Here is a 144179-nt window from a genome sequence, read left to right on the forward strand (position 1 = left end):
CTGGTGCGGGATGCGTAAACGGCCCACCTCCGTACTTGATTTTCGGCCCGGATTTCAGTGGCGCGAAAGCTGCCAGGGGGCCCTGAGGGGGTGCGGGCCCTGGCCCACTCACACCCCCTGCTCCCCTGGTAGTTCCGCCACTGGTTGTTCCATTGGTATAATATTAACCTTTGTTGTAACTTTACTCAATAGAAATGGATGAAAAGGGGAAATGAAGAACTCTTGCGTGTGCCTAAGATTCAGCACCCTCCCTGTTTCTCTCTTTCTCTTGCTAATTTACATGAAGACAAAGGTGAGAACAAAAACACTTTCATCTTTGCAGAAGTAATAGAATTAAAATCAGTGTGTCTACAGACTAAATGGGAAGAAACGTCTGTCTCCCTCTTGTGGTCACATTTAGCGTCACAGCCTATATTTTTGGGAAGTCAGAGAGTTGGCCGAAAACCTTTCTGAACTTGCCGTCAAGAGCCCTCTAGTGGCCCAGAGGAGGAGCGCAGCAAGGGAACATTGTCCTTAAACAACCTGGAAAAGTTGTGTGCAATTGCAGACAGATGGAAACAAAAAAGTATAATGCAACCTTTTCTGTTATTGTGTTGCTACGTTCCCTCTGTGCTCTGGCCACTCGCTACTGAACTGCATTGACGCCAGTCTTTACATAGTGACAGCTTTGTATTTTTCTCTCTCTTTTATACAGGACATTACTATGAATTTCCTGGCCTTTCCCCTTAGACTCACAGTGCCTCTCATTGTCTGTCGAATATGTTGATGTTATGTAGCAAATTCTATGAAACAGCTTTGAACCCTGATCAGACAGTACAGCTCAGTTCGATGTTTTGCCATGTTTCATATTTAGCCAAGTAATTAAAAAAAAGGCTTGATAATCTTATTTATGTATTCATTGGTCATATTCCTTGCTGGTTTGTCAGCGCAGGGTTCGATTTGTTGAAGGGTTCTTATTTATTACTCCTCTGCAACAGGAGTCATTTGAGATTACTTTCCTTCGCTTCCCACCTACAGTTATTTTACAGAGCGATAGAAGTCTGAACAGCTTGTTAGTTATGCTAGGCAGGCTATAGGCCAAAGGGAGATCTATTGAAAGCAATAAACACAGGACTGAATGGGTGGGTGTTTGTTTATCCAACAGTTATAAGATCTTGATGGCAGCTGAAGCCTGGTTTGTTTGTAGCGTGGGGATAAAACCTAAGGCAGAAGGGATCATACTGCCCATAGGGTTATACTGCAAGCTGCTGTCTTGCTATAAGGGCAGGGGAATTTTATATATATATCTTATTTCATATTTATGTGTACAGCAATGTCAGGCAGTTCCTGCTCAAGTCAATAGTAGGTGACAGGGGCATCTTCATCCCCAGCTGTAATATACTGTGTATGCCATGAGCTAGAGTCCTGCGCGGAACCAATTTGTTAAACCCGACCCGCGACCCCCATACTTACCTGCTACCCGATGCGCAAGTACCTTATCCACAATCCGCGGCCTGCTGACCATCAAGAAACAAAATAAATATAAGAACACACAGGGAGGACAAGTCAGACAATAAATATACACAGTACACAGAGCTCATATAAAGACACTGTCATATGTTAAAGGGGTATGTGGTCAACTGGGGATGATTATTATTATTATTATTAACATGTATTATTAGAGCACCAACATATTGCGCACGCTGTAAAATAAATGTGCTTATGCAAAGAAATTACATGAATTACGTACATAGAAGAGTTGCATACATAACGACCAGTACAGTACAAACAGTGAGGAAAGCCCTGTGCAAAAGAGCTTACAATCTAAAAGGGGAAGGGAATGAGATTGTAACAGCTTTGAGGCTTTAGAGCAGCCAGTCTGAAATAGTTCTACTTTATGTAGGGCACAGTCAGGGGCCCCTCTACCACTCATCACTTGCTGATAGAAAACTGATAGAAAACTGAGGGTCGAGCTTCTGAGCTCTACCTCCTGCCACTTATATAAGTGTCAGGAGAGGAGACTAATGGTTACTGCCCGGTGTCGTTCTCTAGATTCACATACATTTTTGACTCTGGAACACTTTGCACAGAGTGGCATCTGCTGAGAGTCTTACATATAAATCCATCTGGAAGCAAATCTTTAAATAAAAAGACTAAAAAATGCACTTACATATTATGTGCAACAACCTCTGGAAGCAAACACACAGTTCTGGTCCTCTAGCCCACCTACCTAGAATATAAACTGGGGCCAAACACCAAAATACAGTTGTTTTACCTGTCTTCGTTTTATATAGCTATTGGTCCTTGTATAACTTTTTTATGTATTTTCAGTACAGTATGAGCATTTAACTTATTGTGCCCAGAACATTCCTTCTCTGTATATTTGTATTTATACATATGGGAAGGAGGTGCCATATTGTTTCCCTTAGACAGTACAGTATGAGGGTATAGCTTATTGTGTGCCCAGAACATTCCTTCTCTGTATATTTGTATTTATACATATGGGAAGGAGGTGCCATATTGTTTCCCTTAGACAGTACAGTATGAGGGTATAGCTTATTGTGTGCCCAGAACATTCCTTCTCTGTATATTTGTATTTATACATATGGGAAGGAGGTGCCATATTGTTTCCCTTAGACAGTACAGTATGAGGGTATAGCTTATTGTGTGCCCAGAACATTCCTTCTCTGTATATTTGTATTTATACATATGGGAAGGAGGTGCCATATTGTTTCCCTTAGACAGTATAGTACGATGGTATACTTTTTAAAGGTACATTTACCCTTTAATGGTAGTGATATTCTCTCCTTGAATGTTTCATGACTATGGCAGGGACGGAGTTAAGGGCAGTTGCTAAGGCAATCAGGGAAATCTTCGGCAGGTCTCTGAGCATTTGGAGTCCTTTGGCACTCGGACGCAGTTATTGTCTGAGCTTGGCAGTGGTGAGGGATGCAGCTGCAGGAAGCGACTGTGGTTCCGGTGGGCTGTTCCAGAAAGCTGTCATCATCAGAAGCTTAAGAAGTAACATCAGTTGACCTCAGCACAGTGAGATATCATGCAAAGCAGCAGCCAAGCCCCCCAAAAATGATTTAACTAAACGTCTGGCACAGAACCACAGTCACCTTCTGGGACGCACCTGGGCTGCTTGCGGACGCATTTATACCAATATATATATATATATGGCTGGAAAGTACAGTACCTAGGGAGCGGCAGCTCTGTTTCACACTGCCATTGTCATAAAAAATATTATTTTAAACGACTGGGGGTATATCTGTGCCTAAATATTATACAGTTACATTATGTGCATATATGATATGGGGGTTACACTGTGACAGTGGTTGGAGGAAAGATGGGGGTATATCTGTGCCTATATATTATACAGTTACATTATGTGCATATATGATATGGGGGTTACACTGTGACAGTGGTTGGAGGAAAGATGGGGGTATATCTGTGCCTATATATTATACAGTTACATTATGTGCATATATGATATGGGGGTTACACTGTGACAGTGGTTGGGGAAAGATGGGGGTATATCTGTGCCTATATATTATACAGTTACATTATGTGCATATATGATATGGGGGTTACACTGTGACAGTGGTTGGAGGAAAGATGGGGGTATATCTGTGCCTATATATTATACAGTTACATTATGTGCATATATGATATGGGGGTTACACTGTGACAGTGGTTGGGGAAAGATGGGGGTATATCTGTGCCTATATATTATACAGTTACATTATGTGCATATATGGTATGGGGGTTACACTGTGACAGTGGTTGGAGGAAAGATGGGGGTATATCTGTGCCTATATATTATACAGTTACATTATGTGCATATGTGAATGGTTAGTTTGCCCTGCAGACTGATTAGCAGTTACAGCAGAGATCTGTAACCCCTACATTGATAGAGAGGCCAGGAATGAGTCTCTATGACAACGAAAATGTTCCTCCTTTTTTGGCAGGCTGGCAGAGTAATTACAGATCTCACACAACCTGCACAGTCATTCCCGGGTGCAGCTAAATTATTCAGCAAGACCTTGCAGTACCAGTCAAACTTTTCGCCTTTTCCCAGAGGTTGATTGTATCAAACACAGAATAAAATAGAATGAGCCCCCCTCCCCTCGCTGGCAGTTTGACTTTTTATTCCGTTGTTACACATATATATATATATATATATATATATATATATATATATATATATCACACATGCTCAAACTAAAGAGAAAATGTGGATTAACCAGGTCCCTACAACTCTCCCCTAGATTTACTGACTCATTTCAGGTCCCTACAACTCTCCCATCCCCCTTCAGGACCCCCTTTAGCCGTGCCCATCCTGCGAATCGGAAGAGAACTGGCATCAGAGACGGAGGTAAGCGTCAGTGCAGAGAGAAGGTCAGGGAGTTGGGCGCAAAAGAGCCGGGGCCCCCAGAGTTTTTCCCGGTGTCCCGCCGGCCCAGTCCGACCCTGTGTTTATGTAAAGGTGACTTGTCGCTCTCACAAGGAACTTGGCTTCCCCTGTGTTTTGCAGCACTGCCAATAATGAGGTGTGGGGGAAAAACACATTATGCAAAAAATATTATTTTCTTCTTTTTATCATCATTCGGGTTGACTTGCCCTTTAATCCCTAATGGCATATCCCAGCCTTACCCATGAAATGTTTACATTTAGTAAGAAACGCATGAGATCGAGGGAGAACCTGACACCTAAATTACCTGCACAGCGGCTCCTTTGACCTGCCGAGCCCTAAATAGATGTGTTTTGTCTGCGATGCCATTCCAGCGTGTCACGTGTTAAACGCTTGTCACTTCTGCGTGGAGAGCAAATTGCTGCTTTGCAGACGAAGAAGGAGAAGTGAAATGAGGTGTGGGAAGGTTGGTTTGCTAAATGCTTGTGCAAAAAAAAGGGACAATGAGTATTAATATCTCAGTTCTGTACCCTTCAAAAATATTACGAGATTATGGGGTCTTGTATGTACAGTAAGGAAAACTATACCCCTCAAACAATGTAGGTCTCTATAAAAAGATATTGCATAAAACAGCCCATATGGTAAACCCTGCTTCATGTAAATAAACCATTTTCATATTAATATTCTTTTTTAGTAGGAAACGACCATTTTGAAAAATAAGGGCCGCCTCCTGGGATCGTATGATTCACGGTGCACACAAACGTACCAAACAAACTATGCTTGTTAGGTCACATGAGCCAATTAACAGACAGAGTTCTGTCTTTTGCTTCAACACTTCTTCCTGTTACAGTAAGAGCTGCAGGATGTCTGGTCAGGTGATGTATGAGGCAGCACACAGACCATCACAAATGATCCTTTAATATGCCACTTAATTTGATGTAAGTTATCTGTTGCTCAAGTATTCATTTTGGGGGTATCGTTTTCCTTTCAAATGTGACCCTTAAGCTTCTGTTGGGCTATAACTTCCAGCTCCCTTTGCCCATTCATTGGTACTGCGAATTGTAGTTGAGCAACAACTGAAGAATTGAAGGTTGAGCCACAAAAATATACTGTAGAATGTTACTTTTGCCATCTTGTCCAACTGTTGTTATTATGCCCTACTGTCTACATCTTGCTCTACTTTCTTGTCTACTGTCTCCACCTTACCCTGCTGTCATCATTTTGTCCCGTTTTCTCCATATTTGTCTTACCGTCTTCAACATTTACTACTGTAAACATCTTGCTCTGCTGTTTTCATCTTGGCCTACTGTTGCTCTCGTCCTACTGTCTCTACCTTATCCTACTGTCTCCATTTTTGTCTACTGTCTTCATCTTGCCCTGCGGTTGCTCTCTTGATCTTCTGCCTCCATCTTTGTCTACTGTCTTCATCTTGCCCTATAGTTGCTCTCTTGATCTTCTGCCTCCATCTTTGTCTACTGTCTTCTCCCTGCCCTACAGATACTCTCTTGATCTTCTGCCTCCATCTTTGTCTACTGTCTTCATCTTGCCCTACAGTTGCTCTCTTGCTCTTCTGCCTCCATCTTTGTCTACTGTCTTCTTCTTGATCTACTGTTGGTATATTTTTGTACTGTACCCACCTTGTCCTTCTGTCTCCATCTTGACCTTCCATCTCTGTATTCTTTTACTGGTTCCATCATGTCCTATTGTCCCACGGTATTCATTTTGTCAGGTGTATTGGAGGCACCATGAATGGTTTCACCTGCTGTGACTTTAGCCAAAGACAGTTAGGGGATTATTATTTTTTACTAAAGTACAAATTTTCTGGTCAGAGTTTTTTTTGTGGAAAAAAAGATTTATTATATGGAAAAAATATTCCATGTAGAAGTCATTGGCAGATGTCCCTTTTACAATTGGAAGTTATAATGATCACAGCTGGGAGTCAGACAATAATCCGAATAATTTGTGGTATTTCAGACGATAATCCGAAAAAAAAAATCAGTTTTCAGGCATCAAATACGGAAAAATGGTACCTTTAAATTTAATCTATTTTATCGAATCTTTTCCCACATTTCTTATTATTTTTTTCTTGTTAATTTATTGATAAATAAGGTAAAACTGTAGATGAGAGTTTGGCCAAAGTTGTTTTAATAAAATAATGAGAAAAATTTGGATTTAATTTGGATTTGTTCATTTGTCTATCATCTGTCTACAAATATCATTTGTAATTTTTTCAGCTATGTAACACACATGTATAAAAACACATAAAATGGTCTTTTGAATTTGAATAAACATAGGGCCAGATTTAAATTTGATGTGGGAAGCTTATCACTAAATTAAATTCAACACTTTCCCATAGGCAATTCAATGATAAAAAACTTATCTCATGGTCCATGGGAAAAACTCTTACTGAATTAGGAGAATAGTTGTTTCTCCTCAAATGAATCTCGCCCATGCGTTTATAAACCATAAAGCAACAGTCTCTCACTGATTTGAATCTGTGGCATAGGGAGTTAATTAAATGGGAAAAAAACAATTTTAGGTTAAATTTCCCTATCCAGCCATTGATTAAAGATTTATTTCACAGAAAAAGGCCTTTTCACTTTTCTAATATTTAGGGGCAGATTTATCAAGGGTCGAATTTCGAAGTTAAAAATACTTCGAAATTCGACCATCGAATTAAAATACTTTGAATTCGAATTTGGCTATTCTGCGGTCAATGTAAAATCGAACGATCGAACGATTAAATCCTTCGAATCGAACGTTTTTATCGTACAATCGAACGATTTTTACTTCGACTTCAAAAACTTAGAAAAATGCTGTAGAAGGTCCCCGTAGGCTAACATAGCACTTCGGTAGGTTTAATTCGGCAAAGTATTGAAGTCAAAGTTTTTTTAAAGAGACAGTACATCGATTATCGAATGGTCGAATATTCAAACTATTTTTTACTTCGAATCAAATTCGAAATCATAGTATCCTATTCGATGGTCGAAGTATCCGAAAATTACTTTGAATTTCACATTTTTTTATTTCGAAAATTCCCTCGAATTCACTTCGACCCTTGATAAATCTGCCCCTGACAAATTTAAATCAATTTGGTTTGAAAAAAAAATTCACAGGCTTTTGGATGGAAATTTGGATAAACTTTCTTCTCCATTCACCATGTCACCAAACAGTCTAATTCATTGTTCTGAAAAGTAATCCAAAAAAAACAAAAAAAAGACACTGGAAATATTCTGAGGTTGAAATAACTTGTTTTATTGTGATCTCTGCAATCTGACCACAGTTTCATAGAGAAAAATTAAAACAAAAAAACATAAAATGAACAGTGAACCCAACAAGAATCTGTGCTTATGACTGTAAAGTCAAATATAACAGTTCCGTGTCTTTAGCGCCAACAACTAAAATTTCGAAGCCACTGAGCGGTATCATTTATTGAACCCTTTAGATGACAGTGAGAAAGAGAGAGAATACATTATATAACACAACGGACCTCCCTTGGACCCGAAAGCAGTACAGGTATGGGATCCGTTATCCGGAAACCAGTTATCCAGAAAGTTCCGAATTACGGAAAGGCCATCTCCCATAGACTCCATTATAATAAAATAATCCAAGATTTTAAAAATGATTTCCTTTTACTCTGTAGTAAGAAAACAGTAGCTTGTACTTGATCCCATCTAAGACATAATTAATCCTTATTGGAAATAAAACCAGCCTATTGGGTTTATTTAATGTTTACATGATTTAGTCTTAAGGTATGAAGATCCAAATTACGGAAAGACCCGTTATCCGGAAAGCCCCAGATCCCGATGATTCCGGATAATAGGTCCAAACCCTGTACAAGGCAGTATCCCCAATACTTCTTAAATCATTGCAGTTATTCAGTGGAATGCTTTTATCATTTTTTTGAATGAAAAGCTGCAATATCTCTCTGGATATAAATAGAAGTAAAAGAAAAAAGAAACTTTTTAGCATGCAGTATGCTAATTAGGCAATTAGGGGCAGGGTTCAAATTTTTTTTTTTACATTTTCAGAAATATTTAAATTATTCTTGCCTTAATATTAAAATGAACACCAACTTTCATTTATGCAATGTAATACGGCAGCCAGGCACACATGGGGATAACTAACTTTTTGGGGCATGGTTATAAAATAATTTATGGAAAAAAACTTGTAAAAAGTGGTGTTCAATAAAGGATGTAATTATAAAGCTCATTTTTTGTGTAATTGCTATGCATTGCAACCACAGAAATCTTCCATAACTGCATCCTATTTTATAGAATCCTTACTCATTTGGGAAAAAATGAAGCGGCAAAAAAGTTATGCCATAAAATCGGTTTAAATTCCATATATAAGTATTGCAGCTTTTTTTTTCTAAAGTATAAACCATTAATACATGGTAAACAAAATTGCCATCCAAGTAGCATGTGCATACACAATAGAACGCATAAAAACGTCTTGAGAAAAATTCTAAGTACTGCATTGAATGTGCTGTAAATATTTGATATAAGTCAACTGAAACAGAATGTGATTTAAAGGGCATGTAAAGGCAAAAAAATAAAATCCCATTTTTACTTTCTTTAATGAAAAAGAAACCTATCTCCAATATACTTTTATTAAAAAATGTGTACCGTTTTTATAAGAAACCTGACTGTATGCCGTGAAATTCTCCCTTCATTTACTGCTGTGGATAGGAATTGTCAGATGGTCCCTAACTGCTCTGCAGGGAAACAATCATACTTATGAACAGCAGGGGGAGCCCCACCTTACTTCCCAGCCATGCGGAACTCAGGCAGCTTTGTTTATGACGATCCCTAAGCAGCGCAGACCACACTGAGAATGTGCACAGTCTTAGTCTTGCAAAGATGTTTAACAAAGTTACAAGATGGTGACCCCCTGTGGCCAACTTTGAAAGCATAAATTATTTGTTTGATTAGGCTTGTGGTGCAGTAAGTTCATGTTTATGTTTAGTATACAAAATACAGCATTTCTAGCCTAATTCTATTTTAGACTTTATATGCCCTTTAAGATCTCTATAGTACATACTTCATACCGATATATATATATATTCCACGGAAGTTTCTGGAAAGAAAGAGAAGAAACCTTTGAAGAGCTAAACTTTTACAGCAATAGTTGAAGCAGAGGTTGCTTTGGAAAAAGCATACAGAAATATTCAGAATAATTGCCCATTATTATACAGTTTGACCTGGGGAACATGTTCTAGTGTCCTTAAGAATGTGCAGAAACCATTAAGAATCTCCAACACAGACCGTTCCTTTAATTGCACATTTTAAATATCGTTTTATCCAAAGTCTAGTGCAATTTTAAATTTTTTCGCAATTTTTAAAAAAATCAAAAGTCAAAATCAAAAGTTTTTGTTTGTTTTCTTTTTTAAAAGGTACGTCCATTGAAGGTTTTGGAGGCAAAAGAAAGTAAGGAAAATTAATATTTACTCCCCCAATGATCCGCTAGGGAAAGGAATATGGTCTTTACCAATGCTAAAGTGGAATTCCATTAGAAAAAAAGGCATTTCATTCTTTTGGAACAATTTCTTGTGCATCAATCAACATTTTAATGACTTATAGAGGTACTCCAAGTCATGGCCATGTGCGGGAGACTAAAATAAGAGAAAAGGTTAATCTTTCCAAGGGATTAATCCCAAAATCAATTTACAGATCTGACAATTTCAGAAAAGTGTCTTGGAGGCAGATTTATCAAAATTTAAATTTTCAATTTGAATAAACTCTAAAATCTGAAAAGAAAAAGTGCTCCTATGTATGAAACAACTCAAAATGCAAAAAACCCAATTGCTTAGAAACATGAATTCAATGAAATCACACTTTAACTATCATTTTTAGGGGCAGATTTATCAAGGGTCGAAGTGAATTCGAGGGAATTTTCGAAGTAAAAAAAAAGTAATTTTTTGGATACTACGACTTCGATTCAAAGTAAAATCTCTTTAAAAAAAACTTTGACTTCAATACTTCGCCAAATTAAACCTGCCAAAGTGCTATGTTAGCCTATGGAGACTTTCTAGAGCAGTTTTCTGCTCTTCAGTTTTTTGAAGTCGAAGAAAAATCGTTGATCGATGGATGGAAATCCTTCAATTCAAAGGATTTCATCGTTCGATCGAACAATTTTTCTTCGACCGCAAAACGGTCAAATTCGGTGAAAAAAACTTCGACTTCAATATTCAAAGTCGAAGTAAAGCCATTCGATGGTCGAATGTCGAAGTATTTACTTCGAAATTCGACCCTTGATAAATCTGCCCCTTAATGTCTGCCAAATTTTGAATTATTCTCAAAACCCCAAGTTGAAAAATAGCTTACATTACTTTCTATATGAACTCACCAGCTTTTAGATGAAGATTCTTATAAAAATGTTTGCGCTTTACGTACTCAAATCTCAATTCTCGATTTTTGCTGAAGTCTTGAATTTGAATGCTGATTAAATCTTGAAGAACTCGAAGTATTTTAATTCGATGGTCGAATTTCGAAGTATTTTACACTTCGAAATTCGACCCTTGATAAATCTGCCCCTAAGTCTACTAGAAAATCATGTAAACATTAAATAAACCCAATAGGCTGGTTTTGCCTCCAATAAGGATTAATTATATTTTAGTTGGGATCACTTATTATTACAGAGAAAAAGGAAATCATTTTTAAACATTTGGATAAAATGGAGTCTATGGGAGATGACCTTGCCGTTATCCGGATAACGGATCCCCTACCTGTATTGACAGTTAGCTTGAATATTGAAGATACGCCTCCCGCTGACTTATATAAAAGCTTGCCTTTTTTTCCATTGAAAATATCTTGAAATATTGTAATAAATCTGCCCCTGTGACTTCACATTTACAATTATGACCAGCTTTTATAGGAATAGTACCCAAAACCCATGCTTCTCCTACATAAATCGTATTTTGTATCGTATTAAAAAAAATGCAAGGGTCCAGCAGTTTTAGTTTCCGACAGCAGCCAATGAGATGCTTAAGATGTGACCATTAGTGATGGGCGAAATTTATCCGCAGGAGAATAAATTCGCTGGCGTCCGTTATTTTGGATGCCGGTGCATTTTCCCCGTTGAATGTGTACCGGCGTCCAAAAAAACGAACGCTGGCGTCGTTTTGCAAATTTTCCGTTTCGCGTGAAATGGCCCATCTTTTTAGTGACCATAAAATCCAATAAAATAAAAAGTGCAATGATCCTGATAAATAACACAGTTTACAGTTCGTTCGTTTTTGGCTCTCCGTTTTGGAATCTAAGTCGGTTTCTAGGGTCAATAACGATATCAACCAGGATGCGGTTATAATGAGAAACTGAGAGGAAAAGATATGAGCAGACAATACTGTGTGTGTGTATATATATATATATATATATATATATATATATATATATATATATATATATATATATATATAAAACATTAACGCCAATAATCAAAGCTCACAATACAGCGCTACATCACTGACCCCGATATTCATTGAACTTTGCAGCGAGGTAGAACAGAGAGAATAGATTATATGCAAAGTCGTTTTAAAGGGGAACTTGTTCGTGGCCCTAAAGGAAAGCTAATTCGGAGTAGAGCCGCACATTTATTTTTAGAGCATGCTCGGAAAGCATCAAGACTCATTTTTTTGGGGGGGGGGGGATTATGAGTTTTTGGCTCAAATAAATAAATTTTATATTAAAATCGCACCACTGGGGGTCATCTGCAAAAAATCCCCCCTTTACTAGCCGACAGGTGCAAACAGCCCAATGCTTTGAGAAAGAAGCACCAATCACAGTGAGGCACAGTGATACAAGTGAGGAGGATTGGATGCATTTAAGAACCACAAGAGCTTGTATGTACAGTATTTATATAGGTATATTGCTTGGCAAACACAGGCATCATGGGAGGTGGCAAGCACAACTGCTCTTAGTAGTGGCCAAGCTCTGAGAAACAATAGCCTCTTCCCACTGGTCCACTTTACTTACAATCCAACTGGTATTAAACTACAAATCCCAGCATCCGATAAACAATATCAGCATATCAGTCGTCACCACCACTGACACCACCACAACACCTTTCCAGGAAGGAGATCCACTTAAGGACTACAATATGGTTCCTAGTGAATATACAGTATCTGCTGCTTGATGGGCCCCACAAATTACGGTATGCAACCTTATGTACGTTAGGGCCAAACTACAGGTTACAGATAAAATCTGACACACAAAATCGAATTAAATAATCCCATGTAGTTCAGCCCTTACTAGTGATGAGCGAATTTATTTGCCGGCCATGGATTTGTGGCGAAATTCAAAATTTTCCCATGTGAAAATTTTTTTCATGAAACTGGTGAAAATTCTTTGACTTTAATGCATTTGGAGAAAAAAGTCACCATAAGAAAAAACTTGGACGGCACTCAGAGCACTTTGTTTTCCGAAGTTGTCTGAAGTTTCCTCATGACGCAACTTCGGAAAACAATTTACATTCTAGCCAGCGGGAGGCAGTTCAGGGAGATTAGTCGCCCCGAAGAAGAGGAGATTTGTCGCCGGATGACTAATCTTCCCGAATCTGAGTGTGTGCCCTGACCCTAATGCATTTGAAGAAAAAAGTCACCATAAGAAAAAACGCCCTTGACTTTACTGCTTTCGGACAAAAAAAGTCGCCATAAGAAAAATATGCCCATTGACTTTACTGTATAAGGACAAAAAAAGTCGCCATAAGAAAAATACCCATTGACTTTTATGCATTTGGCGTGAGAAAAATTGTTGTGCGTAAAAATGCCTTTTGACTTCAATGCAGTTCGCAAACTTTGGCTGTTTTGTGAATTATTTTGCAAATTTTTCCACGAAACGAAATGTGACAGATTCGCTCATCACTAGCCCTTACCTCCTATTTGTCTATCAGGATACTCCATCTGTATTTCCCCCACAAATGTATTGAGACCAATGTCACCCACCTAAAGTCATTGTCTCTGTGCCCAAGTGCAACACAAGCTTTGTCTCCTTATCCCAACACTACAGGCGATTGATAAGGCACTCAACTGACAAAACACAAATGAAATTGCCCTCCACACAAGTCAAACAGCTGGGAATGGCTCAGGCTACAAGACAAGAACTCCAGTGGGTACGGGCAGAAAGTGTTGCCATATCATCCTGCACATAGGATTAGAATGTCACTGAAGAAGGAAACCAAATGAGTTGAGTTTAATTAGCAAGGTTACAGAGAAACAGGACAAAGTCTTCCCAACTCAGGTATCTTAAATGAATCAGTTAATAGTGCTGCTCCAGCAGAATTCTGCACTGAAATCCATTTCTCAAAAGAGCAAACAGATTTTTTTATATTCAATTTTGAAATCTGACATGGGGCTAGACATTTTGTCAATTTCCCAGCTGCCCCAAGTCATGTGACTTGTGCTCTGATAAACTTCAATCACTCTTTACTGCTGTACTGCAAGTTGGAGTGATATCACCCCCTCCCTTTCCCCCCAGCAGCCAAACAAAAGAACAATGGGAAGGTAACCAGATAGCAGCTCCCTAACACAAGATAACAGCTGCCTGGTAGATCTAAGAACAACACTCAATAGTAAAAACCCATGTCCCACTGAGACACATTCAGTTACATTGAGAAGGAAAAACAGCAGCCTGCCAGAAAGCATTTCTCTCCTAAAGTGCAGGCACAAGTCACATGACCAGGGGCAGCTGGGAAATTGACAATATGTCTAGCCTCATGTCAGATTTCAAAATTGAATATAAAAAAATCTGTTTGCTCTTTTGAGAAATGGATTTCAGTGCAGAATTCTGCTGGAGTAGCACTATTAACTGATGTGTTTTGAAAAAAACATGTTTTCCGATGACAGGATCCCTTTAACCAATCAGCAGTTAGCATTTATTGGTCTAATGCTCTTAGACTAATGAAAGCCAATAAGTGATTGGTTAACACAGGTTACGGTAAAATGTAGAAGGGTATCCATGCTGATTTGAAGCCTGGAACATGTAGTTAGTGGGTATCATCCCTTCTCTGATTGTCTGCACTAATCCTGCCACTGAACGCCAAAAAAAATAAATTGTAAAACAGGGCACCAAAATGTCAGCAGTATTTCCCCAACCCCTGGAAAGCTCTCCTGCATGTGCCATTTTCCTATCATTCTTGCCTGACAATGCACTTACGGGTAATTCAATATTACACAACGGCTCCCTATTACATATAAGATAGGGCAGGGTATCAAACCAGGCCACTAAGCGGTAATTGCCGTGCTAAATATAAAGTGCGGTGATTTGGTTCTAATCATTGGTGCTGGCACAACGGGAGACACTTTTTACATTATGCCAGTTTCAATACTTGTGGATTAGACTGATCAATATAACAGTCGTTTGTGCCTTAGTAAGGACTTTACCACCAATATTTTATCTCCATCATACTTCGAGGTAGCCGGATCAATATTTCAACTGCAACAATCTCATCCTTTCGCTCCAGAGACTTAAAGTGCAATAAGTGGAAACCATGAAAACTTTTTGGATGGGGGATAAAGGAGCCCAATTCAAAATAAATAAGTCTCTTCTGCTTCTTAGGGCAGAGACAGGCGAGAAGATTCAGAGAGATTTAGTCGCCCGGAGACAAATAGCCTCTTCTTCGGGCGACTAATCTCCCCGAACTGCCTCCCTGCCAGCAAGAATTTAAATTGCCGGCGGGAAGGCACTAGGAGCGCTTCGTTTTTTTGCCTCACGAGGAAACTTCGGGCGACTTCGGAAAACGAATCGCTCCGAGTGCAGAGACAGATGAGAAGATTCAGGGAGATTTAGTCACCCAGCGACAAATTGCCTCTTCTTCGTGCGACTGCCTCCCCGCTGACAAATAAGGCGGTTGGATGACACTCGGCTCGATTAGTTTTTTTTGCCTCATGTGGAAACTTCGGGCGACTTCAGAAAATGAAGCGCTCCGAGTGCCGTCCCGCCGCCGATTTAGATTCTAGCCGGCGGGAGGCAGTTCACGGAGATCAGTCGCCTAAAGACGAGGCAATTTGTTGCCGGGCGATTAATCTCCCGAATCTTCTCGTCTGTCTCTGCCCTTAAGTTAGTAGAAGCTGCCTTAGAGATCAGCCATAACATCATCATAAGGCCAATGACATCATAACCATAAAATAAGATTTTTAGAAAAAAAGTAATGGCTGTGGGATACCGACATTTTCTAATCCTTCTAATTTCCTCTCTAATTTTTCTTCAAACCTGCACAGTCTGCAGTAGATAAGTGAATGGGCAAAAATCTACTTATAAGGGTTGCAAGAATAATAGCGATATGGGATCTTCGATCCAAAATTCTTGGGACTTGAAAGGTTTCCAAATGAAGGGTCTTAGAATTTCAAACCACGTGGCTTGAGGCTACTAAGCAAATATTTAAACCCAAAATAAAAATCCATTACAATTATTCCAAAAATATCTAAAATCAATCCAAAAAAAAAGTAGGAATTGTTTGTTGAAATACAACTCTGTAGTTAAGGGCTCTCTCAATAATGGATTTCCGGATGGTAGATCCCGTACCTGTAATATTATAAAGGAATACCTGTCTCATGAAGCCGTTAAAGGCTGAAAGAGTCATTTTTAAAAATATACGGAAAGAAAATAAAACAAAAAGAAACAAACAATATGAAATAAGTCTTTTGAAAAATGAAATTTATTTAACCATTTTTTTTTATTTATGAATATTTGCCAAACACTTATTTTTTTCCTGGTCTAGGAGGGAATGTACTGAATGACAACTGATGAACAGTGAGAACGGAGTCAGAAAAGAATAACGTTGGATCCTAAGGCGCCTTGAATTTTTTAATTTGATTGATGCAATTTTATTTTAAGAAGTTTAAACCACCTGTTTTATTTTTTTTTGGTGGAGGGGACAGAGCACACTGAAATATGTTGAAGATCATATTTTTGAAAACTGAATGAGCAGAACCCATGGGCCTGAAAAGATTCCCTCACAATTACCATAATGCCCATAGTGATGGGCGAATAAATTTGCCAGGCACGAATTTGGGGTGAATTTCCGCGTTTCGGGTCAAAAATTTTGGACGCGCATCAACATTATTCGGACGCCCGTTGACTTTATCGTCAGAATTGACGCTGGCGTCAAATTTTTTTTTGTGAATTTCACAGGACAAATTTACCAATCACTACCCACTACTCATCTCTACAGGGATTGCATTTGTGGGGTCGTGATGGGACACAGAAATATACTTTCCAGGGGAGCCCACTGATCCCCGATGGTAAACCGCAAGGGCCGCCAAGATTAAGGTTAAAAATATAATAATATTTAATGTAGATTCATTTAAAAAGGAACAATATCTCCATTGGCCCTACACGTTTCATGCCTCCCAGGGATTAACAAAATCCCACAGAATGCATTAAGAGGGGTATCAGGCTTTACCGAAAAATTCCACAAGGGCCGCCAAGATTAAAGTTAAAAATATAATAATATTTAATGTAGATTCATTAAAAAAGGAACAATATCTCCATTGGCCCTACACGTTTCATGCCTCCCAGGGATTAACAAAATCCCACAGAATGCATTAAGAGGGGTATCAGGCTTTACCGAAAAATTCCACAAGGGCCGCCAAGATTAAAGTTAAAAATATAATAATATTTAATGTAGATTCATTAAAAAAGGAACAATATCTCCATTGGCCCTACACGTTTCATGCCTCCCAGGGATTAACAAAATCCCACAGAATGCATTAAGAGGGGTATCAGGCTTTACCGAAAAATTCCACAAGGGCCGCCAAGATTAAAGTTAAAAATATAATAATATTTAATGTAGATTCATTAAAAAAGGAACAATATCTCCATTGGCCCTACACGTTTCATGCCTCCCAGGGATTAACAAAATCCCACAGAATGCATTAAGAGGGGTATCAGGCTTTCCTGAAAAATTCCACAAGGGCCGCCAAGAATAAAGTTAAAAATATAATAATATTTAATGTAGATTCATTAAAAAAGGAACAATATCTCCATTGGCCCTACACGTTTCATGCCTCCCACATCTTAACAAAATCCCACAAAATGCATTAAGAAGGGTATCGGGCTCTCCGAAAAATTCCACAAGGGCCGCCAAGATTAAAGTTAAAAATATTATAATATTTAATGTCGATTCATTAAAAAAAGGAACAATATCTCCATTGGCCCTACGCGTTTGGTGCCTCCCAGGGATTAAGTGCCTTGGTGGTGGCACATATTGTTCCTTTTTTAATGAATCTAGAATAAATATTATTATATTTTTAACTTTAATCTTGGCGGCCCTTGTGAAATTTTTCGGAGAGCCCGATACCGCTCTTTATGCTTTTTGTGGGATTTTGTTAATCCCTGGAGGCACGAAACGCATAGGGCGAATGGAGATATTGTTCCTTTTTTAATGAATCTACAATAAATATTATTATATTTTTAACTTTAATCTTGGCGGCCCTTGTGGAATTTTTCCCGATACCCCTCTTTATGCTTTTTGTGGGATTTTGTTAATCCCTGGAGGCACGAAACGTGTAGGGCCAGTGGAGATATTGTTCTTTTTTAATGAATCTACAATAAATATTATATTTTTAATTGTGGAATTTTTCGGAGTGCCTGATACCCCTCTTTCTGTATGCTGCCGCTAGTTCCATTACAATGAAGCCGTTGTGATTTCATATCTATATCTTCATTTAAACATGCAAAGAGTATTCATGAGTGTGGAATGCCGTGGGACCCACTCCAAGCCCTTACACAGTCACAGCTGAAGCCTTCTACAGTTTCAATTCTTTCAACGAAATAAATACATGGAAATGCGTTTCAGAACAATACCAAGACGCATTTCCCCCCCCGGTAACAAAGTAAATTCATTAACAACGGCGCTGCCAATGGATCCTGTTTTTTCTTTTTGATACAATAAGGATTGTTGTTTTTTTTTTTAAAAAAAAATGTTTCTACATTTTAAGTGTGGTAGACTTTTTTTTTTTTTTGCTAACACAAGCACTGGTATATTCATATCAAAAAATAGTGCAAAATTCTTTTCAACATTTATATAAATAACTCTTTCCTCCTGCTTTTTTTTTTTTTTTTTTTTTTACATAACGTACAACACACTTTCCGAATTGGCACTCAAACAAAACAAAAATTCTCTTTTCGCTTTTCAGAAAAGCAAAAGAAAAAAAACATAGCGAGAGGCCTCTTGTATTACAAAATACACTTCCTACCACGCATACGCTTCTTGTATTTCATATATATTTATATATAGATTTCTATATTGCAGATATTTAACAAACAGTTTTGTGCAAATGTTTTTTTTTTTTTTTTTCCTTAACATTTCATGGGATATTAAGAAAAAAATAACGATATGTAAATAGAGAAGGTGTCGGGTAAAGCATTCATACACAGCTTAACTTGGAAACATAGAAAAAAAAACCATTTATAATAATAATAATATAAAAGCAACTGGGTAGGATTCGATTTCACGATGCAGCGGGACGAAATAAAAAATTAATTAAAACTTAAAAAAAAAAAAAATTCCAAGCTGTTCCTCCTTGTGCATTCAAAACCAGACATAACATGTAAATATTTATACAGGAAGAAGTGGAAAAGGAAGGAAGTTGCTTTTTTTAATTTTTTTTTTTTAAATTAAACTCCTTCCTTAAAGATTTTCATCTTCTAGTTTTAATGGTCCGGCCCCGTCCGTCGTAGAGAAAGGCAATCAGCTTCTCTGACGTTGAAGGATTCTCCGACAACAGGACGGACCGGTTAGAAGTGCAGAGTGTTAATTGTCTTTTTGAAATTTCTTTTGTTCGTCCTTTTTTTTTTTTACATTTTTTTATTCTAAAACGGTTGCCCTTTTTGCTTGTCTTTATCTTTGCTCCTTGTAATTGTGCTGTCAAGGCCATGATTCTGAGGTTGAAGTCTGTTGCTTTCCAATATGGATGGCGTGGCGAGGTTCGGCTGCTGGCAATGGTAAAACGAAGATCTGGAATAGTGACCTATGACTTCGTTATAGGTTGGAGGGGGTCCTTCCATTCTCCCGTTGCTGCTGTAGGAGGTGGCACTGACACCAGAGTTGCTGCTTGGAGGGCAGGGCCCCCCATACACCGAGCTGTCTATTAAGTCACTATCAAAAATGGTTCTGTTTGGCGGAGCCCGAACAGATTCTCGGTTAAGTTCCATCTGTTGTTCAGGGTCCCGGAGTTGCAGGGTACAAGGTCCTTGGTAGGGTGGTGGCTCCTCACCATCTGATAAGGAGATAGTGGGTGGAAGGTCAATCTCATTCTGGACGTAGGGGTACGTAGGCTGGAATCGATTGAAACGATCTCTCTGCAGGAAAGATGGAACGCTGAACCTGTCCGCTGGCCGAGGGGTATAAATGTGCTGCTGGAACCAGAACAAAAAAGTACAATGTATTTAGACCCCGATGAACATGCCCAACACAGCCAAGCCAACATGTTTTCCAAGATGGCAATTATTATAGTCCCATAATTTTCCCTTATTTCACCCGAAACCCTACTGTCACCCTTACCCTTTTAATATTTGCAAATATAAATATTATAGGGATGCACTGAATCCAGGATTCGGCCTTTTTCAGCAGGATTCGGTCGAATCCTTGTGCATAGCTGAACCGAATTTGCATATGTAAATTAGGTGCGGCAAGGGAAATCATGTGACTTTTTGTCACAAAACATTTTTCCCCACCTTTTCCTTTCCCGCCCCTAATTTGCATATGCAAATTAGAATTAGGGTTTGGTATGCGGCTGAATCTTTCACAAAGGATTCGACCAAATCCCAAAAAGTGGATTCGGTGCATCCCTAAAATATTATAACATGACTTGATACTGATATTACTGTTGCGGGGTTTTAGCTTAGAATCGTTGCTTGCAGATTTTATCTTTCCCATCATTTCCCTTTAGTTCTAGCCAATAAATTGCTTTTGAGCGAAGTCTAATCTGTGGGTTATGTCACAGAAGGATATATAGTAAGAAGCCAGACGCCGGACGCTGACAGACAATAGAAATGATATTTACGCATAACTTATAAAGCCAGTGAGAATGAGGAATGGAAGGATATTGGGAAGTTGCTGAGAATTACTGTTTGGGTGGTGTTTCCCTTTAATTCTGTGCCTGAGTTGATGAATGCATTTCCTCTTACCTCTATGATTCCGTTTCCTGACACTGTGCTTTCTGACGGCCAAAGATTTCCTTCCTGGGTAAGAAAATAAAGACGTGTTAGATATAATGTATTTTACTACGAGCGACAGCTGCCAAACGGCTTCCTTTGCCAAAGCAAAATGAAACTTCCGCCAGGGACTGCAGCCAGTATCCACATCCCCGGCACAATACCATGAAGTTGATATTACATGGGTAGAGAAAAGATGCTCCTTCAAAGCTGCACTGCACTTAAGGGAGTCAATATGGCCGCTCCCATTTGGGTACTGGAATGTGTAAAATGTTTCATTAACCCACATCTTTTGATACTGCAACATTAAAGGGGGACTCCACAAAAACATAACTTTTTGAAAAGTAAACACAGTTTCAAGCAACTTTGCATTATACATCAATTAAAAAAATATGCAGAGCTTTCATGATTTTTAATGGTTTGGAACAGTTCCCTAAGCCTAGCCCCCTGCTCTCCTGCTGATCTCTCTGACTACTTTGCTGAGCTGACTGACTACTGTTACATCTGCCCTCAGCCTGCATCCTCCAAACCCCACAATTCCCTGCACACGTGATCTCAATAAGGAAAGGAACATCACAGTGCAATGCATTGTGGGTTATGTAGTTAATTTTTCACCTGCTAAAGCACTGGGAGTGGGTCGCCTACTCGTTTTAAATTTTTGCATTTAGTTGATACAATTGTTATCTTTGTCCCTGCTGAGCAAAGTCCCTGAGTTCCTTTCAGGACAGAGACACACGGTCAGATTCGGGGGGATTAGTCGCCTGGCGATGTTTTTGTGGAGTTCCCCTTTAGAGGCAGCTGTTAGAATCGATCGAGAATAGTTGCTAATATTCCACTGATACGGCTGAGAAATGTCAATTAACCAATTGTATCAACTAAGGGGCACATTTACTATTGGTCGAATATCGAGGGTTAATTAACCCTCGATATTCGACAATCGAAGTTAAATCCTTCGACTTCGAATATCGAAGGATTTACCGTTATTCGATCGATCGAAGGAATAATCGTTCGATTGAACTATTCAAAGGATTTTTAATCCATCGATTAAATGATTTTTCTTCGATCAAAAAAACCTAGGAAAGCCTATGGGGACTTCCCATAGGCTAACATGGCACCTCGGTAGGTTTTAGGTGGCGAAGTAGGGGGTCGAAGAGACAGTACTTCGACTATATCGAATGGTCGAATAGTTTGAATCGTTCGATTCGAACTTGTAGTCGAAGGTCGAAGTAGCCAATTCGATGGTCGAAGTAGCCAAAAATTCGAAATTCGAAGTTTTTTTTATTCTTATCCTTCACTCGAACTTAGTAAATGTGCCCCTAAATGTAGCAAATTGTAACAGTTCCCTATGCTCCTGGATCACTGAGCTGCCAGACTGAAACCCCAGAGACCCGAACATAAAACTTTAATTTTGGGACAAGCAACTAGAAAAAGTCTTTGTTTATGGCGAAACAATCTAAAAACAACTCAAAACAACTCAACTGAAAAAACTGAACTGAAAAAAGTGTTTGGATGGTGAACAATCATACATGCAGGTTTTCTCTTTGCTTTGAAACAGCAGTTCCTGTTTATGTTCTCTGTTCTGACTCTTGAAACAATGTAGCAGAAGCCAATTGATTAACCAGCCCCAGAGGAAAATAACTTCTGATTGTTTCAAGAGAAAGAAGGAATAAACAAATACTGCTTTCAACAGCAGAAATATTTACACCTAACTTTAAAAACATTGAAATTGGTTACTATATGTATATTGGGAAGTTGTTTAGAATCATTTTTTTTTCTTTAGGAGTTCCCCTTAAATAGTGTACAGTGTGTAACCTTACCGAGGAAAGGTTCTCCTCTCGCCGCCTCCCCTGGCTGTGCCGGTGGATGAAGGATCGAGCCGAGAGCTTGTAGTGGTTTAGGAGACAAGTGATAACCACGACCATCACCATCATCACCACCACGATAATGATTATCTGGACGAACTCCAACTCCGCTGTGGAGAGAACACAGAGACAATGCCCCGAATTAGAGACAGAACCTCTATCCAATAGCACGAAAGCTCCTAACAATTACAGTAATGATATCCAAAACTCTTGATTAAACTAGGCACTGAGAATGATGAAAATCAAGCTTATGGCAGCACACACCATACAAATATACAGAGAAGACATGTTCTGGGCACACAATAAACTATACCCTCATACTGTACTGTCTAAGGGAAACAATATGGCACCTCCTTCCCATATGTATAAATACAAATATACAGAGAAGGAATGTTCTGGGCACACAATAAGCTCATACCCTCATACTGTACTGTCTAAGGGAAACAATATGGCACCTCCTTCCCATATATATAAATACAAATATACAGAGAAGGAATGTTCTGGGCACACAATAAGCTATACCCTCATACTGTACTGTCTAAGGGAAACAATATGGCACCTCCTTCCCATTTGTATAAATACAGAGAAGGAATGTTCTGGGCACACAATAAGCTATACCCTCATACTGTACTGTCTAAAGGAAACAATATGGCACCTCCTTCCCATATGTATAAATACAAATATACAGAGAAGGAATGTTCTGGGCACACAATAAGCTACACCCTCATTCTGTACTGTCTAAGGGAAACAATATGGCACCTCCTTCCCATATGTATAAATACAAATATACAGAGAAGGAATGTTCTGGGCACACAATAAGCTATACCCTCATACTGTACTGTCTAAGGGAAACAATATGGCACCTCCTTCCCATATGTATAAATACAAATATACAGAGAAGGAATGCTCTGGGCACACAATAAGCTATACCCTTATACTGTACTGTATAAGGGAAACAATATGGCACCTCCTTCCCATATGTATAAATACAAATATACAGCAAAGGAATGTTCTGGGCACACAATAAGCTATACCCTCATACTGTACTGTCTAAAGGAAACAATATGGCACCTCCTTCCCATATGTATAAATAGAAATATACAGAGAAGGAATGTTCTGGGCATACAATAAGCTATACCCTCATACTGTACTGTCTAAGGGAAACAATATGGCACCTCCTTCCCATATGTATAAATACAAATATACAGAAAAGGAATGTTCTGGGCACACAATAAATGATACCCTCCTACTGTACCGCCTAGTGCGATGGAGCATATAATTCCTTTAATGAGGAAGCCAGTGATATTATGAACTAACGGATACTTCTAAGCATTATAGGTACAACCTGTTTCATGAAACAATACGAAGTTTCTTTGGCGCATTTACGAGGAGCCGGTGGTATTCATGGGGCGCTACATCTTCATCCTGGCATTGTGCGCTACTTATAGAGGAACATATTTTGTTTTGTCCATAAAATTCCGCCTTTGTCGACAGAGAATCCTAAGCCGTGAGGTCATTTCATGCAACGTGTAGACGCAAGGCCAAAGATATTTGCCCCATTTATATGTTAATAACGACATCCCCTGATAATATCAGTATCTAGAATAGGAGGGTTAACCCCCAGGGACCCAACACCCCTTCTTCACGCCTCTGCCCTTGTCACAGACCAGGCTGCGGCTGCAGTGTGACCGATTCTAATTTCTGATGAACAGACGCCTCTGTTTGGCGGCGGTGCTGTGTCGAGAAGCCAGGCCGTCCAGAAAGGGACACGCTAAAATGAGAAAACACTGCCTCATTTAAATGCTCCCTCGCTGGAATTCAAGGCCTTTTATTTGGATGTTTGATGCTTGACCGGTTCAGATTGACCTTTTAAACTGTTAATTCTGCCTCCCCAAATTGCGGAGCTTGGTATACAGTGGGCAAAAAAACACTGGCAGCCAAAGGGTGAAGGCTTATTTGCCCTTGAGATAACCTCAGCATGTAAAAAGAGAGGCCGCTTTAGGCTAATGTCAGTACTGGTTAAATCTCAAATTGCCCGAAAACTTCACCAAACTCTGGAAATTTGTAGTTGAGGCTGAAAATAAAGAGTCACATCCATGTATCAAACCGCTGGCCCATACTCATCTTCCAAATGTACCCTGACCACTGACAATAAAAAAAAGTGTAAAAAATTAGCGAAACAGCGATTTTAATGCCCATCACTACCCCTAACCTGTGCTGCCCCCCTTAACTGCAGTTCCCAGCATCCTCCATGGAGCCATTTATGATGGAAGGCACTAAATTGTGATCCCTGACTTAGAGGGTGGTATGAGCAAATACTAAACAACACTAAACCCTAAAAGTTAATATGGCTAAAAATGCCATCATTTATTTATAGTGAACTTATTGCACGAGGCTAAAGTTTCAGCTTGTCAATAGCAGCAATGATCCAGGACTTCAAACTTGTCACAGGGGGTCACCATCTTGGAAAGTGTCTGTGACACTCACATGCTCAGTGGGCTCTGATTGGCTGTTGAGAAGCTAAGTTTAGGGCTCGTCACTAATTATCCAGCAGAAAATGAGCTTCCCCTGTAATATAAGCTGATGCTACAGGTTTGCTGATTATTGAATTCTGATGCGAATTGCACTGGTTTCTGTGCTGCCATGTAGTAATTATGTGTATTAATTACTAATCAGCCTTATATTGTGACATTTCTATTCTATGTGTACTGTATATTGTGAGTGGGTCCCTAAGCTCAGTAAGTGACAGCAGCACAGAGCATGAAAAGAAGATGGGGAGCTACTGGGGCATCTTTGGAGACACAGATCTTTACTGCTAAAGGGCTGTGGTTGTCTTGGGCTGGTACAATGTACAACATTTCTAGCCTACTTCTAGCTAGGCTTTAGTTCTCCTTTAAGTGAAAAAGTATTGTTTAAATTCCCATAAATATCAATTGTACAGGGGCACACTTCATTCTAAACAAAAGATTATTTCCCATTATATTCGTATTAGTCGTTTCTGGAGATGCAATACTTTGCCATACTAAAATAAAATATAATCCAGGCCATTTGGGGTCACTGTTCTAAGAGAAAATATCTAAGGTTTGAATTGATGACATATTATCTCACTGGGCTGCGTAATCTGGCATCCAAGTTCCGGCTACTTTACACCTGCCGGTACAACAGAGATCCAAAGACTGAAAATGACTAGTTGCCTGACCCAAGCCCCTTCATCTCCAAGCTTTTGCCTGTCCCCCTCCAAGGGAGGCAAGGTCTCTCTAGACAAATGGCTCTGAGAAGCTTCCCCCGCAGACATGATAAAGTAATCTTCATCATTAGTGCCAGCCTGATGCCCATCTAATCAGCACAATCAGTTATCCTGGCACCTCAGAAATAAAATGAATATATACAGACTGTGTTAGTTTTAACCTACATGTGCAGGCCCCTTGCTTAGATGACAGACAGGCATTGAGGTGCCACTTAGACAGTCGCTACCACTATCCTATATAACCGAGTGTTATTGCTTGCGTCCGGTTGGTCACCAATCCAATGCAAATGCCTGAAACATTGTAATTGTGTTAGTTGCGGCTGTCGATGTGAGGATCAAGACTCATTGACATTCAGCTCACTCCCTTCTCTACACTGACTTTCACATACAGTCATTCTGTTTATCAGGCTTTAAGATTTTGGCACCCCTGGATCTCATTTCATCACTGCTTTCTACAGCCGGTGGGTACAAGCTTTATCTTAGACCCTGCGGTACCCGTCTGAGGAAGGAATTCTGTGGCTGAATGCACAAATCAATCACAGAGTTTATTGGGGAATGTAGTTCAACAACAGCTTGGGGGGGTTGGACTGTTCTTTAAAAGTTCTTAATTCAGTTTGATTAATAAAACAGAAATGTTTATAACTATTCATACAAAAAATGCTATACAACAGCTTCTGCAGTGAGGAAGTTACATTTAGGTAATTTTAGCCCCCTAGTCATCAGCTTGTGTGAACTACAACTCCCAGAGTTCTCTGTTAATCCACGGGGAGCTACCTTTTCAACTAGAGGTGAAGTTCAGTCATGCTCTGATGCAGGCAGGTTTGTAGGGGCTGCAAAGGAGGAGGCTTCCCATTGGGGCCAACAGGTGTAGGTTGGAAGAGTGGGGGATACTTGGCACAGTAACAGCAGAGAAATATGGAGACAGAAGGACAAGGTGGAGACTGTAGGACAAGATGGAAACAGCAGACCCAGATGGAGACAGTAGGGCAAGATGGAGACAGTAGGCCCACATTAAGACTATATGGCAAGATGGAGACAGTAGGATGGAGACTGTAGGACAAGATGGACACAACAGGCCCAGATGGTGAAAGTAGGGCGACATGGAGACAGTAGGACAAGATGGAGACAGCAGGCCCAGATGGAGACAGCAGGCCCAGGTAGAGACATTAGGGCAAGATGGAAACATTAGGGAAAGATGGAGACTGTAGAGCAAGATGGAGACTGTAGAGCAAAATGGAGACTGTAGGACAAGATGGAGACAGTAGGCCCAGATGGAGACAGTAGGGCAAGATGGAGACAGCAGGCCAAGATGGAGACAGTAGGCCAAGATGGAGACAACAGGACCTCCAAATGGTCACTACCCACCAACATCTGAAAGCTGACAGACGTTACTTTTCAACAACACTAGCTGAAGCTTCATATGATTAAAATAGTATTGCTAGATGTACAACGTGTATGACGCTGACTTCAAATATTTCTGTGGAGCCATGAAGAATACCTCTAGATGTCTGATGAGCTATGAAAGAGACTCATTTGAATTGTGTCTAGGAGTAAAGGGGTGATATGGCAATTCTAATCTCTTAGTCCGGTTGGTGAAAGTACCACTTCTTATTGTCTGGTGAAGGGTGCTGGGAAATGTAGTTCTGTAGCTCCCAGCTGCTTGTAGCACCAAGAATGCTCTGCCATCTGTTTTGGACTCAAAGCAACTGTTCCCTAGAGCCAGCTGACCTATGTCACCCCCATAAAGTCCGTCCAGGGCGTTGCACATTGGCAGGTGTATTTATATCAGCCGTCAGCCCAAGTGTTAGTGTGACGATATCGCCCAAGCACGGGCAAGTCCCAGTCACTCCCAGGCAAAAGAGAGAGATAGCGTTTATTTGCATAAAGTCTAGACCAGCCAAACAGCTGCTGCTTGCACAATAAATAGCAGCTCCCTGAGATAAAGCAACAGCAGCACCTGTATGAGCTGGGCACCAGGTGAGAGGCACCCAGGCAAACTGTGCCACCAGAGAAAGGGTTAATGTTAACTGCTTAGCCTTAACCCTATCGGGGCTGATGTGTGTGCCACAGGATTAATAAAATCATCATAGCATGCAATGGTAGCATCAAAATATGGTTGTCCACCCTGGTGCTGACCACCTAGCAAAGGCCGGGACAATTCAAAAATGTTTCCTTGTCTAAGTCAAAAAAGAATTCTCATAGTTTTTCATGAAAGTGTGGCCACTGGGTGTCACTGTATCATTGGAGTCTATTGGTTACGCTCTTTTGTACCTCCCCTTGAGGAACAGTGTGGCAGCCACTCCTTTTATAAAACAAATATATATGCTTAAATTATATATAATTGATATAATTATCTCTCCGCCGAATCCTTCTGCCTAGCCGAACCGAATCCTTTTTGTGGGTTTCCAGATAACGGATCCCATACTGGTGTGAATATTATATTTATATATATATATATATATATATATATATATATATATATATATATATATATATATATATATATATATATATATTTACTGACTCAAGGGACCGTCTAGACATAGTGTGGAATGCTGGATTTAGAGCCAGTAGGTGAGACCCATTGGGGAATTATGCACTTTGCTGTTGCAGCCAATATACAGGTGAATGAGATCCCAGTTCAGCTCAGCTTTCGGAACCCTATTCACCTGCCCATCCAGGGCCCTTTCTGCTCACTCACCACTTACAGGATTGTTATCACTCTGCACTCATCTACTTAAATGAGAACAATGGCCCATATTAAATCTAGTGCAGGAGAAAGAGAGGAATTTGCTTTGGACAAAAATACACTATTTTATGGTCTGTTCACACGGGCAGATTCGGGGAGATTAGTCGTCCGGGCACAAATCTCCTCTTCTTTGCGGCAACTAATCTCTCGGAACTGCCTCCCGCAGGCTAAAATGAAAATCGAATGGAGGCAGGCACTCGGAGTGCTTCGTTTTCCAAAGTCGCCCGTATTTGCCTCACGAGGAAACTTCAGACGACTTCGGAAAAAGCAGCGCTCCGAGTGCCTGCCTCCAGGCAGTTTTCATTTTAGCCGGCAGCAAGGCAGGGGAGGCAGTTCAGGGAGATTAGTCGCCCCGAAGAAGAGGAGATTTGTCGCCGGGCCACTGATCTCCCCCAATCTGTCTGTGTGCCCTGACCCTTAGTCTATGTCCATGCTCATTTCCTAATGGGTTGAGTAGGAACAGTCTTCTGTTGTTTCTAATGCATCTCACAGGAACTGCTGTTATAATGTTAATTCAGGTATGGGACCTGTTATTCAGAATGCTCGGGACCTGGGGTTTTCCGGATAATGGATCTTTCCATAATTTGGGTCTTCGTACCTTAAGTCTACTAGAAAATCATGTAAACATTAAATAAACCCAATAGGCTGGTTTTGCTTCCAATAAGGATTAATTACATCTTAGTTTGGATCAAGTACAAGGTACTGTTTTATTATTAAACGTTTAGGACCTGTTATCCAGAATGCTTGGGACCTGGGGTTTTCCGGATAACAGATCTTTACGTAACTTGGATCTTCATACCTTAAGTCTACTATAAAATCATGTAAACGTTAAATAAACCCAATAGGCTGGTTTTGCTTCCAATAAGGATTAATTATATCTCAGTTGGGATCAAGTACAAGCGACTGTTTTATTATTACAGAGAAAAAGGAAATCATTTTTAAAGAGTTGGATTATTTGATTACAATGGAGCCTATAGGCTTTCTGTAATTCGGAGCTTTCTGGATAATGGGTTTCCAGATAATGGATTCCATACCCATATTGTCATCTTTATAATGTTCATAAAAGTAAAAAAAAGTGTTCACACATATACAACTATAGGGAATAATCTTAAATTGAAAAAAAAAAGCTGCCGTATTCTCTGCATGTACAGTAGCTGTACGGGAAGCAAAGGGTTAAAAGTGGCATGGGAAGCGAATGGTTAAATGTGGCTGAACCAGATGCCTTTGTGTCTGGTATGAAACATAAGCAGCCAACATGGGACTGAAGATCCGCCAGGAAGAAACACGAGAATATTGACATTAACACAGACATAATGATGGGTTCTGGACAACCTTCTTCATGCCCAGCCAAATGGGACACGGGTTTAAAGAAGAACGAAACTCTCCCTGGTACAGTTTGTTAATAAGGATCCCTGGCCAGAATGGCCTGTACCAATACCATCTAAACGGGTGTTCCTGCCAACACTTTTTTCAGTTCAGTTGGTTTCAGGTAGTTCACCAGAAATAAAGACCATTTTCCAATTACTTTGAATTTTCTACGTGTGACCATTTCCCTGATATTAAAGTGTAAATCGGAATTTTCAACTTTCTCAGGCAGCTCTTGGAAGGGGGTCGCCAACTATCGAAACTGTTCGAAATGTATACATTTAGAGGGACATTTATCAAAGGTTCAATTTCGAATTCATGCGAGTTTTTAAAAAGTCCCATAAATTCGAAATTCGACCGATCAACATCCCATTTTTTAAACTCAGATGAGTGGAATCGCCCCGAAAACTCAAATCGAAATCGAATCAAGTTCGGTTTGAATTTTAAAAACTTGATTTGAGGTTTTTCTCTGAAAAAAACTCGATTGTCAAGATGGCTGCAAACAACTCAAAATTGATTCCTGGACGTCTTCTATTGACTGAAACAGCAATTCGGCAGGTTTTAGGTGGCGAACAGTACTGTATTTACGTGATGCGCGTTACTTCCGCCAACCAGCCTGGCCTCATACCCCTCACCCCCCCCCAGCTCTTTCACCGGATTTCCTATGGAATTTAAAAAATAAATTGATAGGCACCCGAGGGCTGCCCCCCAAAACCTGCTGCTGTAGGAACAGGCCCTTGGGTGCCTTAATATAAATACGCCCTGGTGGCGAATAGTCGAATTCGAGTTCTTAAAGGGCCAAAAATCGAATTTGAATTTTTTTAAAAAAAGAAAATCGAATCAACTTTGAAAAACTCCCTAGTCGAATTTGACCGTTTTGACCATAAAAAAAAACCTCGAAAATTCGAATTCGAATTTTCGATTAGACCCTTGATAAATCTGTCTTTCATTAAAGGCAGCTGTAAGAATTGTTACAACAATAGTTACTTATATTCCAGAGAAGATCCTGAGAAATGTATCAACTAAATGCTGCAAAATTGGAGACAGGAACATTAAACTTTAGGGGGCAGATTTATTACGGGTCAAAGTAAATTCGAGGGAATTTTTTTTTTGGATACTTCGACCATCGAATAGGATACTACGACTTCGAATTCGATTCAAAGTAAAATAATTCGAATATTCGACCATACGATAATCAAAGTGCTGTCTCTTTAAAAAAAACTTGGACTTCAATAAAAGTTTTTTGAAGTCGAAGTAAAATCGTACGATCGTACGATAAAATCGTTCCATTCGAAGGATTTAATCGTTTGTCAAACGATTTTACTTCGACCGCAGAATACCCAAATTAGATGAAAAAAGATCGAATTCGATGAATTTAAATTCGATGGTCAAATTTTGAAGTATTTCTGCCCCTAAATTTAAGATTTTGGAAAAATGGTAAAAAAAAACAACTTAACTGTTTTTGGAAGGTGAATCTGGAAGTGTAACATATTTTACTCGTAAAAACAATCGTTAAAATTCTCATTGCAATAACCATAACCATAAGATCCCCTTGTTCAGTTCCTGGCATGGTCTGCAAACATGTCTGAGCTAATACTTTGTGGCCATGTTGGGTTCTATCTATCAGACAGTCTGTATTTGGGGTTCCAGATGAAATGCAAATAAATTCATGCATTCTCTCTAATGTATGCAGCAATCTGGGCACGACAAACAGACCCTCTGTGTGATGTGCTAACCAACCCTATGGGGGAAATTTACTAAAGGGCGAAGTGGCTAACGCTGGCGAAAATTCGCCAATGTGACGTCATTTCACTGGCGTAATTTTGCCAAGGAGATAAGACTATGGCCCAACTGCGCACTCTAACGCCAGACGAATTTTCGCTCTGGCGAAAGAGCGTTACTACGCAAATTCACTACGTTTTTGATTTTACTGACCGTTACCTCTATCGCCAGACTTGCCTTCGCCACCTAAGACCAGGCGAAGTGCAATAGAGTAGATAGGAGCTCCTCAAAAAAAAGGTTGAACATTTTTCTAAGTCCCAAAAAACGCTGGCGTCTTTTCCTTTTAACAGGGTGATAGGCTGAAAAAGATGGAAAAAATTTCCCCCCTACATTTGATAACATATGGCACCTAAACTAAACTGTGGGCACATATGTAGGGCAATATAACACCTCTATATAATTTTATTAAGGTTTCCCTGGCTTGTGTAGTGTAATGTATTTGCTGCAACATATACGGCCATTGTACTTTAACTGCACGCCGTATGCAAATTAGCCAACGCTAGCGTAACTTCGAACTGCTGAGCGTATTTTTGCTAGCGCAAGTTCGCCAGCGTTCCTTACCCTGTGCGCAACTTCGGATCTTCGTGAATTAGTGTTGTCCAGGTCGAATTTACACCTGGTGAAGCGTGAAGCCAGCTCTGGCAAATTTTCGCCGGTTACTGAATTTGTCCCTATGGCTAAGGTCTAAGTTTTATTAGCCTTTACTCGTTTAATTAGCGGTTAACTTGGCCTTAGCAGCAAGTGGTGTATACAAAGTAAAATCAACTCCTTATCCTCCCTGACCTGCAAATAGAGAATTCTGCCTCTCACATTACTGTATATAGTCTCTTTGCTCTTTCCCCTGACAGGGAAACCTTCCATTCAGAAAGTTTAATTTTTTTACCCTCTGATATATTTTTAGGCAAACCCTTTGGAAAAAGCCCACATTTGGGAAAAATATGATTTCTAGTTAGTGAGAGAAACAACATTGAAGCAAACGGCTTAGTTGCTGCCAAGGAACATTCTGCAAAGCATGTTGTCAAACAAATAGCCGAGGCTCAAGCTTAGCCTGGACCAATTATTAGTAGCCCAGTTACAAAGCTAAACCATAAGTAGCCACAGACTAAATATTAAGGTACTGCTGGAACATGTTACATAATTCAGCTAATAATTAATTAATAATGCATCTATAACTAGTCCAGACCCAAAGTCTGGCAATTAATTGTTCAGGCACAAAGACCAGACTACTAGGAGTTTCGGTAGAAAATTCATTTATTAGCAGCCAAAAAATCTCAGCCATCACTTGTATAGACCTAAAGCCCAACAACTTGAAGACTAAGGTCAAAGCTGAGTTATGTTTAGTCACAACATGAGAACATTCCAAGAACTAGACCCGAATCCCCATATGAAACAAACGGCATACAAACATTTTAAATACAATCATTATCCCTTATTACTATAGGGCCACCCTATTCTGAAGAACTTTACAGATATTATAAATCATTCAGCCCCAGCGAGGCTTACAATCTAATGTTCAAATCCTATTCACAACCGCTATGGTCAGTTTTATCAGGGGCGACGTCTTCCCCGTTTCACACGAGAAGGTTCCATAACTTAAGAGGAATTCCCAACCATTGCTTGTAACCTTTGTTTATAGGGGCCTCGGCATCCTTGCCCATAAACCTGCAGATGATGCACATCTGTCCCTCTCTGACCTGCTCCCCATGTTGCACATAAAACAATAAAAGGACCAATTATTGGTTCTCCTCAGAAAAAGACAAAATTTACAGCTTTGGACAATGACTACTGCAGAAGGGCAGGTTCTCCTACCCGGAGCCCTCAGTCTAAGGCCAAACGTGTAACTTACATTGTCCTACTCGCCCTACCCCAACCCCACTGCCCTATGATGTGGTTTATAGAAAAGATTTTTAGAGCTCCCTTTATTTCAATACATGATGGTACCACCTACCCATATGTATAAATACAATATACAGAGAATGAATGTTCTGGGCACACAATAAGCTATACCCTCATACTGTACTGTCTAAAGGAAACAATATGGCACCTCCTTCCCATATGTATAAATACAAATATACAGAGAAGGAATGTTCTGGGCACACAATAAACTATACCCTCATACTGTACTGTCTAAGGGAAACAATATGACACCTCCTTCCCATATGTATAAATAAAATATACAGAGAAGGAATGTTCTGGGCACACAATAAGCTATACCCTCATACTGTATTGTCTAAGGGAAACAATATGGCACCTCCTTCCCATATGTATAAATACAAATATACAGAGAAGGAATGTTCTGGGTACACAATAAGCTATACCCTCAGACTGTACTGTCTAAGGGAAACAATATGGCACCTGCTACCCATATGTATACATAGAAATATATACCCTTGTACTGTACTAATGGGTTATAAATTAGATTTATTCAAAGTCGACTCCAATAACTGTTTTGCAGATCCAAGACACAGGGGCATGGTAACCTTGTTGTTTACCATTTACAAATGCCACTACCTGCAATAAAAACAACAAACTATAAAAATCAAAGAGACTCTCATGTCTAAACCCACCCCCCCCCAACCCCCTCCTCCTACCCCCAGACAAATTCAGAAATAAAAGACAGACTCTCATAAAATTACATGTCCATTAACCAAGGAACAAATGAGAGCAGCAATTAATTCAGGGAAATCTCTGCTAAATGTAAGTATAGACATTAACCCAACTGAATCACCCAGTCATTTGCTCTTATTAAAAGTAATTCAACCAGCTACATTACACTGTTCCGACATTTCACCCTTTCCATTTTAACGTTTGCGTCACTCTTTCCCCCCCCCCCGAAATATAGGAGTACATAGACACACATGTGTTCTTGGAGACACGGGGGGAAACCGGAAAAAATTGATACTTTGAACCTTTATCATTTTTATTACATATGTATGGGACCTGTTATTCAGAATGCTCTGGACATGGGGTTTTCTGGATAATGGATCTTTCTGTAATTTGGACCTTCATGCCTTAAAGTGGACCTGTCACCCAGACATAAAAATCTCTATAATAAAAGTCCTTTTCAAATTAAACATGAAATCCAAATTAGTTTTTTTATTAAAGCATTCATAGCTGTTGTAAACTCATTTAAATTCTCAGCTGTCAATCAAATATTGCCTGCCCCTCCTCTATGCCTTAGGCATAGGGGCGGGGCAGGCAATTACTTTCACTTTCCATTCAGCACTTCATAGATGTCACTGCTCTGCAATCATTCCTGATCATTCTTTACCATTTAATTGTGTAACTTGTGCATGGGGATGGACATCAGGTCCCCCATTCTGGTGCAAAAACAAGATTTTGAGATGATGCAAGGCTTGTCTTAATAACAGTGTCCAAAAAAATGGCTCCTGCCTAGTTGCTATAATTATGAGTTCCCAGACGGAAGGAGACAATATTCAAATAATTTATATAGTGTAATTAAAGTTTATTTTGCTTGACAAACGTGATAAAATAGGATGTGTTATATTTTTTTTCGGGTGACAGGTCCTCTTTAAGTCTACTAGAAAATCAGGTAAACATTAATTAAATGAAAAGAGAAGAAAAAGAAATGACCCTTTGTATTGCACCTTCCCATCCATACGTTGTGAACAAACAAATGAAGTGTTGATTAAAACTTAACTTTTAATATAACCATTAAAATAAGTCTAGAAAGCAACATTAAAATGTTGGTTAGGCAGGAGGCTGATTGACTAATAAGCCAGGGGTAGGTGGGATGAGGTCACCTGAGAGTGACTGTTGGTTGGAGCGAAACACACAGTTCTTGCGATTATTAACGATTAATGTTATAAAGAAAATATCAATTCCCACATGCCACCCCTTCTCCCACCTTCGGATTCCTCCCTTCAGGTCTACAGTCACCCCGCAGGGTGATTGATATGTCGAGGCCTAAGTACAGCCTTAGTGGCAAGTGAATATGAATTGTAATTAGCACGTTCGTTCGCCCCACGGATCTCCGATAGCCAACCCCTTCACCCTGAAGAAACGCGCGTCAGGCGCAATTTTAGTTTCTGGCTAGGCAGGCGCCGGATAGGGACTGCTATCACAGCCTGGGAATAACGGATTGGGAGGGTAATTCTTGAGGGTGAAGGGGTTGGCTATCGGAGATCCGTGGGGCGAACGAACGTGCTAATTACAATTCATATTCACTTGCCACTAAGGCTGTACTTAGGCCTCGACATATCAATCACCCTGCGGGGTGACTGTAGACCTGAAGGGAGGAATCCGAAGGTGGGAGAAGGGGTGGCATGTGGGAATTGATATTTTCTTTATAACATTAATCGTTAATAATCGCAAGAACTGTGTGTTTCGCTCCAACCAACAGTCACTCTCAGGTGACCTCATCCCACCTACCCCTGGCTTATTAGTCAATCAGCCTCCTGCCTAACCAACATTTTAATGTTGCTTTCTAGACTTATTTTAATGGTTATATTAAAAGTTAAGTTTTAATCAACACTTCATTTGTTTGTTCACAACGTATGGATGGGAAGGTGCAATACAAAGGGTCATTTCTTTTTCTTCTCTTTTCATTACTAACTAATATCTGACCTTGCACACCATCTTTCATTTTGGATGATTGGTGCTCCCCAACTCCACACCTATTACAAACATTAATTAGACCCAATAGGCTGGTTTTGCTTCCAATAAGGATTAATTATATCTTAGCTGGTATCAAGTACAAGCTACTGTTTTATTATTACAGAGAAAAAGGAAATAATTTTTATAAATTTGGATTATTTGGATAAAATGGAGTCTATTGGAGCTGGCCTTTCCGTAATTCTGAGCTGTCTGGATAATGGATTTCTGGATAATGGATCCGATACCTATATATATATATATTTATTATACCAATTTAGACATATAGCACTAAGAAACCCTGTATATCCAGAGGGCATGACAGTTGCGTTACCACTAAAACACATCTGTGATCTGTCTAGACATAGACAAAAACAAAGAGACAATAGGTTGGTATGTGATATCCATTGTCTCTCACAACTGTCCCCCTGATAGAAAACCATTAGAGACATTGTACAGAGGCAGCAAAACTGTTTATTAACAAACAACATTATCAAATACCTATTTTTTTTTTTTCGTCTTCCCCTCCCCATAGGTTTATTCATGCCGAATATCTCATCTATCCCTCTGCCCAAATATTCTGGCTGCATGGTGTCTAGACACAAGTTAACAAAGGGCATTGGAGGCAGTGCGAAAAGCGGAGCGCAGTTACGGCAGTCATTTAAGGATGCGGCTAAAGTCTGTTCTCCCCGGAACACTTTGTCAGATGAAGTTAAAATGAAGATGATTAGCTATCACTTTGCCTTGTGTTGGAAGAAAGAAAGAAAGAAAGAAAGAAAGAAAGAAAGAAAGAAAGAAAGAAAGAAAGAAAGAAAGAAAGAAAGAAAGAAAGAAAGAAAGAAAGAAAGAAAGAAAGAAAGAAAGAAAGAAAGAAAGAAAGAAAGAAAGAAAGAAAGAAAGAAAAAGAATAAAGATTTATCTTGTTTTGTTTTTCCAGGGGTACTGGAATATGTCAATGTTATATAATCACTAAGGGATAGAGCAGCAAACATAAGATTTCCATGAAGTGGATTCCAAAGATACTAACCCTCATATCATATATGCACATAATGTAACTGTGTAATATATAGGCACAGATATACCCCCATCTTTCCTCCAACCACTGTCACAGTGTAACCCCCATATCATATATGCAGAATAATGTAACTATATAATATATAGGCACAGATATACCCCATCTTTCCCCCAACCACTTGTCACAGTGTAACCCCATATCATATATGCACATAATGTAACTATATAATATATAGGCACAGATATACCCCCATCTTTCCCCCTAACACTGTCAGCCAGTGTAACCCCCATATCATATATGCAGCATAATGTAACTGTATAAATATAGGCACAGATATACCCCCATCTTTTCCCCCAACCACTGTCACAGTGTAACCCCCATATCATATATGCACATAATGTAACTGTATAATATATAGGCACGATATACCCCATCTTTCCTCCAACCACTGTCACAGTGTATACCCCCATATCATATATGCACATAATGTAACTGTATAATATATAGGCAACAGATATTACCCCCATCTTTCCCCCAACCACTGTCAACAGTGTAACCCCCATAGATCAATATGCACATAATGTAACTGTATAATATATAGGCACAGATATACCCCCATTCTTTCCTCCAACCACATGTCACAGTGTAACCCCATATCAATATATGCACATAATGGTAACTGTATTAACTATCATTATGGCAAAGATATACCCCACATCTTTCCTCCAACCACTGTCACAGTGTAACCCCCATATCATATATGCACATAATGTAACTGTATAATATATAGGCACAGATATACCCCCATCTTTCCTCCAACCACTGTCACAGTGTAACCCCCATATCATATATGCACATAATGTAACTGTATAATATATAGGCACAGATATACCCCCATCTTTCCTCCAACCACTGTCACAGTGTAACCCCCATATCATATATGCACATAATATAACTGTATAATATATAGGCACAGATATATATATAAGCCTCACAATTCAGGTGCAAATGACTAGACAAATGAGACAATGGCTATTAATCATTATCAAGCAGCATGACAAGTTATGTGTTAGTTGTCTTGTGACTGTCTGGGGCCGGGCCAGGCAACGTGAGGATTCCATGACATCACTATTATGTGCGGCGTCTGGTCACAAACAGACTAATCGGGGACAAACTTTCTCCTTTGTATCCGACGCGGCCCTTGCGTTTGTTTACATTTCGTACACTGTCATTACAAGCCCAGAGAGAGGGAAAGTCTCTGAGTTAACTGGCCGGCAGTAACCTGAACCCGTTCAGGAAGTTATTACCTAAAATACTTCACATACTTTATACTCCAGACGCCTTCTACGTTTAAAAAAAAAAAAAGGCTGCCTCTTTGTTTCTCTCCATGTGAAAATCACTAAAACGACAAACTGGATCTCCAGATATTTCTGGACATAAGAAGAACTTTGGTGATACAGCTTGTGTCCCATTGGTCGTCTTCGGAAAGCTTTTTTCTTGCATGTCTTATTTCCAGTCCAGCTTTTCACTATAGGCATCATCTCTCCCTATTATTCCTGCTATCCCACAGTCACACTCCCTTCCCAGAGACTATTATTCCACTGTTACTATAGACACCATCTCTCCCTACTATACCTGCTATCCCACAGTCACACTCCCTTCCCAGAGACTATTATCCACTGTTACTATAGGCACCATCTCTCCCTACTATACCTGCTATCCCACAGTCACACTCACTTCCCAGAGACTATTATCCACTGTTACTATAGTCACATCTCTCCCTACTATACCTGCTATCCCACAGTCACACTCCCTTCCCAGAGACTATTATCCCACTTTTACTATAGGCACCATCTCTCCCTACTATACCTGCTATCCCACAGTCACACTCCCTTCCCAGAGACTATTATCCCACTGTTACTATAGACAACATCTCTCCCTACTATACCTGCTATCCCACAGTCACACTCCCTTCCCAGAGACTATTATCCCACTGTTACTATAGGCACCATCTCTCCCTACTATACCTGCTATCCCACAGTCACACTCCCTTCCCAGAGACTATTATCCACTGTTACTATAGGCACCATCTCTCCCTACTATACCTGCTATCCCACAGTCACACTCCCTTCCCAGAGACTATTATCCACTGTTACTATAGGCACCATCTCTCCCTACTATACCTGCTATTCCACAGCCCCAGCCCCATCCCAGAGACTATTATCCTACTGTTACTATAGGCCCCATCTCTCCCTACTATACCAACTATCCCACAGCCACACTCCCTTCCCAGAAACTATGGGGTAAATTTATCAAAGAGTGAAGTTCCGCCACTAGAGTGAAATTCCGCAGCTCTCAATTCATTTCTATGTGATTTTGAAAGGAGTATTTATCAATGGGTGAAAGTGAAAGTTCACCCTTTGATAAATATGCCTATAAAAATCCCATAGAAATGAATGGAGAGTGGCTGAATTCACTCTAGTGGCGGAACTTCACTATTAACGTCACTCTTTGTTAAATATACCCCTATATGGTTACAGAACCCCTCAGTGACTTCTAATACCCTTAAAATTTACAGTAGGGGGAACATTATCCCCTGTGTATTAATACATATTTTAATGCCTGTGGTCTGAGGAAGCAGAAGGTAGAATTAAACTGGAATAATCCCCACCCTCAGCACCATGGCAGAGTGATAGCAGCAGGTTGGTGGTTGGCAGAATAGATCGGAGAAGACCTAGTGCTGCAGTGTGTGTGAATAGCAGCAGAAATGATGGATGCAGGACGGGGAGAAGAGACCGGTGAGTAATACACAGATATTTTTCATACCCTCTACTTTTGTACAGATGAACATGGGGAGGAATGTATTAAATATCGCTGCTGTGCGGCACGCAAAAATTATATGGGGAACAAAGCAAAAGAAGGAAAAAGGTGTTTACTGTTATTTGAAATCCATTAGTGAAAGCGGTTGCCCTAGGTGATCACCACTTTCAGTCAGCTGGATTTTGATGACGCAGTGATTTGTCATTGAAAGGGTTAATTGGGCCAGAAAATTGGGCTCATTTATATACAGTGGGCAAATTTGCACCTAGGCAGTAACTTTTAGTATGATGTAGGGAGTGATATTCTGAGACAATTTGCAACTGGTTTTCAGTTTTTATTATTTGTTGTTTTTGAGTTATTTAGATTTTTATTCTGCAGCTCTCCACTCTCTGCAGTTTCAGCAATCTGGTTGCTAGGGTCCAAATTACGCTAGTAACCGCACGCATGGATATATATATATATGAAAGACTGGACTATGAATAGGAGAGGCCTGAATAGAAAGATGAGTAATAAAAAGTAGCAATAACAATAGATTTATAGCCTTACAGAGCATTTGTTTTTTTTAGATTGGGTCGGTGACCCCCATTTGAAAGCTGGAAAAAGAAGGCAATTCAAAAATTATAAAAAAAAATAAAAATGAAGACCAGTTGAAAAGTTGCTTAGAATTAGCCATTCTATAACAAACTCAACTTTAACTTAACAATAAGCAAACCCCTTAAAGGCAGAGACACACATGGAGATTCGGAGAGATTAGTCGCCCGGCGACAAATCGCCTCTTCTTTTATATTTTAATAGGGGGCACATTATTCTCTATATAAATGTGTAAGTACTGCACAGAGTACTCTGAGAATCACTCGTACAATACGGCATGATTTTTATGATCATATAAAGACGCAAGACTGCAGGCTGAGTTATACAGGAAACTCCGAGTATCACTCATGTATTATAAGGGATAATGTACCTCCTACTGTAAATGATAAGGATATTAGAAGTCACTGAGGGGTTGTTCTGTGACCATATAAAGGCACAAGGCTGCAGGCTGAGTTATACAGGGAACTCTGAGTATCACTCATGTATTATAAGGGATAATGTACCTCCTACTGTAAATGATAAGAATTTTAGAAGTCACTGAGGGGTTGTTCTGTGACCATATAAAGGCACAAGGCTGCAGGCTGAGTTATACAGGGAACTCTGAGTATCAATCATGTATTATAAGGGATAATGTACCCCCTACTGTAAATGATAAGGATATTAGAAGTCACTGAGAGGTTCTGTGACCATATAAAGGCACAAGGCTGCAGGCTGAGTTATACAGGGAACTCTGAGTATCACTCATGCATTATAAGGGATAATGTACCCCCTACTGTAAATGATAAGGATATTAGAAGTCACTGAGGGGTTTTGTGACCATATAAAGGCACAAGGCTGCAGGCTGAGTTATACAGGGAACTCTGAGTATCAATCATGTATTATATGGGATAATGTACCCCCTACTGTAAATGATAAGGATATTAGAAGTCACTGGGGGTTCTGTGACCATATAAAGACACAAAAAGGCTGCAGGCTGAGTTATACAGGGAACTCTGAGTATCACTCATGTATTATAAGGGATAATGTACCCCCTACTGTAAATGATAAGGATATTACAGGTCACCAAGGAGTTCCATGAGCTTTGGCCAAGAGCGATAAGGCTTCTAATATTATATATATATATATATATATATATATATATCAAAAAAAAAAACTTCCGCACACATAGGTCTTGATAAGTGAAAAAAAGCTTGTAGATTTATTTCAACGTTTTGGCTTACAAATTCAAGCCGTCATCATTCATACAAATATGAATTTTTGTTCCACCACCTAGGCATCACCATGGCTATCTGAGTGCACCTATCTAGTTTTATATATATATATATATATATATATATATATGCAAGCTGAGGGAGGAATGCTGTAAGACAGCAGAGTGCAGCAGATGTTGAACCTTTTCATGCGACAGTGGAAACTTTACGCTTTATTCTCATGTTAAAACAATATTTATTTTAGAAATGGGGTTTGCAGCAACACCGTTCCGCAGCAACAAACATCCTGAGTCTGCACAGGGTCAGCAGCAAAACAAACATACTCAGTGCTTACTTATCCCATTTTAGTCCAGGAGTAAACAGTAAGGCACCGTTAGTTTTCTCTTCTGTTTTATAGGAGATTCAGCTTTTCAATGATATTTATATACTCAGGGTACTCGGGTAATTTGTACCCTAGCAACCCGATGGCTGAAATTGCAAACTGGAGAGCTGCTGAATAAAAAGCTAAATAACTCAAAAACCGCAAATAATAAAAAATTAAAGCCGACTGCAAATGGTCTCAGAATATCCCTCTCTACATCATACTAAAAGTTATCTCAAATGTGAACAACCCCTTTAACCGAAAATGTAAAGCCTCTTCTACCTATCAGTTATTCTGTTATCCATTTGGTTGTTAGGGGAAGTGGAACCCTAATTTGCAAAAACAAAGGGATAAAGAGAACCACACGCTGTGTGTGTAGTTAAAAATATTTTTACTTCCTTATTTGTGCGTAACGAAAAGTCATGTGATTTCAAGGATTTGGGTCAGCCAAGCAGTTGGATTCAGCTGAATCAGATTCCGGCTGAAAAAGGCAGAATCCTGGCCGAATCTCAAACTGAATCCTGGGTTAAATTAAGTTAAACCCAATTGTCTCAGAATACCCATCTCTACATCATACTAAGGGGCAGATTTATGAAGGGTTGAATTTCGAAGTAATGGGAGTTTTTTCGAACTCCCATAACTTTGAAATTTGAATAAAAAAAGACCAATTGAAATTTATCAAAAAATCGAAGGTTTTTTTTTGGCTGAATAGGACCGTTTTCGAACAAATAGGTCAGTTTTCGATCGAATTTGAATTCTACGAAACAAAGTTACAAACTTCGAATTTTAAAAGTCCACCAATTGACTTCTAGGAGGTCCCCCATACACTAAAATAGAAATTCGGCAGGTTTTAGATGGCGAATGGTCGAAGTCGAATTTTTAAAAAGATACATTTCTTTATTCAAATGTTCAAATTTTTTTCAAATTCAAATCGAATTTGGACTATTCCCTAGTTGAAGTACGCAAAAATTAGCTCCAAATTCGATTTTTTTTTTTAATTTGAATTTTGACTTCCACCTTTGATAAATCTGCCCCCTAAAAGTTCTCTCAAAGGTGAACAACTACTTTAATGGAAGGTAAATAATTCAATAAATACAGACCGATCTTCGCCTTTAGGGCAGAGACACGCACTGCTATATCGGGAGATTAGTCAACCAGCAAAAAAAAAAAATCACTTCTTCTTCGGGCGACTAATCTCCTCGAACTTCCTTTCCGCCGACTAGAATGTAAATCGCTGGCAGGATGGCACTCGGAACACTTTGTATCCCGACGTCTCACAAGGAAACTTCTGAAAGCCGAATCGATCCGAGTGTCGCCCCACCGGCGATTTACATTCTAGTCGGCGGGAAGGCAGTTCGGGGAGATTAGTCACCCAAAGAAGAAGCGATTTGTTGCTGGGCGACTAATCTCCGAAAAATAGCAGTGTGTCTCTGCCCTTAAAGCAGGGGTGTCCAACCTTTTGGCTTCCCTGGTCCACACTGGAAGAAGACAAATTTTCTGGGGCCACACTCGAAATACACACAAAACACTAACTATTGATTTATTTTATTGTAAAAGTAAAAGAAAAGAGGGTATCCTAAACCTAGTGAGATTTTTGACATTGTGTTTGAGAAACTAATGTATCAATATCTGGTCCAATGGAAGTAGTTGCAATTCTCAGTGAATTTTTAAGGTGCTCATCAGATCATTTTTGTTCTAATTTTACTCTTAGGGGCAGCTTTATCAAGGGTCGAATTTCGAAGTAGTGGGAGTTATTTTGAACTCCCACAACTTCGAAATTCGAATGAAAAAAAGACCAGTTGAAATGGATTTAAAAAAAATCGAAGTTTTAAACTTCGGTCGAATAGGCTGTATACGAATCGTTTGAATCAAAGTTTTATCGCATTCGCATTCGACCGAATTTGAATCTAAGTATTTGCCCCAAAAAACGTCTATTTTTTTTTTCAAGTCCACCAAATGACTCCAAATAGGTTCTAGGAAGCCCCCCCATAGGCTAAAACAGCAATTGGGCAGGTTTAAGATGGCGAATAGGCGAAAGTTTTAATTTGATCAATTTCGATATTCGAGTAGTCAAATTTTTTTTCAAATTCGAATAGAATTTTGGCCTATTCGATGGTCGAAGTACACAAAAATAGCTCTAAATTTTAATTTTTTTACTGCGAATTTTCGCTTCGACCCTTGATAAATCTGCCCCTTAAGGTCTTTATCCTTGAAACAAGTTGCTAACAAATGTAGGCGCTGCATATATCCCTAGCATAGCGGGCGATGCAGCTGAAGAATGCTTACCTGCCTTTGTAAGTAACCGAACTAGTGCGGGTCAGGGTTTTCCCGACCCTAATCAGCCCTGCTCCAGCCCGCGCCCGAGTTTCCTGGGGTCCTTTTAGAGGCCCGCCCCGCCGATGACGTCACAATGACATCACAAAAGGGGCGGGACAAGCAGACACGAGACTATAAAACCAGAACCCGGAAGCCGGCATTTGAAGGTGTAGTGTGAGGTCGACCCGAACCCGCCCGACCCACGGGTATCGGGTCGGCCCGCACATCACTAAACCGAACGCTCACTTGTTAACTGCTTTTCCTGCTCTAGGAGGCCACACACCGCACACCCCATGTAAAATTTGAACCACACATGCACACAATTAGCGACCACGTACATACGATCTCTATGCGTGATATTGCAACATGGCCGCATGTGGCCCTCGGGGGACGGGTTGGACACCCCTGCCTTAAAGTATCTCCATGATACCGACGTAAATGTAAAGAAAAGAAACTCTGAGTTTAGAGAATCTCCAAGATTTTAGTGACGCAGACTTTATAAGAAAGAACGTTAGATTCTGATAAGTCCTTCAACAAAAGGCGATTGTAACTTGTTCCTCCACATTACTCGGCATCAAGGTGTCGCCGAGGTCTTTTGCAGCCAAAAAAATGACTGATGCCATCTTGCACTACGCTCGCCACTTTGGGGGGCCCGGGAGACAACGCAAACTTTAAGGGCCCTGGAAAAAAAGGATCTATGACACCTTGGAACTTATTATGGACATTTTATATACAGTGCTATACATTTACTGTGTAAAATAAATACAGTACAAGGCTCCCTCCTGCTCCCTTCTTGTCCTTCTGCTTCTCCCACCAGCAGTTCTCACTCAGCGATTCTGTCTGGTACTGACTGTGCCGAGGTGTTTTTTTTTTTTTTTTTTAGAGAAAGACAAGTTGTCCCTAAACCCAAAAAGATGAGACTTGCTTCAGTTCTGTTGTTTACACTGGAGTGATCTTGTTCTTTTTTACTCTGCTGGGAGTACGTTTGGAAACCCACTGGGCCAAAACACCATTTAATTGCTCTGTAGATGCACATTAGCAACCACAAAGGATGCCAGCAGTTGAAAGGCAAATACATTCAGCAGAGGACCCCAGAAGCAGAATGGTTAATACCCAACACAGTGTATAAGGGCCCAGCACCAGAAGGGTTAATACAAGGAGGAAACTACTGCAATAATAACATTCTTGGCAAAAACTCATCTTTCCCCGAGGAGACAGGGAAGTGGACTGAGACTGCACGGTGGGGGCCGCAGGGCCGAGGTGAGCCGAGAATTACAGATTTTTGGCTAGTTACCCGGCTATAATTTGGGATTCTGAAGAGATGATGCACAAAACAGATGACTGAGTGTGATTCATGGAAAAATCGTCATGTATTTACAGAGCTGCGCAAGATATAAACCTGCGAGGCCTAGAAATGGAAAAGGGGAGATTTAGGATGCTGGGACATCTTGGATTTAGCTCACAGTGAGGGATTTCAACTCATTACTTGCCAGCTAGCTAGTCTGAAATAAGAGGACATATATAACGTATTGTGTGCCCAGGACATTCCTTGTCTGTATATTTTTATTTATACATATGGGAAGGAGGTGCCATATTGTTTCCCTTAGACAGTACAGTATGAGGGTATAGCTTATTGTGTGCCCAGAACATTCCTTCTCTGTATATTTGTATTTATACATATGGGAGGAAGGTGCCATATTGTTTCCCTGAGACAGTACAGTATGAGGGTATAGCTTATTGTGTGCCCAGAACATTCCTTCTCTGTATATTTGTATTTATATATATGGGAAGGAGGTGCCATATTGTTTCCATTAGACAGTACAGTATGAGGGTATAGCTTATTGTGTGCCCAGAACATTCCTTCTCTGTATATTTGTATTTATACATATGGGAAGGAGGTGCCATATTGTTTCCATTAGACAGTACAGTATGAGGGTATAGCTTATTGTGTGCCCAGAACATTCCTTCTCTGTATATTTGTATTTATACATATGGGAAGGAGGTGCCATATTGTTTCCCTTAGACAGTACAGTATGAGGGTATAGCTTTTTGTGTGCCCAGAATATTCCTTCTCTGTATATTTGTATTTATACATATGGGAAGGAGGTGCCATATTGTTTCCCTTAGACAGTACAGTATGAGAGTATAGCTTATTGTGTGCCCAGAACATTCCTTCTCTGTATATTTGTATTTATACATATGGGAAGGAGATGCCATATTGTTTCCCTTAGACAGTATGAGGGTATAGCTTATTGTGTGCCCAGAACATTCCTTCTCTGTATATTTGTATTTATACATATGGGAAGGAGGTGCCATATTGTTTCCCTTAGACAGTATGAGGGTATAGCTTATTGTGTGCCCAGAACATTCCTTCTCTGTATATTTGTATTTATACATATGGGAAGGAGGTGCCATATTGTTTCCCTTAGACAGTACAGTATGAGGGTAAACTTGAATGCACAGGACTCCTTTTCTCAGTAAGTATTGATACATAAGGGACTGGTACAGACTGCTGGGTGCAGTTGGATACCATAGAAGTCAGATGCTTTCAAACAAAAAATATCTCTTTGTAGAAGTTCTTTTTATTTCCCCTTTTTGATCTCCATTTTGATCTCTTCTCAGATCCCTGAGCTCCGGCATCAGCACCACGCTGTTCTTCAATATAGTGATCCTGAAAGATCCCCCCTCACCACCACCACATTTTAGTATTAATGAACACAAAAAGAAAAAAAAATCAAAGATGGCTCTGTAAGAGGGAAGGCTGGATGGCTGCCATATTGATTTCTCAAAAAAAAAAAAGAAGACCAAAACCACAACAAGCGTTAAGCATTGGGAAAGTGGGGATTAGTCAGCACTAAAAATAAAGTAGATTGAATCAAAGCTGAAATGTGGTTTTCCAGTCCAAACATTGCCCAGGTTAAAGGGGAAATATGCCTACTTTGATTCATATATGTACTGGGTTATGTACTTTTTATTCTGTTTTGGAATTAAAGATCCATAGTCACCAGTGAAACAGTGCCCCCTAATGGAAACAATATGGCACCTCCTTCCCATATGTCTAAATACAAATATACAGAGAAGTAATGTTCTGGGCACACAATAAGCTATACCCTCATACTGTACTGTCTAAGGGAAACAATATGGCACCTCCTTCCCATATGTATAAATACAAATATACAGAGAAGGAATGTTCTGGGCACACAATAAGCTATACCCTCATACTGTACTGTCTAAGGGACACAATATGGTAACTCCATCCCATATGTATAAATACAAATATACAGAGAAGGAATGTTCTGGGCACACAATAAGCTATACCCTCATACTGTACTGTCTAAGGGACACAATATGGCAACTCCATCCCATATGTATAAATACAAATATACAGAGAAGGAATGTTCTGGGCACACAATGGGCTATATTCTCATACTGTATTGTCTTAGAATAAGAACAATATGGCAGCTCCCTCCCATATATATGAAAACATATAAAAAAGAATCCCTATTTATAAGGGTATTTTCAGCTGCAGTTTTCAGCATCTTGTGATCACGCTGCTATATAATGTTTTCCTCTTTTGTCCCACCTTAGTACACATGTCCCTATGTGCTGCAGAGACAAGTACACACTGCAGGAAGCCGCTCCAGCCCATATTTGGAGACAGGCAGCACAATGACTGTAGGAATATGCAGGTATAATTTAGAGAGTTATAATGATGTTGCTCACACAGGGAAAGGCTGCAAAGGAAAAGTTAGGGTAGAAATATAAGGATCTTCAAGTCTGGGGAATGAGGGGGGGGGGGTCCTGTTCTTCGTTACAACGGACACATCTAATTCCTGCCCCCAAAAATAGACCCGAGGGGCGGTGCCCTGACCCTGCCTGTGAATATGAATCACATTTGGCTCCCATCACTGCACTGGGATCACAGACACCAATAAATGAATCACGTTTTCCGCACGCAGAAACCTTTGGGCCCTTAAAGGCACCGATTACAGAGCGCGGGGCATGTTTCTACAGAGTCATGGAAAGTTGGTTCATCAGGGAAGGAGAGGCAGCTTCTCTGTACTACAGTAATGGGCTGTGTGTGTAAAGCAGAGCATACCTCCCAACATTTTGGAAGTAAAAAGAGGGACAAAAAAAATGTTTCCGCATGTAGCGCAGAAATTTTGTGACACACCCCTTTCTGTGGCCACACCCCCTAATTACCATGTTTGTTTTACAAAATTTGGCAGGTTTTGAAAGTTTGAAAATATTTCTCCTTATCTAAACTGTGTTTTTGTGTCTCAAAATTGTTACAAAGTATCTCATTTGCACCTGTTACCTGCTCTGGGCTCTCTGCTAAAAGCCAAGTGAGAAACTTTGTTTCTTTTTCTGGCTGTTCAGTGCAGAGAAAAGAGGGACTTTCCAGTACAATTGAGGGACTGCGGGTTGAGCTGTCAAAAGAGGGACTGTGCCTCCGAAAAAGGGACAGTTGGGAGGTATGCAGAGGGGTGCACAGTCCATGCAAAAACTCAGTTGTTGCATTTCTAAAAAGATCAAGAAATATAAAAAATACAAGTGGCCGCCTGCGCAGATCTTTATGCAGAGGATCCACCGATTATTCAGCTTATTATTGTCTGTATCATAATAAAACTTAATTTAAAGGTGTGGTTCACCTGTTCAACTTTTCCTTTTTGTCTTCAATATTTATTTTTTATAGTTAATTAATTTTTTGCCTTCTTCGCCTGACTCTTTCCAGTTTACAAAAAGGGGGTCACTGACTCCGTCTAAAAACAAAAATGCTCTGTAAAGCTACCAATTTATTGTTATTGCTACTTTTTATTACTCATCTTTCTGTTCCGACCCTCCCCTATTAATATTCCATATTCTCATTCACATCAGTGCATGGTTGCTAGGGTAAATTGGACCCTAGCAACCAGATTGCAGACACTGCAAACTGGAGAGCTGCTGAATAAAAAGCTAAATAACTCAAAAAAACACAAATCATAATAAATGAAAACCAATTACAAATTGTCTAAGAATATCACTCCATCTACTAAAAGTTAACTCAAAGGTGAACTACCCCTTTAAAGCTTGTCATCCAAGAAACTATTTCTCTTCAAATCTGAAGGGCTAGTTCACCTTAAAAATAACCTTCGCACAATCCCGTGATATTTTGACAACAATTTGCACTTAGTCTTTATTTTTTTGTGGTTTTTGTTCAGCATTGGTAATTTCAGCAGTTCTGTGGATGCTAGGGTTCAGTTATTTCTAGCAACCATGCAGTGGTTTGAATAAGAGACTTAAGAGCAGAGGCACATGCTACTATTTCGGGGGATTCGTCTCCCAGCGACAAATCACTTCTTCTTCGGGCGACTAATCTCCCCAAACTGCCTTCCCGCCGACTACAGTGTAAATTGCCGGCAGGATGGCACTCGGAATGCTACGTTTTCCGAAGTCGTCCAAAGTTGCCCCACGAGGAAACCTTGGGCAACTTCGGAAAAAGAAGCATTCCGAGTGCCATCCCTCTTGCAATTTAGATTCTAGCCGGTGGGAAGGCAGTTCGGGGAGATTAATCGCCCGAAGAAGAAGCGGTTTGTCATTGGGCGACTAATCTCCCCCAGTAGCTTTGTGTGCCCCTGCCCCATGCGATTCGGGGAGATTTAGGCACCTGACTAATTGCCTCTTCTTTGGGGCAACTAATCTCCCCTTCTTTGGGGTGACTAATCCCCCTGAACGGCTTCCCCGTCTTCCGTTGCTATAATGACAAAATTGCCTGCGGCATAGCACACGCGGCACTTTGTTTTCCGAAGTGATCTGAAGTTGCCTCACGAGGAAACTTCGGGCGGCTTTGGAATACGAATCGCCGCATGTGCCATGCCGCAGGCGATTTTTCATAATAGCCATCGGAAGCCGTTCGGGGAGATTAGTCGCCCCAAAGAAGAGGCGATTAGTCGCCAAGCAACTAAATCTCCCCAAATCGCCAGGTGTGCCCTTACCCTAAAGATGACTAGGGCCTGAATAAAAAGATAAGAAAAGAAAAGTAACAATAACAATATAACTGTAACCTGACATAGCAACAGATTTTTGGCTGCCTGGAGTTTGTGACCCCTATTTCATACCTGGAAAGAGGCAGATGACAAAGGCAAATAATTCAGACACAATAACAATGAAAACCAATTGCAAAGCTGCTAAGAACAGGCCATTGTATAACATGCTGAAAGTTATCTTAAAGTTGAACAGCCCCTCCATACAGAACCACAAAAATCTCCCCCACATATACGAGGAAAAATAACGGCAAAAGGGTTCACAGGCAAAAAAGAAAAAAAAACAATCAAGACCGCGGCGGGACTTGTGGGCAGGAATTCCCAGACCAGGAAGCTGGGAACGTCGGTTATTTGAGGAAATGAGGTTTATTTACATAGCAGCAATGTTCCAGAAGGCTAATTAATGGGGAAGGGATGGAAAATTCCTCTGGAAAAAAAAATGCAGGCTGTAAATTTTGTTTTATCTGTTTCTTATTTGCCATGATTAGTTCAGCTGTGCTGGCCTCAGACCAGAGTGATGGGAGTGATGACGGGAGGGAGCACCCATGTCATTGGGGGGGGGGTATATAGTATGTGTTTAATAGCAGCATAGGAGATGCAAAGCACAAACAGACCCTGGACAGAACTGCTTTATGAATGAGGGATGCCAACATATGCCCCTTAGTTATCCTGCACTTTTGTTTTGGGGATATAGGAAATGTCCCCTATAGCTTCATATTCCACCTGATTTCTGGTTGTCGGGGTCCATGATCCAAGCACTCGGTTTATGATATATACTGCCAGTTTCCAATAAACTCAATGGCATAGGGCACTTAAACCAGCTGACTGATTTAGGTGGGGGTCAGCACTAGGACTACTATGTTTTCCATGTAACCCTCCATACCAGTGAACCCCAACCAGCAGCTCGCGAGCAACACGTTTCTCACCAACCCTTTTGGGTGTTGCTCCCAGTGGCCTCAAAGCAGGTGCTTATTTTTGAATTCCTGGCTTGGAGGCAACTTTTGGTTTCATAAAAACCATGTTTACTGCCATACAGAACCTCCTATAGGCTGCCAGTCCATAGAGGAGCCTTCAAATACCAAATGAAAGCCCTTAGTTGGCAACTCCAAGGACATTTGTGTTTCTCCCCAATTCATTTTAACAGGCTCCACTTTTAATGAGGCTCACGGTAAAAAGAAAGTATACGGAGCCCTGTTCCATAACACAACTATATATGGTACTTAGGCTTCTTTTTTTAAAACACTACTAGTGATGGGCGAATTTCTCCTGTTTCCCCGAAAAATTCGCAAATTTCCTGCACGAAACGGCAAATAATTAGCAAAACACAAATTTTGACGCCGGTGTCAATGGCCATCCAAATAGTGTTGACGCGCAACGGTTTTGATGCAAGCGACTATTCAAATTTTTTTGACGCAGACGAATTTGAGATGAAACGCAGAAATTCTAATTGGCGCCTACCGATTTTATTCACCCATCACTGAACACTACCACTGCTGAGGAATGTCTTAGGCCTAAATGCTGGCAATTATATGGTGAAAATTGCCCAGATACATGAATAGGATTAAATGCAGGAAAAAAGACCCACTGATTATGCCATCTGCTTTAAATCTCATTGCTAATTACAAACTCGAATATCCCTAATAAGCAAATTGTTCCCTGGCACTGCCAGCGTCGTCCAACAAAGATATAAGTGGAAAGTAAAAACATGTTCCACAGGAAACCTGGTTTTATTTACGTGGGTTCATTGGAGGGAGTTCTCGTGATTTCCATCAGCCTAAAAACTCTGTATAATGTAGGTAAAGGACCTGTTGTGGGATCAGGGATTTTAGGGATATTGGGGTCTGTAATTTGGAGCACTGTGCCTTAAGGCCACTAGAAATAATATTAGGATAAACTTACAATTTACAGTCTTATATAGCTTTTGAATTATTTTTGTTTTGTTCAGCAGATCTCCAGCAGCTTCCAGGTTGCTGGGATTCAATTTGCCCTAGCAACTAGGCAGTGGTATGAATGAGAGACTGGAATATGAATAGGAGAGGGTCTGAATGGAGAATTAAGGAATAAAAAGTAACAATAACAATAATATTACAGCCTTACAGCACAATCGTTTTTGGGCTTTCAGTGCCTAAGGAAGGCAAATAATTAAAAAAACTATAAATAGACCAATTGCAAAGTTGCCAAGAATAGGAAATTCTATAACTTACTTAACTTAAAAGTTGATGTACTTCTTTTAAAAGGACCCCCATTAATTCTGGGAATATGCTTTGGGACCCAAGCATTGGTTTAGAATCAGATACAACAACAACAACTTCATGGGAATCATGAAGGAATTTTTGGGTCCCGACCCATAGGATAAAAATTCCTGTTTCATTCGGAAAGCTGAGTTAGAAAAGCAAGGAAACACCCACTGTCACCTAAATACTTTGGATTTGGGGGCTATGCTTTGACAAAGGGGTGAAATGGAGTTGATGTCACCCAGTTAGAATCTTAATTCAAAGAAAAGAAAAATGAAAATTCCGCAGCAGGAAACAATGGGCTCTTTCCATTTGAAACCCTCCCTCTTTAATGAAGTATTTATCTACTATCAATGACTGTGCGGCCGGGATAGGGGGGGGGGGGGAGTCTCTTTTCATTTCCAACAAGAAAAAGGGAAACTGGAAGTTCTTGGAATTTAATAGACATTGGGCAAATGCCTCAAAGTCAAGCGAATATCTGGGAGATGATACAAAAGACCACAAAAATTGAATTTGTCAGTTCATGAATAGGCGAAGGAATGATCAAGTCAGACTCGTGGGGGCGGCTAATTGTTCACCGCACACTGGCAGGATTCCAAAGGGGGCATCCAAGATCTTCTATAGAATGTCAATAGTCGGAATGCGGCCAAGGGCAGTGTGGGGGTCCAGATTCCTATGCGTATTTTGCAAGCTTGGCACGCTAAGACTGTGCAGGATAGATAATGACGCCCATATTCCAGAATTCAAGAAAAACGTAAAAGGTATAAAATGTGGATGCCCGACGCAGACAACGGGAGTTACAACACTCGCTGGTATGTGCAGTCAGTCCGAGTGTGGTTATAACTCCATAAACACTCCTTCTGTTTACTACTCCGGGCAGATTCCAGGGAACAAACGATGGTGGAACCTTTCATTTACAAGCAATAACATTGCACAATTTATGTTTAACAGAAAAATGCTGCCAGTGCCAGAAACATCTTCGAATTGTTAAAAAGTCTGTCTGCTAAAAAAGACTTTGACATTTCGGGCACATTTAGGATGAACCACCTGGACTACTGTACAAAAAAACAATAGGCACAGATTTCTCTGGAGTAACGTATATCCATTCATACAGAAGTGATCAGAAAAAAGGAGTAAATATCGATATTGAGAAGACCCGCGGACCGTCCCGCAAACCCACAGAACCGCCGACTCGAGTCTATACCTGCGTCTAGAATCTCAGCCATAAAGCAGGGCAGGACTGCTGCTTACAATGGGGATCAGATAGGATCTGTGCAGCCACTGGGACAGAGTTCTCTGTTATACAGATAGCTAGAATCTCTGCCATAAAGCAGGACAGGACTGCTGCTTACGATGGGGATCAGACATGATCTGTGCAGCCACTGGGACAGAATGTTCTGTTATACAGATAGCTAGAATCTCAGCCATAAAGCAGGGAAGGACTGCTGCTTACAATGGGGTTCAGATAGGATCTGTGCAGCCACTGGGACAGAATACTTTATTATACAGATAGCTAGAATCTCAGCCATAAAGCAGGGCAGGACTGCTGCTTACAATGGGGATCAGATAGGATCTGTGCAGCCACTGTTACAGAATACTTTGTTATACAGATAGCTAGAATCTCAGCCATAAAGCAGGACAGGACTGCTGCTTACAATGGGGATCAGATAGGATCTGTGCAGCCACTGGGACAGAATGTTCTGTTATACAGATAGCTAGAATCTCAGCCATAAAGCAGGGAAGGACTGCTGCTTACAATGGGGTTCAGATAGGATCTGTGCAGCCACTGGGACAGAATACTTTGTTATACAGATAGCTAGAATCTCAGCCATAAAGCAGGGCAGGACTGCTGCTTACAATGGGGATCAGATAGGATCTGTGCAGCCACTGTTACAGAATACTTTGTTATACAGATAGCTAGAATCTCAGCCATAAAGCAGGACAGGACTGCTGCTTACAATGGGGATCAGATAGGATCTGTGCAGCCACTGGGACAGAATTTTCTGTTATACAGATAGCTAGAATCTCAGCCATAAAGCAGGGACGGACTGCTGCTTACAATGGGGATCAGATAGGATCTGTGCAGCCACTGTTACAGAATACTTTGTTATACAGATAGCTAGAATCTCAGCCATAAAGCAGGGCAGGACTGCTGCTTACAATGGGGATCAGATAGGATCTGTGCAGCCACTGGGACAGAATGTTCTGTTATACAGATAGCTAGAATCTCAGCCATAAAGCAGGGAAGGACTGCTGCTTACAATGGGGATCAGATAGGATCTGTGCAGCCACTGTTACAGAATACTTTGTTATACAGATAGCTAGAATCTCAGCCATAAAGCAGGACAGGACTGCTGCTTACAATGGGGATCAGATAGGATCTGTGCAGCCACTGGGACAGAATGTTCTGTTATACAGATAGCTAGAATCTCAGCCATAAAGCAGGGAAGGACTGCTGCTTACAATGGGGTTCAGATAGGATCTGTGCAGCCACTGGGACAGAATGCTCTGCTATAAAAATAGCAAGAATCTCAGCCATAAAGCAGGGTATGACTTTTGCTTTGCAAGACTATATTTTTTTTCAAAAAGCAATCATTTCAGAAGGAACTCTAATTTACTGAACATTACACACATTTTGTTCCAGGCAAAAATAAGACTTTCTATAATGACTGGGTGGTGGTGCAGTTTCAGACATTTATGAAAACCATATATTTTCATTGCGACTAAAAGCCGCTTACAAGTTGCAGTCATGAAAGTGACGCACAGGCATCATATGTCTCCCAAATGTGATTGACATTTTCAGAACGTCCTGAGCTTCCTCTGCTTCTTGTTTAAAATTCCTAAAGTAGACACAACACTAAATATTGGATTTGGGAGGCGGCCAGGGATCAAAAAGAGTCTGAAGTTTAAGGGCAGGCCGGGCAGGACACGCTCATCCATTAAACTGATAAGAGACATGTCCATGTGTTGTGTGTCCCTCCTCTTTTTTTATGAGTGTCTTAAAGGGATACTGTCATGGGAAAAAAAATTTTTTTCAAAATGAATCAGTTAATAGTGCTGCTCCAGCAGAATTCTGCACTGAAATCCATTTCTCAAAAGAGCAAACAGATTTTTTTATATTCAATTTTTAAATCTGACACGGGGCTAGACATTTTGTCAATTTCCCAGCTGCCCCATGTCATGTGACTTGTGCCTGCACTTCAGGAGAGTAATGCTTTTTGGCAGGCTGCTGTTTCTCCTTCTCAATGTAACTGAAGGAGTCTCAGTGGGACATGGGTTTTTACGATTGAGTGTTGTTCTTAGATCTACCAGGCAGCTGTTATCTTGTGTTAGGGAGCTGTTATCTGGTTACCTTCCCATTGTTCTTTTGTTTGGCTGCTGGGGGGAAAAGGGAGGGGGTGATAATCACTCCAACTTGCAGTACAGCAGTAAAGAGTGATTGAAGTTTATCAGAGCACAAGTCACATGACATGGGGCAGCTGGGAAATTGACAAAATGTCTAGCCCCATGTCAGATTTCAAAATTGAATATAAAAAAATCTGTTTGCTCTTTTGAGAAATGGATTTCAGTGCAGAATTCTGCTGGAGCAGCACTATTAACTGATTCATTTTGAAAAAAATTTTTTTTCCCATGACAGTATCCCTTTAAAGACACTTGACAGCCTGTCCCGTTGCTCTTAAGGAAAACCTCCTGATCTGTGACCTTTATACCTCCCGGACAAGCCAAAAAAATCCTTCCCAGGAACACCAACTCCCTGCTGATGAAAAGGGGGCCGGGAGAGGTCAACAGCTGGAATGGTCGGAGGAGTTTTTACAAGCCCAATGAGCCTCCATAAAGACCAGATGCTGCCCACACTATATAAGCTGTGCTAAGTTCGCTTGCAAATATATATAAAAAAAATGCATTAATATGGCAAAACCCTTTTTCTACTTAAAAGTAAACTTATCAAAGGTCAGAACTACCGGCAAAATGACTTTTCTAGATTGGGTTATGCCCAAAAACATTAAAAATTCACATAGGTTAAAAAGAAAAAATTAATTTTCTGCCAAGAAAATATTTTTGACAAATCTTCCATCGAATCTTGCCGGAAATTCTGCATTGGTTTTCGGCTTGTTGACATAATAATTTGCCCACTAGAGAAGTAGTCAGAAGTCACATGATTTAAATGCCTCGTATTTGGTTTGGCCGGGCATGGACAACTTATTCTTCATACACTTGAAGAGCGTTTGGCAAACTTCTACAAATATACCAGAATTTTAACTGAATTTCAGAAATTGTAATTGAATTTAATGCTTTCAAAGAGAGAAGGACTTAATTGCTGGAAGATGGTGCTGGATTCCTATTGTAAGGCTGTAAAACACAGCAGAATGTGACGCAGAGAGAATGTAAAGGCCATTGCTGGGTCCCACATAAACCTCAGTCTTTTATTTGATGTCAGGGAAAAGCAGAATAGAAAGCCATTGAAGAAAAAAATGAAAAAAGATATAAAAATGAAGACCAACTGCAATTTGTCTTAAATAACACCATCAAAGCCAAATGTAGATTCTAAAAAAATGTACTTCTAACTTCCCCTTTATTTTTTTTTAACATAACAATAAAATGTATTTAGCATGAATGTCCTTTAAGAGAATTGCTCCTTTTACCATTTCAATACAGATCTTTGGCTTATTCTCTGCCTGAGTGTCTTCCCCTGGGACACAAGGCCACACTTGCTTTCTCTTCCAGGGTCAAGGCAAGTTTGCGGAGACCCTGAAAAGGGGGCAGAGACAGAGGATCCATCCAGGCAGCCTGACACAGAGGAACAGGGAGCAGAAGAGGCTTTGTTTGACCACTGTGAATGATTAGTTATTTAAAGGACTGAGCTTGCCCCTGACTTTCATGGCTGACCGCACTCACCGCTTTCAGTTCAAGTAAGAGCTGTCTTTAGGGGATCTGAATAGGGGCAACTGCCCAGAGGCATGAACAGAGTGGGGCCTCACAAAACAGCAGCTGAGCAAGAAAGAACGGGGAGATAGTTAGCATAGTACAACAAGGGCAAAATGGAGAAAACAGAGAATGAAGTCAGCAAGAACTAGGGATGCACCGAATCCCCGAATGCTTGGTGAAAGATTCGGCCGAATACTGAACCGAATCCAAATCTGAATATGCAAATTAGGGTCTAGAAAGGAAATTAGGGTCTGGAAAGGAAAAAGTGAAAGAAATTCTTCCGAAATCTGAATCTTGCTGAAAAAGGCCGAATCCTAGCAGAACCCCCCATCCTGGATTCGGTGCATCCCTAACAAGAACGCATGAGAGCAACAGTAGGACAAGGTGGAGTAAGTAGGGCAAGATGGTGAAAGTAGGGCAAGATGGTAACAGTAGGGCAAAGATGGCAAGAGTAGGGCAAGACAGCAAAAGTAGGAGAAGATGGAGACAGTAGGGTAAAGATGGTAAGAGTAGGGCAAGACGGCAAAAGTAGGACAAGATGGAGACAGTAGGGTAAAGATGGTAAGAGTAGGGCAAGACGGCAAAAGTATGACAAGATGGAGACAGTAGGGCAAGATGGTATTAGTAGGGCAAGATGGTAAGAGTAGGGCAAGATGGCAAAAGTAGGAGAAGATGGAGACAGTAGGGCAAAGATGGTAAGAGTAGGGCAAGACGGCAAAAGTAGGACAAGATGGAGACAGTAGGGCAAGATGGTAAGAGTAGGGCAAGATGGTAAGAGTAGAGCAAATATGGTAAGAGTAGGGCAAGACAGCAAAAGTAGGAGAAGAAGGAGACAGTAGGGCAAGATGGTAAGAGTAGGGCAAGATGGTAAATGTAGGGCAAAGATTTTAAGAGTAGGGCAAGAAGGCAAAAGTAGGACAATATGAACACTGAGACTGCGATGGAGTCAGTAACAAGTTCTATGAGTGCAGCCCTTCACATGTTACTATACTCATCTCCAGCTAATAGTGGCAGGAATATGGTACATGGCAGCACTGTTTTACCTGGAGAAAGACAAGAGGTCCTCTGCATCCACCCATGTTAATCAATATACTAAGGACATTAAGACATTTTGTGCATTTAAGCTTTGTTTTATCTACCCAAATGACAAATTCTGCATGTTATTTCATTGACCAATAAGATAAAAACACTCGAAACGTGTCGCACATGTATCACAGTACTCTGCGTAGTATTCAGCGCGTTTATATATCAAGGAATACCCCTGGTGCCTCCTGTGTAAGGATTTCCCATCCTCTGCGAAAGCAGCGGTTAAATCAGTTCGACTCAGAGCAAGTAATCAATAGGAAGAGCCATACAGATTATATCCTCCAAGAACAAGTCAGCGAGGAAGGGCTGTCCCGATGGCGAAGGCATTAATACTAGTGGCTATATTTATACTATGTGGGAAGGAAAGGGAGATCCCAAATCAATACAATTAGCTGAGCCATGATATACATCTCAGCAGCACTATCAGTCTGGCCCAGTCAAGAGCTACAATATCCAGCATCCTAGGACTTTCAGGTTTGTGGGACCAATGCAAAAGGGGCCATGAATGATCCAACCTGCAGCCCTCCAGCCATTAATAACCAATTGTCCTCTGCCAGGACTGGGGTACTCACTACTCCTTGTGCCCCACCACTGACAGCTGTGCCTGTCACATATATAGAACATATCCTTCAAACCAATGTTGGTATTTATGCACCTATTTAGTGTTCAAAACACTAGCCCCCATCCCCCGGGTTAAAATTAGACCAAGCCAACAGAGACGCAGAAATTGTAGCTTCTATGGGCCATTGGGATTTAAATAACCAAGACTTGCCAGAACTCGCACTATGGAAGAAGGCACATCATCTCTCCAAATTGCATCTGCTTTTAGGGCACGTTTCACAGAAGGGAAAAAAGGGACTGGGTCAACTGCTTATATATATCTATAATACACAAAAGCCATGAATATCCTGTAAATTATATCCTTATAAACGGTGACTAGTGATGTCATCAGTTATAAACGGTGAGTAGTGATGTCATTTCTGTCAAATCCTCATATGAGGATATTAGAAGTTACCTCGGAGTTCCATGACCTGTATAAAAACACTCGGCCTTCGGCCTTGTGTTTTTATATGGTCATGAAACCCCTCGGTAACTTATAATATCCTTATATTTTACAAGAGGGGGTACTTTATTCACTATATATTACAGAAATATATATATATATATATATATATATATATATATATAATACTGTATATACAGGTGGGTTACGGGTGCTGCCTGTGATACACCGTCACCATTGATATCTGATGCACCAGACTGCAAAGATCCATGGTGTTTCATTCCAAAATTAGGTATTGAGTTACCTCGCAGAGACCTCTGCCGTCTGGAAGCTCCTTCACAGTCTCACCTTGTACAATTGAGGCGCCGGCTCTCAGTACAGATCAGCGTGGAAATACAGTACATTCCTATTCCAACTGCCAGGAACAAACAGACAAAACTGGCACTTGGAAGGTCACATAAGGCTTAAAGGAAACTTAGTGTATTCGGCACAGATTGCTGAAGCAGAACAAGAATTTGACATGAACATCTGGTCTCTGGGGGGTGCTGTTTCATGCCAGCCTAAGAATGGAATACCACTTTTAACTCTCTGGTGCAATGTTGCACTCTTGTACTAGGACTGGATCCACCAAGAGCACCGTTCTGCAAGTCGCACCCAGTCTGCACTGTTACACCCACCTTTATTCTCTAATAACATTGTTCTTTGAACTTAAACTTCGTGTGTTGACAGTTGGGTTTTGAACTGCAATATGCCTGGCTCCTGGGCACATCTCCTTGTCCTCCGCCCTTTCTGCAGGTGCCATTTAGCTTTTTTTTCTCCTTGTCTGCCAACTACCTATTACCTTCTATTGTATCCTGGCATTAAAAGGTCTGCCTGTTTTAAATACAATATTCCAGATCACTGCAAACCAGGAATCTCTGTTATTTGCTACAACATTCAGTGAATTCCTGGCTTCTTGGTGATGTCTGCTGAAAATTTAAAATATAAGCCCGCTCTACATAAATTCTATGTATGGATACATCTGACTGCAAAAAGCCCTAAAGGCAATGTGTGTTAAAAATCGCTGTAATGCTTTGTTACCTGGCCATGTGAAAATAGTCCAAATTCATGGACTGTCAGAGCAAAGCCCTTTGGCTATAGTATACTAAAGGTGGCCATACACGGACCGATTACAGCTGCCGAGGAGGGCCCCATACATGGGCCAATAAACTGCCGAGTCGGCATCTTATTGGCCCATGTATGGGGCCCTCCGACAGGCTTCCCCGATCGATATCTGGCCGAAAGTCGGATCGCGGCCGCATCTGTTCGTTGATGCGTCCCGCGATCCGACCGCCTGTTACCCATCGTTATCCTATCGGATCAGCCCGATATTGCCCACCTCAAGGTGGGCATATTGGGGAGAGATTCATTCGTATGGCGAAAATCGTCAAACGAGCGGATCTCTTCGTGTATGGCCACCTTAAGGCAATAGGACACCAGGAGCAACTTCCTGTTCTGTCTGCCCCAGTTTAAAGACTGATGCTCGGTCTCATGGAGAACACCCTCTCTGCTGTACTCTTCTACCCTGTCTTCAGAGCAGGAAGAAAGGGAAATCAATTCTGCTTAAGGTATTAAACTAATCCCCAATGGTACCGCTCACTGATTCTATCAGACAATCTTCATATTTCAGACATCTGGGCACTATACAGTCATGTAAACATGGGAATAAGATAGGTGCCACTGGGAAAGAATGCTCTGTTATACAGATAGTTAGAATCTCAGCCATAAAGCAGGACAGGACTGCTGCTTACAATGGGGATCAGATAGGATCTGTGCAGCCACTGGGACAGAATGTTCTGTTATACAGATAGCTAGAATCTCTGCCATAAAGCAGGACAGGACTGCTGCTTACAATGGGGATCAGATAGGATCTGTGCAGCCACTGGGACAGAATTCTCTGTTATACAGATAGCTAGAATCTCTGCCATAAAGCAGGACAGGACTGCTGCTTACAATGGGGATCAGATAGGATCTGTGCAGCCACTGGGACAGAATGCTCGGTTATACAGATAGCTAGAATCTCAGCCATAAAGCAGGACAGGACTGCTGTTTACAATGGGTACTCAGGTTTACTAAACATCCAAGATTGTTTGCAGGCGCAAGAACACAATCTTCATTTTTCTGATGACCACGTCCCTTGATCTTTGCTCATTGCTGCAGTACAGATTTAAATCAATGACAAGTGCACAGGGTTTGATGTTTATATAATAAATAGGATGCACAGGTGTATCTTTTCAACTGGCTGAATATGTGATCCATTATACAAAATGCATAAAGCCGCACAGGACTTAGCCTGACATGCACTGCTTATCCCCCCCGGAGGACCTTTCAAGACCAGACTCTGCTTTTTATATCAGGCAAAAGAAACTACAGCATATATTTCTAGCCTTTTAGGTGCCAACACACCTTAAATACAGAGGATTAACCCTGGCATTTCCAGCACCCACAGATTTTGCTGAACTAAAACTCTCAACAGTGCAAGAGTGTCCCTGACTTGGGCACAAAAAACAGACAATGTTCATTTATATTTGTCCTAATGCCCAGACCTTGATCAAGTTTATAAATAGTGGGTGCTGGGTCCCACAAGTATTGCAACTTTAAACACTGGACGTTCACATGGTGGTTGTTTGCTCCTACCAATAAATGAACTTCCCATTCTGGGTGGCAGATCTCTCCATTATGGGAAGTTTAAATACTTCTCGACATACAGTAGACAGGAAGCTATTATTTCACCTGGATAATAGAGGAGTCATACTTTTTTTTTTCTTTTAAATAGAGGAATTCTATGACGGAGGCACCTTTCCTTTGAAGTGGGTGAAACCAGTTAAGAATTCCCCTCTCCATTCAGTTTTATACAATACAGGGTGTACAGCCTCCTGGGCGCAACTTCAACAACAGCAGCAACAACAAAAAAAAAAAAAAGTGGTGTTAAGCAAATTCCAGTCCGTCCATTAAAATAAAGCTGCGCACACAATAGGGGTAGGTGAGTCGCCTGTACTCAGCACTGACTTTGTGTCCTTGATCTGGAGGGAGAAACAGGACAGGCGGAAAATTTGAAATGATAGGAGGGAACTGATGAAGGCGATTAGTGGGAATAAATGGCAACAACGACTATCAATAGGTGGTTCCAGCCCGGAATCATTTAATTGATCCGCAAAAGAAACAACGTTAGAACGGAACAGAGTCTGTCCTGTTTGTCTAAAATTAATATTCTGTCCTACAGACTTTAATCCCAGCCTATCCAAGAAATGGAAGGAGCATATCCAGTTAGGATTTGACCCCCCTCGTCTCCATCTGATCATCAGACCTGGACGAAGTGTGATATTAACCGTTACAGTCTGGGAGATTCATCCTTCGGTCACCGGCTGAGAGACACACAAATGGGCTCCTTCTGAGCAGGGGGATAACAATACAACATACAACAATATATTTGCACTTTATAAACTTGAACTTGATTTCGCTACCTACTAATCCTCGGCAGACGGACAATAGCACTCTTTGTTAACGGTTTCCCACTGGAAAGAGCCGCGCACTTTAATCAGAAGGTAAAACCCAATGGGATCATTACATTCAATTAATAACGACGGAGCATCTAAAGAGGACAATTCGGTTCTATCCAGATTTATCTGTTTATTCCTCACTCCAGTTATTATGTTTGTTGTGTTTTGTACTTATTTCAATGCAAACAATTACGGGCTCCGTGTATCAATTATAAAACGCAGACAAACACATTATTCTCTCAGCACAAGCTCATTTGTGGGGGCTCTGAACTGAGCGCTCATTACAGACAAGCGTGGTGCCCTGACTCGGCCGATGTTAAGTGTCTGGAAATGAAATGACAAAACACCCCTCATTAAGATGCAAGCGTCCCTAATTGCGTTGTCTTTGATGTTCAGGCTGGGGATTAAAAGAGACAAAATATGGTTTGAACGTGTTTCATTTGCCTGCCCTGTGTTTGTTTGGTTTTTTTTGCCCTTTAAAAGGACTTTTTTTTTTTTTAAAGGTGTATTTTCAATAAAAGATGTCAGTTGTTAAAATGAAACTGCAAAGGGGTAAATGAGCGTAGAGGAACAAAAAAAGATTAAAATGACAAGAGTGTTACTAAAAAGATAACCCTGACAACTGAATATACTTTTATACAGCTCCTATTAAGTGTCTTTATAGTACTGACTATTAAAAAAAAAAAGGAGGGGGACAGGGAATGATTCACTGTAGCGCTGACGGGGATGTAATTTAAAAGCAGACACCCCATCCAAGCACATAACTGTCTGGACACCTTTAAGTCACTCCGCCTACAGTCTCCGAAATATTTGCTGCAGTCGTTGTCATGCACTTGAGTGCAGTAACATTAAATCCTGACGGGATCCAAAGGGGAGGGCAGCGTCTTGCGCTTATAATTAAAATTATACACAAGCAAAAAATAAATAAATTAAATAAAGCACTTCTGGGGGCTCCCAACTTTATACAATAGGGGATCCGGGGGGCTTGTCCTGTGGTTTTGGAGCCCCTGGAATGGTTAATATTTCTACACTGTTTCCCAAGTGCATCTTTCCTCTGCAAGCTTTTAATCATGAAAGAAATCTTTATGCAAGTGACCCTGTAATCTGCACAAATGCACCACTCGCTTACTAAAGTTGGGGTTAAGAACTGACACTTGGAAGTTCGATCCCTAAAACATCGAAAACTCTCTCCAAATCCAGATTAGCCTTAAAGCCTTTTGATTGAGGTTTTTCAGGAGAGAAAGGGTTAACTAAAACCGACTTGGCTGTGCACCCTGCTCCTGTATACTCTTCACACGTTAAATCCGCATCATGTGTGGCTAATTAGCAATTCATTTAAATGCATGCTGCAGACTGCAGTGGTTTCTGCGCAGCCCTACAGTACACTCATTAACTAATAATCTACTTTTAAGGGAGTGTGGATTGGCAACAATATATATATAATATATATATATATATATATATATATATATATATATATATATATATATATATATATATATATACTGTATAGGAGAAAACTGCCAGTTTAAATGGCAGTTTTAATAACATTGTAAGCTCTTCGGGGGCGAACCTGATACAGAAGAGTTGAAGAACCGCCATTAAATTAATATTATAACTGTCTGGTATTATTGCTTGACATTGAAATGAATAAAGATGAACCAATTCAAGTGAAATCGCCTGTTGGACGTGCGCTGTCTGAGCGCGTAAATTGTAAATCATCTATATAACTGGCCCCTATGTCCCTCTTTAATTCAAGCCTCGAGACATTAGGAACATCACTTAATCGATCTCTCTAGATGTCTGGATACAATCAGTACCCCCAGCAGTTTCACTGCAACAGACCTGATATACCCCGATAATATAAACGAACAGTTGGCTGGTAACTTTGTAACAATTGATAAAATCCTAAGCGCAAAAGATAAGACATTCCCCTGTGAAAAACTTTAAGGGGTGACAGTGTTGTCGACACTAGGCACCGGCATGTAGAGGGTTAAGCCAAAATTTGAGAGGGCAGAAATAAAAAAAAAAAAAAAGGAAATCTCGGTTTCTGGATGCAGAGAGTGGGAAGGGGGAGATGGATGAGAGCGAGAGACAGAGTGAGACAAAAACAGATATAGATATACACAGCCCTACTCACTTCCTATAGGAAAAGTCTGCTGAAAGTTTTGTCTGCGTGTCCCCTCCAAACCCAACTTTCCCTATATAATTGCTACTTACAGATCTCCATAGTCTGGAACAGAGACCTCTTGCAGTTACATGTGCAGGACACATTGGAATGGATGGATTCGCTGGTGCTGTTCAGACCCATCAAGTTATGCATTGAAGTAATGGCAAGTCTCTTCCAGAAAGTGCCTCACACTGTCACACAGGGTCCTCCTGCTGCTGCTGCATGGGGAGAGGGCACAGACATGGCAGGAGGACGGCTGGAGGGAGTCAGGGAGTGTCTTGCTAGGCTGGGAGAGCAGTTGCTTTTTTCCAAGGCAGGGACGCTGGTCTCTCTGGTTTGAAAGGAGTTAAAGTGAGTTTGGCGCAGGCTGGGGGCTACAGAGCAGTCAGTTTGTTACAAACTGTGGTAAGAGCTGAAACCCCCAAGTTGGGGTTGAAGAGACGTCACTTTACCTGGAAAGGAAGAGATGCAGTCGCTTAATATCAGGCAGAGACAGCGACTGAGTGCCAGGCTGGGGGAGTAGAAGAGCAGTCTCTTAGCGCCAGGCTGGGGCAGTAGAAGAGCAGTCTCTCAGTGCCAGGCTGGGGCAGTAGAAGAGCAGTCTCTTAGTGCCAGGCTGGGGCAGTAGAAGAGCAGGATCTGAGTGCCAGGCTGGGGCAGTAGAAGAGCAGTCTCTTAGTGCCAGGCTGGGGCAATAGAAGAGCAGTCTCTTAGTGCCAGGCTGGGGCAGTAGAAGAGCAGTCTCTTAGTGCCAGGCTGGGGCAATAGAAGAGCAGTCTCTTAGTGCCAGGCTGGGGCAGTAGAAGAGCAGGATCTGAGTGCCAGGCTGGGGAAGTAGATGAGCAGTCTCTCAGTGCCAGGCTGGGCAGTAGAAGAGCAGGGTCTGAGTGCCAGGCTGAAGCAGGAGAGGAGGAGTCTCTTAGTGCCAGGCAGGGGCAGTAGGAAGTGTCAGGCTGGGGCAGTAGGAAGTGTCAGGCTGGGGTAGAAGAGGAGCAGTCAGTGCCTGTTTGGAGCAGTCTCTGAGTGCCAGGCTGGGGCAGCAGTAGAGTAGTTTCTAAGTGCCAAGCAGAGTCAGGAGAGAAGCAGTGCCAGTCTAAGAGTGGATGAGTCCCGAGCAGGACAGGAGCGGTCACTTTGTCTCACTGTCTCGCTTCCTTCCAAGGAGCTGCGCTCTCTCTCTCCCCCAACCCCAGGCAGCCAGACGGGTCGTGACGTCAGCGCCAGACTGGGACTGCCCTTCATACAGCACGTCTGGGCGGGGCCGGGAGCTCGATGAGGGACAGGGGAGCGGGCCAGTGACAGGAGAAGGGAGTCAGAACAGGCACCGCCCCCTGCTGTTAAAGGAGCAGGCTGCTTGCTGGACTGACCGACAGGGGGAGATGGGAATGACAGTTATAAACTGGAGAGACAGGATGGACAGATAATAACGCTGGTCTGTTTAAAAAGTTCCACTATCTGCCTGTCAGTCACCCTGAACTATATAATCCCCCCCCACACACTTGGTAATGGTCTTCTCCAGTACTGCTGCCCAAACTAATATTATTATTATTATTTGACCCCTCAGCCTCAGAATTAAGCACATCAGTAGTGTTACCCATCCTAGTATTACCCTTGGGGGGTTAACCCTTTCTGAGCATTAACCCTGTCAGTACTGCCCCCCTCAGTATTGTAATGGCAATATGACTGTGAGACAGATGAGGCTAGTGATATAGACAAGTAGATTGATGACAGACAGGTAGATAGTAACTGAAGGACACATAAAGATAAGAGGCAGACAATCGATTACAGAGACAGACAGACAGATACACAGACAGGCTAAGGGCTGGGGCACACAAAGCTACTGGGGGAGATTAGTAGCCCAGCGACAAACCGCTTCTTCGGGCGACTAATCTCCCCAAACTGCCTCCCCGCTGGCTAGAATCTAAATCGCCGGTGGAATGGCACTCGGAGCACTTCATTTTCCCAAAGTTGCCCCACGAGGAAACAAAGCGCTCCGAGTGCGATCCCGCCGGCGGGGAGGCAGTTTGGTGGAGATAAGTTGCCCCGAAGAAGAAGCGGTTTGTTGCTTGGCGGCTAATCTCCCCCAGTAGCTTTATGTGCCCCTGTCCTTAGGGCATGGACACATGTGAGTTTTTACGGCACATTTTTTTTAAAGGAGAAACAAACCCCTTATTAAAAAACCCTACCCAACATAGACCCCCCTCCCTCCTTCCCCCAGCCTAGCTGCTACCCTTCAGCACTGTAGATTACAGAGACAGCCAGAAAGACACACAGACAGGCTAAGGGCTGGGGAACACAAAGCTACTGGGGGAGATTAGTAGCCCAGCGACAAATCGCTTCTTCTTCGGGCGACTAATCTCCCCAAACTGCCTCCACGCCGGCTAGAATCTAAATTGCCGGTGGGATGGCACTCTGAGCGCTTTCGAACAAACAGTTTGATATGCGCTTCCGTTTAAGAAATAAAAATAAAAATAAATACACCAACTTTCAGTATCCCCCAATTGTCCCAAAGTTTCCCTATAGTCCACCAAGGTCCGGAGCCGAAGATGGTAACCTTGAAACCGCTTCCACAACTGGCGATCGCTTCTAAACCTTAAAACACAGAGGAAACAAAAACCGCACCAATGTGAAAAACTTCCAAAGCCGGTATCAAGGCCCTGCTCTGGTTACTACTCACAGGATTTCCCGGACACGGCTTGCACACAAGAACAGATCTGCGGTGAGGTAAGTCTCAGCTGCAGTGACATCAGCACAAGGCATTCCCAATCCTTTGATCAATCCGTGAGTGCCTGACCCTGACTGACCTGGGAAGTGTATGAGAGGACGCCAAGACTGTGGGATACAAATCAACTTGAACGCTCAGGAACAGAATCGCAGAGATAGCGAGCGCACAGGACCGTGAAATTGTGAAGTATACTAGCGGCATCGCATAGGAGGACAAGCTGAGACTTACCTCACCGCAGATCTGTTCTTGTGTGCAAGCCGTGTCCGGGAAATCCTGTGAGTAGTAACCAGAGCAGGGCCTTGATACCGGCTTTGGAAGTTTTTCACATTGGTGCGGTTTTTGTTTCCTCTGTGTTTTAAGGTTTAGAAGCGATCGCCAGTTGTGGAAGCGGTTTCAAGGTTACCATCTTCGGCTCCGGACCTTGGTGGACTATAGGGAAACTTTGGGACAATTGGGGGATACTGAAAGTTGGTGTATTTATTTTTATTTTTATTTCTTAAACGGAAGCGCATATCAAACTGTTTGTTCGAATTCGATTTTTGGGGTGGAATCCCTTTGTATTTTGCGCATCCGAAGTCTACTATATTTTTGCGCAAGATTTAAACCATTGTCTATTTACTCTGAGCGCTTTGTTTTCCTGAAGTCGCCCCACGAGGAAACAAAGTGCTCCGAGTGCGATCGGGATGCAGTTTGGGGAGATTAGTCGTCCGAAGAAGAAGTAGCTTTGTGTGCCCCTGTCCTTAGGGCATGGACACGTGTGTTTTTACGTAATTTTTACGGCGCGTTTTTTTTTTAAAAGGAGAAACAAACCCCTTATTAAAAAACCCTACCCAACATAGTCCCCCCCCCTCCCTCCTTTCCCCAGCCTAGCTGCTACTCCAGGCAAATATCCCTAACTTTTTACTTACCCCCCGGTGCAGATTCAGGGATCACAGCCATCTTCCAGGTCTTCGGTAATTTGAAAATAAGCCCAGCGGAGCGGCGCATGCGCAGTTGGAGCAATTTACCGGTTTGTGGCAACTGCACTGAAATGGACAAAAATTGCAGAGGTGCCGGAAGAAGACACGGAAGATGGCTGCCTTGAACTCCGATCCCTTATTCTGCACCGAGGGGTATGTAAAAAGTTAGGGGCATTTGCCTGGGGTAACATTTAGGCTTGGGGGGAGGAGGGAGGGGGGTCTATGTGGGGTAGGGTAGGCATGGACACGTGTGTTTTTACGTAATTTTTACGGCGCGTTTTTTTTAAAAGGAGAAACAAACCCCTTATTAAAAAAAACCCCCTACCCGACAGACTCTCCTCCCTCCTCCCCCCCAGCCTAGCTGCTACCCCAGGCAAATACCCCTAACTTTTTACTTACCCCTCGTTGCAGATTCTGGGATCAGCGTTCACGGCAGCCATCTTCCAGGTCTTCGGTAATTTGCGTATGAGTCCGGCGGAGCGGCGCATGCACAGTTGGAGCTGTTTACCAGTTTGTGACAACTGCACATGCACTGAAATGGACAAAAATTGTGCCAGAAGACATTAAGACCGGGAAGATGGCTGCCGTGAACGATTCAGCACTAACAACTGCCGATGTTTGGGTGCCTTCAAAGTAGGGATGCACTGAATCCAGGAATTAGTTTGGGATTCGGCCTTTTTCAGCAGGATTCGGCCGAATCCTTCTGCCAGGCCTAACTGAATCCTAATTTGCATATGCAAATTAGGGGTGGGAGGGAAATCATGTGACTTTTTGTCACAAAACAAGAAAGTAAACATTTTTCCCCTTCCTACCCTTAATTTGCATATGCAAATTAGGATTTGGTTTGGTATTTGGCCGAATCTTTTGTGAAGGATTCGGAGGTTTGACCAAATCCAAAATAGTGGATTAGGTGCATCCCTACTTCAAAAGGCACCAATCAAATTTTTCCGTCCAGCCCGATCGACGAGCCGACCGATATCCAAGTCTTCTGCCGATATCTGTCGGCTCTTCACCCACCATACACGCACCGAATATCTTATGAACATTTGTTTTGTACGATATTATCTGTGCGTCTATGGCCACCTTAACTCTTATTGGCCTAACAAATCAGGTGATGATATGACGCACCCACATGGGCACTGATGTAGAGTGTCATTATGCAATGTACCGATGGAAGTCCAACGAGAGGGAGGTTGTGGCAAACAAGAACTGGCGCATTGCAGTATGGACGCAACAATACACTGAAAACCGGCCTGCTGGCGCCGTGTGTATTTACGCGGTGGTCATTCTTTTTAGAAACCGTGCCGTAAAAAAACGCATGTGTGTCCATGCCCTAATAGGTATATGTGGATAGAAAGACAGGCAGATATCCCACTATTGGCCCAAACACCTGTCTCTTTGGGTAAACACTATGCTGTACAGGGAGTCAGGGACCCAAGCAGAACACACACAAACCAACACACAAAACAACACACAAACCAACACATATCCCTGGCTCCCTTCTGACTCCTTAGCAATCAGCCTCTGCCGTCTCCCTTACACTTTACCAGCCTTCCCCTCACTCACCCTGCAAATCCCTGGAACATAAAAAGCCCAGCGATGAGAGAGGTTTATCCAACTCACCCACTTTTCCCAATCACCCCACAATAAACAAATAATTCCCTTCCTGAGGAGTGGGGGTACAAGGTGTACCCCATTAGGCAAGAGATCTGCACAGGTTGAATAGAGCTGCTTGGCTGTATGATACATCTCTTGTTGCTGGGCTCGGAGGAATAAATTAGCCCTTAGAAATACGTGAAAATTGCAACTCATTTAAATGGCAAAATCTTGTAAGCTGCGACTCCTGATAAAAGTCTATCGACTCCCTAAGTTCCGCGCTGCTTGAGTAAAGAAATAAAAACGAGAAAAAAAGTAATTTTTCTTTCCATTTTTTTATTTATTTTTTTAAATCTGTTCCCATACGGCAGTGACAGGAATTTCCAAAAGCCTGTCTAGACATATCTATTAGGCTCTCTTCTGCCAGACACCTCCCCACCCCCATGGGCTTCTTAACTCTAACACTGCCACTAGAGCAGCACTACCTATCTCCTGCTTATTTCCCATCACAAAGGAACAGTTACCTACAATGGATTTGCTTTGTGTGGGTGCCAGCCTGGCAGGATACAATGCACGAGCAGCAAGGATCCTGAATTAAAGGTTCAGCAACACCATATTGTATTTATTTACATTGGCGGCCGGCAGCAACCCTGTTTTATACATTAAAATTTTCCTTACTACGTGTTTCCTAGAGCTAGAGCCATGATATACGTCCGATTCATTGCTCTAGTGCTAAATACATTGTATGTTCACCAGTTTATCAGTTGGCCCTCCAGCCCTACAGGAGCTTGAATGGCAGCCATTCAATGTTATATTTACAAGTGCAAAAGATGCCTTTATTATTGTTATTACCGGCACTTTAAGAGAACAATGTATTCCAAACCAATGATATATCCCTGGCAGTAGCAGGGTTAAAGGTAGAGGTAGATGGCAGGGGAGGAGTTAACTGGCCAGGACAAGGACAGAGACTTGTCCTGTAAAGCAGTTGGGTACCCTACAGATGTTGCTGAACTACAGCAGAATGCTGGAATTTGCAGGTCAACCACTGTTAAAATACCCACTGCATGTATACAAGTGTAGTCTGCAGCATGCATCTACCTGGATTAATTATTAGCGATTCACCAGGTTGATTTGTTATGTGTTATATATGAGGCAGTAATTAGTGATTGGTTATTGGTTACTCGTAAGTAATTCTGTATGTTCAATGTATAAAACCTCATTTATTGTACAGCCCTGCAGAATATGATGGTGTTTTATACAGAATAATGATCCACTGCTCTGTCATTCTGACATAGCCATGTCAAAGTGTTGTTAACTTCCCCTTTATTCCCATAGCAATGGTTTATACGTTCATGGTTAAGGGTTATTCTCCACAGAGAGACTTAGGGCTCTTACTCACGAGCGTTTTTACCTGCGCTCCCCTGCGTTCCGTTTTTCGGCGTTCAGCCGCAGGGGAGTGCAGGAATAGACGCATTTCATTTTTTCAAAGGGGGCTGTACTCACATAGGAGCATGTAGGCGCCGAACGCAGGAAAAATGCAGCATGTTGCGTCTCAACCTGCGTTCGGCGTCTACATGCTCCTGTGTGAGTACAGCCCCATTTGAAAAAATGAAATGCGTCTATTCCTGCACTCCCCTGCGGCTGAACGCCGAAAAACGGAACGCAGGGGAGCGCAGGTAAAAACGCTCCTGAGTAAGAGCCCTTAGCTGTATTGTACAGGTATGGGATCTGTTATCTGGAAACCCGTTATCCAGAAAGCTCCGAATTATGGAATGGCTGTCTCCCATAGACTCCATTAAAATGAAATAATCCAAATTTTTTTTTTCCTTTTTCTCTGTAATAATAAAACAGTAGCTTGTGCTTGATCCCAACTAAGGTATAATTAATCCTTATTGGAAGCAAAACCAGATTATTTGGGTTTATTTAATATTTATATGATTTTCTAGTAGACTTAAGGTATGAAGATCTGAATTACAGAAAGATCTGTTACCGGAAAACCCCAGGTCCAGAGCATGCTGGATAACAGGTCCCATACCTGTATTAATAAGCAGGGGTGCTGCCATATGCTTAGCCATAGTGACTGCTACCCTTTACATGCCAATTTTCAACAAAGGGACAGGGAGAGAGTCCGCCTCTTAAAGTTACCCTCTTTGGTAACAAGGACCCAATTAACAGGGTGTGTGCCTCTGATAGGAGAAATTAATCTGATTTCCTGTGCAACTTCCATTTTCTGCTGAGTCACTGTTTAAAGGAACAGTAACACCAAAAAATTAAAGCGTTTTAAAGGAAAGCCAATATAATGTACTGGTGCCCTGCACTGGCAAAACTGGTGTGTTTACTTCTGAAAAACAACTATAGTTTATATAAACAAGCTGCTGTGTAGCCATGGGGGCAGCCATTCAAGCACAGGATACACAGTAGATAACAGATAAGTACTACTATAGTTTATATAAACAAGCTGCTGTATAGCCATGGGGGCAGCCATTCAAGCACAGGATACACAGTAGATAACAGATAAGTACTACTATAGTTTATATAAACAAGCTGCTGTGTAGCCACGGGGGCAGCCATTCAAGCACAGGATACACAGTAGATAACAGATAAGTACTACTATAGTTTATATAAAGAAGATGTAAGCACATGATGGCAGCAGAAGCTCAAGAATGTGGCACAACACAGTGGTATTAGCACGAGGTAGAGACAGTTGGGCAAAACAATAGGGTGATTTGGTGAATAGTGATGGGCGAATTTGTCCATGACTTTTGCGAAAAATTTGTGAAATGCCGATTTTGACTCCAGCGACCATTCAGCGAATTTTCGCAACTCATTTTTACATTTATTGGTCAGCGAGGAACGCGAAAATTCGCATCTGCCGAATAAATTCACCCATCACTATTGGTGAATGTATATATAAATGGATACAGTAGAGCAAAGCTGAGAGGTAAGACAGAACAGGTTATTGGCACAAGGGGTAGATAACAATAAGGCAAGGTTCCAATGGCAGAGATTGTTAAAAAGGAGTGGGCAAGACAGAGGGGACGACACAGAGACAGAGGGGTGACACAGAGACAGCTGGTAACATGGATGGGTGACACAAAGGGGGAACATGGAGACAGAGTGGTGACACAGAGACAGAGGGGTGACACAGAGACAGAGGGCGAGACAAAAACAGAGGGGTGACACAGAGACAGAGGGGTGACACAGAGACAGAGGGGCGACACAGAGACAGAGGGGCGACACAGAGACAGAGGGGTGATAGAGACACAGAGGGGCAAGACAGAGACAGAGGGGTGAGACAGAGACAGAGGGGTGAGACAGAGGGGTGGCACAGAGACAGAGGGGTGAGACAGAGACAAAGGGGCGAGACAGAGGGGTGACACAGAGACTGAGGGGTGACACAGAGTCAGAGGGGTGACACAGAGACAGAGGGGCGAGACAGAGAGGTGACACAGAGACAGAGGGGTGACACAGAGACAGAGGGGCGAGACAGAGACAAAGGGGTGAGACAGAGACAAAGTGGCGAGACAGAGACTAAGGGGTGACACAGAAACAGAGGGGTGACACAGAAACAGAGGGTCGAGACAGAGGTGTCACACAGAGACAGAGGGGTGACCGAGACAGAGGAGCAATACAGAGACAGTAATGTGGAGAAAGTAGGACAGGAGAGACCAGGTACGTAACTACAGAGGAAGCAGACCCTGCGGCTGAAGGGGGCCTAGGAGGTATAGGGGGCCCAACGAGGGTCAAACAATGAGCGATTTCATCATATATTAGTAAAACAGGCCAATCCCTTGATATTTTGGGGACCTTAAAATTAATTTGCTGTGGGGCCCAGTAACATTTAGTTACACCACTGATGAAGACAGTAGAGTGAGATGGTGACAGTGGATAAAGATGGTGACATTAGGGCAAGACGAATATAGTAGGGCAGGATTCAAACAGTAGATCAAGATGGAGTTGTTGAAATACAATTCCCAACAACCTCTGACAACTGATGGCTGTGGAGCCATTGATGGGCCAGTCCTATTTTATATAAATAATGGGACCTGAATTCAATATATAATTAAGCCTGATAGGCAGTCGTTCAGCTGATGAAACCTTAGTCTGGGCCTAATTTATCGGCACTGCAATCCTATCCGCAAGCAGGTGAAATTGGCAAGAAATGGGGCGGCAGTATCAGTTCTCCCTTCTTGAAACATTGAAACAAAAAGGCGTCAGTGAATAGTGAGCTGATCAGCCTTTTATTTCATCCTAAAATATCTTAGGCTTTAAATCAGTTTCCATGGGAAACAAAGTATGAATGTATTTATAGTGGATAATATCAAATGCACTCAAGTGTACTTTAAGCATATGACCCCCCTCCCCTCATGTAGCCGATTTGTTAGTGTGAGCTGCAGGTCTGTGTAATGTCGCGAAGGAGTTCAGACTCACAAACGTGGCTATTTGCTGGGAATATGTGTTGACGCTGCTTGTAACCAGAGTTTAAGGACACAAATATGGAAAAAAAATTGTGAAATATCGAACATAGTGCAACCCAGGACAGTGTGTAAGTGCCACGTCTTATGTCTACTGGTCTGAAATGGCTGCGGTGCCATCATGTTGTGTTTATGTGATCTCTCACTGCTACTATAGGTGCTACTGTGCCATTATACCCACTGCTACTATAGGTGCTACTGTGCCATTATATCCACTGCTACTATAGGTGCTACTGTGCCATTATACCCACTGCTACTATAGGTGCTACTGTGCTATTATATCCACTGCTACTATAGGTGCTACTGTGCCATTATACCCACTGCTACAATAGGTGCTACTGTGCCATTATACCCACTGCTACTATAGGTGCTACTGTGCCATTATGTCCACTGCTACTATAGGTGCTACTGTGCCATTATATCCACTGCTACTATAGGTGCTACTGTGCCATTATCCCCACTGCTACTATAGGTGCTACTGTGCCATTATATCCACTGCTACTATAGGTGCTACTGTGCCATTATATCCACTGCTACTATAGGTGCTACTGTGTCATTATATCCACTGCTACTATAGGTGCTACTGTGCCATTATCCCCACTGCAACTATAGGTGCTACTGTGCCATTATCCCCACTGCTACTATAGGTGCTACTGTGCCATTATATCCACTGCTACTATAGGTGCTACTGTGCCATTATCCCACTGCTACTATAGGTGCTATTGTGCCATTATATCCACTGCTACTATAGGTGCTACTGTGCCATTATCCCCACTGGTACCAGGGTCAGACTGGCCCAGCAGGACACTGGGAAAAAACCTCATGGGTCGCCCCCTCTCCCGATTTCCTGGCCCTACAAAAAAAAAACAACAATTTGAGGGTCAGTGTTGGACTGGCCTGGTGGGACACCGGGAAAAAACCCGGTGGGCCCCGACCCTCATGGGTCACCGCTGGGCCAAACCACCCCTCTCGATATTCGAAATTGTACAAAAAAAAATCTACAAGTAGGGCCTTCTGCACATGTGCATGGCGTTCCAGAATGCAGGTCGAGCAACGCATGACAGTCGGGGGGGCCTGGACAGCAGTCCCAGTGGGCCCCGGGCCCCCAAGTCCAACTCTGGAGACACCCATTTGGAAGCTGCAGAAAAAAAAAATTATTAAAAAACAATAAAAAATAAATAATGAAGACCAATTAAACAATTGTTCAGAATTGTCCATTCTATAAGATACTAAATGTTACCTTTAAAGGCAAACCATCCCTTTAAGGTTAGATCTTCTGTCATTATTTAAAACCACTGAACTGGCCGACCCCCATGGACAATTGGCACATGCAGGTGTCGGGCATCCCTGGCAGGGGCAGACGGTGAGCCCATTGCCTGGAGCAGGAGAAGGGAAATGACAATCTCCAGCGATAATTAAATGGCATTCTGGCTCTTTAAATGTTCCCTCGGGACATCAGGAGGGACGTTGGTTCCAGACAGTGACATCACGGGCGTCTGGCGTAAGACTGACAGCTGGCTCAGCCACTTAAAAGTGAAGCCGGGAGGAAGCGACGACGTGCTGGCCAATCGGAGTGCGAGGGTCGCAGCCGGGGGTAAATACACGTGGTCGCGGGAGTCTGGTGGAGCAGGATGCAGAGTAACCTCGTGTTGACCTTATCGGGGCTGCCATTAGCTTCCTACTCCCAGATCAGCTGAACCACCGCCCCCTGTAATATGATGGTACATTCCTCTGCCTGATGTCATAATATAATCCTACTCATCCTGCTGCTCCGTTATACAGAGGCTGCCAGTTCTACTCACTATTGTATTGTGCTATCATCTGTTCAGAGAAACAGCAGGAGAAATCACGTGCAGCCAACTCATTCCAATGCTTGTGCATGGCGGCTTAGTAAGGAGCACAGGCTGCAGCACAAAGATAAAGCTGCCTTAAGGGGTTCACCTGTAGGATAACTTTTATTGTGTTATAGAATGCCAAAATCGAAGCAACTTTTCAATTGGTCTTCATTATTTATTTTGTATAGTTTTTTTAAATTATTTTCCTTTTTCTTCTGACTCTTTACAGTTTTCAAACTACTAAATACAAATGTATTGTTATTATTACTTTTTATTCCTCATCTTTCTATTCATATTCCAGTATATTCTTCCAATCAATGCATCGTTACTAGGGAAATAGGGACCCTAGCAACCAGACTAGTATACATTGCAAACCGGAGGGCTGACGAATGCCAAATAACTCAAAAACCACAAATAATAAAAAAAAATATATATATACTGTTTTGTATAATGTACAGCATTAGATTCTAAGGCCGTTTGGGTTTCCTTTTTTATTATATGTGTGGGGGGTTGACTTTTTATTCAGCAGTAGTGATGGGCGAATTTGTCCCGTTTCACTTTGCTGAAAAATGAGCCTCGAAAACGGCGAACAATTAGCGAAACATGACTTTTGATGCCACATCAATTGGCAGCCGTCGTTAAAGTCAGTGGGCATCCGAATAGTGTTGACGCGTGACAGTTTTGACGCGATCGACTTTACTGAAGCGGGTTAAAAAAATTTTTGACAGCAAAGTTTTCCAAATTTATTCGCCGGAGGTAGGGTTTCCTTCTGTTCTGGAAAAAAATGGCGGCCTTCCTATATATTTATCTTTTTTCCCTATTAATAACATTGGGATCAGCCATCATTTTTACCGGCCTGGCTGGTAAAATACCGGCCAGGTGGCAACCCTAGCCGGAGGCAAAATTGTGGAAATTTGCTGCGAATTCGCACCTGCGAATTTATTCTCCTATCACTATCCAGCAGCTCTCCAGTTTTCAATCTTGTTGCTACGGGCCAAATTACCTTAGCAATAATACATTTATTTGCAAAAGACAATGGAATATGAGACTGCCTGGAAATAAAGATGAATAATAAAAAGTAGCAATAATAATACATTTTGTGACCCTCATTTGAAAGCTGGAAACAAGGGCGATCCTGGAGCCTCCGCTCTTAAAAATCAAAGGAGGGCAGCATCACTAGTGCAATGAGCGTCATAGAGTGCTGTCTTCACTAGTGCCACTTTATTTCCGGGTTAAATCCTGGAAATTAATGTCTTATAGCAGAGACGCGGAAAGAATCGGGGATATTTAGTTGCCCAGCAACAAATCGCCTCTTCTTTGGGTTACTAATTTCCCCGAACTGCCTTCCCGGCAGCTGGAGTCTAAATCGCTGGCGGGGTGGCACTTGGATCTCTTCGTTTTCCAAAGTTGCCTGACGCGGATACTTCGGGCGACTTCGGAAGTGCCATCCGGCCGGTGATTTACATTCTAGCCGGCAGGAAGGCAGTTCGGGGAGATTAGTCGCCCAAAGAAGAGGCAATTCTATGACATACCTAAAGGTGAACCTTCCCTTTAACATCCGCTTATTATGGTGTTTAAACGGCAAGTCAACTCGAAAATAAAAGATTTGCCTAATAAGATAAGCAACTTTCCAATATACATGTATTAAACAGTATTTCATTAAAAGTTATTTGTAAAAACAATGGCATTTTGAAAGCAGCATCCTGGTTGTTATTTTTTAAACAATGTTGCAAACGTCTTTACTCCCCAACAAAGACAGGTCTGTTAATATCAGTGGCTCGTCTTATATTGTATCAACAGTCTTAGAGATCAGGGCAGAGAATAGAATGGGACAGACAAACTTTGATTTCAATAGCAATACATATACAAATAACTTGAGAAAATTTGTAATAAATGTATATTAGGCAAATTTTATGTTGGGGTTGCTTGCCCTTTACGGGCAGCTGTATGTGAGAGGCAACTAGTGAGGATGGTTCTAAACTTGGTGATTCTGTGGCTTAGATCGTGAGCTCTGCAGTACAGGGGATCATTGTGCATCATCTCTGCTTACAATTAGCAGAGCTCCAGTGCATTCCCAGGAGTTTGAAACTTGGATTTATTGAGCAAATTCAGGGGTGCACTCCTTCTGTTAAAAATAAAACTCCTATTTTCTATTTTTCCTTCCTTACCAATGAAAACTGCCTCAGGGAACGTCAGTTCTCCTATAGGTCAGCTGATCATCTGTCTTCTTCTACATTGTTTTAGGAGTCAGGACCAGCAGTGCAGAAAACATAGCCAGATAGTGCCTTCAATAGCAATACCATTTACAAGTACTGTTACTTGTAAAATGTGTGAAAAAGAGGAATTAGGATGCTATCACAATATAGGTGAAGCTGCTTTTGGAGCGGGGGTATTAGGGTCAGGGCACACGCTCAGATTCGGGGAGATTAGTTGCCTGGCGACAATTCTCCCCTTCTTCGGGGCGACTAATGTCCCCGAACTGCCTCCTGCCGGCTAGAATGTAAATCGCTGGCGGGATGCCACTCGGAGCGCTTCGTTTTTCTGAAGCCGACAGAAGTTTCCTCGTGAGGCAACTTCGGGCGACTTTGGAAAACGAGGCGATCCGAGTGCAATCACGCAGGCGATTTACATTTTAGCCGGCTGGAGGCAATTTGGGGAGATTAGTCGCCCGAAAGAGAGGAGATTTGTCGCCCGGCGACTAATCTCCCGAATCTGAGCGTGTGCCCTGACTCTTACAGCTGTTCAGTGTGTGTGTAGAATGAGGCAAGTGAATGGCTTCTGGTATAATAAATCCCATACATACAATGGGTAGTTATATACTGCACGGAGATCCTTGCACCCCCAGTGGTATATTTATAAACTGCAGCTGGAAGGCTCCTGGCTCAGGGACATTTGTTTGGGAGTCTTATTGTCCTAGTGCTGCACACGTAAAAATTGTGTTGTGTATTATCCCTATGCTAGACACTGCCTGCCTCTGAAATTACTGGTTGATGTATATACTTTTGGAAATGCCTGCTTTTAAACCAATCAGAGCATGAATCAGATGACACAGAGGACATTTTTCAAGCCCATCTTTAAAGGGATACTGTCATGGGAATTTTTTTTCAAAACGCATCAGATAATGGTGCTGCTCCAGCAGAATTCTGCACTGAAATCCATTTCTCAAAAGAACAAACAGATTTTTTTGTATTCAATTTTGAAATCTGACATGGGGCTAGACATATTGTCAGTTTCCAGCTGCCCCCAGTCATGTGACTTGTGCTCTGATAAACTTTAGTCATTCTTTACTGCAAGTTGGAGTGATATCACCCCTTCTCTTCCCCCCCAGCAGCCAAACAAAAGAACAATAGGAAGGTAACCAGATAACAGCTCCCTAACACAAGATAACAGCTGCCTGGTAGATCTAAAGGTGGCCATAGATGCAAAGATCCGTTTGTTTGGCGAGCCAATCTTTCTCCGATATGCCACTAACGGGCATGGCTATATCAGGCGTAATCTGAACGTTCGGCCCTATGGCCGAATTACGATGAGAGCGCAATGGGCTCCGGCGGGACAATCGGGACAAAATCAAACCTGTCCGATCGACCAAACAAATGATCTCCGCTGGATGAAAAATGTCGGGACTCTCCACACACGGTCCTGAAATCATACAAGCCAGGCCGGTAAAACCCTCCCTATACGCCAAAATTACAACAAGAAAAAATACACTTGCTGGTTCAGGAATGAAATTTTATATTGTAGAGTGAATTATTTGCAGTGTAAAATTTAGAAAAAAAACGACATCATGAAAGAATCCCTTTAACTGCTGCTTTAACCACTGACGAGGTCACAATCATTGAATCACCAGGGGGATGGGTACTGACAGTTAACTTGGTGGTTGATCTCTTCCATCATAGGAAGGGTTGGGAAGGGCTTAAAAATCTTTAAAAACTTTATAGGTTATGAACTTTAAACCTCCAACCTACACATCACTAGTGCCCAGCGGGCCAAGCTGTATCCGGCTTTGGTGGGTAAAGGATTGATATACATTATATAAACTGTGACAACTGAATCTCGTGCTGTGTCATTTTGTTCTTTAATCTGTCATTCCTGAGTTTGTATTTCTTCTTCTCACCCCCCTTTCAGAGCGAAGCCCCTCCGGCGCCTTGGCATTGTCGGCGCTTTCTAAAGCGTGTTGGTTTGGTTGCAAACAGACAGTGTTTGTGCAGGAAAAAAAGATTCCTGTGATTTCTGCCTACACTGTTTTTATTTTTAACACCAGCTGATAAGTCAAAACTCCAAAAAAGAACAACTTGTACTTTATATATAATGTCTCTCCCACTGATCTGCAATGGGCTGGGCTGCGGCAGAACCAACACTTTATTCTATTTCCACCTGAGAGCAGAGAGAAAAGAAAAGCAGCCATATATATATATATATATACCCACGCACACACATACATGCATACATACACATACTGTATATATACCTACATACACACAAATATACATGTATATATGTAGTAATACATGCATTTTAACCCTAGGATATATGTTTCTGTATCTTAAAAGGACTGGTTGATTAGCAGTTACTGCTAGTTGGCCATGCAACATGCCTCTAGGGTTACACTTGAGGCATGCTGCATGGCTGGTTAGCACGTACACTTAGAGGGATATTTGTCTGAATGCAAAAAACTTGAAAAAAAATAGTTTTTTTACTATAAAATTCTAATTTTTAGGGCTCTTACACACGGGCGATTTTTCCTGTGCTTCCCTGAGTTGCACTTCCGTTCAGCCGCAGGGGAGCGCAGGAGTAGACGCACTCAATTATTGTGAAGGCGCATACGCGTTTAAGCGGCAAACGCAGGTGGGATGCAGCATGTTGCATTTCACCTGCGTTCGGCGCATATATGCATCTGTGTGAGTACAGAACCTTCACAATAATTGAGTGCGTCTACTCTTGTGTTCCCCTGCGGGGAGCGCAGGAAAAAACGCCCTTGTGTAAAAGCCCTTAGTGGAAAAAACAAACTTGAATTATACCCTGAGGATAAAAAAAGTCAGAATCCTATAATCTTCCATCTCAGACATGCAGAGGTTGTATATAAGTCAAGGGGACAGGCCCCTATCATATTTGGAAGTTTCTGTGGTCTTCTCTGGATTTAGCCTGAAAATCTGACTATTTTCGGGCAAAAATGAAGAAAATCCGACTTTTCAGGAAAAAGCCAGAAAAAATCTCCGTTCAGCCGCAGGGGAGAGCAGGAGTAGACACACTGAATTATTGTCAGTGGAGCTGTAGTCAAACGCATGTAAGCGCTAAACATAAGTTGGGATGCAGCATGTTGCATTTTACCTGCGTTCGGCGCATACATGCGTTTGTTCAGCCCCATTGGCAATAATTCAGTGTGTCTACTCCTGTTCTCCCCTGCGGCTGAACAGAAGAAAGCGAAACACAGGGAAGTGCACAAACAAATGCACGTGTGTAAGAGCCTTTAAAGTATGCTGCATGGATTTTAGGCAGTTACACTTAGGGCCCTTATACACGGCCAGTTTTCCCTCTGCTCCTCTGCATTCTGTTTATATGTGTTCAACCGCATTGGAGGGCAGGCCCAGATACAATTCTTTTTAAGAGGGCTGTGCTCACAACGACACATGTAACCATTGAACTCAGGTGGAACACAACAACCGCGTTCAGTGCTTACATGCGTCGTCATGAGTACTTGCCTATAAGGAAGAGTTGGCTGCGTCTGGGCCTTGGATTCCCTGCGGTTGAACGCATTTAAACTGAATGCAGAGGAGCATAGGGAGAACTGCCCATGTGTAAGAGCTCTAAACACATGATGCATGGCTGATTAGCAGTTAAACTTGAGGCATTCTGCATGGCATGCTGTACTGACACAGGCACATGTAATCGTAGAACACAGGTGACACGCAACATGCTGCATTCAGTGCTTCTATGCGCTTGTATCAGTACGGGGTCATCTAATAGAGATGCGTCCCTTCCTGCGCTCCCCTGCAGCTGAAGGCATTTAAAGTGAATGCTGGGGAGCACAGGTTTTGAGGAAGAGCACTTAAACGCTGTTGAGAGAATTATCCAGCAGAAAATGTGGTCTGTAATATAAGCTGATGCTACAGGTTTGCTGATTATTAAATTCTGATGCTAATTGCACTGGTTTCTGTGCTGCCATGTAGTAATTATCTGTATTAATTACTAATCAACCTTATATTGTGACATTTCAATTCTATGTGTACTGTATATTGTGAGTGGCTCCCTAAGCTCAGTAAGTGACAGCAGCACAGAGCATGTGCAGTGAATCAGCAGAAAAGAAGATGGGGAGCTACTGGGGCATCTTTGGAGACACAGATCTTTACTGCTAAAGGGTTGTGGTTGCCTTGGGCTGGTACAGAAACCCAAAACATGATGTACAACATTTCTAGCTACTTCTTTAGTTTAACTTTCCTTGTCCTTTAATTGGCCTTCTCTTTCTCATCCTTTCTCATATTCTATTCTCCCCATCTCCTTCATTTTTTCCTGTCTATACTGCTAGCCTCCTCTCCACGCATGTTTCTGCTGCCCAGCTGCCCTTTTTGCTCCACTTTTTCTCATCCCCTACCCATTACTTTTTCAAAATTTCCTATAGTTTTTAATAGCTCCTCTCATTTCCATGTCATTGTCTCTGGTCTGCTCCACAGTCCACATAGGGAGTTCATAAAAAATTAGATGGGGTGCTTCACCTTCAACAAGAAAAAAATAACCTTTAGTAGAATTTTCCATTCCTATGGCTCCCGCAATTTATTGCTAGCACAAGCCTGAGCTAATTGGGTTTCCAAACAATGCAGGGATTGGACAGGATTGGATAGACCAGCCTGGAGCCAGTTACACCTATAGATGGGAAATAAGCCTCTATGAGTCTAAAGCAAAATGTCTGTCTGGTCTTAGAGGACCAATCAAAAGCTGCTCCATTTAAAGAAGGGGGAGCTTGATAAACCCCACAAATAGGCCCATCTCTGGAGTCACATTTGTTCCATTTCTTGGTGTTCTGTTGCTAAAATGGAAATGCAGAAAATGAGTATTTTGCTGGGTTAGGGGAGGCAGCCTTTTATGCCCCCCTAATGTTTTACAAAGCTGTTCTTTGTTTGAGAAGGGCGGACAGAACCAGGTTATTTTTAGTTTCCTTGCCCTGATACCAGCTTTGCTTTTGTTAAGGCTGCCAGGTTTTTGGATTCTGACTAGGCTTCTATAAATGTCTGAGCACAGACTGAGAGAGCAGCACAGATTAACTGAAATGTCTCCTATACACGGGAGAGAATAAATGTTGTCCTCAAAACTGTGCTGTTTGGGACACAGATTTCCAGGTTCTTTTGGTTCAAGCCCCCATTTTTGAGGTCAAACAGAAGTCCTTGGTCGCTGCTGTATCAATTCAGTTATGGTTCTCAGAACATCTAGGGCCCCGAGTAAGAGTTCACCCCAAGTATCACCCAAATCAATCCTTATGTTGATGTGTGTGCATAGAATAGAAGGTCTGAAGGTCAGTTAGGGGGAGATTTGGGGTGAGTGCTTATTTGTACCCTGGGTACCCATGGAACTATAGCAGGGTGACTGTTACCCCAATGTTTCTATATATCTGTAACCTTGTTATGAGCTTAGGGGGCCCAGCCTGAAGGTCAGTTAGGGGGAGATTTGGGGTGAGTGTTTATTTGTGCCCTGGGTACCCCTGGAACTATAGCAGGGTGACTGTTACCTCAATGTTTCTATATATCTGTAACCTTGTTATGAGCTTAGAGGATGCAGTTGGGAGGCCAGTTAGGATGTTGTTTGGGGTGCACTGGGTACCCCTGGAAGTATAACAGGGTGACTTAAGTAAGGGTGTGTGTGCATATATATATATATATATATATATATATATATATATATATATATATATATATAATATCTGTGTGGCCTTATGTTATCTACTGGAGTATAGAAAATCTGGCTGTTGCGCTGTATCTTTTCCCACTGAGATAGGGAATAGACTGTACCATTAAAAGTTGTTGCTGTACTACAACTCTCCAGCAGTGGCTGCATTTGAGAACATTGGCAGTCTGAGCGAAGCTGATAAGTTAAAGGTTACGCTCTGTGCTTTATAGGATTATCAACGAGAACAAAAATGTCTCAGTATTTATAACAGCACAAAGGGTAGGGTACGGGGGTGCCTCAAGCCTCCAGAGACCCATGAGACAGCACAAAGCCAGAGACAGTCGGAGGTGGAATGCGTCTCTCCGCCCTGGGCTGACCTGATTTTCTTCCTGCTAACACTGCGCATTCTCTCTCCTCCTCCTGCGCATCTGATCCTTCATCCCTTCTGTTTCCTATTCCCTCCTGATTATGCTTCACAGGGTAAGGAAATCTCATTACAGAAATAGGTTGAGCGTCTGATATTCCTAGTGTGCCCGGGAAGTCTGAGCGCTTGGGGTTCAGCTGACGGAAAGTATTAAAGGGGAAAGAAACCAAGACCCCATTACTTTCCTACTTGCTGTTTTGGTGTGCGTTTGCCCTTTCTTAGACTGCAGGTTTTGTGCTTGGCTGGATAAAGTGTTGGGTGGCAATCAGCCAAGTTAGAAGAAGCCTGTGTGTAAGAGAGGCCTGCTACGGGTGCCCCCCAGCCAACAACTTCCACGTTTAACCATTCACTTCCTGGGGTGGCCTGATTTGGGGATTAGATAAATCACAATCAATAGCTAGGTTAGCCATGGGGGTTTTTATTTTAATAGGGTTGTTACGTTCAGTCCCATTAAATAATTAAAAATATGGCAGCTTCTAGCCACAAGTATAAATACAAATATACAGAGAAGGAATGTTCTGGGCACACAATAAGCTATACCCTCATACTGTACTGTCTAAGGGAAACAATATGGCACCTCCTTCCCATATGTATAAATACAAATATACAGAGAAGGAATGTTCTGGGCACACAATAAGCTATACCCTCATACTGTACTGTCTAAGGGAAACAATATGGCACCTCCTTCCCATATGTATAAATACAAATATACAGAAAAGGAATGTTCTGGGCACACAATAAGCTATACCCTCATACTGTACTGTCTAAGGGAAACAATATGGCACCTTACTCCCCTATGTAGAAATACAAATATACAGAGAAGGAATGTTCTGGGCACACAATAAGCTATACCCTCATACTTTACTGTCTAAGGGAAACAATATGGCACCTCCTTCCCATATGTATAAATACAAATATACAGAGAAGGAATGTTCTGGGCACACAATAAGCTATACCCTCATACTGTACTGTCTAAGGGAAACAATATGGCACCTCCCTCCCATATGTATGAATACAAATATACAGAGAAGGAATGTTCTGGGCACACAATAAGCTATACCCTCATACTGTACTGTCTAAGGGAAACAATATGGCACCTCCTTCCCATATTTATAAATACAAATAGATACACAAGGGACGTTTTGCTCATGCAATAAGCTATACCCTTGTGCTTGACAGTCTCTTAAAAGGGGTGCTTCACCTTTGAGGTAATGTTATAGAATGGACAATTCTAGGCAAATTTTCAATTGCTCTTCATTATTTTTTCTTATAGTTTTTTATTTTATCGTTCTCTCCTTTTGATTAATTTTAGCTTTCAAATGGGGGTGGGGGTCTCTAAAGCTCTCTAAAGCTATACATTTAATGCTATTGGTCCTTTTGATTACCCCTCCTCTTCTAATCATATCTCAGTCTCTTATTAAAATCAATGCACGGTGGCTAGGGTAAATTGGACCCTAGCGACCAGCTGCTGAATTAATAGCTAAATAAGTTAAAAAAAAATTAAGACCATTTGCAAATTGCCTGAGAATGTCCCTCTCTACATCATACTAAAAGTTATTTTTTGGGGTTCCATAAAAGTAATGCAATAAACTCTATGGGGCAGATTGATCAAGGGTCAAATTTCGAGGGTTAAAAAACCCTCGAATTTGACCCTTAAAGTAAAATCCTTCGAATTCGAAAATGGAATTCGAAGGATTTTAGCGCAAAAGCTTTGATCGAATAAAAATTGCTCGAACGAACGATAAAATCCTTCGAATCGAACGATTCTAACGATTTTCAGCGATCGTTCAAAATTTTATTCAATGGCAAAAACGTATAAAATGCTTGTCGAAGGTCCCCATAGGCTTATAATACAATTCGGTAGGTTTAACTTGGCGAAGCATTGAGTCGAAGGATTTTGTAAAGAGACAGTACTTCGATTATCGAATGGTCGAATAGTCGACCGATTTTTACTTCCAAACGTTCGAATCATTTTGCATTCTTATTATGCACTCGAGCTTAGTAAATCTGCCCCTACATGTAAAACTGGTCATTTCTTTATTCCTCTAAACTGAGCCTTAGTTTTGTAGGTAAAATCTCAATATAGTTTCAGGAGTCGAAGAACATAAACCATAAGCCAGATTGATACAATAACAAATATCAAATTACTTAAAAACTATGTAAAATGTGCCGTTAATGTATACCGGGAAGTTGCTTAGAATTTTTACATTCTTTTATTATGAGAATAGCATTTTATGTGTTTATATGTGATAAACTGTTTCATTCCTGGGCTGTGGCCTTGGGTGAATGCGCAGTAGTTATACTTTTGTAACGACAACAATGTATCTGTTTATGAACGCACCTTTTTGTGTTTTGTCTCTTTTTTTAACACTTGCTGACATTTACAGTCACTCAATTGGTTGCTTCCGTGTAAAATAACTCACCTCTTAAGCACAGGATCATTAAATAAAAGTCGATTTACAGAGCGGGGCATTGAGCTGTTAGTGTTTTGTTTCCTAAATCACAGTTACGACCTTGGCTCCAGGGCCGGACTGGGAGTAGAAAGCAGCCCTGGCAAAAAATCAAAGCAGCCCACACATAAATAGTGACTAGGCCGTACATTATACATTAAAATCAGGTCAATCAGATTATACAACATGCAACACGGACTGCCACCCCAAACACAATGTGTCATGAAAGCAGGGGGCACAGACTGGGACATTCACTAAGATTCGTTAGGCATATTTTCGCCAGCGCTACGCTAAAATCCGAAGTTGCGCTCAGGGGAAGCGTAAGGTTGCGAAGTTGCGCTAGCGTTAATTCGCCAAGCAAAGCAAACTTACGCTAGCAATGCTTAATTTGCATACGGCGCCAAATTGAAGTTACAATGGAGGAATATGTAGCATCACTACACAAGCCTGGGAAACCTTCAAAACAGCAAATAAAATTTTTATTTTGCCCTACACATGTGCCCACTGTATAGTTAAGGTGCCATGAGTTAGGAAATGTAGGGGGGAAGGAGGGTAGCCCCAAAAAAAATGTCAATCTTTTTCAGCCCATCACCCATAAAAAATTAAAAAACGCAAGCGTTTTTTGGGACTTTGAAAACTTTTTAACTTTTTTTGAAGCAATCCCTATCTACTCTATTGCACTTCGCCTGGTCTGAGGTGGTGTAGGAAGTGTGGCGTAAAAGGTAGCGTTCAGTTAAATTCACGCGTCAGTGAATTTGTGTAGTTACGTCCGTTGCGCAAATTCGCCAGGCGTAAGGGTGCGAAGTAACACTAGCGAATTTACGCCAGCGTCCGTTAGTGAATCAGCGAATTAACGAAAATGCGCTACGCTGGTACATTCACGCTAGCATTAGGCGCTTCGTCATTTAGTGAATTTGCCCCAAAGAGAGAGGCAATACTATCCAATGCACATTATACTCAGATACAGGCAGTGAGGGCTGACACCACAAGCACATTATACAGTTACTGTATGTAAATGTATCATAATGGAGGTTTATGGGAGACAGTATTTCTGTAATTTGGAGCTTTCTTGTTAATGGGTTTCGGGATAATGGATCCCATACCGGTATAAAGCATGGGGCAGTGGGTACTGGCAACCAGGAATATGAAATACAGTTAATGACTGTAATGAGTTGGTTCTAGAACCCCAAGAACATTGTTTATAGAAAGAGAGGCAGTGGGCACTAGCTTTAAAGCACATTATATCGGCAGATGGTACTCAAACCCCAAACACTACCCAGTACTCCACCTTCTTACCAATGCTCATAACTAAAAGGTGTGTTATCCTTGCTCAAAAGCTTTTTATTTACCCACTTTATTTCTCATTTTGCTGCTTATGATTTACACTCTACCCCACCCCTGCAGAGAGAAAAGCAAGCAGAAGGCAACACCAGTTCTTTGGCAGCTTGAAATTCTGATTATATTTTCATCAGTTGTTTTGCTGAATACTTGCTGTTCTCGGTTATGCTGAGATTTCTGTGCTTCTGTTTTGAATTTTGCCAGACAACTGAGAAACGCAGCATAGTCAATAAGCCAGCGGCCTTACACAAAAACTGGATAAAGAAGAGCAAGTGTGCCATTTAATCTTTTTCTAGATGTGCTTCCCTCTCTCCTTCTATTCTATGCTTCTTTCTGTCCCGTCTCCTTATTCTCCAACAATCTCCATACCTCCCCCTTACACCATACACTGGCTGATCCTCCATAGTACTCGGCAGATTGACCTAAGGGCTGGACAGACAGATACTGTATGAGTGGCCGTACCCATTCTTGATCAACTTTCATTGCTTTGGGTTTATTCAGGATGAGGCATAAGACTTCATATGATTAGGTTTGTAGTGATGGGCAAATCTGACCCATTTTGCTTTGTCAAAAATTCCCCATAGCGCTTTGAAGTTTATCTGTGTCAATTTTTTGGCATCTATGGACTCATTTTCGCGGAGAAACTTGGTGAAAAATTTAGCTCATCACTAGTCAGGAGCTTTTGCAGCAATGCCATTTTTCAAGGATTTTGGTGGAGTACTGTTAGCTCACCTTGATGCTCCACCTAGTGGCAGAATGCATCATTTCTTCCATTAACGATAGGTTATGCCATGGCTGTTGACCCTGAGGCTGATCCTAGCCAGTTTTCTATTTGAGGGTACCCTGCAGACAGAATGGCCGTTATGGGGAGTAGGTTGTCTTCTAAACAGCACTGCTTAGGGTTACTTCTAGTGTGGAGGACTTTGAGTGCGTAAGTTATTCCAAGTGACTGCTTCCCGGAGAGAAAGGAAGGCAGTTCTGAATGTACCTAAGTCCAAACTGGAAACTGTTAAATCTTCTCCAAAACAAATTATACTTCCCCTTTAATGTTTCCAGCTTGCCTGTGTAGTGGGAACTTCATGGCACCCATGGACTCCCAAAAATAACACAAATTGAATAGAACTTTGGGGGTAATTAATCAAAATATGATTTTTTTCTGATAAGTAAGTAAAAAAAGTCCAAACAAACTAGAATCCACGATTTGACCTTATTTATCATTGAAAAAACTCGGTTCAGAAAAAAACTAGAAAAACTTGGGATATTTGCAAAAAAAAACAAAAAAATCCAGAATTTTTCAGGTTTTATGCCCGAAACGCTCTTTTGTGAAACCGCTTGAAACCCCCCTGATTTTTTTACCAAGGATTTTTGGCCTGAACTCCTGATATCTTTACATTTTAAATGAGACCTTTGCCATTGACTTCTCCAACTTGGAAATGGAGTATTTTCTGATTTGGACTTTTAGCAGCCTCGGGGTATAACAAATCACAAAAAATTCAACTTTTTTCCACAAATGGTGAAAAAAATTTTTTTTTTCAGCTTTTGGCATTTGGACTTTAATAAATAACCCCCTTTGTGTGCAATTGCTTTATCCATTCTATTTGTTTTCCTCCTCTCGCCATTTTTTTTTTCGCACAAGGAAAATCCATTGGAGGAAACGATTCCGTGAAGCAGCAATTTAACTCCGTGTATCTGTGCAGACTTTGCTGTGTAAATGTTAACCCTCGGGTGGGCACGCCGGGGACAGCTGCACGGAATTAATTCAGCGGATTTTACATGCAATTTAGCGCACCTGCGTTTGGCAGCTTTGAGGCCGCAACCGTGACAGATAATCCACCTTTAGTATTCATAGTCACCGGGGAGTTGGGAAGTGCTGGGCGGGGAGCGGATTAACCAGTTGTTGGTCACGGTTAGAAGACTGCAGTGTATGGGCTGTATAATAGATTTGGAGTTGTTTTTATTATGTCTGGTGAACTACATATCCCATCATCCACTGTGCACTCATATAAGAGACAATGGTCTCCCAGCCTGTAACTAACCTATGTAACTAGCTGTATGAACTAGTAGCTAATGAGAATGCTGCAAAGTTTCCAGTAAGGATACACCGAATCTGGGATTCGGCCAGGATTTTGCCTTTTTCAGCAGGATTCAGATTCGGCCGAATCCTTGTGCCAAGCCGAACCAAATCTGAATCCTAATTTGCATATGTAAATTAGGGACGGGAAGAGTTATGATATGACTTTTCGTCACAAAACAAGGAAGTAAAAAAAAATTCCCACTTTTTCCTTTCCTGCCCCTAATTTGCATGTGCAAATTAGGATTTGGATCCGGTTCAGTATTTGGCCGAATCTTTCATGAAGCATTCGGCTGAATCCCAAATGGATTTGGTGCATCCCTAGTTTGCAGTTTTAAAGTCAACAGCACCTGCAGGTACAGCAGTTATATATGTGTGATGTTTAGTTTAGCTGTCCATCCAATGGGCAACTTCATTTGCTATATAAAGGGCAAGTAAAGCCAAAGATGTCCTTCTGAACCAACAGACCCATACAGCTAGTGTCAGGCTGGCCCACCAGGATACCATGAAAACTCCTGGTGGGCTCAAGTAACAGGGGGCCTCAGTGGGCTGCTAAATATTTGGGCTATTGCATATCCATTCTCTCTTTCTATGAGAACAAAGAGGCTAAATAAGTGGAATAATGGAAAGAAAAAAGACTAGGAGAACAGAGGTTAAGTGAGGAGAGGAAGAATAATAGCACTGAGAGTGGGCCCCTGGTCTTAAGTTTTTGGGTGGGCCCCTGGTGTCCCATTATGACACTGGATACAACTCAAATTATAGTGGAGTAAACATACCATAAATAACTTTAATTAATGATACCAAGCGTTGTGTATCCTAGCAACCAGGCAGCAGTTAAGAGGGCAGAATGGAAGAGAGACAGGAATGCGGAATGAACGTAAGCAATGCAAAATAAGCACAGGAATAGAAACTGAAGCCTTAGAATATGGCTGGTGGGGTCATTAACCCCAGTCATATAGCATTTTGAGTTGCAGGCTTATTCAATATTATTCTAATTACATTCCAGATTCTTAAAATAATGTGGTTTCCCCTTTAAATGTGACTGTGATTGTGTTGCATGGAGCGGGAGTCAGACAGTGACTCACACACATTGGTGGAACAGTATCTCGGTGAGTGTGCGAGAGCCGCGCCGTGAGTCAGCAGCACATGCACGAGTGACACATCTATATACTGCTTTATCTTCATCAGCTTTAAAGAGCAATACTATATATACAAGTGAACAGGAAAGACCAGCACAAAGGGACTTTAATTCAGTGCTGCAATGCCATACATTGTACACTTTCTATTTGTTCTTTGTTTCAGCACATTTTTTAAAAAAGTCGCATTCATTGTACATAGGGTTGCCACCTGGCTGGTATATTAATGGCCTGGCCGGTAAAAATGATGCTTGCTGCCAATGTTATCAATAGGGAAAAAAAGGCAAGAATATAGGAAGGCCGGTATTTTTCTCCAGAAAAGGTGGCAACCCTAATTGTGCTCAAACAGCCAACAGGAGGGAAGGAGGCACACAGCATATCCATGTGCTTGTTTGCCGCCAGAACACCTTGCCCTACATTATCATACAGATAATACATGGCAGTATTTATAAGCGCAGGCGACGGGTCAAGGATTTGCCAGTAATACCAATTTAATGATGCTCCGAGGATGAGAAATGTCATGGATTAAAACAAGGAGATACATTAAAGAGGTGTTAATAAGCACTCGCGTCTTAATAGTGTTCCGTGCTTTTATCAGGAGCGTGTAATTGGTGCTCTTAACTTTTCACCTCCATTAGTGAATAAAAGAGGGAAGGAAGGGACGATGGCAGATGTGGAAGGCAATAAATGCTGTTTCCTTGCTCACGTCCCTAGACAATGCTGGACCTTCCCCACGAGATTGCAGAAAGTTGCGTCAAACAATTGAGCTCCCAGCCACTTCTTGCACGACTGGCCAAACCGGGTGTCACTGACAGACCGGATACTGACTTCTGGACTTGGGAACTAGAAATGGTGCATTTGAAATTAAAATAGGAAATAAATACTATGCAGCATAGAAAATCTAGACGGAGAGCCCCAGCCCCAGCTCTTCTGAGCCCCCAATAGTGTTCAGGGCTCTTCTGAGCCCCCAATAGTGTTCAGTGCTCTTCTGAGCCCTCAATAGCAGGCAGTGGTCTTTTGAGCCCCCAATAGCGGGCATGGTGTTCTTATGAGCCCTCAATAGCCGGCATGTTGCTTTTCTGAGCCCTCAATAGTGGGCATGGTGCTCTTCTGAGCCCTTAATATCAGGCATGGTGCTCTTCTGAGCCCTTAATATTGGGCATGGTGCTCTTCTAAACCCTCAATTTTGGGCATGGTGCTCTTCTGAGCCCTCAATAGTGGGCATGGTGCTCTTCTGAGCCCTCAATATCAGGCATGGTGCTCTTCTGAGCCCTCAATATCAGGCATGGTGCTCTTCTGAGCCCTCAATATCAGGCATGGTGCTCTTCTGAGCCCACAATAGTGGGCATGGTGCTCTTCTGAGCCCTCAATAGCAGGTATGGTGCTCTTCTGAGCCCTCAATAGCGGGCATGGTGCTCTTCTGAGCCCTCAATAGCAGGTATGGTGCTCTTCTGAACCCTCAATAGCGGGCATGGTGCTCTTCTGAGCCCTTAATAGCTGGCATGGTGCTCTTCTGAGCCCTCAGTTGGGCATGGTGCTCTTCTGAGCCCTCAATAGCGGGCATGGTGCTCTTCTGAGCCCTCAATAGCAGGCATGGTGCTCTTCTGAGCCCTCAATAGTGGGCATGGTGCTCTTCTGAGCCCTTCATAGCATGCATGGTGCTCTTCTAAGCCCTCAGTCGGGCATGGTGCTCTTTTGAGAACAGAAGGGCATATTTCTCTTACATATCATCAATATATTTGGGTTGTAAAACTGCTAATATCTTAAAGGGGTTGTTCACCTTTGAGTTAACTTTTAGTATGATGTAGAGAGCGATATTCTGAGACAATTTGCAACTGGTTATAATTTTTTATTATTTGTGTTTTTTGAGTTATTTTGTTTTATATTCAGCAGCTCTCCAGTTTGCAAAGTCAGTAAGCTGGTTGCTAGGGTCCAAGTTACCCTAGCAACCTTGCATTGACTTTAATGAGAATATGGAATATTAATAGGGGAGAGTCTGAATCAAAAGAGGAGTAATAAAAATGAATAATACCAATAAATTTGAAGCCTTACAGAGCATTTGTTTTTAGACAGGGCCAGTGACCCCCATTTGAAAGCTGGAAAGAGTTAGAAGAAGAAAGCAAATAATTCAAAAACAACACAAAATAATAAAGTCCAGTTGAAAATTTGCTTAGAATAGGCCATTCTATAACATACGAAAAGTTAACTTAAAGGTGAACCACCCCCATGATTTTTGTAAAAATCATGGGCATTCTATGCAACGTTATGTTGTTTGGGTGGGTGTATGACCCCTCAAATTGAGAGCACTGTTGGAACAGATTCTCCTTGCAGCTTTAACGCATGATATGAATTTAGTTCAATGCTTGTATCATTCCCATATCATTCCTGGTATGTATGTAGTGCCGCAGCACATTGCATATATTATACATCATTCCCATCAGTCCCTGCCCCATTGGAGCTTACAATCTAAAGTCCCAATCTCAGACACACACAAGAGGCAGTTTTATCAGGGGTCAATTAACCTGCCTGTTTGTATATGGAGTGTGGGAGGAAACTGGCATACCCAAAGGAAACTCACATACTCACATAGGGAGAACATGAGGAATCAACTCAAGAGCATTACACCTGAAAAATGGTGCTTGCTTATTTAATTGTCTAAGGAAGTGAGTAATAATGTAGCAATGCACTTGTGTTTATGTTCATGCTGTTTTATTGCCAAACGACTTTTCCTATCCCTTTAATGTCAGCGGTGCAGCAGAGTTCAAAGAGTGAAACAAAGTTATAGCAAGTTTTGTGGAACAAAGGAGAACAGTATTGTACAGCACCTGGTGTGTCTGTAATGCATTCTAAATAGCAAGGACATGTTACAGCATTACTCCTTTATAATATACTGCATAGTGGTTTTAAGGCTATTTGACAACTACAATATAAGTGTATAGCTATTGTGTGCCCAGAACATTCCTTCTCTGTGTATTTGTATTTATACATATGGGAAGGAGGTGCCATATTGTTTCCCTTAGACAGTACAGTATGAGGGTATAGCTTATTGTGTGCCCAGAACATTCCTTCTCTGTATATTTGTATTTATACATATGGGAAGGAGGTGCCATATTGATTCCCTTAGACAGTACAGTATGAGGGTATAGCTTATTGTGTGCCCAGAACATTCCTTCTCTGTATATTTGTATTTATACATATGGGAAGGAGGCGCCATATTGTTTCCCTTAGACAGTACAGTATGAGGGTATAGCTTATTGTGTGCCCAGAACATTCCTTCTCTGTATATTTGTATTTATACATATGGGAAGGAGGTGCCATATTGTTTCCCTTAGACAGTACAGTATGAGGGTATAGCTTATTGTGTGCCCAGAACATTCCTTCTCTGTATATTTGTATTTATACATATGGGAAGGGGGTGCCATATTGTTTCCCTTAGACAGTACAGTATGAGGGTATAGCTTATTGTGTGCCCAGAACATTCCTTCTCTGTATATTTGTATTTATACATATGGGAAGGAGGCGCCATATTGTTTCCCTTAGACAGTACAGTATGAGGGTATAGCTTATTGTGTGCCCAGAACATTCCTTCGCTGTATATTTGTGTCCTGAAAAAAAGGGAAAATAGGAGACCAAACCTTATTAATAAAGTATTTTTCCCAATTAAAGTGTCAGTGGCAATGATGATATAGACTGCCCAGAGAGAAAAGAGCTCAGACAACGACTAATATTGTTTGTTATATTAAATTCTGAAAATCTTCACATTTGTAAATGTCATAGCTTGCCCTTTCCTATGGAAGTTGTCTTGTTCTTTTAAAACTTTACCATCTAAAAATGATCAAATAGAAGTAATACTTATTCAAAAGAGCATATATGGCCACTAACATATAATGTAAAAGCCAACATGATATATAGAAACCTTGGGGTAACAGTCACCGTGCTATAGCTCCAGGGGTACCCAGGGCACAAATAAGCACTCACCCCAAATCTCCCCCTAACTGGCCTTCAGGCTGGGCCCCCTTAGCTCATAACAAGGTTACAGATATATAGAAACTTTGGGGTAACAGTCACCCTGCTATAGTTCCAGGGGTACCCAGGGCACAAATAAGCTCTCACCCCAAATCTCCCCCTAACTGGCCTTCAGACTTGGGCCCCTTAGCTCATAACAAGGTTACAGATATATAGAAAAATTGGGGTAACCTGCTATAGTTCCAGGGGTACCCAGGGTACAAATAAGCACTCACCCCAAATTTTCCCCAAACTAGCCTTCAGGCTGGGCCACCTTAGCTCATAACAAAGATATATATATATATATATATATATATATATATATATATATATATATATATATATATATATATATATATAAAAATTGGGGTAACAGTCACCCTGCTATAGTTCCAGGGGTACCCAGGGCACAAATAAATACTCACCCCAAATCTCACCCTAACTGGCCTTCAGGCTGGGTCCCCTTAGCTCATAACAAGGTTACAGCTATATAGAAACATTGGGGTAACAGTCACCCTGCTATAGTTCCAGGGGTACCCAGGGCACAAATAAGCACTCACCCCAAATCTTAAAGGGGTGTTTCACCTTTGACATAACATTTAGAATGCTGTAGAGAGTGATATTCTGAAACAATTTGCAAATGGTTTTAATTTTCTATTATTCGTGCTTTTTGAGTTGTTTAACTTTTTATTCATCAGTTCTCTAGTTTGCAGTTTCATCAATCTATTCGCTAGGATCCAACCTACCCAACAACACTACACTGATTTGTAATAAGATAAATAATATAAAGTAGCAATAAAAAAATAGTAAATTTGTAGCCTTACAGAGCATTTGGTTTTAGATGAGGTCAGGGACCCTCATTTGAAAGCTGGAAAGAGTGAGAAGAAATATTTTAAAAAAAAAAACATTAATAAATAATTAAGACCAGTTGGAAAGTTGCTTAGAATTTACCATCCATATAAAAAATTGAAAAACTTGAAGGTGAACCACCCCTTTAACCCAATTCTGAGAGTGGCCCCTTCCAGTGCTTTGGGCCCTGTATAGTGTTTGCCCAGCATGCTTTGGGTCTTGTACAACAGAGCACACGCTTGTGACTGGCACTTGTTTTTAGCACAGAGACAAGAAAATGTATTACTGTATTAAAGGGGGCCTGTCACCCTAAGAAATAATTCCAATTTTTTTCTATCATGTTAATTGAGCAACTTTACTTACACTATACTTATTATTTAAATGTTGTTTTCGTCAGTATTGGAATTACACTCTCACAGCAAGCAGGCAGGAGCCTTTTTGTAGTCACTGTTATTATGACAAATTGTGTATCACCCCAAAATCTTGCATAAGCACCACAATGGGGAACCTAATGCTCTACATAATTATAGAGCCTGAGGAGGGAAGGGGCAATGGGAAAAGTACAGTGAAAGTTCTGAAAGTAAAAGACTGCCTGCTATTTGATTGACAACTCGGGTATATAAAATAGCTTTATAAGAAGTATGGATGTTTTAATGAAAAAAATAATTTGTGTTTCATGTTTAATTTGCAAAGGACTTTCATTTTCCAGCTTTTGATGTGTAGGTGACGGGTCCACTTTCATGTTCAGAGAAATACGTTCTATCCCTGCACATTTTTTCCTCGTTGTGGCCTTTTTTCCCCTTAAATTATAGACGAATGTTTGCTGAACACTGTTTGTAAGAGAATCAGACTTGGAGAAATGATTAATAAGTTGGGTGAGGGGGATGCTGCTCAATTCAATGGGGGAGACACTTTTGCAATTGAAAGAACCGCTTCTCTGATTCATTAGGAAATATTTTATTAGGCAAATAAGTGGGGAAGATATTTACACTGTGGTGTCAGAGGGGAACATCTAGTTTTTTCATCTTTACTTACAGCTATTAATAATATAGGCAGAAATTAAAACAGGGATAAATGAAATACTCACCAGAAACTGTGAGCAAAACTGGATGGCACAATTACCTTAACTGCTACAGGTATGGGACCTGTTATCCAGAACGCTTGGGACTTGGGGTTTTCCAGATAACGCCAGATAACATATCATTCTCTAATTTGGTTCGTCATACCGTAAGTCTACTAGAAAATCATGTAAACCTTAAATAAACCCAATAGGCTGGTTTTGCTTCCAATAAGGATTTGGATGAAGTACATGGTAATGTTTTTTATTATAGCAGAGAAAAAGGAAATCCATTTTTAAAATTTGGATTATTTGATTAAAATGGAGTCTATGGGAGATGACCTTGTAATTTGGAGCGGATTTCCGGATAACAGATCCCATACCTGCCAAATTTTGGGCTCCGGTGTGTTTCTCTAAGTGCCCATTTTATAATGATCTAGGGGACAGGTGAAATCAAACCTTTAATAACCAAAATAATGACTTTATCCTCCCATAATTCACAATCCATTAACCATTCCATAAGCTTTCATAATGAGCTCATTAACCACCCTGCAATCTGTTAATTACCCTATAATTGCTAATTAATATGCCATCACATGGTTCTAAAATCATCCATCACAAAACGATACAAAGTACAAATTCTCCCCTTTGCCGGACTCACAGGCTACAAATTCTGACCACAGCAAGAAGATCGGTCACTGGTGACATCATCAAGGTGTGTCAATATCAAGAGCCGATGTCATATATCTATATACATAAAGACAGACCTATATATACATACAGTACATACAATTTTCAGATGCCTGTTCCAGGAGACCTCTAAGTCCTTTATTGAAAGCATTAATGGAATCTGCCATCACAACATCACCTGGCAGGACACTCCAAAATTGTACTGCACTCAGAGGGAATTATTATAGTGAATTATATACAGGTATAGGATCCGTTATCCAGAAACCCATTATCCAGAAAGCTCCGGATTATTATGGAATTGTCATCTCCTATAGACTCCATTCTATCAAAATAATCCAAATTTGAAAAAATAATTCCCTTTTTCTGTTTTATAATTAAACAGTATCTTTCACTTGATCCAAACTAAGATATAATTAATCCTTATCGGAAGCAAAACCAGCCTATTGGGTTTATTTAATGTTTACATGATTTTCTAGTAGACTAAGGGGCCGATTCACTAACTTCGAGTGAAGGATTCGAAGTAAAAAAACTTCGAATTTCAAAGTGTTTTTTGGGCTACTTCGACCATCGAATGGGCTACTACGACCTTCGACTACGACTTTGAATCGAACTATTCGAACTAAAAATCGTTCGACCATTCGACCATTCGATAGTCGAAGTACTGTCTCTTTAAGAAAAAACTTCGACCCCTTAGTTCGCCATCTAAAAGCTACCGAACTCAATGTTAGCCCTTCCCCATAGGCTTGGCTAACTTTTTTTGATCGAAGGATATTCCTTCGATCGTTGGATTAAAATCCTTCGAATCGTTCGATTCGAAGGATTTTATCGTTCGATCGAAGGATTTTATCGTTCGATCGAAGGATTTTAGCGTTCGATTGAAGGAATAATCCTTCGATCGTTTGATCGCACTATTTGCGTTAAAATCCTTCGACTTCGATATTCGAAGTCGAAGGATTTTAATTCCTAGTCGAATATCGAGGGTTACTTAACCCTCGATATTCAACCCTTTGTGAATCAGCCCCTTATAGTATGAAGATCCAAAGTACGGAAGATCCGTTATCTGGAAAACCCCAGGTCCCAAGCATTCTGGATAACAGGTCCCATACCTGTATAAGCTTTAGTAGCTGCTAACTGACACTGCCTAGAGTTGCACATTCTGTTATCCATAATAGTCCTCAAATCCTGCTGAAATAAAGGAACAGTATCACCAACAAATAAAAGTATTTTAAAGGAATTAAAGTATAATGTAGTGTTGGCCTGCATTGGTAAAACTGGTGTGTTTGTTATACTATAGTTTATATAACCAAGCTACTGTGTAGCCATTGGGGCAGACATTCAATGCACAGGTTACATAGCAGATAACTAGTGATTGGCGAATAAATTCGACAGGCACAAATTTGTGGTGAATTTCCACTTTCGCCACCGGTGAATAAATTCGTGAAACTCTTGCAAAAATTCGCCGGTGTCAGAGAAATTTGGACGTGTGTCGGAAAAGTGGCGTGCGTCAAAACTATCCGAACGCCCATTGACTTTAACGCTGGCGTCAAAAATTATAGTGAATTATATACAGGTATAGGATCCGTTATCCAGAAACCCATTATCCAGAAAGCTCTGAATTATGGAATGGTCATCTCCTATAGACTCCATTCTATCAAAATTTTGTGGGAAATTCGCAAATTTTTCAGTGAAACCTGAGAAATTCGCCCATCACTACAGATAACAGATGCACTCTGCAGGCACACCAGTTTTAACAGTGCAGGACAACAGTACATAATAATTTGAATTACTTTAAAACACTTTCATTTTGCTGTTACTGTAGAGCTACTGTGGGAGAAATTTTTGCAGCAGTTCAAAAATGACAAAGAAAAAAAAAAAAAAAGATTTATCACATATTGAGTAGAAGGGGGGGAGGCTAATGATGCAAAGACAGAGCAGTTTATGGACGTGAATAATGGCGACTCGCCCATTAATTTAGCTGCACAGCACAGATTTATAGGGACACAGCCATGGATTATTTTTTATAGGAAGAGGACAGTAGCAGTCTGAGATGTCTTTCAATACAAATGAAATCTGGCTGATAAAATCACATTTATTCATTTTTGAATTTGAGTCATAACAACACTGCTAATGTAGCAATGCACTCTCTAGCCACAAGACTCTGCTTGGCAAACAGCAACTAACGCACTAAAGGTGTAACTTGCACTGCCATCACCCCCAAAAAGTTATGTATATATAGATCAACATGTAATTATCTATAAACTAAAAATGACTGTAATAATCCACAAGCATCCAGGTTTACTGTAAGAAAAACATGGAGGCAGACAGGATTTATAAGTAATGTGTAATTTCTATATTGGTTTCTGTATGTGAAAGTTCAGTAATCAGTAATAAGTGATCAACTATTTTTGATTATGGTATGGCCTACAGAAGATAAATGCATTGCATATGTCTACGGTAGGAACACCCCACATTTGATATGACATGGTATACAGAAGGAACCCACGCTTTAGTTATGACCTAGTCTGCAGAAGGAACCCTCGCTTTGGTTATGTGACGGGGGAACTTTGCTTGGACATGGTCTACAGAAGGAATCTCCAACTTGGTTTTGACGTGGTCTACAGAAGGAACCCTCGCTTTGGTTATGACCTAGTCTATAGAAGGAACCCATGCTTTGGTTATGACCTAATCTTATGACCTAGTCTACAGAAGGAACCCCCTCTTTGGTTATGACTTAGTCTGCAAAAGGAACCCTCGTTTTGGTTATGTGACAGGGCAACTTTGTTTGTACATGGTCTACAGAAGGGATCTCCAACTTGATTTTGACGTGGTCTACAGAAGGAACCCTCGCTTTGGTTATGACCTAGTCTACAGAAGGAGCCCATGCTTTGGTTATGACCTAATCTTATGACCTAGTCTACAGAAGGAACCCTCGCTTTGGTTATGACTTAGTCTGCAGAAGGAACCCTCGCTTTGGTTATGTGACGGGGAAATTTGTTTGTACATGGTCTACAGAAGGGATCTCCAACTTGGTTTTGACGTGGTCTACAGAAGGAACCCCTCACTTTTGTTATGACATGATCTACAGAAGGAACCCCTGCTTTGGTTATGTGACAGTCTACAGAAGGAGGAATTTAGCTTGGAAATGGTCTTCAGAAGGAATCCCCCCCATGTTGGTTATGATATGATTAACAGAAGGAACCCCTCACTTTGGTTATGATATGATCTACAAACGAAACCCAATATGGTAAAGAACCACCACACTTTGGTTGTGACATAACCTACAGAAGTTTGCAATACTTTGATCAGAATATATCCTTAAGCTTTCCATCTGACAAAATTAGTGCTTGATCCTATTGTTATTAAAACAGGAGAAATTTTTTAAAAGCAAGGCCAGTGAAGATCTTGTTTGGCCTACAATATGGTATAGATTATGGTAGATACCAACAGTTATAGCGGTAAATTGTACACAAACTTTGCCTTTTGAAGTAGATATCCCAAAATTTGGTTTGTAGCTTCTAGCTCTATTGAAAGGTTAGAGAAAGTGTTAACACCTGGTTGGCTGATGGTTTTTCTCATAGTTTTACACTTTTTGCTCTGTATAAAAACTTGGGGCATATTTATCAAAAAGTGAAGTCAGAGATCTCCACAGCCCTCTAGAGTGAAATTCTGCCACTCTCCATTCATTTCTATGGGTTTTTTAAAAGAGTATTCATCAATGGGTGAAAGTGAAAGTTCTCCTTTGATAAATACGCTTTTCAAAATCCCATAGAAATGAATGGAAAATGGCGGAATTTCACTCTAGTGGACTGTGGAGATCTCTAACTTCACTCCTTGATAAATATGCCCCTTGGTGAGCGAGTGACGGAATGTTTTCCACCTGCCAGACATCTTGGGGTCCGATTCAGAACTCATTGTGCAATATAACTAATTTACTATAATCATAACGTCCTGCACAGTCTAACCGTGGCACAGAACAATACATGGTGTGTTGGCTTCACATTAACCCTCAAACAGCTGGCCCATTCTTGGAGGAAAGGTGTCAAATAAATTAAAAGATTTAATGCTGTGCAAAAAGGTACAAAAGGGCAGAAAAATAACAAAAGCAAAGCAAATAGCATAAAATTAACACCTATAAGTACAGGAGGAAAAAATCTGAGCTTTTTATGTACAGTAGTATGAGTCAATGTGTAATGAAGGTTGGACATTCAGAGGAGATGAGAAACAGTCCTGGGCTTTGCAGGTTTGAAGAGCAGGTGAAATTGGAATAGGAGAATTTGTTGCATCTGCGTGAGAGAGAAGAAATGTAACATTATTATATTGTTTGTCATAACAACTGGACACGTGGTGGTGGGGGGATTCATTAAAGTCTGTGTTTAGTTTTCCTTATCAGAACAATTAGGGATGATCTCACAAATGCAAGCAAACTGATAAATACGGCTACCTATAGAAGGTGAACAACTAAATAGATAGAATGCAGTACGATAGTAGCACTAGAGTGTCACGATCGCCGCCCGGAGCAGTTCCAGGAGCTCCGGGCGGTGCGTCCTCCCCTGCCGGCATCGCTCCCAAAATGGCGGCGCCCATGGCCGACACGCCGACGTCGGCGCAAGGACGCCAATGACGTCACTATGGCGCCAAATTGAAATATAAAAACGCTACCAAGACGCCAGAATGGCGCCCAAGTATAGAAAACTTCCCCTGAGTATACGTATCCTGGGTTCCCTGTGAGCTGCTATTGCTAAAATCTTGTTCCTGATTATTATCCTGACCCTTGCCTGGACTTTGGACTTTGCTGTTATCTGCCTGCCCGTGAACTCTTACCTGGATTCTGACTACTCCTTTGATTAACCCTTTGGACACCGCGACCTTGCTCCCTCAAGAGGGCTTCCTCCTCGATCCTGACTACCTCCCTGGAGGGAGCTCCCGGCTCCCTGACATAGAGCTTGATGGAGGCCTTAAAACAATTTAGTGAACATTGGACAAGATAGGGAAACTATGGCAAGACAAGATGGCATGTGTAGGACAGGAGGACTGCAGCAGGACAAGATGGCAAGTAGAGAAGGATGACAACAATAAGGCACTATGGGAAGTGTATAGCAAGATGACAGTAGGACAAGATGGCAGGAAAAGGGTGGTATGACAGTGAGGCAAGATAGAAGGAGTAGGGCAGAATGAGTATGTAGGTAGCACACCCTTGAGTGCACTTTAGCTGTGGATTTGTGACTGTGTGTGACCAGGCTAAACTGCTTGACTTGTGCCCAGGGCCCCAGTGTACCTGTGCAACTCCCGGCAACTCCCGGTATCTGGTGTAGTTCAGTGCAGCAGGAGATTCAGTCTGACAAGTTTAATTGCAGTAAACTTTAACATGTTTATTTGACAGGATAGTGTTAGACAGCAATGATCCCTCCAGGGGAATACAAGGTGCTCCAGGTGAGCTAATATACATGATAGATAATTTCGTCAGAGCAGCAGCAATAACAGACTAAAAAGATAATTACAACTCTCACTAGGCAATATCCTGATGAACACAGAGGGGCAGATTCACTAAGGGTCGAATTTCGAAGTAAAAAATACTTCGAAATTCGACCCTCGAATTGGAATCCTTCGACTTCGAATATCGAAGTCGAAGGATTTAGCGCTAAACGTTCGTTCGATCGATCGAAGGATTTTTCGTTCGATCGAACGATTAAATCCTTCGAATCGAACGATTCGAAGGATTTTAATCCAACGATCGAAGGAAAATCCTTCGATCAAAAAAGGTTTAGCAAGCCTATGGGGACCTTCCCCATAGGCTAACATTGACTTCGGTAGGTTTTATCTGCCGAAGTAGGGGGTCGAAGTTTTTTTTAAAGGGAAAGTACTTCGACTATCGAATGGTCGAATAGTCGAACGATTTTTCGTTCGATTCGTTCGATTTCGTTCGAATTCGAACGAATTTAACCAATTCGATGGTCGAAGTACCCAAAAAATACTTCGAAATTCGAATTTTTTTCATTCGAATCCTTCACTCGAGCTTAGTGAATCGGCCCCTAAGACTTGGGTTTCTCAGCCTGGGGTCTTGTACCCTATATATATATATATATCATGGAACCACCACTGCTAAATTTGGGTCACAGAAAACAAGTAAACAGCAAATGACAGTAGAGCAGTGATCCCCAACCAGTAGCTCGCGAGCAACATGTTGCTCTCCAACCCCTTGGATGTTGCTCCCAGTGGCCTTAAAGCAGGTGCTTATTTTTGAATTCCAGGCTTGGAGGCAAGTTCGGTTGGATAAAAACCAGATGTAGTGCCTAATCAAGCCTCAATGTAGGCAGACAGTTCACATAGGGGCTACCAAATGGACAATCACAGCACTTATTTGGCACCCCAGGAACAGTTTTCATGCTAGTGTTGCTCCCCAAATCCTTTTACTTCTGAATGTTGCTCATGGGTTGTAAAGGTTGGGGATCCCTGCAGTAGAGGGAAATCTCTGGGCCCTGGCTAATTTTCCTTGCTATTAGAGATATTGATATTCTCCTCTCTTGTTCTAATAGCGTGTGTTTGCCAGGATGTCAGGCCTTGGCAAGACAGTTGTTGTGGTGGGTCCTACTTAGGATTCATCCTGTAGACGCTTTGCATGCTAATCTGTTGGCAGGACCCTCTGATAGGCTGCCACATCCCCTAAGGGCTGGCTGGGTTCTGCCAGAAACAGATAAGGTTTGTCTCCGCACTCAGAAATGCTTCCTGCAACAGATTTATTCTCCCGTGTTTGGCTCTTCCCCATATCAGAAGGGAACACACATGGTACTGGGAATGGATATGGTTACAGAAGGATTTATAGGGAGATTGGAGTGATATCCAGGTCTACAGAGAATTGGGGGTGATATAAGTTTTTCTGTTTTTAAAATTTTCTGTGCTGCACGTTAGTGTCTAGAAGCAGTGATCACTTGCCTAATATGTAGAATTCCACTAGGACTGGCTGCTCAGGAGGCACCAGAGAGCCGGCAGGATAGGAAGAATGAAATAACTTGCTGTGAATGGGGACTGGGAGTATGTTGCAACATGGGTAAGTGTGTGTCTGTCCAATAAATCATTGTACTTGTAAATGCTGACTGCTGGTAGGACCAAACCTTATGGTTTCTCTCCAAAAACAGAGATAAGAAAGCAGGGCTTTCAAACCTGGTGACATTCTCCTCAGCCTGGTTCATGGTGATGTCCCTGTGCCATAATGAGGTCATTGCATTGCTATGACATGCTGTGATGTCATCAGGCCATGCTTTAGTGTGAGGGATTTAAAGGGATACTGTCATGGGAAAAAAAACAATTTTTCAAAATGAATCAGTTAATAGTGCTGCTCCAGCATAAACAGATTTTTTTATATTCAATTTTGAAATCTGACATGGGGCTAGACATTTTGTCAATTTCCCAGCTGCCCCTGGTCATTTTTTTCCCATGACAGTATCCCTTTAAGGACTAGTTATCTCCTTGCCTGATCTGTGGATCTGATCTTGTCCTCAGTATTTTGGTTTTAATGTTACTATTTGTGCTTTCTTACTACTCAGGGAGCTACTTGACTTTGTGCCTAACTACTAAAATTTGTACAGAAGGGCTCAACCTATAGGGGAAAGAAGTGCTATATGTGAAAAGACCACAGAGAAAAAAAAGGGTCCCCATTACTGGAGAACTTGGGTCATAATTATCAGTACAGCCCTGCTATGCTTCCATCTAAACCAAGATTTAATGTCAGACTAGCGGGGTACTTATGGCCTTCAAGGGTAACACTGGCTATAACTGGCTATAACTTGTAGAACCATGAAGGCACTGTAGGGCAGTGATTCTTAGTTCGTATGGCCCAGCCTGAAGGCTAGTTAGTGACAGGTTTGGAGATAATGCTAATTTACTTTATAGATCTCAATCTTGGCGGTTGGTTAGAACCATTGAGGTCAACTCTGCTTTGATGTCTTAGATATTGTTGGAGCCATGGCTGGTTGAGCAATGTGATTATATATTTTTAAGTTTATTTGCTAAGGTGGGCCATGGCCAAATGTTTGGAGTCATTGGGGGGACTTGACCCAAACACGTCAAACACTGCTTTTAAAGTCACTTCCAGTGGGTAGTATCAACCATACATTCCTTGAGAATCAGTTTGTTTTAGGTCAGGTTTTTGGGTCTGTATGGAAGGGGGGTTTACAGCCAGCATAAAGTAACTCTGGTGTACTGTGTCTGGGAGTGTTTAACATGAAGTCTAGACTCTATGGGAGATGTTATATATTATGCATCCTGTTTCTCATTTATTTTTTGTGAACGTTAATCGCAAATACCAATCTCTTGGAAACAAAATGAGAAAGTTTAGTGGCCATATTAACCCGCAAATCTTTTATTCTTCCATTTGCAATTTCCCCTTTAGATCACTTTCATGCCTGTTGTAGCAAATACATTTATCTGGCAGCAATATTTGGTCCCCTTATTGTATAAATACAGTTGGGAGAGTGAACAGGATACTACTCAGGGAATACTGGAAGGCGGTTCTATTCCTGCAGGGCTGCCATTAGAATAATTATACCTCAGACTACTTGGCTTAGAGGGCACTTCCCCTAGTGGCCCTAGGCTATTAGTGTACTCTCTGGCTAGAGTGCCCTGGGAAATGGTCTTGCCAACTAAGGGCCCGACTGAAAACAAAAACTGATCATTTAAAGTGCAGGCTTGACCATGTCCCCAATCTTTAATCCAAACTACACCTACATCTGCCAGAGGCCCCACCTATTTTATTGGTTCTGAATCCTAACTTTGCATAGGCCCCCTTAACGTACTAACTGTGCCCCATTGCAATTCTGAGTTCCACTACAGAGCGGTTGACTTGCTTAACTTCCACTCTGGACAGCAGTCCCTAGTGATGAGCAGGTTGACCCAAACATATGTAACCAGTGGACTCTGCCCAAGAAGACGAGTCTCAGGTTCCAGTGGTTGCCAGGGCCCATCTTCTCTAGTGATTTGATAGTTCTGATCATGCCCCTGTAGTGGTTGATCCCACCCATATGAGTCATCAGATGGTGAATTAGGCTGGGTGAGGGTCATAGAGCAGAAGAGGACTTGGGTTCAGGTTGAAAAACTTCTGATCTGCTCATCAGTCACAAACCTGAAAAGGGATGGGGCATATTGTTTACACCCCTTCTATGTCTTGGAAAGATCATTCAATTCTGCAATAAATACTCAGCATTTGGTACTTGGTTGCAATTACAGGTATAGATCAGGGCATACATATATTGGAGGCAATTCTCTAGTTCTGACTCTTGAAATAATGTATAAGAAGTCCATTCTCCTCAAGTTAATCTGCTGCTTTCTGCAACATTGTTTCAGGATACCAACAAAATGTCATAGTACTTTTTCTGGCAACAGCAACTGATTTTTACGTTGGGAAGAGAAGTTGTTGTATATGTTTTGGTTGTAGGCAGAAGGTGAGAATTATCCATGATCAATATAATCCTACAGTACACTGCTTCATTACATGCCATCTTCGCTGAGCTCTCTCATCTTTGATGAACATTTTCTGAGCTCTGCTTCCGCTTTGAAGATGTTGGATGGTAATTTTGCTTGATTTTTTTTCCCCTGTAATTTCCCCTCAACAGGATTTAATAGCTTCTCTCTCAGAGGGACAAGAAAAGGTTATTACTGGATTATTAAGTAGAGGATTTAAACTTGGAGCAGGTTGGATTCTACCTCTGCGTAACATTCCTGTAGGTACAACACTGTGCAGAGGGTGCTTTTATGCTTTTTTTTCAGATACAATAATCAAGAATAACATTAAACTGTTGGCCCTTCTTCAGTCCCCAACAACGGCAATGTCAGCTCGGACTCTTGATTGGAGGAGAGTCGTATCCATGTACAGTAATGCTGATCTTCACCAATGGTTGGTGGAATGAGCTTCATCCAATGAGTGGGCAAAATAAAGTTCCTCTATTCTATTTCCCATATGTCTCTCTACCTGCAGCTTTGGGTCTGAGTTAGTTATATTGAAAGACTGTTAACATTGTCTAGGCAAAGGGAGCTGTTTGACCACACAAAATCTGATTCCTGCATGTAGATAAGGTGTGTTGTAACTGTCAAGATGGCCCATGTGGAATATTGAAGAGTAACTTTACTCCCTTCCAATTTAAAGGGATTATGTCATGATTTTTATGTTGTATTTTTTTTATTTCTAAATTACACTGTTTACACTGCAAATAATTCACTCTACAATATAAAATTTCATTCCTGTATTTTTTTTTTAGTTGTAATATTGGTGTGTAGGTGCATATCAAGTCATTTTGCCTGGTGCTTTCTGAAAGAGCCAGCACTTAAAGAACTGGAACTGGTTTCTGGCAGGCTGTTGTTTCTCCTACTCAATGTAACAATGTGTCACAGTGGGACCTGGATTTTACTATTGAGTGCTGTTCTTAGATCTACCAGGCAGCTGTTATCTTGTGTTAGGGAGCTGCTATCTCATTGTTCTGTTGTTAGGCTGCTGGGGGGGAAAGGACGGGGTGATATGACTCCAACTTGCAGTACAGCAGTAAAGAGTGACTGAAGTTTATCAGAACACAAGTCACATGACTGGGGGCAGCTGGGAAACTGACAATAAGTCTAGCCACATGTCAGATTTCAAAATTAAATATAAAAAAATCTGTTTACTCTTTTGAGAAACGGATTTCAGTGCAGAATTCTGCTGGAGCAGCACTATTAACTGATGAGTTTTGGAAAAAAATTTTTCCCATGACAGTATCCCTTTAAAGATGCACCCCCAAGCAGTGCACTTCTTTTCCTTATGTACTTGCAGGTCAGTGAGGGATGTGATAAACCGTTTTATAGAATCTTATTGGTCCATGGATGGGACCTCTCCGACAGCCTGGTCTACTTACGTATATGCGACCAAGCGTTTGATATCCGGTTTTCAGTACTAATGCAATCTAACAAAACATTATAATATTGACAGCCCTTTAATAAAATTCTCCCCTACCCACTTGACTGATGCAACATTCTAACGGTCTGTGAAAGGACATTGAATTTGTATCTTAAGATACACAAAGCAGCCTCCGTCAGCACTCCCTCCCTGTAATTATGAGATATAGACGGTGCGGTTTTCCATAAGTGATTACAGTATTGAAAAGACTGGGGGGGGGGTGGAATTTCACTGTGAAACGACGATCACTGATGTAAACTGAGCACAATGAGAGTCTCAAAAATAGGCAGAAAGCAACAGAAATGAAAAAAATTTGACTTTTCTGTTATTTGTGAAAATATATCTCAGACCGTTGGGGAGCAGCTGCTTAGATTTCCCTGAAATGAAAGCTACCAAGAAGGGGAAAAAAGCATTATGCACCCCCTAAATTCCATAATTTCTCTGAAAAACTCCATTCCACACTGATCCTCTGCCTTGAGATTATTATTAAATCCCTCCTCTCTTATTTAGGATCCCAGTTGATCACTGGTTAACAATTCAGATTTTTTCATCTTAGACCAATTGTCTAAAGAGCTTTCAACCCAACTGGACTTTCTGGGAGTTACCTGAATTTATATACAAGGCAAGAGCAAAGCTGGGCCATAACCAGGTATGGCCAGGGTGATATGGTTTTCTTAATCATTGCTTGTGTTCTACCCACCTCCAGCATTCATCACTTATTTAATTTGTTCTTAGCAGTTGGTTGACCCAGTTGAAAATGGTTAGTTAAAGGACATGTAAAAGCAAAAAAATAAAATCCAATTTTTACTTTCTTTAATGAAAAATAAACCTTAAACCTTAATCTCAAATATACTTTAATTAAAAAATGTGTACTGTATTTATTAGAAACCTGGCTGTATACAGTGAAATTCTCCCTTCATTTACTGCTGTGGATAGGAATTGTCAGACGGTCCCTAACTGCTCTGCAGGGAAACAATCATACTTATGAACAACAGGGGGAGCCCCCACCTTACTTCCCAGCCATGCAGAACTCAAGCAGCTTTGTTTGTTTCCCTGTAGAGCAGTCAGCGGATTTTATTTTTGCCTTTACATCTCCTTTACTGTTTCCAACTCCAGCTGCAGGGACAAAGATCATGGAGCCAGATTTAAACAGATAAACTGGGATTCTATTTGGAGGATTATTTTGCTGCAGCCACTGGTACTGCAGAGTTGGAGAAAGTTTGTATTAAACAATACAAAAACTATAAAATCCACAATAGATTACAGGACCCAGTGCAGTCTGTATATTCTGATTATTAATCAGTCTTGCTGTCTTGCTGTCTGGCAGATATTATTTGACTTGTGCTGTTTTAATTATTTATGACGATCCCTGAGCAACCCAGACCACACTGAGCATGTGCACAGTCTTGGTCTTGCAAAGATGTTTAACAAAATTACAAGATGGTGACCCCCTGTGGCCAACTTTGGAAGCGTAAATCATTTGTTTGATTAGGCTTGTGGTGCAGTAAGTTCATGTTTATGTTTAGTATACAAAATACAGCATTTCTAGCCTTATTCTATTTTAGACTTTACTTCCCCTTTAAGATATTTTCTTGATTTAACCAACTCATTTAGCAATTAGGAATGGCCAAACAGCATGAGTGAAACTTCTGCAATGGTTTTTTTTTTGAGAGGGGCCCAACTAAATTCTATTTCAGAAAATTCATTATAAACCAGACTTCCCCTTTAATATAAACAAGAATATCTGATATAAGATGCACAGTTAGTAGCTACAATACCTACCACATAAACTAAAAAGAAACCAAGGTTTCTAGTGATGGTGAAATAAATCTAACTTTTGACACATACTATACCTAATCTACAGTTGCATATTAATCAAACAGAAGAAACCTCCACCTGCAGCAAAGGATTTATGTTTCAAGTTTTTAGCAAATAGCAGAAACCTTCACCTGCAGCTTAGAACTTAAATTTGTTTAATCGAAAATCCCATCTACAGCTCAGGAGTTCTATTTCAAGTCAAAATCAAATCAAATCAAACAGGATAAACCTCCATTTGCGCTTCAGCATATGAATTTAAGTTCAATTAAAAAAGGAGAGACATCCTCCTGGACCACATCATTTATTTTTCAAGTTATAGTTATGCAAGAAAAAATTGTAGAAATCTGGATTTCTATTTAAAGTTTTCTACAAAACGGAGACACCACCACCACCTACAGTTTAGGATTTAGATTTAAGTTTTATCAAACAGGAGAAACCTTCTCCTAATATTTCTATTTCAAGTTATAGTCATGGAGGAACAGCCTCCATCTGTAGCTCATGATTTCAATCTCAAGTTTTATTTAAACAGAAGAACCCTCCGCCTGCAGTTCAGGGTTTCTATTTTATATATTAATATCAAACAGGTGAAACCTCATCCTTGGGATTTCCATTTTATCTATTAATATCGGCACTCTTAACTAATTGTAGTCCCAACTCATTTTCAATAACCCCAGTGGATGTACTAAATGCTGTTTCTTTCCATTTTAGGCCCCTGTACCCAAAGCTTTTGTTCAGAATAGGTTTTACCTAGGAAGGATTAGATAAAAAAGGTATGTGATACATGTTTCCCTTTCATGCTGTTAAATTCCTATAGAAGTGTCACACTCCTGTTACTCATAGGGTAGGGCTGGTTGTTATATCTGCTTGCTCTGTAACTAAGGAAGCAACCAGCATGCCTGCAAATTAATTTAATTCTCTGCAAAATTTGCCTCTGATCAAACAATTTTCTGCTCATCTTCGGAGGGGGGTTTAGTGACACACTCTGAGCCGTGTAAGCAGTATTTAAAGGGAAATTGTATCTAATTTATACATAGTGATTAAATTTGATTTACTGCCCAGAACATTCATTCTCTTTATATTTGTATTTATACATATGGGAAGGTGGTGCCATATTGTTTCCTTTAGACAGTACAGTATGAGGGTATAGCTTATTGTGTGCCCAGAACATTCCTTCTCTGTATATTTGTATTTATACATATGGGAAGGAGGTGCCATATTGTTTCCCTTAGACAGTACAGTATGAGGGTATAGCTTATTGTGTGCCCAGAACATTCCTTCTCTGTATATTTGTATTTATACATATGGGAAGGAGGTGCCATATTGTTTCCTTTAGACAGTACAGTATGAGGGTATAGCTTATTGTGTGCCCAGAACATTCCTTCTCTGTATATTTGTATTTATAAATATGGGAAGGAGGTGCCATATTGTTTCCCTTAGACAGTACAGTATGAAGGTATAGCTTATTGTGTGCCCAGAACATTCCTTCTCTGTATATTTGTATTTATACATATGGGAAGGAGGTGCCATATTGTTTCCCTTAGACAGTACAGTATGAGGGTATAGCTTATTGTGTGCCCAGAACATTCCTTCTCTATATATTTGTATATACATTTGGGAGAGAGGTGCCATTATGAATCCACTAGAATAGATTATATTCTGCAGGAATAGCTCGGAGAGTACCTATAATCCCTCTCGAAGTGAAGGGTAAATGTGCTGTTATATGCTGGATGCTACTAAGAAGGGCTAATCTGTAGTTTAGCACTGATTTTCCTTCAAGTAACTATCTTTTTCCTGTTCATGTTTTAACTGAGCACTGATAAATTTCAGGCTGGAGGAGAGATTACTCATTAACATTCTCCCTCAAACAGACTCTCTTGGCCCAACTCTATGGAAAGGCAGACGAATCAATAAACGTGTGAAATAATGAACCATTTTGTTTAGATAAAAAGAAGATTCTTTAGAAGTTCCGGCCGGCGGGATGAAAAGGGCTGAGAGGTAGAGAGCAGCCTCGAGCACTTATTGATTACTGATCTGCGCTACTCTGGCCTTGCTGCTCTCCTCCGAGCCTTGCCAATAAACTCTGCGTTGGCTCTAACTTTCAGAACTCAGGCTCCTAGTGATTGGCTGCTCTGCAACCGGAATGGCCAAGGTCGTTGCTAAACTATGACAGTTGGTGGACAAAATAAGGGTTCTTGCTTGTGATATACTAATAGAGTTGTGTATTAAATGGGTTGTCCGCCTTTGAGTTAACTTTTAGCACGTTGTAGAGAGAGATATTCGGAGACAATTTGTAGCATACATGGTAAGTTAGATTGATAAAAGACACACGTTCATCAAGTTCAACCTTTGAACTCTATTTTAACCTGTCTAACTGCCAGTTGATCCAGAGGAAGGCAAAAAACCCCATCTGAAGCCTCTCCAATTTGCCTCAGAGGGGAAAAAATTCCTTCCTGACTCCAAAATGGCAATCGGACCAGTCCCTGGATCAACTTGTACTATGAGCTATCTCCCATAACCCTGTATTCCCTCACTTGCTAAACACCATCCAACCCCTTCTTAAAGGAACAGTAATACCAAAAAATTAAAGTGTTTTAAAGGAAAGCCAATAGAATGTACTGGTGCCCTGCACTGGCAAAACTGGTGTGTTTACTTCAGAAAAACAACTATAGTTTATATAAACAAGCTGCTGTGTAGCCATGGGGGAAGCCATTCAAGCACAGGATACACAGTAGATAACAGATAAGTACTACTATAGTTTATATAAACAAGCTGTTGTGTAGCCATGGGGGCAGCCATTCAAAGCTGGAAAAGGAGAAAGGCACAGGATACACAGCAGATAAATTCTGTAGTGTACAATGGGATTATTCAGATACTGTGTATCCTGTGCTTGAATGGCTGCCCCCATGGCTACACAGCAGCTTGTTTATATAAACTATAGTAGTACTTATCTGTTATCTACTGTGTATCCTGCGCTTGAATGGCTGCCCCCATGGCTACACAGCAGCTTGTTTATATAAACTATAGTTCAGTTTCTGAATCCAACACACCAGTTGCACCAGTGCAGCACAACAGTAAGTTATATTTTTATTACTTTAGGACACTTTAATTTTTTGGTGTTACTGTTCCTTAAAGCTATCTATCTAATGTATCAGCCTGTACAACTGATTCAGGGAGACAATTCCACATCTTCACAGCTCTCACTGTAACAAACCCCTTCCCAATATTTAGCCAAAACCTCCTTTCTTCTAATCGGAATGGGTGACCTTGTGTCAGCTGGAAAGACCTACTGGTAAATAAAGAGAGATTATTATAGGACCCTCTTATATATTTATACATTGTAATTGGTTTTCATTTTGTATTCATGATTCTTGAGATATTTAGCTTTTTATTCAACAGCTCTGGTTGCTAGGGTCCAAATTGATTTGAATAAGAGACTGGTGTATGAAAAGGAGAGGCCTGAATAGAAAGAGGAGTAATAAAAAGTTGCAATAACAATACATTTTTAACCTTACAGAACATTTTATTTAAGATGGGGGTCTATGACCCCAATTTGAAAGCAGTGGAATAGCCAGAAGAAAAGAGCATGTAATTAAAAAACTATTAAAACAAAAATAATAACTTGCTTAGAATTGGCCATTCTAAAAATACTAAACTTGACCTTAAAGGTGCACCACCCATTTAATGCTGGGCGCTGCCAGTAGAACAGATTGCACCCATAGAAATAGAGACTGGTCCTGTCTGCGGGAGCTAGTAAGCACATTACTCCCAACTCACATGGACTTTTCTCCCCCCTCAATCACCTGTATCTGACCATGCCCTTGTTGTACCCAGTGAAAACCAAAGCGCCGATTGATAGGGTTGCCACCTTTTAGTTATGATCCTACCGGCCGGTGATGTAGGGGCGGGCCAGATATGGGTTGTGATGTTTTGGGGGTGGGGTTGTGACATTTCGGGGGCAGGGTTGTGACACTTCAGGGGTGGAGTCACGAAGTTTCGAATCCGGTTTGGCCAGGAGTGAAATGCCTAGGGTTGCCACCTTTTCTGGAAAAAAATACCGGCCTTCCTATATATTTATCTTTTTTCCCTATTAATAACAATGGGATCAAGCATCATTTTTACCGGCCAGGCTGGTAAAACACCGGCCGGGTGGCAACCATAGAAATGCCGGGCTTGAATTCGGTGAGTTTGAGAGCTGAGAGGGGCAGAACTGAGGCAGGCCAGGGCCGGAACAATACGCATTACCAGCTAATACATTGCCAGTATTTTACTGGCTAAACAGATGAAATACTGGCCAGGTGGCAACCCTACAACCATTGCCCATAATCTCCAAAACCTACAGCCTGGGCCCTCTACTGTCATAGGGCCACATACAGTGTTCCCAGCTACTCCCCCCACCACCACCACAATGGCTGCCCCAGGCTGTAGGAGTGAAGGTTAATAGGTATATAATTATCCATGCAGAAACTTTCTCTTGCATAGGAGGAAACTTTGCCGCAGAACTCCCTGCCGTCCTTCAGTGACTATTTTTGGCAACTCATTTCTCTTGGATGGGAATATTAATCTGAGCATTTATTTAGTTCCAGCACAAATTATAAATGGTCTTTTTTTTTTTCCTTCAAGTTCCTTTTATAAACACAGAATGGGGGAAAGTTGTAGGTACCAAGTGAGACAGAGACGAATGGTAGAACTTACTATCTATTCCTCTGGGGCCACGTGCGTTGGTGCAGCGAGAATGCGCCCGCCGACCTGAATAATGATTCGCTGACAGCCATAATCTCGCTCGGTGCGTGCCTTTGCACACGTGTCTTGGTGCTAATGTGTGAATATCTCACTGTTAGCGTGTGTGCGCGTCCGTTGCCTCATTTTTAGACACAATTCCATTTCTTTGCCCCAATTACTCCACCCATTCTGTTGCAACCAAGTCCAGTTACAACATGTCTGTGAAGCTTATCATTCAAGCAGGTCATAGTATATTTATAGTAATAAGTCTAATCAACTGGACTTTATTTTTTTTCTATTCTCTCTATTCTACAGCCCTCTTTCTTCCCCAAATTCAACTTGTTTTTGGGTTAAAGGCGTAGGGTTTCACCATAATGTTACACTTGACTGCAGTGCTGAACAGTAAAGGGAGCCTCTGCATTGGTGCTGGGCCAATCCGACCCATTTTGCTTCATCGAAAATCCGCCACATTGAAGTCAATGGGTGTTTTTCACCTGATATTTTTTAAACCACAACTATAATTTTTATACACATTGAGGTCTAGGGTTTTTTTTTTCACAGCAAAATGTGGAACCACCTACTATTTTACACTTTGCAGTATGTGGATTGCTCAGAACAGTGGCCCTTTTATGGACCCCCTAAAGACATAATGCCAAACTGCAGCCTCTAAGTTCTATTAGGGTTACAACCTGTGTGGTTTTGACCCGGACAGCCCGGTTTTGTGAAGGGCTGTTTGGGTCAAAACTGGCTGCCCAGTTTTCCAAATTAGGAAAACCGGGCAGAATTCCCTGAGATTGACACTGCAATCGGCCAATCACCGATCACCAGGTGATAGCCCGGCCCCTGATGTCCTGGCCCACTACGTCACGGTTCCACCGCCTCCCGGAGTTTGTCGGGGGAAGTTCTATCCCAACTAAGCTTACCAGCTGTCCAGATTTCAACCGGACAACCCAGTTTTTGGAAGTGCTGTCTGGGAGTGGACATTGAAGTTAATGACGTGGCGATCAGCGTCATCATTTCCGCCCTGATGTCATCAGCCCCGCCCCCTGACCTCATCCGCCTGCCCGTTTTCCCCAAACAGAAAAGGTGGCAACCCTAATCCCGACTTTACACATAAAAGGGATAACACAAGCGAGCATCGTGTTATAACCGGTATTTATGCAGTATTCTGTGCGACTCGGTGCTCCATGGAAACAATCTGCCTCTTTTGAAAAAAAAAGTTTGGGATATTTTCCTAAATCAGCATTTTTACCAGCAACATTTTTCCTCTGCAAAAAAATGACAAGTATATATATTTTTTAAAACCCCTCCCCTTTAATGATGAGCTGTCTGCCTGCTCAAAAGGTTCCAGTCTGGCCCTTTTTATCTAGCAACTCTCCTTTCGACCCAGCCGTTCCCTTCAAAGCTTGCCAATCAGCATGGGAAATGTAGAATTGGTCCTGTAGGGCATCTCCCATCAGTGCGCCCGCACTCCCCTGTGCCACAGCGATGGACAGCTAATTATTGGGACGGGCAAATCTGCTGACCTGGAATAGTGAGCGCAGGGGAGACTTTCTGTGCCTGCAGCGACTGGTTTTACTGCTGTCGGAGCAGAGACTGCGGCTTCGGGTTTTTCAATTATGTAACAGGTGCGCTTTGTGCACTGCTTGACTATTGGTGCCAAGGGACCCCAAAGACCAATCTCAGCCTGGAAGCAATGTAAACGCAGGGGAGGTTTGAGTATTCCGTCCATACTTTTGAAACTGTGTTTTTTGCACCTTCGGGGTGCACAGGAAAATGATTAAAGAATACATGCTCACTCAGCCTAACTTTGTTCTCCCCTGGAACTGACCTAAACTGGTCCTGCTGTCAATCTGGGACACACAAACATGAACAATGTAGAAGGGGAAAAGTTGAGGCTGTTGACTAATAAAGTTTTAAATCTTTCTGAAGGTACAGGCATGGGACCTATCACCTATTATCCAGAATGCTCGGGACCTGGGGTTTTTCGGACAAGGGGTCTTTTCTTAATTTGAATCTGCATACCTTGAGTGTACTGCAAAGTCGATTAAACATTAATTAAACGTGTTTTGCCTCCAATAAGGATTTGTTATATTGCAGTTGAGATCAAGAATAAGGTACTGCTTTATTATTCCATGGGAAAAAGTATATAATTAAAAAAACAAATAGAATTATTTGGAAGACAACTATTTAAAGGGGTGGTTAACCTTTAAGTTAACTTATAGTATGTAATAGAATGGCTAATTCTAAGTAGCTTTTCAATCGGTCTTGATTATTATTTTTTTTTTTAATTATTTGCCTCCTTCTTCTGACTCATTCCAGCTTTCAAATGGGGCTCACTGACCCCATCTAAACAGCAAATGTTCTGCAAGGCTACACATTTATTGTAATTGCTACTTTTTGATTACTCATGCTTCTATTCATAACCTGTTCTGTTTATATTCCAGTCTATTATTCAAATCAGTGCATGGTTGCTAGGGGAATTTGAACCCTAGTTACCAGATTGCTGAAATTGCAAACTGGAGAGGTGCTGAATAAAAAGCTAAATCATTTAAAAACAGCAAATAATAAAAGATGAAAACCAATTGCAAATTGTCTCAGGATATCACTCTCTACATCATAATAAAAGTTAGTTTAAAGGCGAACAACCTCCTAAGCAACTAAAGCAAAAAAAAAAAACTGAATAGGTTTAGACCTCTGACCCAAAGCTTTTTTTCTCAGTAAAGTTCCAATTGGCAAAAGGGGACAGAGTCCATAAAAAAGGGGAGTGGCCACTGTTTATGGGCATGGTTGAGTTTATCAGGGGACTGTGAGTGGTCAACTAAATAACCTTACAGCAATATCATCATTATGGAACACTTAGCTACAAATAGCAATGAAATCCTTTTGATTAATCATTGTTTTGGTCTTTACTGTGCCTTTAATGTCATAAATATTAATCTGCTTATCAAAATAAATACATGACCAGGAACAAACATCAGCGTCGTTATAAATCAGATGTTTCTTATAAGCAAACAATTAATTGGCCTAATTACGTAATGAATAAAATCACATTATTAATTCATTCTTATTGATTTCTCTGTATATAAATAATGTCTCGTGAGTGAAATGCTTCCTCCCATGCAGTGCACTTAATCCACATAAACTAGCTCAGCCATTAGCCTCATACACAGGGTTGCCTAATGATTATTTATATATGAGGATAAGTGCTTATTTGTGCCCTGGGTACCCCTGGAACTATAACAGGGTGACTGTTACCCCAATGTTTCTATATATCTGTAACCTTGTCATGAGCTAAGGGGGCCCAGCCTGAAGGTCAGTTAGGGGGAGATTTGGGGTGAGTGCTTATTTGTGCCCTGGGTACCCCTGGAACTATAGCAGGGTGACTGTTACCCCAATGTTTCTATATATCTGTAACCTTGTTCTGAGCTAAGGGGGCTCAGCCTGAAGGCCAGTTAGGGGGATATTTGGGGTGAAGGCTTATTTGTGCCCTGGGTACCCCTGGAACTATAGCAGGGTGACTGTTACCCCAATGTTTCTATATATCTGTAATCTTGTTATGAGCTAAGGGGGCCCAGCCTGAAGGTCAGTTAGGGGGAGATTTGGGGTGAGTGCTTATTTGTGCCCTGGGTACCCCTGGAACTATAACAGGGTGACTGTTACCCCAGTGTTTCTATATATCTGTAACCTTGTTATGAGCTAAGGGGGCCCAGCCTGAAGGTCAGTTAGGGGGAGATTTGGGGTGAGTGCTTATTTGTGCCCTGGGTACCCCTGGAACTATAGCAGGGTGACTGTTACCCCAATGTTTCTATATATCTGTAACCTTGTTCTGAGCTAAGGGGGCTCAGCCTGAAGGCCAGTTAGGGGGATATTTGGGGTGAAGGCTTATTTGTGCCCTGGGTACCCCTGGAACTATAGCAGGGTGACTGTTACCCCAATGTTTCTATATATCTGTAATCTTGTTATGAGCTAAGGGGGACCAGCCTGAAGGTCAGTTAGGGGGAAATTTAGGGTGAGAGCTTATTTGTGACCTGGGTACCCCTGGAACTATAGCAGGTGACTGTTACCCCAATGTTTGTATATATCTGTAACCTTGTTATGAGCTAAGGGGGCCCAGCCTGAAAGCCAGTTTGGGTGAAGTTTGGGGTGAGTGTTTATTTGTGCACTGGAACAATAGCATGGTGACAGTTACCACAGTTAATTATTACTTAAATAGTACCTGATAAAGGCCCCTATGGGGACTGAAACGTTTGGTGCAATTGAAACCTAATTTTAGAATATTATTTTCCATTATATTGGGATTGCTGGGCTTTATTGTGATTGATGTTATCATCTAGCACTGCTGACACCTTACAATATTTACAATATTATCCAGCCAAAACCAAGACCAAGACCACGACCACATCCTGTGCATTTTATCTTACCACCAGAAAAGAAGCTGCCATATAGGTTGCTCTTTGACAACAACACAATGATTTTATCTGTCCAGAAGAGGGAGCTCTTGACACATAACAGTGCTTTCCCTGAGCCTGTCCTTTTCTAGCTGAACAGTGGGAGCATTCATGTTCCTTAAACAGGAAATACAGGTAGTAGTACAGAATGGAAGTGGATACCTGTAAATCTTACAGATTTGTTTTAACCAAGGGTTCTATGGTGGATATTTTTAATTTGTGAGTTTTATTTTATTGTTAAATGTAGTTGCAAAAGAAATCTTTATATTGATGAGGTGTAGAGCTATCTCAAGCACTTTCTCAGTATATAAAACATAATAATGCCCAGGAGGATAAAGCCCTGATTCACCTATTGAATTATTCCAATACATATCAGTGGACCCTACTGCGTATTGGAATTTTTATAAAAACAAAGGGGCAGCAGAAAACTTCTTGTTGGTTTCATAATGCAACAAATTATTTCATAACATTATTCTGCTTTTCTTGAAAATGTGGCGTAATGTGGAAAAGTTGTGTGAATCACGGCTGAAGTGCAGCTTACCCAGGCAGCAATATTTGCTCCCTTCTGCTCGTCGTCTCCAGAATAATTTGAATATCTCTTTGCTCCAAATTGTGATTAACAGACAGGAGCACAACGGCTCCCCCCCCATCCTGTTAATGCCTTTTACACGTCAAATTAGCAGGGCAGCCCCTTATTAAATTCCATATCACGGTTATTAAGTTGCAGTCAAAGGCTTGTTGTGCTCTAAATTCAGCTTTAGAATCACCACTTCTTTATCCCATTGTAGCCTAGGGAAGTACAAAGGAAATGCATAGGGGAAATAAAGAACCAGACTTCCTGCCATCTTCCTGATCTGGAATATCAATGGCTGGACACCTGGAACAATATATAGGGGTTTTTTTTTTTGGAAGAAATGGAGCTTGGGGCCTTTTGGGTCATTTACAACATCAACATACATAGGGAATACATAGGATATGAAATATTATTATATTAATTGTGGCAGTAATATTTTACACCAGGGAACTAAATCCAGTTGATTTTTTTTTTGCACCAACATGTCCAATCACATACCTTGCTGAATTATAAATACCTAGGCTGTTGTAGTTTGCTGTAACCTGTATACTAGGAGGGCCCATACTTTTCTATTGCCAGGTCTTACTTCTAGACTTTTATGATCTACATTCTTAAAAGCATTGTTAATATTCTCTGCCATGGAAAATATGACTTAAATATTTATGGGAAAAAATATATTGCTGTATTTAATAAACAACTATTTATTGTGTAACCTTAAAGGAGAAGGAAAGGCTTTGTGCACTTGGGGGTGCCAAATGTTAGGCACCCCCAAGTGATTGTATTGACTTACCTGAAACCCCGGCTGGTGCTCCTATCATCAGAAAACGGCACTGGCCAGGTGTTATACCAGTGAGCACCATGAAGCGATCCTCTTCCGGCTTCTTCTTTCTTCAACGCACTGGTTGACTTTTTCGTTAAAGTTCGACTTTTTGTTCTACTGCGCATGCGCAGCCACGCGAAGAAGGAGGAAGATGGAAGAGGAATGCTCCGCGGTGCTCACTGGTATAACCCCGGGCCGGTGCAGTTTTCTGCTGATAGGAGCACTGGCCCGGGGTTTCCGGTAAGTCAATACAATCACTTGGGGGTGCCTAACATTTGGCACCCCCAAGTGCAAGAACACTTTCCTTTTCCTTAAATGTAATAAATATCTGAATGAAAAGCAAGCAACAGGAAGGTAATATAGACAAGCTGTTGGTTGACAGTGCCTTGAGACCTACTGATCACCAGCTAAAGGTCAACTGGTAGATCCCGATATACCTTTTGGGCACCCCTGTTGTATACAATTAAAAAGTTGCTATACATTTGTGGAATTTATTGACTCAAGTGTCCATTTGCAGGCACACTTAAGAAAGATCTCTCCCCGATAGGGCCCAATGATCAGATCACAACAAGAAGGATACAGCAAGTCAGGTTGAGGACCTACAAACCGATGTGGTGCTTGATCCGACGAGATTTTTAAACCAGCCTGATCAACATCTGGTCAACTTTCAAGCCAGATATTGAAAAAGTTGGAGGGCCCGTTGGAGGGCCCCATACACTCCCCAATAAGATGCCAACTTAATCTGTCTGCAGCTTATATCGGACCCTGTATGGGGACCTTGACTTAACTTGTCAGTTTGGGTAATGATTGTGAATAACCCAAGGCAGTGGGCTGGCCTAGAAATGATAGGTGTGGCATAAAGTGAGTAGGGCAAAAGCTCTAAAAATTGTGCAAATGTTAAGCCGATAAAATCATCAATTCAATAATACAATCGTTGACGCTACCAGACCCTTTAAATAGCTCGTCAATATTGATGTGTCCACCGAAATCATTCTCAGCTAATAATTCACTTTTCCTTAAACAGAATTATACATTTGTCCCCGCCCAGTTTATTTATCAACCTCTAAACTCTCGGAATCCTCCTCCATCCAGTTACTTTCCCCTGATTGATTTCATTAATCACATGTGCCGTTTACTTTGTCAATGTTTAATTGCTCTAATCGGTTAATTAAATGCTCCACTGCAATCATAAAACATCTCGACAGCCGTCACACAGAGCAGATTCCTGTTTATTATCTCCACAATATCGCTTCCCCAGCACAAGAAGGACCACAAATATTGAGTCTTAGGGCAGAGACACACGCTTCGATTCGGGGAGATTTGTCGCCCAGCGACAAACCTCTTCTTTGGGGTGACTAATCTCCCCGAACTGCCTCCTGCCGTTTAGAATGTAAATCGCCGGTGTGCTTCGTTTTCTGAAGTTGCCTCACGAGGAAAATTCCGGCGACTTCGGAATACGAAGTCCGGAATCTGAGCGTGTGTCTCTGCCCTTTGGTGCTTCATTTTCTGAAGTCGCCTGAAGTTGCCTTATGAGGAAACTTCGGGCGACTTCGGAAAACCAAGCGTTCCGATTGCCATGCTGCCAGCAATTTAGATTCTAGCCAGCGGGAGGGCATTGCGGGGAGATTAGTCGCCCAAAGAAGAGGCAATTTGTCGCCGGGCAACTAATCTCCCCGAATCTTCTCGTCTGTCTCTGTCCTTAGATGTTAAATGGATTAGCAGAAAATGTATCATTTTAGGGAAGGCCATTAAAGGAACATTTCAAATGTGTATGTCTGAAAAACACAATACCACTAATTCATAATGAATTTGTATTAACAGTATGACTTCAGAACTTCCCTTTATTTCACCTGTCTAATTGCTGTGCTTCCTGGTTCTGTATTAAGCTCCACCCTTCAGCAAGGTGACAACCCTCTTGGGCTGGATTATGACTATAGAGAGTAATTTGTTTGTTAGTCACTAGGAAGAGCAGAACATCTCCACCTAGTTGTCATTCCTTGGTACTGCAGCTAAACATGGCAAAAATTGGCAGCTTGTAAAATAGAAAACACTGTATAATATTATTATTATTAATAATGATAAAAATATATTACAGATTTTTTATTTTCTATAATGAAATAGGCTTTAAATTACATGCATAATATATTTTTTGCTCGTTAGAAGCTAGTTGTATTTTTCATTGCAGTATATCCTCTGAACCTGAGACATGAGCTGAGCCAGGTAATTAATTTGTGCTGATGGAGTTGTATAAACAATTCTCCTATTGAAAGTTAACACGGTTTCATTTACAGCATAAACACTGTCATAAATGTATTTTCACCCTATTATAGTAATCGGAAAACAGAGTGTTGTTGACAAATCCACAGAGATAATTCATTGCAAGAGATCAAAATATTTACTGTATCACTATATAATATCTGTCTAGAATTCCAGTTCTATAGAACTATATCATTCCTAGGCTCAAATTCTATATATACTCTATATAGCCATAAGTACTGGGACATCTCTGCCCCCCAACACGTCATTCCCAAACCAAGGTGATTAATTTGCACCACCTTTTACTGCTATAACTTTCACTACTCTTCTATACCCTGTAGCATTTTTTTAGTTGTTGGGCAAAAATATTGTCCCAAACCAAAGGTGCGGGCTAATAAAATAAAATAAGGGCGCATTTTTCACTCCGAAGTCATGTTGGCATGAGTGAGCGATCGCAACCCCAATAGTTTCGTCACTGCAGAGTGGTCTTAAAATACAATACAATTAAGAAAGCACATGATAATACAGCGGATGATTCATTAAAGAAAAAGTCCAATAAAATGCAATATCTGCACTGAGACAACTTAGTACATGGGTTACTATACTAAATCAATTAAAGGGCATGTAAAGGCAAAACAATTAAATCCCATTTTTACTTTCTTTAATGAAAAAGAAACCTTTCTCCAATATACTTTAATTAAAAAATGTGTACTGTTTTTATAAGAAACCTGACTGTATGCAGTGAAATTCTCCCTTCATTTACTGCTGTGGATAGGAATTGTCAGATGGTCTCTAACTGCTCTGCAGGGAAACAATCATACTTATGAACAGCAGGGGGAGCCCCCGCCTTACTTCCCAGCCATGTAGAACTCATGCAGCTTTGTTTATGACGATCCCTAAGCAGCCCAGACCACACTGAGCATGTGCACAGTCTTAGTCTTGCAAAGATGTTTAAGAAAGTTACAAGATGGTGACCCCCTGTAGCCAACTTTGAAAGCATAAATCATTTGTTTGATTAGGCTTGCGGTGCAGTAAATTCATGTTTATATTTAGTATACAAAATACAGCATTTCTAGCCTTATTCTAGTTTAGACTTTACATGCTTTAATTACAATTAAAAACTATTAGTTGCTGTATCACATAGGAAACACAGTTTTATTCAACTGGAAAAGCTTTATAGCACACGTATTCATACATATATATTTTTTTCTTTAAAAAAAAAGTTTCTATCGCCCTGGTAAGTTCTGCAGCTTCCTTCCAAGCCCGACGCTTTTATTTTTAACTCTGCCTGCCAAAAGGAGACAGCAGGAACATACACAGATCCCGTTATCCTATTAAGGCGAGGTGCAGCTGACAGCAGTAGGTAGATCTTGGCATATGGAATGTGCGAGCTTGGTCTGGAACTTCTTGTTATAGACGGACACTAATGAATTTGTGTTTTATCTGATACCCTTCACACATATAGATATATATAGCGTATAAATATCTGACAGTGAACGTGGTGTATAGAGTAAGGTTATTATGTAACTCTGGGGGGATTGTTGCCTTTCACCCAAGGTCCCCATTCTAGTTAGCAGCCCTTAAGCCCTGCGCAACTTCTATAATTTGTTTTTAAGAGCCTCGCTCTCTCCGAGGAGATTTGCTTGGCGTTTTAACTGTAACCTGACTTTATTATCACCATATCCAGGGGCTTGTCTGGGCAAGAGAACCAAAGTACGAGCCCACTGCGGTCTGAAGCCCTCCTGGACTATGGCAATAGGGAGAAGTACTAATCAGGGACCCAATTTTCCTGCGGAGTTAGCCTGGCATAGAAATGTGCTGTCTGTCTGCAGCTATGAGGTAACGTCTGGGTTTTGTGCCAAGCTGCAGCAGACACTCCTTGCAAAAAAAAAAAATTCTTTCTTTAGGAAATAAATACAATTTTTTAGCAAAAAAAGTTCATGGAGAGATGATAATCCGCTGGTAGCATCTCAGCAACTTACCCTTTTTGTGCTTTATTATTCTTTTTTTTTTTTTAAAAAAAAATGTTGCCTTTCCCCAGCCTCAGCCCCCCCACTACCTGCCGCAATCACCCTACAGGTCTAGCAATGCAGTGCATCCAGGAGCATGATTCATATTTTGGATATTTAACTGTCTAAAAAAAAAAAAGGGGGAAGAAAATAAAATTCTCCTCTGCTTAAGAGAGTTTGACTCTTGTAAGGAAATTGGCACAAAGACACCGCATTGAAAGTGTTATTGTTTCTCTTCCCCCAACCACAAAAAAATATGTATTTTGGTATTTTGGAATGGAAAGTCCTCACTTGACCTTTAAACTGATAATACTGTATGTCATTTTCCCTAAAGGAATTTTACCAGCTAAAAACTATGAAAACCACAAAGATGGTTATGAAATAGATTTGAATGGGAGTAAAAAGTAAAGGAAACCACAAAATCCATAACCTGGATTCTTAAAAATGAGCATTGCTGAATTCTATCAAAGACAGTATAACGTCCATACTTCTCCTATGTAAAAGATGATTCATCATCTACACAATTTAGCTCATATATAGGTGTCACATAGGATCTGTTCCACAGGGACAGAATGCTCTGTTATACAGCTAGAATCTCAGCTGCCATAATGAAGGGCAGGACTGCTGCTTACAATAGGGATCAGATAGGATCTGTGCAACCACTGGGACAGAATGCTCTGTTATACAGATAGCTAGAATCTCAGCCATAAAGCAGGGCAGGACTGCTGCTTACAATGGGGATCAGATAGGATCTGTGCAGCCACTGGGACAGAATGCTCTGTTATACAGATAGCTAGAATCTCAGCCATAAAGCAGGGCAGGACTGCTGCTTACAATGGGGATCAGATAGGATTTGTGCAGCCACTGGGACAGAATGCTCTGTTATACAGATAGCTAGAATCTCAGCCATAAAGCAGGACAGGACTGCTGCTTACAATGGGGATCAGATAGGATCTGTGCAGCCACTGGGACAGAATGCTCTGTTATACAGATAGCTAGAATCTCAGCTACCATAAAGCAGGGCAGGCCTGTGTTTGTTGAGTAGGGTGCTTGATGTTGTACATGACCTTATGTATTAGGAAGTTCCCTTAAACTTCCAGAATCGGAACACTGCTTGACAGACCCAGTGAGGGCCTTATAAATATATTGCAGATAAATTGAGTCTGTTACTCAAGCAGGACAACAATGAAAGCTTACAAGAGGAGCAGAAGGTAACTGTTCACTTATTGAATGGGTCAGAACTGAGTAGCAACTTTGGGACAAGGAGTATCCTTATTTTAGCAGTGGGATTGGCAATTACACTGATGTAAACTGAAAACCCACGGTGTTGGAATAAAACACTCCGATGATATTTAAACTTTGCACCCCTGAAGCATGAGCAAAGTCAATTATAAATTCTGCATGAAACAAGCAAATATATATTAGTTATCTCACATATCTCAGGTAAAAAGTTAAAGTGGAAGCAAAGAAGACACCAGTACATTGAAAATGTAGGATTCCAGTGCCTCATCGCTATTCTTCTCAGGTGATTAATTCCCACTGGTCTTTATTTGCCCTTTACATTTATAAGCATTATCGACCCGTCAGTAGAGTAAAAGGGTTAAGTCCTTTAATCACCCAAGGTAAACAGGCCTATGAAGAATTGTATTCATTACGCCATTTCACATAGAGTGGCTTTGATTTGTTGCTCTTTCAAGTCAATGTATTATTAGAAAGCAAAAGCTTGGCATGTTTCCATCAGCCTATTACCATGCAGGAAGATGCCTTATTCCTCCTTGTCTGAGCTCATAACAGAGTTGGGCTCTTCTCTGTCTAGTTTTCCCTTTCATGATTGCAGTGCATCCTCCGCTGCTGAATATGGTGATCCAGAGTTGCCCATCAGGTTGGACATGGTCAACATCCATTGATATGTTTTGTGTTCATCAATTTAATTCTAAACGTGGCCAATTCTTGTTCCAATCTCCTTGTGATATATGATTTTTGAGATAATGATAGTTTGGAAGAAGTCTTGCCATTGGCCTTAAAGGTCAAAGCTCCTTTAGAAACCAACTACCTGATTTTCATGATCTTCAATAAAGTCTTTGACCATTTACATGTGGTCCTGCCAGAAGTCTTTCCCCCATATCCAATCATGGGACTAGCATGGGACTAGCTGACCATGGTTGTGGTCTTTGTTAATCGATAATACTCTGATCTTCATGCTTAAATTATTGGTTATAAGTTCCCTTCTTCATATGTACACCCTCTTTTTAGTATTGGCCTTGGTTCAACCAGTTGGTATATCAAAGGTCCACCCAATAGACCCATATATTGATCAGACCCAGAAAATGGCTTACATTGACCTTGGCATGTAATTATTGGCTGACCACACTGCATAATCCTACTAGTTGGCCGCTGAGGTAAACAATCATGCCAGCTCCTTTGACTTACCATGCAGTTGGCCAAAATGGGAAGTCTTTAAAATGCTGCTTAATAAATATACTTGTCAGTAAATTCCACTTGTAAGCAAGGAACGTCGCGGCAAAGCAAAACCTTTTTGGTTCAATAGAAGTGTTGGTGTTGAGGTGGGTAAGAAAAGACGTGCTTTTAAGGCTTTCAAGTTAGCTGGGACAGCCGAATCATTTATAAGGTACAAGGAGGCCAATAAATCATGCAAAGAAGTTATAAGGCAAGCTAAAATTGATATAGAAAAGGATATTGTAGCAAGCAGTAAAAAAAATCCAAAATTATTTTATAAATATGTTAATAGTAAAAAAATGAAGCAGGAAGGGGTGGGACCCTTACTATCAGAGGGGGGTCAGCTGGTTGATGAAAACAAAATAAAAGCACAGATTCTGAATTCATACCAGGAACCAGTAAAGGCCTTCTTAATAGTCCCAATTCTAGTAATACAACTAATGATGCATGGTTCACACATGAGGAAATTCAAAAGAGACTAGAACATGTTAAGATTAACAAAGATCCGGGGCCAGATGGTATTCATCCCAGGGTACTTAGTGAGCTTAGCTCTGTGATTGCCAAACCTCTTTACTTAATTTCTCAGGATTCAATGAGATCTGGCATAGTGCCGAGAGACTGGCGAATTGCTAATGTGGTGCCTCTATTCAAAAAAGGATCCCGTTCTCAGCCTCAAAACTATAGGCCAGTTAGTCTGACTTCAGTGGTAGGAAAGCTTTTCGAAGGGTTAATAAAGGATAAGATACTGGACTTAATAGCAAATCATAATACTATGATTGTGTGCCAGCATGGTTTTATGTTCAATAGATCTTGCCAGACAAACTTAATTTCTTTTTATGAGAAGGTAAGTAGAGACCTCGATTCTGGGATGGCAGTGGATGTGATTTACTTAGACTTTGCTAAAGCATTTGATACAGTGCCACACAGAATTAATAACCTGGAGGTGGGCATTGAAAGTACTGTTTCTATTTTTGCAGATGATACTAAATTGTGCAGAACTATAGGTTCCATGCAGGATGCTGCCACTTTGCATAAGGTTAGCACTTTGGCAAAAATAATATAATTGCAAGTTATACACTAAATGGCAGTGTGTTGGGAGTTTCCTTAAATGAGAAGGATCTAGGGGTTTTTTGTAGATAACAAGTTGTCTAATTCTGGGCAGTGTCATTCTGTGGCTACTAAAGCAAATAAAGTTCTGTCTTGCATAAAAAAGGGCATTAATTTAAGGGATGAAAACATAATTATGGCTCTTTATAGGCCCCTGGTGAGGCCTCATCTGGAGTATGGGGGCAGTTTTGGACTCCAGTCCTTAAGAGGGATATAAATGAGCTGGAGAGAGTGCAGAGAGTAAGTGCAACTAAACTGGTCAGAGGGATGGAATTATGAGGGTAGACTGTCAAGGTTGGGGTTGTTTTCTCTGGAAAAAAGGCACTTGCACTTTACAAGTACATTAGAGGACATTACAGACAAATGGCAGGGGACCTTTTTACCCATAAAGTGGATTACCGTACCAGAGGCCTCCCCTTTAGACTAGAAGAAAAGAACTTTCATTTGAAGCAACGTAGGGGGTTCTTCACAGTCAGGACAGTGACGTTGTGGAATGCACTGCCGGGTGATATTGTGATGCTGATTCAGTTAATGACTATAAGAATGGCTTGGATGATTTTTTGGACAGACATAATATCAAATGCTATTGTGATACTAAGCTCTATAGTTAGTATAGATATGGGTATATAGAATTTATGTGAAAGTAGGGAGGGGTGTGTGTATGGATGCTGGGTTTTCATTTGGAGGGGTTGAACTTGATGGACTTTGTCTTTTTTCAACCCAATTTAACTATGTAACTATGTAACTATGGGGATACCACGGCACAATGGTTTTTAAGGTTCAGTTCTAAGGATGTAACAAACACACACAGGGCTGCGATGTAAATAGGATCACTGTTGTGTATACCTCTGAAGTATAGATATGCTTTAGAATTATATATTATATATATGTATTTTATATATATATATATATATATATATATATATATATATATATATATATATATATATATATATATATATATTATGGCCATTTGAGGATCTCAGAGGTTACAAGCCTATCCAATGGGCACACCAGACATTTCTTTTATGTATATTCATATAAATACGGTATATATATATATACATACAGTATATATATATATATATATATATATATATATATATATATATATACCACATTACTTGCTCTCCCAACCCCCGCCCCTCTAAACACAGTCCTACAGATTACTTAAAAGCCCATAATGCTGAATGTTTCTTTGGAAGACGTCATGCCAAATAAAGAGAGAAGCAGGTATGGTCTTTCTCCTCCCAAAGAAAATACCCTTTTTCACTTAGGTAGGACTGATGCATGGACACTGCCTTGGCGGGGCGCATCAGCTTATGCATACTTTGTACAAACCATGTAACCAAAAGTGTCTCTTTTTGCCAAATTCAGATAAGTTCTCTTTAATCCAATTGTTCCTTAAAGTTGTATAATGATAGTGCTGGGTTAATTTGTTTAGTTCAGTATATGATATAAGCCACACACCCATGCACCAGACTGATTTTAATTGCAACACATGGATGAGCTGCATTTTTTGTTTTTGTATATATATATATATATATATATATATATATATATATATATATATATATATATAGTCATCTTTTTCTGTATCTTCATTTATCTGCTGTACTATACTGTTTATAACCTGAATTTCCAAATACTAGCGGGTTGCCAGGACTATTGATGCTTTTGTGAAGACTCGCTACGAATGTCAGACCACTTGGGGCCTAGATACTAACATCTAAATAGCTAAAATTGCCTTTGTATGACAATATCTTTTTTATGCTATTTAAGAATAAAAGATTTTCTTTGCCTTTTTTCCGGTGCCACTTTTTCCCAATTGCACCCCACTATTTAGAATTTTCTGGCATTAATATATTTTTCACAATCATTTTCCACCTAAAAGGCTTTTGCGAGCGTTACCATTACATCCGACGTGAAGATTGTTGCCATGGCTACAGCAAAAATTGCTTTGAAAGTCTTTGTGCCGCTAATGCAGTGGTCCCCAAACTGTGGGCCCAACTTCCTGGTCCAAAAGCAGTGGATGGGGGGGACCGGCCCAAAATCTAGTCACGGGGGTGAGGGCTTAATTTATGTTTCGGGTATCCCTGAAACTGTAGGAGAATGACTATTACAGGCAATATTCATAGTTTGAATGAGGCCCATTAAAAAAGTTTGGACTAGAACGAAGGCCATGAGCTTAGAGCTAACGTTAAACATGAAAACTCTAATGATACTAGATTACTCCTATTACCATGTGAGGTTCTGTAGAAGTTCAGATTTTCAGAGGGCATAGGAAGGGTCAGACTGGTGTGCCAAAGGATCTCCCAGTGGGCATTAGCCCCCAACCACAGATAAGTCCTGTAGCCATTTTTGCTTTCTACCATAAGCTTCCAAAACACCTATTATATCAATACTGGTTTTTCCCTAGGAGGCCCTCGCTGGTGCCCTATAGTGTGGATATTCAGTCAATCACAGATAAAATAGCAAAGCTTCAGGCTACTTGCACACAAGCACCAGGCATTGCCCTTGCATATACCATCAATTTCACTTCAAAAACCCAATACCACCGTCCCCCAGTACACCAGAATTGTGATTGGGTCCCTGCACCAAAGAGTCACACAAATCTTCTAAAGCAATTTACATATTGCTATTTCTTTAGCAGGACAAAAGGCAGAGTTAGCAGATTCATTAATCCTAACGAGCAGTACAACGCGGCCTAGTCTAGCTCGTTACGTTCAGAAAACGAACTTAGCGCTGGGGGGCATGTATATACGTATTTTTTTTTTCTCTCAAACCGCTCACTTTTGATTTTTTATTTATTTTTTTTGTCAGAAATCTGCCGCCTCCCAGGAGCCCACAATCCTGTTCCAAAAAAACCCCCAGCAGAAGACTTTATTTTAAGTTAACTACCAAACCTAATTAAACAGTGTCGTTTCATCTGAGTGGATAAAATTCCTACCATCTGAATACAAATTAAATCCTATTCTTCTAGCATGCAGATCGTTGAGCCCGGTATACACCTTCCTTAAAAATGCAGAGTAAAAGTGATTTCAAAGTCAGCCACAACTGTCTCTTTTTCTGCCAAAAAAAGCAGCTCATTGCTGTATTTTGCCTTTGTTCTTTCCATGGCTTTTCAATTAGGAGCATTAAAATAAAAGTAGGCTCTTTTTATAAGCAGTGACTTTTAAAAGCAGTATTTATTTTTCTTAGATGGTGCAATATAAGGGCAAAAACTTTGTGCCCAGAACATCCCTTCTCTGTATATTTGTATTTATACATATGGGAAGGAGGTGCCATATTGTTTCCCTTAGACAGTACAGTATGAGGGTATAGCTTATTGTGTGCCCAGAACATTCCTTCTCTGTATATTTGTATTTATACATATGGGAAGGAGGTGCCATATTGTTTCCCTTAGACAGTACAGTATGAGGGTATAGCTTATTGTGTGCCCAGAACATTCCTTCTCTGTATATTTGTATTTATACATATGGGAAGGAGGTGCCATATTGTTTCCCTTAGACAGTACAGTATGAGGGTATAGCTTATTGTGTGCCCAGAGCATTCCTTTTCTGTATATTTGTATTTATACATATGGGAAGGAGGTGCCATATTGTTTCCCTTAGACAGTACAGTATGAGGGTATAGCTTGTGTGCCCAGAACATTCCTTCTCTGTATATTTGTATTTATACATATGGGAAGGAGGAGCCATATTGTTTCCCTTAGACAGTACAGTACGAGGGTATAGCTTATTGTGTGCCCAGAACATTCCTTCTCTGTTTATTTTTATTTATATATTATACTTTGAATGCATAAATTATTTGTTTGATTAGGCTTGTGGTGCAGTAAGTTCATGTTTATGTTTAGTATACAAAATAGAGCATTTCTAGCCTTATTGTATTTTAGACTTTACGTCCCCTTTAACCAAAGCCAGTAGGCATCATTAACTGAGTTCGTTTTGAGACTCTCCCAGAGCACTTGTAGAATTCCTGTTGAAGTGAAGGGAATATGTGACTAGAGGGCATTAAATGTTAAGCAGGTTGCTATAAGGCCAAATAGAGCTCTTGTTTTGATGAACCTTATTAAGTAGTTGATATTGAGGTGGGACTATGGGGTCTAGTGTTATCTAAGATGAACCTAAGCTATTTCTATGGGCTGGTGTCTAATTTCCTTCATAAAGGTTATACTCGTCAGCTACGAGGTGCCTTATCAGAATAGTGATGTTAAATAGGGTGTCTCCCCAGTGGGGGATGAATTCTACAGGGAGCCGTGGGCTTGTTACTGTATTAACTCTATTGAGCAACACCAACTTTCCTCACAGATATAAAACCTTAGACTCTGTGCTGGATACCCTGTGACCCTGGAGGCTTCTGTCAATGAGCTGCTGAAAAAGTGGCCATACATGGGCTACAGTTATCTGCCAACCTGACCATTCCAGATAAAGTCTATACATAGACCATTAAACTAAAATGGCTGCCAGATATTGGTTCGGGTGTATCGGTTTTTGGAGATCCTGTTGATTAAGTCCTCTCCCAATTGGTTTATTAATGTGCTTCTTTTTTATTGTGATCATGGATCAAATGGCTCAGTGGTCAGACTGGCCATAGATGCCACCAAGATTGTGGGCCACAAGCTTGATCTACTTGTCCTCACCACTTGCCTTTGGTACACTTTTTGTTAATAAATGCCCTTGTGCTCTTTACTGGTGTTAATGTGTGAGGTTGGAGACCTCAATTAAGGCTAGAGGACTGCAAGACTCAGAGCTAGAGAGGCAGGAGGACACACCAACTGGAGATGATTACTGTGTGTTGAATGCGTGTCCAATCTGGGTTCCATGCAGGACAACTGGCAGACAATGGGTTCAAGCAAAGAACAGAATCTTAGGTGGAAAAGGGTACCATGCAATTAAGAAAAACCAGGCCTTTAATTAGACCTTTAAAGAGGAAGTGTTGCTATTCTGGTATTGCTATTGGCAATGCACCATTCGCATTCTTACAGTATGTGATGACCATGGATGCAGGAAGACTTCACCTCCCATCTGAATTTCAGGACTCCTAACAATCTGTTGTAGGAATAGTGCAGCCACAGCAACACACCTATGGCCATAGACAGCCTAAGCATGTCGGAAAATGCTGGGAGTTGTAGTACAACAACACTTGGAATGCTTAGTTTCATAGTCTTGCTTTATAATATACTGTAAATAATGAGGGGCTCACTCATTAACCTACAATAGCCTTCTTTGATCAATGTACTCTAAGACCAGGTTTGTATCTTTGCAGAATATCATTCTGCTTTATAAAGAACAGATAATTGCACAATAAAGTGCAAAGTAGCAACGTTTTTTTCCATAGCAGGATAAATACAAACAGACATGCTAATTTGCTGGGCGGTGATCTCTTGAGCATTGTGACCCTGCGGAATTGCACCTTACTCCATATCTGAGCTGACAATGCCCTGGTGTCTAGCCAATGGTGACTAAGCTTTTTTGGCCTATTAATAAAGATATAATGTGACTGTGGTTGAACAATAGCAGCAATAAAACAACCTTCTGAGCAAATAAAGGAACAAGAAGCCCCAGGCCATTCACTTGTACAGAATCTCCTAGACGTAGCACCTGTGAGTCACGTCCTACTTCTGATCTTCTGAATCATCAATAATGCACTGGGACATATTATACATAAGCCTCAACCAGGCCTGCTTCTACTGCCAGTCCCAATACTGCCTCTTGTAACAAGTGGAAACCTTGTAACTTTGGGGAGATTCAACAAGGGGTCACTACTCGGTCCCATGCACAGTTACTGCTTCACATAGAGAACACTTAATAAACAGTGTCTTCACTGTGCAGACAACATCACAGCCTGAATGGCATCTTCTGGACTGTGGCTGTGGGATTACAGGTATAGTAGGGAGAGATGGTGTCTATAGTAACAGTGGATAATAGTCTCTGGGAAGGGAGTGTGACTGTGGGATAGCAGGTATAGTAGGGAGAGATGGTGTCTATAGTAACAGTGGATAATAGTCTCTGGGAAGGGAGTGTGATTGTGAGATAACAGGTATAGTAGGGAGAGATGGTGCCTATAGTAACAGTGGGATAATAGTCTCTGGGAAGGGAGTGTGACTGTGGGATAGCAGTTATAGTAGGGAGAGATGGTGCCTATAGTAACAGTGGGATAATAGTCTCTGGGAAGGGAGTGTGACTGTGGGATAGCAGGTATAGTAGGGAGAGATGGTGCCTATAGTAACAGTGGATAATAGTCTCTGGGAAGGGAGTGTGACTGTAGGATAGCAGGTATAGTAGGGAGAGATGGTGCCTATAGTAACAATGGATAATAGTCTTTGGGAAGGGAGTGTGACTGTGGGATAGCAGGTATAGTAGAGAAAGATGGTGCCTATAGTAACAGTGGGATAATAGTCTCTGGGAAGGGAGTGTGACTGTGGGATAGCAGTTATAGTAGGGAGAGATGGTGCCTATAGTAACAGTAGATAATAGTCTCTGGGATGGGAGTGTGATTGTGGGACAGCAGGTATAGTAGGGAGAGATGGTGTCTATAGTAACAGTGGATAATAGTCTCTGGGAAGGGAGTGTGATTGTGGGATAGCAGGTATAGTAGAGAAAGATGGTGCCTATAGTAACAGTGGATAATAGTCTCTTGGAAGGGAGTGTGACTGTGGGATAGCAGGTATAGTAGGAAGAGATGATGTCTATAGTAACAGTGGATAATAGTCTCTGGGAAGGGAGTGTGACTGTAGGATAGCAGGTATAGTAGGGAGAGATGGTGCCTATAGTAACAGTGGATAATAGTCTCTGGGAAGGGAGTGTGACTGTAGGATAGCAGGTATAGTAGGGAGAGATGGTGCCTATAGTAACAGTGGATAATAGTCTCTGGGAAGGGAGTGTGACTGTAGGATAGCAGGTATAGTAGGGAGAGATGGTGTCTATAGTAACAGTGGGATAATAGTCTCTGGGAAGGGAGTGTGACTGTGGGATAGCAGGTATAGTAGGGAGAGATGGTGTCTATAGTAACAGTGGGATAATAGTCTCTGGGAAGGGAGTGTGACTGTGGGATAGCAGGTATAGTAGGGAGAGATGGTGCCTATAGTAACAGTGGATAATAGTCTCTGGGAAGGGAGTGTGACTGTGGGATAGCAGGTATAGTAGGGAGAGATGGTGCCTATAGTAACAGTGGATAATAGTCTCTGGGAAGGGAGTGTGACTGTGGGATAGCAGGTATAGTAGGGAGAGATGGTGTCTATAGTAACAGTGGATAATAGTCTCTGGGAAGGGAGTGTGACTGTGGGATAGCAGGTATAGTAGGGAGAGATGGTGTCTATAGTAACAGTGGATAATAGTCTCTGGGAAGGGAGTGTGATTGTGAGATAACAGGTATAGTAGGGAGAGATGGTGCCTATAGTAACAGTGGGATAATAGTCTCTGGGAAGGGAGTGTGACTGTGGGATAGCAGTTATAGTAGGGAGAGATGGTGCCTATAGTAACAGTGGGATAATAGTCTCTGGGAAGGGAGTGTGACTGTGGGATAGCAGGTATAGTAGGGAGAGATGGTGCCTATAGTAACAGTGGATAATAGTCTCTGGGAAGGGAGTGTGACTGTAGGATAGCAGGTATAGTAGGGAGAGATGGTGCCTATAGTAACAATGGATAATAGTCTTTGGGAAGGGAGTGTGACTGTGGGATAGCAGGTATAGTAGAGAAAGATGGTGCCTATAGTAACAGTGGGATAATAGTCTCTGGGAAGGGAGTGTGACTGTGGGATAGCAGTTATAGTAGGGAGAGATGGTGCCTATAGTAACAGTAGATAATAGTCTCTGGGATGGGAGTGTGATTGTGGGACAGCAGGTATAGTAGGGAGAGATGGTGTCTATAGTAACAGTGGATAATAGTCTCTGGGAAGGGAGTGTGATTGTGGGATAGCAGGTATAGTAGAGAAAGATGGTGCCTATAGTAACAGTGGATAATAGTCTCTTGGAAGGGAGTGTGACTGTGGGATAGCAGGTATAGTAGGAAGAGATGATGTCTATAGTAACAGTGGATAATAGTCTCTGGGAAGGGAGTGTGACTGTAGGATAGCAGGTATAGTAGGGAGAGATGGTGCCTATAGTAACAGTGGATAATAGTCTCTGGGAAGGGAGTGTGACTGTAGGATAGCAGGTATAGTAGGGAGAGATGGTGCCTATAGTAACAGTGGATAATAGTCTCTGGGAAGGGAGTGTGACTGTAGGATAGCAGGTATAGTAGGGAGAGATGGTGTCTATAGTAACAGTGGGATAATAGTCTCTGGGAAGGGAGTGTGACTGTGGGATAGCAGGTATAGTAGGGAGAGATGGTGTCTATAGTAACAGTGGGATAATAGTCTCTGGGAAGGGAGTGTGACTGTGGGATAGCAGGTATAGTAGGGAGAGATGGTGCCTATAGTAACAGTGGATAATAGTCTCTGGGAAGGGAGTGTGACTGTGGGATAGCAGGTATAGTAGGGAGAGATGGTGCCTATAGTAACAGTGGATAATAGTCTCTGGGAAGGGAGTGTGACTGTGGGATAGCAGGTATAGTAGGGAGAGATGGTGTCTATAGTAACAGTGGATAATAGTCTCTGGGAAGGGAGTGTGACTGTGGGATAGCAGGTATAGTAGGGAGAGATGGTGCCTATAGTTACAGTGGATAATAGTGTCTGGGAAGGGAGTGTGACTGTGGGATAGCAGGTATAGTAGGGAGAGATGGTGTCTATAGTAACAGTAGATAATAGTCCCTGGGAAGGGAGTGTGACTGTGGGATAGCAGGTATAGTAGGGAGAGATGGTACTTATAGTAGCAGTTGGGATAATAATCTCAGTGTTTCCTTTTTTTTAATGAAATCTATAATTACTGTGTATCTTATTTAATAAGCACCATTGCTGCATGGATATTAGAAGTAGACTGGCGGGATCTGTAAATCTGGAAAAGAAATGGGGACACAGTGTCTGTATCCAAGTGAATATTTTAAAAGGTTGGAAAACAAAAAGAGAGGAAAATATCAAGTAGGTTTCCAATACAAGAGATGTATTTATTCAGTGCAGACTCCTTGGCACATAGGGACAAATTAGAAATGCGTATCTGGGTAACAGAAGAACACATTTACTTGGTGTCTGTTCTGATTAAAACTGGCACATATTTATTTCCTAAGAAAATAAGCTGTTTTATCATCTATTTTTTTTAAAGGAATCTGCAGCACAGACCCAAACGCATCCGAAAAGAGGGGGGTTTCAGACAGGGCTGCTGTGCAAGCTCTGATTGCCAAGATCATAGAGTCCTTTGCAAAAAAAAAACACGTTTTATATATATATACATATATATATATACTCTCCCCGAACCAATAGTTTCCCTGTAGCTGTTGGACAACTGCCGAGGGACAGCAGCTCAGCAATAGATGGAGCTCAGCAATAGATGGAGCACTGCAGGAAAATTCACCTTTTTGATTAATTGATTAATTGAGTGTATATTTGCTTCTTTGGTTGTAATGAACATTGAAGTGGACAGAATCAACCTGTAGCCAATCAGGTCATTGGAGCATTGATAGTGCAGTAAAATATTTATTTGGCTAAACTAGTGTTACCAGATTCCATGAATATTCATAGTGTGCAAATCTAGCTAGAAGGGCTTTGCTCATTGAAGGGTTGCCATCTTTAACCAAGAGATTATCTGAGTAGGGGAGGGCTGCAGGATTTAGGGGGGAGGAGCAGATTATGCTGGGGGTGGGTCAGTGATATGGGGATGGAGTTATGACAGAATGCAGGGGAGTGGTTTAAACAGTTTGACCTCCAAATCCTTGGACCCCTTGTACCTTGCATTTATTTATTATTTATTGTTAGCCAATTATAGTATTCAAAACTGTATATGGTAAGACTGACCACTGTCCAATCTACTCTCTTCTCTCACTTTTCTGTATATTTTTCCTTGAACTCTTTCTCTTTTCTCTTCTGTCTCGGTCTCGATGGTCTCCCCCCTTAAGCTTTTTTTTCCCAATTTGGTTGCCCACATTTCCGTATCTATCTATCTATCTATCTATCTATCTATCTATCTATCTATCTATCTATCTATCTATCTATCTATCTATCTATCTATCTATCTATCTCTCTCTCTCTCTCTCTCTCTCTCTCTCTCTCTATCTATCTATCTATCTATCTATCATGTATCATCTATTTCTCTCTCAATCTATTGCTATATATCATCTCTCTCTCTCTCTCTCTCTCTCTCCATCCATCTATCTATCTATCTATCATCTATCTATCTATCTATCTATCTATCTATCTATCTATCTATCTATCTATCTATCTATCTATCTATCTATCTATGTATCATCTATTTCTCTCTCAATCTATTGCTGTATATCATCTCTCTCTCTCTCTCTCTCTCTCTCTCTCTCTCTCTCTTTGTCTCTCTATCTGGGATAGAACTGGTTAACATCATTGTTTTTTTCATGTCTCCAACTTCTGTTCCAGTCAAAATATGCTCTCATTGGGGAGAAAGGAGAAGTATATCCTGTTTATCTCTGCTGGAAGATTTATCTTCCTCTCTCTTTTATATTTTCCTGTCTAAGTGAAACTCTCCAAACCAAACGAGCCTGTTTCTTATCTAGAGAATAAAAAGCCCATCAATTCTGGGCTTTTAATTAATAGATGTGGGCAATAAGCTGGGATGCCAGTGTGATTCTTCACAGCTCTGAGCTCCAGCAAGTGTCGGGCTCAAATGCAGGAACAGCCGGCTCTTCCTGACCCAAACAATGTCTAGACAGCCTGAAAGCAGATAAATTAGCAGGCAGGGAGCTGCTGCATCAGCTGGGTGACTGCACGCCACAAACTGTCACCTCACTGATGGCTCAAATGGAGAAGCGAGGTTATTGTATTGTCTTGACGAAAATAAAATGTACCCCCGCCTGGTCCTTATCCAGAGAACAGCAGATTCCAGGTGCAGCTCAACTGCAAAGAGTTTTGTTCCAAATGATAATGAAAAGTATATAGAGTGTGTATATAGAGTGTGTATATAGAGTGTGTATATAGAGTGTGTATATAGAGTGTGTATATAGAGTGTGTATACCTAGGTGCTCCTAGAGCCACCTACAGGGAAATACCCCTATGTAGTAACATTATACTAACTCATAATATACTAACCAATACATTACAATCATCAGGTATTTACATGTTAACCTTTGAGATAGGAGTTTAATAGAGTCTGTTGTTGGGATGTGTTTTGAACCTTAGTAGTGTAGTAGTCCCCACATATATTGAATGGAGAAAGTCAGACAGAGATCTACTGTATGTGCTGAATAACCTACGCACAGATACTAGGGATTGTTTATTTATTTTAGGGATGCGCTGAATCCAGGATTCGGTTCGGGATTCGGCCTTTTTCAGCAGGATTCGGATTCGGCTGAATCCTTCTGCCCGGCGGAACGGAATCCGAATCCTAATTTGCATATGCAAATTAGGGGAGGGAAATCGCGTGACTTTTTGTCACAAAACAAGGAAATAAAAAGTGTTTTCCCTTTCCCACCCCTAATTTACATATGCAAATTTGGATTCAGATTTGGTTCGGTATTCGGCCGAATCTTTCGAGATGGATTCGGGGGTTCGGCCGAATCCAAAATAGTGGATTCGGTGGATCCCTAATTTATTTGGGCAACTACAGAGTACAGACCCAATTCAAAATCAGAATATTCCTGATTTAGCTAAAATAAAACATATTGCACCTTATGTGTTGTCCAGTCACATGGCATTAAGGATTTAGATTTGATTTGGCTGAATTGAACCCCCCCCCTCAATCATAACCTAAAATAAAGTGAAAGAATACCATACATTAAGCAATAGGTTTATACAGGGGGGAAAGGTCTTTCAGCATTCTGTGAGGCAAGAAGAGGGGGGTCATGCAATATTAAGTGGGTGGATAAGCAAAGAACTACAAATGAAGATTAAGATAAATGGAAGAAATAAATGAGATGAAGAGGATGGACAGATAGAGATATGAAAAGGAAGGCAGTTAAGGGCAGAGACACGAGGTCAGATTCGGGCGACTAGTCTCCCCGAACTGCCTTTCCCTGCCTTCCTGCCGTTGATTTTCATTCTAGCCAGTGGGAAGGCCGGGAAAGGCCGTTTGGGGAGATTAGTCGCCCGAAGAAGAGGCAATCGGAGCACTTTGTTTTCTCAAGTTGCCTGAAGTTTCCTCTTGAGGCAACTTCGGAAAACGAATCTCTCCGAGTGCCATCCAGTCGGCGTTTTTCATTTTAGACGTCGGGAAGGCAGTTCGGGGATATTAGTCGCCCCGAAGAAGAGGAGATTTGTTGTTGGGTGACTAATCTCCCTTAATCTGACCGTGTGTCTTTGTCCTAAATAGTGTTGAGGAGACAAGAATGAGTTAAGCAATGAATGAGACAAGAAAGTTATAAAGATGGTAAAACAAGAAGAAAAGAAATAGAAGTGAGGAAAAAGAAAGTAGTATAGAGAGAAATCCCAGATAGGGGTTCAGAGAGGAAAGGGAGCAGTTGATATAAAAAGGGACCAATTCAAAGGGAAGTGGTTAGAAAAGTGGAAAGAATTAGAGGGTAGGGAAAGAAAGGAAGAGGTAAAAAGAATACGAGACTAGTGAGAGGTGGTAAAATGGGAAAAGAAAGAGGAAATAGATTCTTTGAGCAAAGTCATCAAAAAATAGATAAAGGCACAGACTAAGAAAGGAAAGTGAAGCAAAAAAATGTTAGACTGGCAGAGTAAAGGAAGAAAGGAGAAGGTTATTCAGAGTATGAGACAATATAATGTATAAAGGAAGAAGAGAAGGGAATAAAAAGTAGGGACATTAAACACAGAATGAGGATGGAGAGAAAGTTCGTGTCTGAGACATAAAGGAGAGAGTAAAGGGTAGAAGTAAAGATGTTAAGTGATTTAAGGGAGGAGGTAAAACTATAACTGAGAACAAAGCATTTGTGACATTAATGGGAAACTTTACCCACTTTTTTGGCTTAATGAAAGATCTAATCCTAAGTAACTTTCCAATATCCTTTCTTATCCTTTATAGTTGTGTGTTAATGTCATTGCTATTGTCTGTCCTATTCTGCATTTGGCTTTTAAAACAATTTTGCAGATGCCAGATACAGTTCCCAGAGTGCCTTGCATGCTTTTGTCACGCCTGTCGATTGGCTGGCATCGGCTGCATTGTTGTTTCAAGGGAAAGGAGCCCTGTATAAACAACCCCCTCCTGTTACTTTTTGAGTTTAGTTGCATCAGATCAGAGTACTGCAAAGAGCAGACATGAGGACCATCTAATTCAAAAGCTGCCGGTAAATCGAAGTTGCCCATGGTGGCTAACTATTGATGTGCTGGGGTTTATTGATGCCATTCTTAGTAACACAGACAATGCAGAAGTGATCACATTGGCTTGGGGCAATACAGGCAGGACAAATATTGCAGAAACACCTACAACCCCAAAGGAAAAAACAGAAATTGCTCTCCTCGTCCTCCCATTTATGTAAGCCAAATATATGCAAGCTCATGGGCTATGTTAATATATTAGACAGAGGTCCTGGCCGTTTAATAATTTATGTGATGAACAAGAGGGGTATGAAATACACTGTTCTGCTGTTGCTGAACTACAACTCCCAGCTGAAATGTTCAAAGCATTGTAATAAAATAATAATCTCTCTTTTTTGGAGGGGGTTGCGGTACTGTCGTCCTTAAAGAACACTTTGAAGCAGCCGTATGAGGCCGTTCCATTTCAGACACTGCCATACGACAGAGCAGACAGAATACATTTGCAGGATAAATCTTGTGAACTCACAGCCCCTGCCTGCACCGAGCTCCCCCCTTATTCAGTCTTTCCGAATCTGTCTCTTTCCCTCTATGCCCAATCTCTCTTTCTGTTTCCCCTCTATCTTGTTCCTTTCTTTCTCTTTCTCTTTGTCTCTCTCTTTCTCTATCTCTCTCCCTATTTCCCCTCTATTTCTCTTCATCTGCTTTTCCCTCTCTCACACACTCTTCCTCTCTGTCTGCCTCTCTATTTCTGATCCCCTCTTTTTCCTTCTGTCTCTCTCCCTCTGTCTCTCCCCCTTTCTGTTTCTCTCCCTTTTTGTCTCTCTTCCGTTCT

At 41.1% G+C, this 144179-nt stretch overlaps 1 protein-coding gene across 3 annotated transcripts; it reads right to left on the reverse strand.

Annotated features, from left to right (window-relative positions):
* Window positions 1-16027: 16027 nt before the first annotated feature.
* pmepa1.S (prostate transmembrane protein, androgen induced 1 S homeolog) lies at window positions 16028-66695 on the reverse strand. 3 transcript variants are annotated; one of them, XM_018238207.2, is made up of 5 exons: window positions 65914-66692; window positions 65512-65792; window positions 22365-22519; window positions 20521-20574; window positions 16028-19749 (listed from the first exon to the last, which is right to left on the reverse strand). In XM_018238207.2, exons 2-5 carry the CDS (start codon window positions 65612-65614, stop codon window positions 19204-19206), a joined length of 858 nt encoding a protein of 285 aa, XP_018093696.1. In that variant the 5' UTR covers window positions 65615-65792; window positions 65914-66692; the 3' UTR covers window positions 16028-19203. The 3 variants fall into 3 exon arrangements, with proteins under 3 accessions (XP_018093696.1, XP_018093698.1, XP_018093695.1); XM_018238209.2 differs by having other exon boundaries at window positions 16028-19746; window positions 65512-66695; XM_018238206.2 differs by having other exon boundaries at window positions 65512-66692.
* Between the last annotated feature and the right edge of the window lie 77484 nt (window positions 66696-144179).

This window comes from Xenopus laevis, chromosome 9_10S (assembly GCF_017654675.1).
Source record: "Xenopus laevis strain J_2021 chromosome 9_10S, Xenopus_laevis_v10.1, whole genome shotgun sequence".
Taxonomy (NCBI): domain Eukaryota; kingdom Metazoa; phylum Chordata; class Amphibia; order Anura; family Pipidae; genus Xenopus; species Xenopus laevis.

Bases quoted from the DNA above. Each gene is read 5' to 3' on its own strand.
- pmepa1.S (XM_018238207.2), bottom strand. From the start codon at position 65,614: ATGCATAACTTGATGGGTCTGAACAGCACCAGCGAATCCATCCATTCC. The intron at 22,520-65,511 runs GTAAGTAGCAAT...TTCTCTCCACAG, and splicing joins GTTCCAGACTATGGAGATCT to CGGAGTTGGAGTTCGTCCAG. The intron at 19,750-20,520 runs GTAAGAGGAAAT...TTCTGGTTCCAG, and splicing joins CAGGAAACGGAATCATAGAG to CAGCACATTTATACCCCTCG.